Source organism: Furipterus horrens, unplaced genomic scaffold, assembly GCF_987537825.1.
Source record: "Furipterus horrens unplaced genomic scaffold, mFurHor1.1.pri manual_scaffold_5, whole genome shotgun sequence".
Taxonomy (NCBI): domain Eukaryota; kingdom Metazoa; phylum Chordata; class Mammalia; order Chiroptera; family Furipteridae; genus Furipterus; species Furipterus horrens.
The window spans coordinates 51,167,297-51,294,843 of NW_028327175.1; the positions used below are offsets into that span (position 1 = coordinate 51,167,297).

The 127,547-nt window shown below is 36.9% G+C and overlaps 2 protein-coding genes, 1 long non-coding RNA gene and 3 pseudogenes across 4 annotated transcripts; 5 read left to right on the forward strand and 1 right to left on the reverse strand.

Annotated features, from left to right (window-relative positions):
• Positions 1–2,619: 2,619 nt before the first annotated feature.
• On the forward strand, positions 2,620–3,030 carry LOC150008603 (uncharacterized protein C11orf97 homolog pseudogene; annotated as a pseudogene).
• An 18,123-nt stretch (positions 3,031–21,153) lies between these two features.
• On the forward strand, positions 21,154–22,264 carry SPZ1 (spermatogenic leucine zipper 1). Its single transcript, XM_090278974.1, is given in 2 exon segments — positions 21,154–21,167; positions 21,169–22,264. Coding segments are annotated over 2 exon segments (1,110 nt in total).
• A 5,917-nt stretch (positions 22,265–28,181) lies between these two features.
• On the reverse strand, positions 28,182–63,605 carry LOC150008605 (uncharacterized). Of its 2 annotated transcripts, none has more exons than XR_016511124.1 (3): positions 63,246–63,605; positions 60,423–60,477; positions 28,182–28,505 (listed from the first exon to the last, which is right to left on the reverse strand). It is a non-coding gene; the product is annotated as an uncharacterized LOC150008605 (long non-coding RNA). The 2 variants fall into 2 exon arrangements; XR_016511123.1 differs by having other exon boundaries at positions 28,182–28,508.
• On the forward strand, positions 52,698–53,839 carry LOC150008606 (small ubiquitin-related modifier 2 pseudogene; annotated as a pseudogene).
• ZFYVE16 (zinc finger FYVE-type containing 16) lies at positions 63,241–116,197 on the forward strand. The gene is made up of 18 exons (XM_090276425.1): positions 63,241–63,341; positions 80,367–80,475; positions 81,133–83,396; positions 84,260–84,356; positions 87,008–87,169; positions 89,709–89,851; positions 91,560–91,938; positions 93,182–93,304; positions 94,038–94,193; positions 95,207–95,431; positions 98,709–98,791; positions 99,608–99,712; positions 101,283–101,430; positions 103,413–103,493; positions 109,533–109,695; positions 110,587–110,692; positions 111,674–111,841; positions 114,443–116,197. Exons 2-18 carry the CDS (start codon positions 80,406–80,408, stop codon positions 114,602–114,604), a joined length of 4,635 nt encoding a protein of 1,544 aa, XP_090132551.1. The 5' UTR covers positions 63,241–63,341; positions 80,367–80,405; the 3' UTR covers positions 114,605–116,197.
• LOC150008608 (COMM domain-containing protein 6 pseudogene) lies at positions 94,686–95,016 on the forward strand (annotated as a pseudogene).
• Positions 116,198–127,547: the final 11,350 nt, after the last annotated feature.

A 127,547-nucleotide genomic window follows, 5' to 3' on the forward strand; every position in this document is an offset into this window, starting at 1 on the left:
TCTCCTGTTAATCTGTCTTTATTAATTTGGTTATTAGTCCAGCATAGAAGAATTTAGAAGGTAGAAGGAAAAGTGTTAATTTTTTTTTTTTAGCTCCCACAATACAAAGGAATCATATCGGCAGCCGTCCGTCTCGAGAGACAATGGTGTAGCTTCTTAAGAGTCTATCTGCACCGCCGAGAATGGTTGCGCAGTCCGACTCGGGAGTGACACGGTATCTGTCTCCTCCCGTGTTGAATCGACATCTTGCGATGACGCTGGAGTGTCCTCTCCAGTGAAGCTGAAGCTACAGAGCCTGGGCAGGGTGATATGGAGGGTCTGCTGTTGCCCATGCAGCAGACCCTCCCTCTCTTCGCAGCTGAAGGGTCCAAGGGAAAGACAGAGTCGATACAGCTTGGCTTCAGGTGCGCCGCAGGAGTTGCCGGTGTTGACTACAACGTCAAACCGCCTTAGGGACTCCGGCTCCGGATTTTCTGTTGGGGTTTACTCCCTTAGCCTTTCCCCTGAAGAGGTATGCCGCAAGGCAGCGGAGGTTTTTTGGAGTCAGAGTTTTCCTTCTCTGATGTGCCCTGACTGGAAGATCGAACCAGCGACACTTAGCTCGCAGGCCGACGCTCAATCCACTGAGCCAAACCAGCCAGGTTAATACAAAGGAATATACTCCTTATAACACCTCAGGGAACCCAAATTCCAAATTAATGAAGAGGCTAGGGGGTTGTTCAACAGGTTTTTCATCGTTAGTCAACCCTTCTGGGAACAATTTAATTTTTTTTTTTAAAGTCCTTTTGGATTAGAGGATTAGTCTTAGAATCAATGGAGAGAGAAAAAAAAGAAATATATACATACACTATAACAATATATAAAATTGATATTGAGATATATATTTTCCCCACTCCACCCTTATCCTAAATTGTATCATGTACACTCATATTTTGAGCTAACCTTTCTGTTAAGAAAACTTAGTGGAAGTGTTTTGAAAGGTTTTGTCTCTCTAACTTAATTAAAATATGCAACAGTGTTTGAGTAGATATTTGAAAGTCTTCATTTTCTTCTCTTAGAAATAAATATTTGGATAAATCAGGTAAATAATCATTTCAGTCACTATTAAACTTTATTATGAACTTTAAAAAAACATTTCTGCAAATAGCTCATTTCTGTTCTACATTCCAAGAAAAATTATCCTGACTTCAGTTTTAAAATTTGGTCCAAAACAAATTTCATATCCTGATTAAAAGTAAACACATTCAGAAAGCTTTGAGATTGAGGGGAGGGAGGAAGAAAGACAAAAGAGAACAGGTACCCTTTTCAGTTTTCCTAGTTAATCCATTTTAATTAACTTCCTGAGGGGATATACAAGAGGTGAGCTCATTTCTTCAAATATGAGCTTTTCGTGTTGTCTTATCTTTTTAATATGTGTGTAAGAAGACCACTCCTGTAGAGTTCTTTTACTTTTAATTTTTTGTTTATTTTTCTCATTTATTTACTTATTTATTGGTTGATTGATTGACTTATTGATTTTATGGAAAGGGAGGGAGGGAGAGAGAGAGAAAGGGGGAGAGAGAGAAAGAGAAACCTACTTGTTGTTCCATTTATTCATGTGTTCATTGGTTGATATGTGCCCTGACCAGGGATTGAACCCTATATGTTTCTTTTAAATTCATTTTATATGACTCATCCTTTGTAGTAGGCTCTTTTCAAAGGTGGTTGATTTTAAAAGAACCACTGCCAGTTAACTGCCTGTGAAACCATATGGATTCATGAAAATCAATAAAAAGCTTTCATTGAGGGTTTCACTTGAAAAATGTTTACATTGTTCTGTGAAGAATTGAAAAGCGGAAGGGCTTCCTGAGGTTTCACAGGAAGACAGTCCAGTTTATTTATTCATAATAGGATTTTGGTTACAGAAGAATGTTTTAGATTCAACAATAGAATTTTAAATGCCTGAGAAAATATGGTAAGAAAATGTTAAATGACCATTTTATTTCTGTTTTCCTCTTAAATTCAAAAGGAAGAGGAATAAACACAATGAAGAGAGTTAATGACTGAAACCCAAATAAGGAGGTCAGAAACAGCTGCTTAAAAATAAAGTATGCATTTATTGAACTGACATCACTAAATCAATAATTTTTCATATTTTCTTTTTGGGTTTTTTTCCCCATGTCTGTTCTATAAGTTGAAAGCAAGATAAAACACTCCTGTTCCATTGCTTTGTTTAAAAGCAGGGACCTTCTCTTCTATAACTGGGCTACATTTTCTGAAGAAACAAATAGAGCTTTAGGCACATTGTTTCTGACCAACCCCTCAAAATATGAAATCCAAAACAGGAATGTGTGATTTGAGTCACAGAAAACTGAAGCAGGGCCCAGGGACCAGGCACCACATTTTTTTTACTGGGACATGGGATCAATTAGTGGTAAATGCAGAATTAAAGCTGTTACTGGCAATGTCAGCTCTTGAGTTTTGAATTTGGCAATAAAGAATTCAGAGCCAATAACTCTAGAGCAAGAGGAAGCTTATTCAGCTCTGGCTGGGTTGCTCAGCTGGTTAGAGCATCATCCCAATATGCCAATGTTGTGGGTTTGATCCCCAGTCAGGGCACATACAAGAAGCAACCAACAAATGCATAAAAAGCTGGAACAAGATTCTCCAGCCTGCGGTGGAGCTGAGAAGGCCTGTCGTGAAGACCCCAGCGGCAGGACGGTAGAGAAGGTGATGGCAATGACTACCGCGGAGGCGCCGGAGGCGAGCAGCAGCGGGGAGCAGCCCGGGCAGCCGGCCGGGCTGGGGTGCGGAGCGGGCTGGGAGCCCAGCTTCGGCGGCCCCCAGGAGTCCCGCAAACACTGTGGATTCCTCAGTAGCCGCGGACCCTGCGCAGAGGGAGGTGCGGTGTGGAGAACTGTGGCCTTGGAAGGGATTTGGAGCATTAAAAGGAATCTCCCCGTGGGAGGCTTGAAGCCAGGACTGGCCAGTAGAAACACCTCACTGCCGCAAGCCAAGTTCTATTCCAGGCACGGAGGGCTGCAAAGGTAAGAAGAATACATTTTTCCATTGAGAAGAAACCTCTTTCTCCTAATGTCTGAAAAACAGAGAAGAAACCCAAGCTTGTTTCACAGTTTAAGATGTCTAAAAAGAAATGTTCATTAGTCTATGACTTCTATTATCGGTATTAATTCATATCTATCAATTAATCCAAAGTAATGACAGACTATTGGTAAAGTTTTCTAAGCACCTGAAAACAATGAAGGAAAATATACTTATTTTTAGTTGTCACAGTTGGAATACATTGCACTTCTAATTCAGACTATTTTGTTAAATATGTAAAACATGATAAAACAAAGGCATATTTATTGTCTTTACTTCAGGGTAAACACTATAAACCTTAACATTTCATTGGGGTATCATTATGTTCATCCATTAAAAAAACAAAATAAGACAGACATCAATCCAGGTACAGGTACAGGTGAGTGAATGCATGACAGGGATGAAAAGTCTCTGACTCAGAGACAACCATTTCAATGCCATCCTTGTTAGAGCTCATCATTTTTCTAGAATTTGTCCACTAAATAGTAAGCATCCAGGAATTTAATGGAGAGATGTAAAAGAACAGGAAAAAAAATAATTTTATTAATACTACTGGGTTTTAAAAAATGGTGAAAGGAAGTGAAAGATCCAACCTCTTCCTCTTCCCTTGCCCAGTTGTCAAAAATAATATCTATGTAGTATGCAAAAAATGGAAAATAAAGGAAAAAAACCATCTGTAATTCACTTCCCAGAAACAACCACTGATAACTTGTTGATATATTTTCATTCTTTTTTCCTATGCATGTTTTAGTTTACATGTTTGAAATCATATGTATAATATCTATATTTATAATCCCTTTTAACATAACACCACATAATCTCCTATTCATTAAAATTTTACATTAAAAATCTTTAAAAAAAAAATTTAAAAAAAAAAGCTGGAACAATAAATCAATATCTCTCTCTCAAATCAATCAATAAAAAAATTTTAAGAGGAAGTTTATTTAGCATGCAAAGCAAAATTATACTCGAAGAGAAGAAACAAGCAGGCTGCTCAGAGAGCTGCCTTGGCCTTTAGGAAGGAAGTCACAGAAGCAAAAGAAGTGAGCCAGCTGGGCGGTGTGAACTCAGGAAACAAGATACAGAGTCAAAAGAAGGCATGTGGATGCGCTTGGTCCTTTGTCTTAAGGGTTTTCATCTGTTTTCTAAAGGCAGGAATTTTAGGGGCGGTCTCAGGGGAGGATCTCAATAGAATATTGATCAGCTTTCCAGGTGTTTCATTGAATATTATGATTCATCAAAATGAGCATATAGGGTCAGGGTCATGGGTCTCTACTGATTGGTCAGCACTAGGGTAGGGAATTGCTGGTCATTGCAACTGGTCCTGATGGCAGCCATGGAGTCCCTTTGTCTAGTTTTGCTGCTTTTCTGGACCTGGAGCTAAAACACAACTGTTATCTTTGGTTTGACCAAAACTTTCTCTCTGTGATCAACAGACCCAAGGCTTGGTTCCTAAGAATATCAGATGCTGATCAGAACCTCATTGTCCTGAGGGCTTAATATTTAAGGGAGAAGGAGGCAGGTGAGCCAGTATTTGTGCATTAGCTTCCCCTCTCTGGGGTGGCAGCATTCATAATAAATTAGCCAGGTTTTTTCCACTGCGATTCTCAGTGTTTAGTATTTGGCTCTGCTAGTGCCAGGTAGATGAACTCTTTCTGTTTGGTAACACAGAAATACAAAAAATAGCAGTATATTCTCCACCATCACTATGCCTATCCTAGCTCCTATGGATAGAATACTTGGGAACAGTATTCTTCCCACCCCTACTCCCCAAAGTAAAATCAGACTGGCATCAGACATCTTATCTGCAACACTGGAAGTTAGTAAGCAATGGAGCAACAACTTCAAAATTCTGAAGGGAACTTATATAGTACAATGAATTAAACCACGTTTACTGAGTTTTCAGCTTTTAGAATGAATCCATAAACATAGAATAGTTTTATATAATTATGGTGTATAAATGACAGAAAGCTTGGCAATGTCAAAATTTAGATAAGCCTTGGCCAGTAGCTCAGTTGGTCAGAGCATCATCCAAATATGCCAAGGTTGTGGGTTCAATCCCTGGTCAGGGCACATATAACAATCAAACAATGAATACATAAATAAGTAGACCAACACATTGATGTTTCTCTCTCCCCACCCCTCTCTCTTAAAATCAATCAATCAATCAATCAATCAATCAAAATAATGTAGATGAAAGGAGTCAAGGGACTGGGAGGTTTGAGGTGGAACAGTTAAAGAAAAGGTAGAACCATTAATATTCTACTCTTATAAAATCAGCAGTTGTGGTAGGCAGAAAAACGGCCCCTCAAAGATACCCGTGTCCTAGTCCCAGGAACCTATGAAGATGTTAGGTTACATACAAAGGGGTATTAAGTTGCAAGTGGAATTAAGGTTACTAATCAGCTGGCTTTGAGATGGGGAGATTATCCTGGATTATTCAAGTAAACCCAGTGTAATCATAATCCTTATACAGGGGACAGGAGGGCAGAAGAGAGAATCAAAGAGATGGTGGCATGAGAAGAACTCAGCCAGATATTGCTGACTTTGAAGCTGGAAGAAGGGGCCATGGGTCAGGGAATACAGGAATCCTCTAGAACCCAGAAAAGGCAAGGAAACGGGTTCTCCTCTAGAGCCTCCAGAAACAAACACAGCCCTGCAAACACCTTGATTTAAGCCCAGTAAAACCAATTGCAGACTCTGACTTCCCAAAAGATAGGATAATAAATCTGTGTTGTTTTAAGCCAGTAAATTTGTGGTAATTTGTTATAGCAGCAATATGAAACTAATATAGGACTCAAGAACTATTCTATATAGTTGAAGAAATGGGGGGGGGGGGGAGTGTAGGTATATTACTAAAGTTACACAAAGTAGAAACCCTGGCTGGTTTGGCTCAGTGGATTGAGCATTGGCCTGCGAGCTAAGTGTCGCTGGTTCGATCTTCCAGTCAGGGCACATCAGAGAAGGAAAACTCTGACTCCAAAAAACCTCCGCTGCCTTGCGGCATACCTCTTCAGGGGAAAGGCTAAGGGAGTAAACCCCGACAGAAAATCCAGAGCCAGAGTCCCTAAGGCGGTTTGACGTTGTAGTCAACACCGGCAACTCCTGCGGCGCACCTGAAGCCAAGCTGTATTGACTCCGTCTTTCCCTTGGCTCCTTCAGCTGCGAAGAGAGGGGGGGTCTGCTGCTTGGGCAACAGCAGACCCTCCATATCACCCTGCCCAGGCTCTGTAGCTTCAGCTTCACTGGAGAGGACACTCCAGCGTCATCGCAAGATGTCGATTCAACACGGGAGGAGACAGATACCGTGTCACTCCCGAGTCGGACTGCACAGCCATTCTCGGCGGTGCAGATAGACTCTTAAGAAGCTACACCATCGTCTCTCGAGACGGACGGCTGCCGCCGCCGCCGACGACATAAAGTAGATGACTATAGGAAGTAGACAGGTGAAAGGATGAGTGAAGAAGGCAGGGAATAGAACAATATGGGCAGGTAGGACCGCAGCAAGCTGACCAGTGAGTACACACTACTATCTCATCTGAAGACATTCAATTCAATGTTAAGAAATGGGATAGGCCAAATAAAAATAGCTGTGGATAAAATATGGCCAAAAGACATTCCCTCTGAAAATAAAGAAAATAAAAATAGTGATTATTGGAAGGAAAGAGGCAGAAGGAAGAGGCAGAAAACGAGGGAAATTATGTAATTTTTCATGTATCACAGCAGGAGTAAAAGGATAATGTAAAACATTCATTAAGTTGCCCTGACCAGGTAATTGAGCTGGTTGAAGCGTCATTCCAATATGCCAAGATTGTGGGTTCAATCTCCAGTCAGAGCACATTCACGAGTCAACCGAGGAATGCATAAATAAGTGAAACAACAAACCAATATATTCTTTCTCTCTCTCCCTTAAATCAATGAATATCTACATAGGGATATTAGTTTGGGATAAGAAAGTTACCATTCAAAGAGGAAGTTGCTCCTAAGGAACCCTAGTGCACTGCCGGTGGAAATGTAAATTGGCGCAGCCACTGTGAGAAACAGTATGGAGTTCCTCAAAAAATTAAAAATAGAACTACCATATGATCCAGCGATTCCAGTCCCTGGTATACATCTAAGGAAATGAAATCATTATCTGTTTTAGCTCTTGATACAGTAACTAGATATAACCCACATAAACAAATGCTATTTGGTGTCCTCCATAAGCTTTAAGAGTGCAAAAGTGTCCTGAATTTCAGAATTGTTCTAAGAAGGGCACTGTCTTCAAACCGGGTGCACTATCCAAGCTGTACAAAAGATACACATAGTTTTAGAGTCTATTTCCAGATCCCTAATGTCCATTTGTGTTCTGTGCTGGCTTCATAAAGTTCAGAATACTGTACCTCATTGATTCTAAGGTGCTCTTCCCCCTGCTCCTCAAAACCCCACAAATTCATATTCCTGAAATCCAATGCAGGTTACCATCTGTTTCAACCAGGTGACAGTTGATAGGTGATAGCTGTCTTTGCCTGACACCTTCTGGTAAAAACAAGGAAGTGCCAGCCTCATAATGAAGAACAGATGTCAGTGACTTGGAAGAAATCCCCTGAGACCAGAGTGGAACCATTTTTAAAGAAATACCGCATCACCAATTCTCCTGATGCCCGAGACACGTTGTATGGGAAACAAAAGATATTGACTCTGAGTGGAAGAGTGATTGGTATGAGCCACCCAGACTGAAGACAAACTGTTTAAAAGTATTTATTTAATAGGTTAAAAATAAATCTATGTCAATAATTTTGAAAGGTTTTTTAATAAGGATAACATTTCAATGTTCTATTACTAATAATTGTAATTTATAAAACTTCACAGGAAATTAAACAAAATTTAACTTTTTTGCTACAACGAATTAAGAGAATTGCTACTTTCAAGCATAAATTATATGTTACACTAGGATACGAATCTGGGGGCAAGGGAAGTAAATTGGAAATATGAATTTAAAGAGGAAAAAATGATATAAAATTTCCCATTGTCAGAGAAGAGCTTGTTTGTGTATTTTTGTAAATGGATGGTGCTACATATCAAAACCACTACAGTATTTGGAATTAATGGGTACATTTAAAAGAATGATGTTGATAGTTAAATTCATGTCAAAATTTCAATATGCAAAAATTATAGCCTATGTACCTAAATAAAATTTGATGAGAAACTCTAGTTGATAAAATAGAAACGCATGAGGGAGTACATACTTTGAAAATAATTTTATGTGGCATATACTCGCCAAAAGGCTTGAAGATTGCTAATCTACAACTTTGACAGATGTGAAGATGTTCAAAGATTCAATCTAGTGACAGGAACAAGGGGTGTATATCTGGAGCTGTGGAATTTGTGGGACTGAAAGTGTTTCAAGAGAATTTTATCGTTTGCTTTTTGTTGGGACTGGAATAGTTCTTAAGGCAGCAGTTACATCCCAGGTAAAGGAACTCCTTAACCCACTCCAACTTTGACTCAGACCTGCATGGTGTGTGGCCTTGAGCCGAAGGCTGTACAAGTGTGAATAGGGCAGATGCTCGGTCAAAGGCAAGGTACTGATTTGCAGGTTATACGAGACTCCTTTGAGGAGCACAGAGAGGCAGGTTGGGACAGAGAAGAGTGAGGGATGCAAAAGACTGAATTTAGGTTGAGTTCTGGCCTATTTGAAATAAGACAAGCACATTCAGGAAAAGAGATCATGCAAGAAGTACTCAAATTGTATTGGACCCCTCTCAAACACACACACAAATACACTCACAACCTTTTTTCTCCTTTCTGAATACCTCAACTCCAAAGCCCCAACTGCTAGCCCACAAAATGCTCCAGATTGCTTTGGAATGAAGACAAAAATAATCCACTTCATCTTCCTTCACATTCCATCACTAATTATTGCAGCTAGCCTTTTTCAAGGTAGCTACAGTGTCTGAAACTGAGAAGATCCCAAGGCTGGGATATTTAAAGAATAAGATCCCTTGCCCTGGCTGGTGTGGCTCAGTTGGTTGGGCGTCATCCAGCGAGCTGAAAGGTCACAGGTTTGATTTTTGGTCAGGGCGTGTGAGAGAGGCAACCAATCAATGTTCCTCTCCTTCTCTTTCTCTCTCCCTCCCCCTCTCTCTGGAATCAATCAAATTTTAAAAATTTTAAAAAGAGAATAAAGATCCCTTTTGCTCATGGGAACATTCTGTTTCTGTGACACCCCTTTCCCTGTTTCATTCAGCTCTTGATTTTTCACTTTCTTGGATTCACTCAATACTTTTCTCTCTAGTTTCTAAGAATTCTGAAACCAGACAAGGTCAGCACAAGAAAAGAACATTAAAAATCAATCTCAGTTATGAACATACATGGAAAAGTCCTGGATGAAATACAAGCATCACTTCCACTGACATTCCATTGACCAGACCATACAGTCGCATTATTTGTTGCATAGAAATATAATCTGTACTCCAGGCAGCCTGTGCCAGACAAAAATTGGTTTTTAACTTCTCAGGGAACTCATTTCCCATTCCCTCCACTCAGCAACAATGTCAAGATAAGCAACTTTCCTTATTGTCCTCTTCTGTGATATGCATTTATTTCTAGTTTACCCTATACAAAGGCCTTAGATTTTGCAGATCCAGCTTTTTAGAGGAGTCTTCTATTGGACTCAGAGATGGGTTTTGTCACCTCTTCTCCTGTATTAGACTCAACCTTCAAAACTGAAATTCAAGTTTAAGAGGATTTGGCAATGCCCTGAGGGAAGAATCTGGTTTCTTACTTCCCCTGAATTCCTACTTTCCTTCCTTCTGACTTCTTTTTTTGCCAGCTCAGCAATACAGTTACATAATTTAAAAAATATTTACTCCACTGTGCATCGTTGTTTTACTGGGGAGTTCATCCAAGTTATCCACACATCATCCTGCCCAAGTAGAACTTCACTTTGATATTTTTAGAGGTTTATTTAATAAAACTTCAAGGGACAGCTAATCTTCATTTTACACAAACTATTTCAGAGACTAGAAAAAAGAAAAGTCACACAATTCATTTTAAAAGACTTATTGAACCCTGACACCCAAACCAGACAATGGCAGCACAAAAAGAGAATTTTAAATCTCTCTCACTTATAAACATAATTGGAATTACCTCTGGAATTTTCAGTTAAATAAGCTAATAAACTCTCTTTTGTACTTAAACCTCTGTTTATAAACATAGATGGAAAAATCCTAAATAAAATACAAGCAAATCCCTTTCAATAGTGTAAAAAGAATAAGCTTCTGAAATATCCAGGGGTGGTTTATTATTAGAAAACTACCAATGTAATTCATCGGATGTAACAGATTTAAGGAGAAAGCCACACGATCCTTTTAATTGATGCAGAAAACACATTTGATAAAAGTCAACATTTGTTCATGACAGATTAGAAATAGAAGGAAACTTCCTTAACTGACAAATGGACTCGGTCTAAGACCTTAAACACTCGTTCATACTATGGTCAAAATCTGCCTAAGTAGAAGCTAGAAGTGGCACTGACTTTGAAATGAAAGAGACACCAGTAAAGTGTCAGGATGCTCGTCGAAGTCTAGGTAGTATGACATGATTCAATCCTCCCAGGTAAGCAATTTCTCCTTAGTCGTGTCATTCCCAAAGAGAAGTGAACCAATTTCCAGGTTTCTTACTGTTCCTTCAGTCTGGTCATTAACCTTTGACCACTGGACATGCAGAGAATGCCAAATGGAGAAGCAGCACTCACAATCAGCTACAATGACATCTCTAAGGCCATCGTAAAATGCCAGAGATCACCTGGCTTAGCGATTGGCACACCTGGAACTAGGACTCAGACCATGCAATGCCCAGTCCTCTCCTGTGCAAAAACATTCTTCTCAGTTTCTTATGAAGTTTAATTAACTCCTTTAAATATTTTGGGCTTCTATGGATACTCATGACTTGAGGGACTTACCTTCTGTCTTAAACTAGTTGGAGGGGCTGGAAAAAGGGGGAGGGCAGATGGGATGAAGTGAACTGGAGACCTTCCCAGAAGAAAGACAGCGTTTATTTTTAGGATCATTCTAGGGTATAGAGTTAGAGAAGCCCAAGGGGATCTGGGGAAGGAGGTCATGATGCAGAGGCCAGGAGGGGAAGGTCACTGTGTCTGATTATGCAGGTTGGGGATGGCATGACTTTAGGGGGCACCAGTCAGATCATACTCTTACAGATTTGTACCTTTATTACAATCATCGTGGGGTAAATGGCAGGAAAACATCCTGGAAGCTGGAAGGAGTATCTGTTTCTAATCCAGTACAGTGGCTACCTGTACTGCTGAGGAGAAAGTCTGACCACAGGAGGGCAGGAATAAGATCTGGGGATGGATCAGCCCTGCTTGATTATGGAATTAATATCTGGGTGCCAGAGCCAAGCGCTGTACAGCAGGAATTCCTGGGGGACCAATGTATCCTGAATTCTAGCTCTTCCTTCTCCTGGACTTTTCTTCTCATATGGCTCTGCCAAGAATCAGCTTCAGCTGATGCACCCACTGTCTGTTCCTGGCTTAGGCTCTTGTCTCGGGCCTGCTGGCCTCACCCATCTGTTCTCTGCCACATCACCATTCCCCACTGTGGTAACCACAGCTTGATTTTCAATAAGTGCCTTGGGAGTCTATGAGTACAACTGTCTTACTAGGAACTAATTACTTAAACATTTTCTTCAGGGAGAATGCTTCTGCCCATAAAGAGAAAAAGATATGAGGTGATTGGCAGCACATGGTGCAGAAATTTAAAAACCTTTTGGGGGACCTGGCCAGATTGCGCACCTGATTCCTGGTCATGGCACATACCTAGGTTGCGGGTTCAATCCCCAGTCATGGTGCATATGGGAGACAACCAATCTATGTTTCTCACAACCGCATTTCTCTCTCTACCTTTCTCTCTGAAATCAATAAACATAACCTCAGGTGAGAATTAAAAACAAAAACAAAAACCTCTTGAGGGAAGAAAAAGAAATTCTTAGAGAGTTGTCAGGTTATCAATAGATCATCAGAGCTACAAAAAAGTTTTTTGAGGAATCCAAGATACAAATAAGAATAAGAATCTCTTTGAGGAAGTGTACTTAGAGATGCAATCAAAAGGCTTGAATGAAAGAACTCAGTGGAGATATTACCGGTTTGTGCAAGGACTTTGGCCTTTCAGAGGTGAAAACCTTTAATGAAGTTCATCTAAGTAAAGGGACAAAACTTGAATTCCAAAGGGTTAAAAAAGAGTGCGCTGGGCTGAAGAGAGTTGGACACTTACAAACTGGAAGCAGAACACTGAAATGAGCTCAGTGATCTCATCAAACGTTGTCAGAAATTTCCCAAAGACATAGCTAGTGCTTTTGCTTTAAAAAAAAAATAAAATAAATAAAGTTCAAGTTTTGAGTAATGGCATTGTGCAGCTGAAATAGCTGGCAGGTGACCAGACTGAGAAGTTAGAAAACATGATAGATGGCCCACAAAAGGAACCTTTGTTAATGATAGTTGAAAAAGATAGAGGCCATTTCCAACCCGAACTGAGTGCTGAGTTGCTAACACAGCAAGAACAGAAAAGTTGGAACGTTGCTCTTGCTCACTGCTTTAAGCCAAAGCTCTATTGGAAAATGAATACAAAACTTTGTATCAGAAAGTTGATATCTTTAATGAACTCTTAGGTAGAAAGGCAGCATTCTTCCAAAGAAGCTGTTTCAGGACGAGTAAGACTAGGAAGTGAGAGAGCAGAAATATTAGCTAGTATAGGGTAGGTAATATTCCACAAGTGGAAAATTCAAGAAGGGGAAGGATAAAGTACAGGAAACAAAGATCTTATGAACCTTCTTATGAAGGTTTCTCTTCATGGTATGAAAGCATAACAGCTGGCTGATAGCATGCATTGCAGATGAGTGCTAGGTAAAAGATGTAAGCCCTAGCCCAGGACAGATATTAATATGTGTGTGTCAAAGGATAATACGTTCTCAAAAGCCAGAGATGTCCAACCAACCCCAGGAAGACCATAACAATAGAAACTTTTCAGAGGGATTTACTAATCCATATTTTGTTTCACCCTTTGAAACTAGTGAAAGCCTACAACTATTTTTAATATTAAAAATTTTTATTTCTTGATTTGAGAGAGGGAGAGATTTATTGTTCCACTTATTTATGCAGTCATTGGTTGATTCTTGTATTTACCCTGACTGGGGATTGAACCTGCGACTTTGGCGTATTGAGTCAACAACACTCTAACTGACTGAGCACCCAGTCAGGGCTATAACTGTTGTTGATATTGTATCCACCTGGAATCTCTTACTCTTGTGTTAATGGAATAGATCTGTCGAAGTGAACCTGTGTCTGTCAATGGTCCTGTATCTGGTCTTCAGAGGTCATTTTGGGTATCTAAAATAATATCTATTCCTTATCTGCATCCTGGTATAGTTTTATATAGTGAACCTTACCAGGAAAGCTCATCAAGATTTCACATTTATTCCACCTGCATTTACTAAGTGTCTTTCATGAGTCAAGAATTTTATAAGTGTTAGAGATACGACAAAGGAACAAGGCAAAATTCTTACCTTGGTAGAGCTTACATTCTGACAGAGAAAACAGGCAAGTAATAAAAAGTTGATAATGCCAGGCAGGAATAAGGGCTGTAGAGGACAACAAAGCAGAGTAACAGGGAGTCATGGGAGTGCACTTTACATCCGGTGGTCAGGGGAGGCTGCATTAAGGGGATAACATTTTGTGTAGAGACTTGAGTGGAGGGAGGTGAGCTGTGTGAAGATCTGGGGAAGATCCTGCCAGGCAGAAGGAATAACCCGTACAAAGGTCCTGAACCAGAAGCGCGTTTGGTAAGTTGGAGAAACAGCAGGTATTTCAGGCAGAGACGAACATGTTTAAAAACTGAGAGCTGAGAGGTGAGAACTGAGAAATATCATCATATGTTCTCACATATACAGATAAACAGAATTTCTAATGGCTCCAAGACAGGGTAGGTGGGGAAGTGATGAGAGAAGAAGTTGGAAGGGTAAACCCCTGCCAAATGCTATTGTGCATTACAAGTCATGTTACAGTTGCAGTTTTAGTCCAATAATATATTTTTATCATATGTTGAGTCCTTACTAAATGTTGACAATGTAATAAATCCTTTACTAGGATTTTCTCATCTGATCCTCATAAATACCCTATGAACCTAAGAACAAGTGTTCCATGTTTATAGAGGAGGAAACTGAGTCACAGGGTGGATAAGTACTTTGCCCAAGGACCCAGAGCTAGTAAATAGCAAAGTTGGCACAGGACCCTCCATGTCAGCTTGAGTCCCAAGCCTGAACTCGTATCCTCCACTATTCTGCATTTTCAGATGATCCTCATGACTGTAGTATAATGAAGGTCATAGAGGGGAAAGAAGGAAACCCATGAGAGGTAGGTGTTAAAGGGAGAGACGCTGGTAATGGGACTTTGGTCTTTAGAGTGGAGTTGAGAAGAAAGATGAGCTTGAGAGAGGCTTAGGAGGTGGAATGGTTGGGATTTGGTATTTGATTGAACTCAAGGATGCAGGAAAGGAACGAGGGAGGAAGAGAGAGAGAGAGAGGAGCCAAAGATGATTTCCAGGTTTCTGGTCAATTGAACTTTGCAGGTACAATTTAAGAAGGTAAGAAGCTAAGCAGGGATGGCAGTTTGGGGCTTAGGGGGAGATGGTGGGTGGTTTTGGACTAAGGATAATAGAATAAGGACCTCTGAGAATCCGCTCCTCCATGTAAGCAATAAGATCACTGGGAGAAAAAAGTCAACTCTTTTAGAAGTCTAGAGATTAATGAAAGGCTTGCAGCAATCCAAAGAGCATTTATGGAAGAAAAACAAGTGAATCTCTGAGAAATGACTGAGTTTTGTGGCAATTAACTTGCCCTACCCTCCTGCTTCCTTCCCCAGTTCTGCAATGGTCTCACAGTTGAGAACCAGCAACATCACAGCTGCCATGGCAGGTAGAATAGGTTTGGAGCACCCCACCTCAGGGAACTGTCACTATTTGACCTATCTGGAAGCTCCATGAAAAGTTCCATTCGCAAGTCTTGTCTCTATTTCACCTGCCTATGAGCTCACAATGTGAGAACAGCCAAGGCATTTATAAAAACTATGAGCAGCAATTGTTCAACACTGCCTGAGGTGGGCATAAGCAGTAGGGCTAATGAAAGACTACCTAAAAAACTCAAATGGGATAACCAGGGAAGGAGATATTCAAGGGGGCTTTGAAAAGCTAAGACATGTTCCCAGGAACCTAGAGAGCATGTATGCAGAAAGGAGTTAAGTGAGCAACGCGTGAGGCACAAAATTAGGGAAGCTGGTGCTATGCAAAGAAAAATAAGTCACTTCATCAAATGTTTACTGGGTGTCAGATGTTATGCTCAGTGCTTACAATAAATATCCTGTCTCATGGGTAAATGTAATCACAACCCCCATGGAACAGTGTAGGAAACTGAGGCTCTGTAAGATTAGGCCACTAACTGGCCAAGTTGGCAGGGCTAGTAAGTAGTCATGCTGGGATTTGAACTCAGGCTGCCTGACTTCAAAGTTTGTTCTGGGTCTGGATGTCTGCAATGGCCTAGAGTGTCAAATTCAGTTCAGGGGACGAGTCAATAAAGATGCAAAGTTGGCCTTCGGATTTCTCAGCAAGGAGGTCTGTGAGAAACTTCTTGATGTACTGGGGCAAGGAGGCAGATTCCAGTGGTTTGAGGAGTGAGAAGGGGTGAGGAAATGGAAACAGTGCTCAGCCATTTGCTAGGAAGGAGAAGAGAGGTAGGAACTTATCCAGAGGGCAGGCAAGGATGCAGTGTTCTTTCTTATTTTTAGAGGTTTCGACATGTGTAGTAATGTAGCCAGTAAAATCTTGTGTCTTTCGGAAGCCCAGAGGAGATAAAGAAGAAAAGGAAAAAAAAAAGGAGGTGATGCCAATTTTGATGGGCAAGAGAATGGAAATCTGACACCTAGAGACAAACCACTTGGGTTCTGCTTATCCTTATTCCCACATGGATTTCCTCCTTAGCTCTTTTTTGCTTTAGAGGTAGAAGCTTGTCTTTAGAAATTAAGAAACAAGACAGAATTGATGACCAAGAAACATCATAGTGAAGGAAGATTGATTACTTACATCATTCAAGTCCTCTGCAATTCTTTTAATGTAGTTACAAAATCATTAGTCTTATTACCATAAAAGCATGACAGTGTTTGGTGTATAGCATGTCATTTTGACAATCTGTCTTAAGAGCATCCTAGGGATCCTCAGACACTGTATGCAGGAGTTAAAAACTGCTTGGTCTACTTTGGCCAGAAGTGAATTCTAACTGAAAACCAGGGTGAATAAGTTCAGAGACCTAATACGCAAGCATGATGACTATACTTAATAACACTGTCTTGAACTCTGAAAATATGCTAAGAGGGTAGATCTCAGGGGCACTCATCACACATAAAATGATCACTACGTGAAGAGACAATGCATGGCTTGTCATTTCATTCACCTCACAGAATCTTTCACCGAATGAAAGGTTTTAATTTTGCGAAGTTCCAATTTATCAAATTTTTCTTAAACAGATTATATTTATAGTGTTGTATTAAAAAACTCATCACCAAATCCAGGGTCACACAGATTTTCTCCTATATTTGCCTCTGGAAATTTTACTTTTGTATTTTACTTTTAAGTATCTGATCTATTTGGAGTTAAAATTTTTATTATAAGCTGCGAGGTATGTGTCAAAGTTTATTGTTTTTTGCATATGGATATTCAGTTTATTCAGCATCATTTGTTGAGTTGCCTTTGTATCTTTGACAAAAATCAATTGACCATATTTGTGTGGGTCTATTGCTGAACTCTCTATTTTGTTTCATTGATCTATGTGTCTACCCTTTCCCTGATACCACACTGTCTTTAAAAATTTTTTAAGATTTTATTTATTCATTTTTAGAGAGAGGGGAAAGGAGGGAGAAAGAGAGGGAGAGAAACATCGATGTGAGAGAGAAACAACTACCGGGAATCAAACCAGCTACCCTTCTCTTTGATGGATGACACCCAACCAAGTGAGCCACACTGGTCAGGGCACCACGCTGTCTTGATTACAGTATTTTTAGATTAAGACTTGAAAAATGGTCATGTGAGTCTTCCTACTTTGTTTTTCTTTTTTAAGATTATTCTGGCTATTTTGAATCCTTTGAATTTTCATATGAATTTTAGGATTATCTTGTCAATTTCTGCAAAAGAGGCAGCTGGGATTTTGACAGAGATTGTGTTGAATCTGTAGATCAATTTGGGAAGTTTTGCTATCTTAACAATATCAAGTCTTCACATACATCAATATGAGATATTTTTCCATTTTTTAAGATCTTTGATTTCTTTCGAGAATACTTTGTAGCTTGCAGAGTGCCTTTTTTGGTTAAATTTTTCCTACATACAGATGATTTTGGTTATTTGCAGTACTTATCTTATAAAGTTGCTGCCAACATTGAATTAGGGAAGACAGAACTACAGCTTCTAAGAGAAATACAAAGTTAAATTCTTGCAAACCTCTGGTCACATGCTTGTCAGTCAAAATGCCATTTGCGTTACATATAAAGGTAGGTTTGTTTGCTAGCGTTGCTGTAAAACAAGCTGGTCTCAGCAGCTTCAAAAACCTGCTCTTCCACATATCCTTTTTCCTGTACAACACTCAGCAGATATTTAAAAAATTCTTCCACAGCCTCCTGATCTGCAGAGCCTGCCTCCCCTGAAAGCTTAACACGTTAAGGCAGAAGGTTTAGACTCTTAATTCCAGCTCTCCTCATAACTGGCTGCAACTTTCAGCAAGTCAGTGAGAAGCTCCCCTTTTAAATTCTGAAGAAAATAAGACTGTGGATAAGACTATCCCCATGGTTCCACCATTCTAGAGTTCAATTTTTTTTTTTTTAAATTATTTATTTTTAGAGAGAGGGAAAGAAAGGAAGAAAGAGGGAGAGAAACAATGGAGATTGGTTGCCTCTTGCACGCCCCCCGCTGGGGACCTTGCCTGCAACCCAGGCCTGTGCCTTGAGCAGGAATCAAACCTGGGACCTTTTGGTTTGCAGAGGATGCCCAATCAACTAAGCCACACCAATCAGGCTAGAGCCCAATATTTAAAACAAACAAACAAACAAACAAACAAACAAAAACCCGTTTGTATAGTAATTTTAAAGCCACAGCACCACCTGGTGGTCAAAGAGAAAAGGACATGTTGAGGAAAAGGGTTCATAGACTGTTAGCTACATCTGTATTTTGCTCATTTGAATAAAAATTCACATTTTCAAAAACCTTCTCCCTAAAATGATTATGCACAAGCACAATACTATATGTAAAACCAACCACACAGGTCATTATGGTTAAAATCACACCCACCCTCTAGAGAATCCCTGTGTACATAAAAATTCTAATCCTTGGATAGTCATCATTAATCAGCTATTATGCTTTGGTAAAAACAAAAAAACCCTATTTGACAATTAAAACAGTTAAATAAAATAAAAATATACCTCATTATACCAAATATTTTAATTATATTAAAATTATTCATCATTCATACATATTTGGGCAAGAAAATAAATGATAGTATTCAATTATAACTCCCAAAATATAATAAATATCTGTGAGTCCTTACTTATGTGACCACATAGCTGCATAAATGAATCAATATGCAAATACAAGAAAAGAGACAGCTCTTCTTTACAAAACAATTCCAATCAATAATCATTTTTAAAATGAGAAGATTTTTTAAAATCACCATTATATCACCGCTGTAATAATTGTTACAGGCAAGAGCCATCTCTGTATACTAAAATTATACTGTATAGGTAAAATTTTGAGGAGAAACAAGGTAATTTCATAGACCAAATATCTCCCCCATGATGTTTGTTAATTACAAAGGGAAAAATAGTAACTTTACAGTGGATGAACCTAGCAGACATCACTTAATAAAATGACCAAGGTTAATATCACTAGAAATAAGACATATTGACATTATGTACTTTTTAATATGACATATTTTTTGTTAAGGCAAACTGGCTTTGAAGAGAGGAAATTCTTTAAAAGTTTTCTCTACAATAATTTTAGAAACAGCTTTTTGCTCTTCTTTTTGCATTTCTTTTTAAAAAGTCATTAAGCTATGGGAAACAATATTATAGACAATTCAAATTATTTAAATTTCATACTTATTCACTAGGAATATTGGTCAATAAGAAAAAGAGGACCACTCTGAATATCTTTTACCATGTACAATAAACCCAAATTTCAGTAAAATTAATAAAAATGTTATTTGAAATTTATTATATTTGTAAGGAGGAAGAAAATATTTAAGTCGCTTTTGATGAAAGGAAAATAATTATTTCAGTATATTGACTAAGCTACCTTAAACCAGTTTCCATACAAATGAAAGCCAAGGATAATATGAGATTTATACCCAAAAACCATCAAAAAGCTGCAAGCAAAAGAAGAAAATAGAGAATAGATTTTCTTATCAAGTATCTATGACATACATATGAACAGTAATAATTTATTAGGCCAAAGAGAAAGTACGAATTTCAAAAGGTAGAAATATTACGTTTTCTGATTACAATGCAGTAAAGCTAGAAATTAATTACCAAGTCAGAAAAAATAGGAAATTTCCTTGTCCTGGAGATTAAAAAATTATCTTAAATGATGGCCTTGTGAGATGGAATTAAAACATAAAAGCAATTGCTGGCCTCTGTGGTATCATTATGTATAGAAGCGGTGCTTCTTCTTTAAGTAAAAAACAGACCAACACTACTGTATCTGTGGACAGTCATGAGGTGATGGCTCTGAGCCCAACCAGCTGGAAGATGAGCATGAGGCTTAGGGAAAACTTAAGCAAAAGTAAGTTGGTAACTGTGAAAGAAAAAAAAAAAAAATCCCCCTAAGGAAATAAAAGAAAAAAAACTACTAGAGTATAAGTTTTCCCCTAAGATTAAAAGCAAACGTCTAGTTACTAAAGTGCTTACGAGCAAGATTTTGAAGGCCAAGGAAAGGTCTCACATAAGGAATGTGTTCTTTGAACTTAATATTCTCGCGGTAACTTCAGTTACTTTTCTACGACCCACCATAGGATTTTAGCTATTTGAAATGCTTTAGATAAATTATGCCATTTAACAAGTTCTTGTGAAAAGTAATGATTAAAAAGTTTTATATCACCTGATGTAAATGACTCAGGAGCAAGCTTACTAAGTCCATTTTAAAGGATGCCTGTATTTGAAGCTAAGAAAAGTTCCATTTGTAATTGTGTTGTTAAGAACCATTCAAATATTCTCTTCTTACTGCAGTAGATTTTTTTTTTTTTTTTTTTTTGTCATGGATCAGAATATTTTTGAATGGAATGATTTCTGACATTACTGTCCTAAAATCACAAAAAGATGCAGCACTTTTAGTATTTTATTTTGTAAGGATAACTTTCTTTTATAGTAGCATCTCTCCTTGAATGGAAACAGTAAGGTCTCCAGGTGTTACGAAAGGATAGGGAAACTCACCAGGCAGCACTTCTCTCAGCCATGCACCTAGGTGGTAGAGAAACATATTGCAGTTAAGGCCGTGGTTTTGGGCGGTGGGAATGAGGTAGGAAAGTCACTAAATACAGTTAGAATGAGATCACTAAAAACCTAGAGGTCCTTCTGGGTGAGGTGTAGGATTAGCTCAAAGTTGATTCTGATGCATGAGTCACCGGGTAGGGGTTAAGAGGCTTCAATTGTGACACAGGAAAGAGAAGCTGGGGATAGGTCACAACGGTTCGGTGACAGAATAAAGACCTGGTTGCTAGGGTCAGGGAATAAATAACAGAGGCCTGGAGGAGGAGAGATGGGGCTCCAGCTCCTGGTCCCCTTTCTCACCCTCCCTTCTCCCTAGGTTGTCTGAGATGTCACCTTTCAGCTAAATATCATCTACTTGGTTTCAGACGTTAACTCTGGTCTCTGACTTCTGCTTAGTTCCACATTCTCTACCCATGTGCACAGAGGATCATCACCTTTCTGGGATCTCTAATGCTTTCTGCTTTTTTCATGCCCTGCTTACCAGACCTACTAACTCAGCTGAGATGGAAGTGCCCACCCTCCAAAACTCTTAAACCTATTCTTGATCTCAGTCAAGAGTCTTTGGACCCTAAGAGTGTCATTGCCTTATTTGAAAGTGGATCACTTCTCCCTGTCTCCTGGAGTTTTTGCCCTTCCTTAATTAATAGTTGCCATCAAGAAACTGAGTAACAGACTACAAAGAAGTCTGAAAATCTCTTAAAAGAAATGAAAGATACTTTAAAAAATATGACAAGTTATGAAAAGAAAATCGCAGAAACAAAAGAATCTTCTGAGGAAACCAGTATCTCTGAGGATATGTCAGAACTTAAAGAAAAAATCAGAGGACTTGATAAAATGAATAAAGTGCTAATGAAGAACCTGCTTGGTTTTTCAGACCTAGACAAAGACAAGAATGTGAGGAAACAGGAGATGATATTGGAAAACCAGAACTCAAAGGATGCAGTACAAGGTTTGGCAAGAGATTTGGTAAATCACTCAGAAGAAAAAGGAGCTGATAATGAAACTCAACTAAGTAAGGAAAAAGCAGAGTACAGATTCCATAATGTTCAGGAGGAAAATATCAAATTTAGGAATAACATGGAACAGTTACTACAGGAAGCAGAGCACTGGAGTGTGCAGCATGCTGAGCTTAGTGAACTAATACAATTGTATCAGAAATCTCAGAATGACATAAGAGTAACTCTTGATGGTGTCCATTTCCAGACTCAGCTGAATAACGAGGTGTCAGCTGATCATGAACTGGAGGTACAGGTGAGGAAACTGAACCACGACACATATTCATTGCACTTGATTGCAGCTTTGCTGGAGAATGAATGCCAAATCTTACAGCAGAGAATAGAGCTTCTCAAGGAGCTCCATCAGCAGAAAGAAGCAACTCTGCAAGAGAAGCCAATCCGTGTACACTATGAACAGGACAAGAAAGAACAGAGGCTCTTAGTAGCAGAGAATGCAGAAAGGTATAAGCAGAAAATGCAAGACATGGAAGGTAGATTTCAGAACAGAAACAAGTTCCGTAGAAGCCTGGATTTTTGTCGTAATAAGAAAGTTCGTAATAACAGATTCAATGCTCGACTTGCAAGAGCTCTTTTGGAAAAAAAGAGGCCAGCAGCCTAAGATAGAAAATATCAAAAGTAGAAGGAAAGGAAATTCTTCAAAAAACTCTAATACATCCAACTCCAGGTATCATCAATCATCAAATCTAGGGTAAATCTTTTGGTTCAACCAAGCAAGAGCTAGAGAGCAAGAAGATTGACATATTTCCCATCTCAGTAGTTACATAAGTTTGGTCTTTAATGACAATTAGTGTCAACATCAAGTTCATAACTTGGTGCATTACAATCTGCTTGTTTTTGTAGCTATCAGACAGAGATCCTATGATACTTTAACCAAAAGTGTGAAGTTACAAGTCCAATTAAATGAAGGTTTAAATAAAAACCAAAACAGACAAAATGAAGGGTTTCTTCTTCTTTTTTTAAAAAAATCATTACCTGGACTGAAGGAGGGCTGCAATTCTGGGGGGGAAAGTATGTAGCACTTTAATAATGAACTTTTAAAGCTCACTTTCTAAGTGCATTCCCCTTTTTCCTATTATCCACTGAAGTGTAGGAAATACTGAAGTAAAAAATAAATCACCCTTACAAAGCTTTTCTCTTATAAATTTCTCCATCCCCTAAATCTACTTGTTCTTAATATTCCTTTCTCACTCCTCAGCTAGTGAATGATGGGCATACCAGGCAGCAGAGACCCTTAGAGAAGGACAGACTGATGCCTGGGCTTCTTTAGAATAGATGTGTATCTAGATTTTGTTCTGTGCTGGAGAAATTCCTTTCATTCCTCCAGGTGGGGACAATAGAATTACCCAAGGCAGCAAGCAATATCTTCTGTTAAGGAAGCTGGACTTCTTGTTCCAGAAAAGAAGATGAAGATACATTTCTCCCTATTCCTCCCATTAAGCAAGTGAAAACCCCTGAATATGTGTATAAAATGAACACAGGACTCTAAAAGATGATGAGAAGGGGAATGACTGTCCAGGGACCCTGTATTCAAGGAACAGCATGGTGTTGAGTTCCCTGAGTTCTCTTTCTGTCTCTTATATCCTGGACTGAGCACTGGAGGAGCCCACAACCCAGAAATGCCAATGCATTTAGACATAATATCCCACGGCACAAAGCCTGCTTTCCCTTGCCAAAGGATGAGGAAAAGAACAGCATAGCAAGACACACATTTGAACAAAAACTGCCCTATTCTGCTTAAACTGCATGGAAAATATCATACCTCCATCTCACCCTCGTCATCAAATAGTTTGTGGAGAGCCTAGACTTGCACCATAGCCTGGAGGTAATGAGTCGCTCCTCCCCCTTTCTTCTGGGGTGGTGCAGAGGAGGCAGAGTGGGGGCCTTGAAGTTCTATTCCCACCTGCTGTAACAAGGTACTCCCTGACCCCCTTACCACAGTGGGGTGGAATGTCAGTGAAGGCCATGTGAGTAACCTAGATTTCTATACCCTGCCCCTACTGGCACAGCATCAGAGGGAGCCTGATAAAACAGAAAGTTTAAATTAGATACAAGGTCTTGTGAAATAATGACAAAATGTCCAGGATACATTTTTAAAAAATTACATCTCATACCAAGAAAATCTCAACTTGAATGAGGAAAGATAACAGATGTCAACAATGGCATGACACTGATGTTGGAGTTATTTGACAAGGATTTTTAAAGCAGTTATAAAAATGCTTCATTGAACAATTACAAACACACTTGAAACAAATGAAAAAAATACACAGATGCTGTAAAGGTATAGAAAATATAAAGAGGAAACAAATGGAAATTGTAGAATGGAAAAAAGTAAAATAAACTCACTGGACGTGTGCAATAACAGAACGATGATGTCAGAGGAAAGAGTCCATGAACTTGAATATGGAACAGTAGAAATTTCCCATTCTGAAAAACAGAGAAAATAGGCTGTAAAAGAAAATATAGTCTCAAAAACCTGTAGTAACAAAGATATAACATTGCTCTTTTCAGAGTCACCCCCCCAAAAAGGGTATAATGTGGGCTGAAAAGTAGTCAATGAAAACTGACTAAATAGTCTCCAAATTTAATGAAGTGAAATAGAACCCATGGGTTGTTCAGTTATGAGGGGTTTGATTGCCCATCACCAAAAAGCATAAGTCCCAATACCAGATTTTGGTAAAAGATGAAAGGAATTGTTTATTTAAAGGTTATACAGATTTAGATTAATTTCAGATTTCCGTCGTTAAGTCTCACTCTCTTCAGAACACACAAAAACACATAATCCTGCCTCCCCCTGCCAAACCAGGCTAGTTTTAGAATAGAAAAGTCAGTGGTACCGTTTCCCTCTAGGAAAATAGAACTCTGTGGCTTCGTATTTCCCAGACACAGTTCAGCTTTACTGGCAGCTGCCATTCATCCGTGCCTGATTGGGGAGGTTTTGCCTGTGTTGTGAGGATTTTGAGCTCTTAATCTAGAACCACATGGTACCTTTACCCACCTGACCTCAAGGCCGGCAGGTGGAGTGCATGGCTCTCTGTTTTCAAAACTATGTGGCCCTCCCTTTACCTCCTTTTTAACTGCAAGGCTTTTTCTCCTGCTTAATGGCTGCCACTTTATTTTTAAATTCTTGACCGTAGCCTGTATCACAATGGGTGTGATAACCAGTTCTGGCCATTAGCAGGACTTTGTGCAGGCCCTGTAAGCTCTTTCATTACCATTCTATGGCCAAAGCACCCCCATCCCCATCTCCTTTGCGCCAAAATGAGCTACCAGTCATAGATACACAAAAGCATCTTAGGAAAAATGGCTGTGTTCCACTGAGTCCCATCCCCCACTCCCCAAATCACGGCCTATGGGGAACTGGGGAATGGCCTTTTTCCACCCTGTAAGAAAAGGCGTAAACATAGTGATTCAAGAAACTACATGAACTCCAAAAAATATACTCAAAGAAGTTCAAGGCACTCAAATTTCTAAAACCTACAAAGTAAAACTCTTGAAAGCAGAAAAGACTCATTAGATCAGCTGTTCTCAACCTGTGGGTTGCGACCCCTTTGGGGTCGCCTAAGACCATCGGAAAACACATATATAATTACATATTGTTTTTGTGATTAATCACTATGCTTTAATTACGTTCAATTTGTAACAATGAAAATACATCCTGCATATCAGATCTTTACATTACGATTCATAACAGTAGCAAAATTACAGTTATGAAGTAGCAATGGAAATAATTTTATGGTTGGGCGTTACCACAACATGAGGAACTGTATTAAAGGGTCGCGGCATTAGGAAGGTTGAGAATCACTGCATTAGATGAAAGGGAACAATGACCCAAATGACACCAAATTTCTCATCAGAAATCATGGAGGTTAGAAGGAAATGAATATTTTTTTAGGAAATAAAAAAAAAAAAAAGTCAACCCAGAACTGTTTACCCAATGACTATATCCTTTAGGAATGGAGGTGAAATCAACAGTCTCAGATAAAGGAAAACTGAATTTGTCACTATGTATTTGTTGGGAGAGCCCATCTAGTTACATAACCAATCCTCATTTTCTCTCTCATTCAAGAAAATGAGTTTTCCTTTTAACCTCAGACTTTGTCCTACTCCATTTCCAAATAAGCATTTCACAAAGCAGGAGCTTAAACAAATGAAATGAGCAACATCGCTGAAATGGTCATTGCTTGCAGTTTAACTTGTTAGTAGACATTAGCTGAACAAATTCTTTCAGTGGCAATTTATCTGTCAAACGTTAAGGGACTATCGCTCCAGTTCCCAAACTGTGCACTGAGGCTCCCCAGGTACCACAACAAACTCACAGGGGAACTGTAAGATTTTTAGATTAAAAAAAAAAAAGATTTTATTTATTTATGTTTTAGAGAGAGAAGAAAGGCGGAAGAGAGGGAAAGAAACATTGATGTGTGAGAGAAACATCAATATGTGGTTGCCTCTTACGTGCACCCAACTGGGGACCCGGCCAGCTACCCAGACGTGCCCTGACTGGGAATTGAGCTGGTTACCTTTCAGTTTGCAGGACCATGTAGCCTACTGAGCGACACCAGTAAGAGAGATGAGACTTTTTGAGAGAAGCACGCAATCTGAAACACTTGTTGTACACAATCCAAACTCAGAGTTGTCATAATTTCAACATGAATTAGATCGTACATAGCGCCTTACCCAGAAGTGAAATTTCCAATGCCAGGAATTCAGTCATAGGTCACATCTGTTTGAAAGCAATTAGGATATGAAGTTTTCAGGTGGGCAACGATGTTGTCCAGGAAGAGGCAGAATGTGTTTTTGTATTTCTGCACAGTTAGGGCTTTTTGAGCAAATTTTTTTGAAACTTGAAAACCTGAACTAATGGCAAGCTCTAGAAGATAAATTATAACTGTAGAGATAATGAAAACTCAAAAGGCTTACCCAACTTGGGAGATGTTTGTTTACATTTCAAGTTGGGATGAGAAAGGGACTTTGGAGATGTCCCTGGGCTGTAAAGCTGGTGACATCAGCTTTTTATGGCCCCCGGGAGAGATTTATTTACATTATAAAAGGGTTAGAGTCAGAACCCAGAGTTCTTTACATATTATCTTCAAGGAGTAGAGGTACTTTCTCCCTTCTTTTAGATGGGAAAACAATTGCTTCCCCCCCCCCCCCCACCGAAGTGCCTAGATTTATTTTCTCAGCATTCCTCACTTACTGTACACACCCAATTGCATGTAGGGTGTGACAAATAGTTTTCTCCAAGGGCAGGAATTGAAACAGCAGGAACCAGCAAATAATGTAAGTGGAGGGAACCAAAGTTTGGCCATTCTGAGGCTACTTTTTGGGATACTGATTTTTAAGCTATTAAGAAACAGGACTCAGAACCTTTGACCCTTCCCCTTTCCTGCTTAACAGGTTCAGACAGAGAAACCTGCTGCAGGAAGATCTTAGGATGCTGCCTTAGCCTAATTTGAATTAAGAGTGGTAAACAAGAGGGCTTCAGGCAAGTAGGTGCCTGTTAACTAGATAGCCACTGTGTCCCACTGTTTCCGAGTTCCCTAGCAAGAATTTTCCTGCCTATATGTTCTGCTCTCCCACTGCTGTGTGTAAATTGCCCATTCTCACTTATGAAATCTAATACCTCATTTTCCACATTTCTCCTGTATCCAAAACACATCTTATATGCCCAATGTTGCCTCACTGTCTTTGAAATTTTCATGCTTATGTGAACTCCCCCACGCACATTTTTTAAACTTTATTTTCTCCTCTTAATCTCTGTTAATTTGATCATTTGTCCAGCCTAGAAGAACTTAGAATATGGGAGAGAAAATATTAATATTTTTAGGCCCCACATAAATAATAATAATCTGTCTCTGATCTAAAAACCTCATGTGTACTGTCAGGACAAAGATGAATATTGAAAACCCCACAAAGACGACCACAATACGCACCACAGGTTCTATTATGAATGAAACATAGGGCGTAAGAAATTTTCATATGTTGGAACTTCTCATAATACAATTCAAAATATTGCTCCCTATTCCATAAACCAAATTTCATTCTCATGTTTGGAATATGAATTACTTTACAAATAATCTAAGAGCCAACATTCTCCTATTTCAGCCATTAGTAAAAGAAAAAAGATTTCCAATAAAACAGCGTTGTGGGAACTAAAAGAATCACATGTTTTTCCATTTGCCTTTCCCTCTAATGGAAACTACCATCTACACTATTCTATTTTCCAAACATTTGATTAATAAAACATTGTGCAGTTTATTTCTACACTTTACCAGATATGTGGTTCATATTACCAAGAAAGAAATTGTTGCTAAAATAAATTACAGCTTTTTAATTAAGCTTCAAATACACCGAACAATCTCAGCTATATCAGACTGTCTGTCCAGATTTGGCATTTACTTTAATATATTTATATGTGTAATAAAATTGTTCTACTGTTGCTGGTAGAAATGGGGTTCTTACGGTGTCGCAAGAAAAGCACATCAGGGACCACACATGGGAGAACGAGTTGTGGTAATACGATTTATTGAAGCTGGAGCAAACACAAAAAACTGTCCACAGGTGCCAGAGTGTGTGTCTCACCCATGGCCAGGTGGTTCAGCTCCATCCTATTGTGGAGGAGGTCCAGCCTTGTCTTCCACAAGCCCAGAAGAGGGGTCAGGGCCCAGTAATTTTGTGCAGTCAGTTCAGTCCACTCCAAAGCTCAGTCCAGCTCAGTCTCTGTCCCCATCCGGCTAGCTTAGTTTCTGTTCCCACCTACGTTCCGGCTGGTGCTGTGCTCGGTCTGAAGGCCCACACTTGGTGCCTGCTCTTGGGCTTGCGTGGCTGCTAGGCCCACATGGCTGCTATGGAGAGAGCACAGGCAAACGAACAGGCAAACAAACAGGCTAATGAATGTGTGTTACTGAGAGAGGCCTTCATTATGTTTTGATTATATTACCTCACGCTTGGAAAAAACGAGGCACTCTTTCAAACTAAACAATCTCTTCCCAGTCCTTTGGGGGTTTGTGCTGGGCCCTCCCCTAACCAATCCAGTCTATTACCCAGATTAGACACATCCCCTTTATGGTCGACATCTTGGCTCCTACCAAGCATGTCTTAAAGTAGATGAACCTCCCCCTGTGCCACCTTGGCTTCTACTGGGCACGCACCCAGCAGAGGAATTTCCCCTTTATTGTTTGTTCCTCCCCCACATAGTCTAGGCAAGTGGACAGCTTGTACCCTGAGGAGATTGGAAAGCCGATTCTTCCTCCCTACACTGGGAACCGAGGGAAGGGGGACGGAGGGTTATTAATCCCCTTGGCAAGGCAATGAGGTTATCCCCTGGAGTGTGTGAAGCTACGGTTTCTGACCTAATTAAGGTTAGCCAGTTTTGCTCCCTTCTCTTTTATTAATGTATCTCACTGCTAACACTACCACAAGGTCATATATATTTTTATTCAATAACAGAACATGTAAATCAGAATTTCTAAAAACAAGGCGTTTTTAAAGGTGTTTCATGTGAACTCTAGCAGAAAATAATCTATTACATTTCTTCAAAATGTAAAATTTATTTGGAGAAGTAGCATGGCATTTCACACGTGGAAGGACCTTTAAGTCATCACTTGTTGACAATAAAAAGTCAGTATGTGAAATCCGTGAAAATCTGGAACAAGAATCAGCTTTGATTTGGTTCAGAGTTCTTTAACACTATATTTTCTCATGCCTGAGAGTCATATTCCAATAAAAGTTAAACTATAATTGTGTTGGAACATTTAGATGCCCATTCCCATCATCAGTATGCTTCTGTCCAACAGCAATAGAAATTTTTAAGATTAAAAAAAAAATCCTAGAAAGAAGGAAGAATCCATTCACATTTCCTTGTCAAATAAATGTTCCCAATACAGTGTAGGGAAAATAGTCAATAATATTGTAATAATTATGTCTGGTGCCAGATGGATACTTGAAATATTGGGGGATCACCTTGTAAAATATGTGATTGTCTAATTACTATGCAATATACTTGAAACTAACACAAAATAATATTAACTGTAAACTATAATTGAAAAATAAAATTTAAAAAATTCCCAATAAATTCTTTAGAGTAATAAACTAGAGATTCTTGATTTCAAAGTACTTGGAAAAATATATATATTATTTAATATGTAATATATTATTTTATTATATATATATAATTAAAATGGTATCATGGAAGAAGTATTGCACAAAGAGCAAGGCGATTCTGGATCTTAACTTATGGGGTCCTAATTGTTCCTTTTATGAGGTGGAAATAGCAACTTTCTTTTGGACGAGGGACTGGTTCAAGGATTCCCCAGCTCTCTCTCACTAAGGTCTTAATGTTCTCTAGGGAGTAGGAACAGATTAGATGAGAGAATTAGAAATTACTCAGAAGCAAGCAGGGCCAAAAAGGAAGGGACCAATAGCAAATAATGCAGGCATATAAGATGTCTGGAAATAGAAGTTATTGATATTTCGAAAGTTAAATAAAAAGATAATATTACATAAAGGAGAAAGGTACAGCAAATCAAACTGATGTAGAGAACTGAATTTAGCATCATCATCGTCATCATATTAGCATCATTATTATTATTTTAAATGTTCTCCCACAAATGTGATTGATATAAGAAAGTCATTTTTAAAAACATAAGTTTTAAATAACATAAGTAAAGCCTTCAAAGATTCATAATAGAATCAGTTGACTGTTTTTTTCTTTTAACAGTTACACAGTTTTCCAGAGGAAACCACTAACCATAAATCCGCATTTAATTAAATCTTCTCTCACAGGGAGGCATACAGCATTTTGGTTTACACTGGTCTGTTTATGAAGCTTCATTTTGTGAGGAAGTAGGTGCTGATGTTTGCATTCTGTTTTGATTTTTAAATGTAATTAAAAAAATACTTAATAAAAATATTATTTACTGGTTCTCAGACTTTTCTGGGGAAATATCCTATTTTGTTTATTTGTATCTTTTCCTTTTTACTTGATCTATGATTTTAATCTTTTCCAAAAACTAGATTTGGGCTTATTAATCTTCCTATTTTTAGTATTCCATTTCAATGATTTCTGCCCTTATCTTGGTTTCCTTTTTTTTAGTTGTTTTGTTATGCTTTTTCTATCTTTTGAGTTGAATGCTTACTGTGTATCTTTAACTTTTCTCATTTCATTAAAAATGTATTTAAAGCTATAAATGTCCTTGTACATACTGCTATGGATGTGGCTTACAAATGTTTTTATGTAATGCTTTCATTATTATTAATTTTAAGTTTCAAAAATATTTTTATGATACCCTTTTTAACCCAAACATCATTAAGCAGGATACTACACTGTTATGACTTGAAAAATTATTCTTTAAATTATACATAGACATCTTATAGTATCCTTTGTATGTTTGATATATTTCATAGAAAAAACTTTAAGGAAAAAAAGAAAATACACTTATCTTACAACCTAGCAATTTTACTTCTACTTATAAATGCTATAGAAATTCTTGCACATGAGCAAAAGTAGAGTTGATAATAATATTCTTTGTAACATTACAATATTGTGAGAAACAAACCTAATGTTTATCAGCAAAGAATGACTATATCAGGCCACATTTATGAAAAGTAATACTATAGAAATTTAAATGAATTAAATTTACATGTACCAAAATAGATTTTTTTGACATCCTTGGTCACAGTTTAGGGCTGATGTCAATTATGATATCTAATTAAAAAAGCATATTTTTTATTAATCTAAGAACTTTAATAAAACTAACCACCTAAAGTCATACATATCTTAAAGGAATAGAGTATTTACACAATAATTTTACATCACTATTTATAATTTTAAAATTATTTTTCTTATAGTTCCATCAACTGAAAAATACAATATAATATTTTAACATTTTAAACTCAGATTTATTTATTTAGAAAAGATTTTATTTATTTTTAGAGAGAGAGGAAAGGAGGGAGAAAGGGAGAGAAACACCAATCCATGGGACAATGCCCAACCTACTGAGTCACACCAGTCAGGGCCTTTTTCTAGTGTTCTAGGTGCTTAGAAAATTATTTGAGACTTTAGAAAATTCCCTATAATACCAAAATCATAACCTAAGTAATATGATTGTTGTATGGCAATTAGTAAACTTTTCTCTTTACTAAATATTTAAGGACATTATTTTCAAAATGTTTTTTCTAATATTTAAAAATGTTAGAAAATATTACTAAATTATAATTTGTATTATATTTAATATTTCATTTGAGATTATTATTCTGTTATTCTAATTTTATCAACATGATTTAATAAAAATATCTGTATAACAGGCTCTTGTGTGCACAAGAATGTAACAAGATTTAGTCTTGCCTAAAAGCTACCAAGTCTTCTTGTTCTGCACTGAAAATAGAATTCTGGGAAACTTTTTAAAGTTTCATAATCTCGGTAACCACAATCTTGGAAAAATAGAGATAAGATCAAAATCCAAGTGATAAAAAAAAGAAGAGAATAAGAATTGTAAATTAGAGGATTTTAAACAAAACCTATTTGTATGTGGTAGTTTGCTAAATAATTCAAGTCCTGTCTTTATTTTACAGGTGGTACTTATAGATTTGTACAAAATTTAAGAGGTTTCAAGAAGCTTTTACATATATGAGTTTGATCAAAAACTTAAAAGGTGAGAAATTAAAGATATTGAATGTTAATTGCTTTTTCTAGACTCTAGCTAAAGTGCGTGCTGGGATATAGGAGCTATAGTTCTGTTTTAAGATTAGAGACTATTGAATTTGCTTATAGATAATAAAATAGGAAGTAATTAGCAAAAAAGAGGTTGAAGGTACAGGAGAGGGGAGCTAACTGACAAGGTCCCTGAGATTTTTGTCTGGAGGGGCAACCTTGAGGTCTGAAGACAAAATTCACAGGGCTATAAGATTATGAGATTAAAGGCTATGGTTTATTCATTTTTGTGATTTTAGGGTTTAGCATAATGGTTGGGGTGAGAATATTTCACTAGTTCAGGAATAAGTATAGGGTAATTTACTGATGAAAGAGAAACATACCTTAGACAAAGATAACAAGGAAAAAATGCTATTTCATTGTATCACTTGAAATTTTAGGTGTCCTAAAAATTTACTAGGATACATGTAGTTCTCCCTCATTCCAGATTCTATGAATGTAAGCCCAACAATATAACTATCATTCAAAGACAGTCATAGTTAATAATGTAATATATTTTATCACAATATTTTATCTATTGACTTTATTTTACATAGTAAAATCACACTATATATTCAATTTTTTGTTACCTGGGTATGAGTTGTATATTTTGTGGGTATCTACAAAAAAATTTTATCACAGTTTGGCTTTTTTTTTTTCATAATAACCCATGGTGTTAGCCTATTCCATTAGCTGGTAATTGTCAAGAAATAGAAATAATTTTAATATAAGGAAAATAACGGCTACCAAATATTTAAATGCTTTTCACAAACAAATAAAATTGTTCTTTAAGTTACTCATTTATTACTTCTACCTCACAAGTACTTATTATAAGAAAGGCACTGTACTAGAGTCAGTGAGAATCAGAAAGGTAAACAATAAATGTTTTTGCTTTGGAGGATTCAGTGAATTATAACATTGTGACTTTTGGAATTCATGATTATCTTTCTCACCAACCAACATGCATAGATTAAAAAATGATTTAAGATATTTTAGTAAAGATTTAACCAATTAATTTTCTATTATTTCCTATGGTGACTGAATTGTACATCAGATATAGTATTAAATCAAATATTAATGAAAAAGAATTCCTTAGTATAATTTGAAAATTAACTGCTAAAAATCATTCCAGGAGGAACTCATTTATTTCTAACTGGACATTTGGGACACTTAAGGAATGCATGTAATTCTAAAATATCTGACCAATTATTCACTCTGACAATTAGTCATCCCTTTAATCATCAACATCTTCATTATTTCTAATGGTAATCAAATCTTGTTGATGGTTTTAGGAAGCTTAAGTTACATGGTAGCATGTTCTTCTAAATTTCCAAATATTTTACCCTGAGCACTACATTATTTGTAAAAAACCATTGCCCATTCATGTGTAATTTGGATGGATAAAATATCAGGAACATATAACAGTGAACTATTTGTAGTTTCCTCCTCAATGTTCATTGTTTCTTAGGATAATAAGCATTTTTAAACAAGGAACTCACTGCCCTGAAAAAATAGAATATGATCTGTAACTCTTAGGTTTATAGTTGGGCATTGGGATTGATAGTGCTTTTTTGTAAGCAGCACATGTTTCTTTTAAAACAAGTATATTTCAAGAAGAAACTGCTAAAATCATTTTCTTAGAAGAAAGCATGCTTGTTACAAATGATCTTCTGTCCCAGGACCAGTTCTGTTGATTAAAACAGTGATACTAAGGAAAAATAGACATGGTTCTGATGACCCTGAGAAGTTGTTAATTAACTTTACCTAGTTCCTACATTTTCTGAAACAAGTATGTTACAAAGTAATACAAGATGAGTAAAAAAACCCACCATTTATTTGTTTGTTTGTTTGTTTATTTATGCTGAACTGAAGTTCATACTTTATTCAGATTTTCTTAGTTTTTAAATTAATGTCTTTTTTCTGTTCCAGGATTGCACTTTACATGTAGTTGTCATGTGCCGTTCGGCTCCCTTTGCTGTGATAGTTTCTTAGTCTTCCCATGTTTTTGATGAGTTTGACTGTTTTGGGGAGTATTCGTCAGATTTACTGTAGGATGCCCCACTATTGAACTTATCTGCTGGTTTTATTATGATTAGACTGAGTTAAGAGATTATGAGAGGAAGGTCACAGAGGTAAAGTGCCATTTTCACCACATATTAAGGGTGCATACTACTGACATAAGGAACATTGATGTTGACCTTGTTCAAGTGGATGAAGTAATATTTCTCAGGTTTCTCCCTTGGAAAGTTACTCTCCCATACACTACTCTTTGGAAGGAAGTCGCAATGCACAGCCCACACTTATGCCATTTACTTTTGGGAAACAATTTAGCATGCATACCTTCCAGTCTATAGATTATTAACATGCTTCTATTTGATTTCCAACCAATTAGGTGCAACTCAGAATTGGGTTAGAACATTACAATTGAGTACTAGAGTGGATTTTGAGAAATTTTCCATTCATGTGGAATATCTGAGGAGTGAGTTACAATATATAATTTGTATGGATTATTAATTTTCAAAAGAAAAATATAATTAAATATTTTTGCCCCTAAAAATATATATATACCTTTATTTATCCATCTATTTTTTTAAGACTTAAAAGATACTTCAGGACATTGAAGGGAATTCACAGGAGTCATCAACAGAAATAACAATTAGTTCAACAAAGAATAGATATTTGTTGACTTGAATAACAGATATACCCACATTTTACTGAAGATGTAAAAAGTATAAGTGTTGTATATAAATTGGTACCAGATATTAATATGTGACTACCAGGAAGTCAATAAAATTATTAGCTTATCTTATATTATCTTATTCATTGACCCTAACCCTTCAAACTCCCCTAAACAAGGTTATTTGCTCTTTTTGATCTTTGGAATGTTGCACATATAAGGGCTTACTCTGTCTCTCTTCCCAAGGATCTTCAGTGATTGCATTGTAGACATTACAAACATGACTGTCCTTAGAGCATTGAAAAAGCTCTTACGAGGATCAATATTAAATAACAGTGTTTGGTACAGAAGGTCAGTGGGCTATTGGCTGTGTGTTTATAAGTGACTGTTTTCCTACTTAACCAACAATTATCTTAACACCAAGAAGAATTGGTGATATGTAAGTTGGCTCACTGCTAAAGACCTAATTTGTTCACAATCAGGACTTTGAAAAAAGGCACAATAAATTGGCTCTTACTCTAAGAAATTTGTCTGTTAAACTGAGGACTGTAATCAATGGGTAGGAACTGCTGTAGTTCTCTCTTGGCACATTACTGCATCATTAACTTGCCACCAGAGAATTATAGTTTGTGGTTAAAATTTATGTGAACTAACTTGGAAGAAAGGCCTATTGGGTTGTTTTAGGATTATCATTTTATTTCTATGCAGGGATTGAAAGTTGATATCTGAGTTCCTGAATATAACTCCCCTGCTCTTCTTTTGTCAAAGCCAAAGTCAACTGCTTGTTAGAAATTGGTAAATATATTTCAAGTATAACTATGTCAATGCCCTTCACCCAAAACCACCAGGAATACTCTTATAGTTGGGTTGATTACTTATTGCAGTAAGGGATAGTGGACACCAAAAGAAACTGTGGGATGTTACAGGAAAGGGATGTTAGAAAAAACTCACAGGTTGGGTTAATGGTAGGTGATTTGGGGGGGGCAATTAAGGAAGCAAGGATTTGGTCTAGATTGGAGACTATTAAGAAGTGCAGGGATAATCTATAATTGGGCATCTTAACAAATCTTTTTTTAATCCTCACCCAAGGATATCTTTATTGATTTCAGAGAATAGAAGAAGGAGGAGGAGGAGGAAGAGGAGAAGGTGGAGGAGAAGAAGAAGGAAAAGAAGAGGGGGGTGGGGGAGAGAGAGAGAGAGAGAAACATCAATTGGCTGCTAGAACCCACAATATTTTGATGTATGGGACAATGCTTCAACCAACCAAGCCACCAGGGCTTAATAAATCTTATCTAGGAGAAGGGAAGACCAGACCCACACTAAAGCTTTAATTGGTTAAAATAAAAAAAGTAGCCGTTACTCAAATTAGCTAGGATAGGGAAATGCTTGGTATTTTTGAGTTTTTGATGATTTCATGTTTTGTCTATATTCAGACATGATTATAGGGAGGTCTCATTTTTGTCTTGATCCATCCTGGTCACAGAGTGGCCTTATATGATGTTTATCTTCTGTGAAATTCTTTATGTTCAAGAAGAGGACACTATGATCTAATTATGAATGCCAGGCCAGCTCCAAGATGTCATGGTCTGCTTTCCTCTTTCCTCAAGTATTAATTAGGCCACTAACTGGCTAACATAGTAATCATTGGTTTAGAAGATCGTATTTCAATATTATACATATTTAATAAAATTTAAATTAATAACTACTCAAAATATGTAACAGACATCACTATACTTTTAGAGATCTACTAAACTATTACATTTTTGTCAATTTTAGAATTAAATCCTTATCATTAAGTTCTTCAGCAATAAATTTAAGAGTTGAAGAGTATAAATTTTGTATTTGTTAATTTTTTTGCATAAGGTCGCAATCCAGTAATTATATCAATACAGTGTCTTGTCCTTAGTTTTATAACCATCAGCCCTGGCTGATGTGGCTTAATGGATTGAGCACCAGCCTGCACACCAAAAGGTCACTGGTTCAATTCCCAGTCAGGGCATATGCCTGAGTTGCAGGCCAGGTCCCCAGTTGGAGGCATGTGAGAAGCACCTGATCAACGTCTCTCACACTGATGTTTCTCTCCCTTTCTTTCCCTTTCCCTTCCCCTCCTCTCTTTCTATGTGTGTATATGTGTGTGTGTGTGTGTGTGTGTGAAGCCATCAACAGTAATGGAAAGCACATGACATGAATTAATTCATAAAACCTTCACTACAGCCTTTATGTGATACTCACCAGTCATTTGGAAGAAATACTGGACTAGCTAAACTCAGTCTTCCCCTCTTCTTCTAGGAGTCTCCTAACTTTCTCCACCCCTTCCTCCGCTTATTAATGACTCTCATTCTCAAGAGTTGTTGCATCAGTGCTACTCTCATCTCTCATGCTCTTGCAATTCCCCATGTTCAGTATTATTTACGTATTATTTACAATAGCCAAGATATGGAAACAGCCTAAGTGTTCACAGATGGATGAGTGGACACAGAAAATATGGTGTACATATACAATGAAACATTATTCAGCCACCAAAAAATGAAATCTTCCCATTTGTGACAACGTGGATGGGCCTAGAGGCTATTATGCTAAGTGAAATAAGTCAGCTAGAGAAAGACAAATACCATTTGATTTTACTTATAAGTGAAATCTAAGTAACAAAATAAACAAACAAAACAGAAACAAACTAATAGAGAACATTTTGATCATTGCCAGATGGGAGGGGATGGGGGGATGGGTGAAAGAGGAGAAGGGATTAAGTAGTGCAAATTGCAGTTATATAACTATGTCTCAAGATTAAACAGATTTTTGTCTATAGTCTTGTTAATGCAGCTAAGCTTTAAATATTATTTCTTCTCAAAGTCTTATTTTCAGTGTTACTTTATCCTGTTGTCCATGCCTTTCTTGTAGGTACCTTTCAATTTAACATAATCCTAGGTTTCTGGTCTTATCTCATAATTTGTGACTTGAAGGATATGCAGAGGCTGGTAGCATATGACCTAATTTTAATACATTGTAGAATTGTCCTCAAAAAACATAATACTTTTTATATTTATGAGTGGTAAGTTATAGAAAGATGTTTAAGATATATTGCCCATGATAAGGGCAGGATACAAAATGGATTTTTCATTTTTACAAAATATACAAATAAAATAATACTCAGGCCTCAACTAATGACTTTCATTCATTTCCATTAATTTTAATGGGAAAAAATTACGATACAGTCACTCCCATCTCAAGATACTCAAACAACTCTTTTATCTGATGGCTGTGTATTGATATTTTATTTCAAGTTGTAACTTTTGGTTCCTAGACAAATCTCAGGATCCCTTTCTATAGGTAATGAAAAAATAACTACAATTCATATTTAAAGATGTGTACTTCCCCTTTTACTGTTCTGACTGCAGTCCATTTCTATTCTTAGGATAAATAAAATAAGCAGGTCTTAGTGTGCTTAAACCACATCATAAAACTGTTTTGCTTCATGGTCCAGTAATTCTGGCTCATATCCCTGCCCCTTCTGCTAGCTTAGCTCTTAAAAACACTGCCTCATGACCACAAATGAGTAAAGAACAGTCTTAAACTTTTAATTTTCCATGCCCGTGGGGAAATCATCAACCTAGGCCACAGACTTTTTAGAAAGATATTGTAGGGGTGAAGGATGAGTATATCATGTTGTATTTTGTTGGCTCAATTCTGAAAGATTACTAAATATTAAATTTTATTCTGAAATTATAGACATTGACAAATGTCATTATTGAAGCTTCAAGAGATGTTTTTCTCTAATGTGATAGAATAATATGGATTAGCAAATATTTTTTCTCCAAATTGTATCTCTCTGGTAGTTAAATATTTTTCCTCAGCTAGCCATACATACTAGATTAGCTTATCAATAGTTATTTTCCATGAGGCTATATTTTCTCCCTAAAGTATGATAGATAAGTATATATATATAGTTTTTCAGCTGTACTTGCAGACACTTGTCCTACATGGTCTGTAAGTTTTATTAAGCTCTTATTTTTATCCATCCTATGAACTCGTATTTTCCTGTTAGTATTCATTTTCATGCTTTTTTTCCCAATGAAAATTTTCTACCTATATAATGGACTTTCCTTTTTTCTTCCTATCTTGAACACATTTTAATAGTTCATCTAAAAGAAGCACTTCACATATACTTTTAGCCATGGGACTGTTTGCTTTTTCCCCAAACAAAATTTTATGATAAGCTGTTTTATAATGTGAATTAATAATTTCAACTTTATAGCATTTATTTTTAGCAATCAATCAGCAAGAACAAAGAAGTTGTTTTAATCAGCTCAAATATGAATTCAGGGGTTGCTGATGGCCTTAGCATATAATTTATGTATGGATGTGTTTGGACTATAAAGTGTGGAGAACATTCTGATTCACCTACATCCTGACAGATATTTAGTAGCTTGACAGTCTAGATACTCTTTTTTTATTTTAAGTATATTTTATTGATTATATTGTTACAATAGTTCCAGTTTTTTCCCCTTTACTCCCCTCCACTCAGCACCCCCCTCCACCAGCAATCCCCCCTAGATAGTCTTAAATTAAACAAATAGCAGAGAAAGATTTATTCTGAAGTCTGTACAAAAATGAACTGTCTGGAAATGCAAGTATCAATTTGTTGATGACATCCAGATATTCTTTTCATTTTTATTATTTTTAAAAGATTTTATTTATTTATTTTTAGAGAGAGGGGAAGGGAGGGAGAAAGAGAAGGAAAGAAACATCGATGTTGTGCAAGAGAAACATCGATTGGCTGCTTCTCACACACCCCTGACTGGGGACTGGCCCACAACCAGGAAGTAAATAGGTGACCTTTCAGTTCTCAGGCCAGAGCTCAATTCACTGAGCCAAGCCAGCCAGAGTGAGAGGTTAGATTTGTTTTAAATCGTGGTAAAAAACATATAACAGCTCTGGCTGGCATGACGCAGAGGATTGAGTGCTGGTCTGAAGACTGAATGGTCACCAGTTTGATTCCTGGTCAGGGCACACACCTGAGTTGCGGTCCAGGTTCCCGGGTGGGAGTGTAGGAGAGGCAACTGAGTGATGTATCTGTCACACATTGATGTTTCTTTCCCTTTCTCTCTCTTCCCTTCTCTCTAAAAATAAATAAAATATTTAAAAATATACATATAACATAAACTTACCGTCTTAACCATTTTAAGTATACAGTTTTAGAAGTGTTAAATATATTCACAATGCTGTGCAACCAATCTTCAGAACTTTTCTCATTTTACAAAACTGAAGCTCTATATGCATTAAACAACTCTCCATTTTCCTCTTCGACCACCTAGTTAACTATTCTTTGATTTTCAGGGTCTATGGATTTGACTACTGGTCTTGTTGTGACTACCTTATTTCACTTAGCATCTTCACTTAACATCTTCAAGATCCATCCATATTGTAGCATTTGTTAGAATTTTCCTGTTTTTAGGCTGAATAATATTCTACTGCATGTGTATATACTTTTCTGTTAAACCATTCATTCCTCAATAGACATTTGAGTTGCTTCCACTTTTTGACTATTGTGAATAATGAGACTATGAACATGAAAATACTTTGATCATGGTTTCAATTATTTTGGATGTATAACCAGAAATGGAATTAGTGAATTATATGGTAATTCTGTTTCTAATTTTTTGAGGAACTGCCATACTGTTTTTTTTTCAAATTTTTTGTATTTTTCAATTACAGTTTACTTTCAATATTATTTTGTATTGGTTTCAGATGGACAGCTTAGTGCTTAGACAATTGTATACTTTACATAGTGTTCCCCTTGATATTTCTAGTACCAACCTGGCAGCATACATAGTTATTGCAGCATTATATTCTCTGTGCTTTACTTTACAACCCCATGATTGTTTTGTAACTACCAAGCTGAACTTCTTTTTTTATAAGAATGATTATAAGGATGCTCAATGAGCTCAGTGACAACTACAGTGAACTCCAGGGAAGCTAGAATGAACTTACTGCAAATTACACCAGCATGAAAAAGGACATAGAAACTATCAATAAGAGCCAGGAAGAAATGAAGAATACAATATCTGACATGAAAGACACAGTAGAGGGAATTAAAAGGAGGCTAGATGAGCAGATGATTGAATCAGTGAGCTGGGGGACAAGGTAGAAGAAATTTCCCAGACAGAACAATAAAATTTAAAAAGACTCAAAAAGAATGAGATAGTTAAAGGAGCTGCAGGACAACGTGAAATATAATAATATCTGTATTATAGGGATACCAGAAGGAGAAGGGGAGCAAAGAATAAAAAACCTGTTTGAAAAAATAATGACAGGAAACTTCCTTAATTTGATGAGAGAGAAAGTCACACAGTCCAGGACGTACAGAGGGTCCTGATCAAGATGAACCCAAAGAGGCTTATTCCAAGACGCATCATAATTAAAATGGCAAAATTTAAAGGCAAAGAGAGAATCTTAAAGGCAGCAAGGGAGAAACAGCTAATAACATACAAGGCAGCTCCAATAAGACTATGAGCTGATTACTCAGCAGAAACACTAAAAGCCAGGAGGGAATGGCAAGAAATATTCCAAATAATGAAAAGCAAAGGCCTGCAACCAAGTATACTCTACCCAGCCAGGCTCACATTTAAAATAAAAGGCAAAATGAGGAGTTTCCCAGACAAAAAAAAATAAAAAAGATGAAAATAATACATCTCCATCAAACCAGCATTGCAAGAGATGCTTTAAAAAGATGAAGTAAAAGAGAGAGAGAGAGAGGAACATAGGTACAAAGGGAAAAAATGGCAACGAATGAGTATCTATCGTCGTCGTCGGCAGCCGTCCGTCTCGAGAGACGATGGTGTAGCTTCTTAAGAGTCTATCTGCACCGCCGAGAATGGCTGTGCAGTCCGACTCGGGAGTGACATGGTATCTGTCTCCTCCCGTGTTGAATCGACATCTTGTGATGACGCTGAAGCTACAGAGCCTGGGCAGGGTAATATGGAGGGTCTGCTGTTGCCCATGCAGCAGACCCCCCCTCTCTTCGCAGCTGAAGGGTCCAAGGGAAAGACGGAGTCGATACAGCTTGGCTTCAGGTGCGCCGCAGGAGTTGCCGGTGTTGACTACAACGTCAAACCGCCTTAGGGACTCCGGCTCCGGATTTTCTGTCGGGGTTTACTCCCTTAGCCTTTCCCCTGAAGAGGTATGCCGCAAGGCAGCGGAGGTTTTTTGGAATCAGAGTTTTCCTTCTCTGATGTGCCCTGACTGGAAGATTGAACCAGCGACACTTAGCTCGCAGGCCGACGCTCAATCCACTGAGCTAAACCAGCCAGGGCAAGTATCTATCAATAACTACCTTAAATGTAAATGGATTAAATGTTCCAAACAAAAGACTGTAGGGTAGCTGAATGGATAAGAAAACATAACACTTATATATGCTGCCTACAAGAGACCCACCTCAGAACAAAAGATCTACACAGACTGGAAGTGACAGGTTTGAAAAAAATATTTCAAGTAAACAATCATGAAAGAAAAGCTGGGGTAGCAATACTTATGTCAGACAAAATAGACTTCAAAGCAAAGGCCATAAAAAGAGACCAAGAAGGACACTACATAATATTTAAGGGAATAATCCATCAAGAAGATATAGCCATTGTAAACATATATGCACCAATATAAGAGCACCCAAATATATAAGGAAAATCTTGGAGTACTTCAAGAAAGATATCTACAGCAATACACTCCTCATAGGAGATTTTAACACCCCATTGTCAGCAATGGATAGATCTTCCAAGCAAAGAATCAAGAAGGATATTGTGGCATTGAACAACATTGTAGATTAAATGGACTTAATTGATATATACAGAACCTTTCACCCCAAAGAAGCAAAATACACACTCTTTTCAAATGCACACGGACCATTTTCAAAGGTAGACCACATGGTAGGACACAAAACAAGCATCAACAAATTCAAGAAAATAGAAATCACATCAAGCATTCTCAGATCACAATGGCTTAAAACTAGAAACCAACCTCAAAGAAAAAAACTCAAAAACATTAAAATTCATGGAGACTGAATAACACACTATTAAGTAATGAAAGGGTTAACAATGAGAACAAGGAAGAAATCAAAAAATTACTGCAAACAAATGAAAATGAAAACACAACAGCTCAAAATCTATGGGACACAGTGAAGGCAGTCCTGAGAGGGAAGTTCACAGCAATACAGGCCTACCTAAAAGAGAGAGACAAATTTCAAATAAACAACCTAATCCTACATCTACAACAGCAACAACAAACAAAGCCTAGAGTGAGTAGAAGGGAGGAAATTACCAAGATCAGAGCAGAATTAAATGACATAGAGACTAAAAGAACAATTCAAAGGATAAATAACTCCAGAGGCTAGTTCTTTGAAAAGATAAAATTGACAAGACTTTAACCAGACTTGTGAAGAAAAAAAGAGAGAAGGCCCAAATAAATAAAATCAGAAATGAAAGAGGAGAAATTACAACCAATACCACAGATATACAAAGGATTGTAAGAAATTACTACGAACAACTATATCAAGAAACTTGACAATCTGGGTGAAGCAGACAAATTTCTAAAATCATAATCTTCCAAAACTGAATCAAGAAGCAGCAGAAATCCTGAATAGACTGATAACAACTAGTAAAATTGAAGCAGTAATAAAAAAACTCCTGGGACACAAAAGCCCTGGACTAGATGGTCTCACAGGTGAATTTTACCAAACATTTAGGGAAGAAGTAACTCCTATCCTTCTCAAACTATTCCAAAAAATTGAAGAGGGAAGACTCCCAAACTCTTTTTATGAAGCCAGTATTATCCTAATTGCAAAACCAGGTAAAGACACAATGAAGAAAGAAAACTACAGGCCAATATTGCTAATGAAGATAGGTGTGGAAATCCTTAGCAAAATACTAACTAGCAAACTGATCCAGCAATATATTAAAAAGATCATACACAATAATCAAGTGGGATTTATCGTACAGATGCAAGGATGGTATAATATTCATAAATCAATAAACATAATACACCACATAAACAAAATAAAAGACATGATCATATCAATAGATGCTAAGAAAGCATTTGATAAATTATAGCACCCATTCATGATAAAACACTCAGCAAATTAGAAATAGAGGGAGCATATGTCAACATAATAAAGGCCATATATCAGAAACCTACAGCCAATATCACACTCAACAGGCAAAAACTAAAGGCTTTCCCCCTAAGATCAGGAACAAGATAAGAGCATCCAATTTCATCACTTCCATTCAACTTAGTATTGGAATTTCTAGCCACAGTGATCAGACAAGATAAAGAAACAAAAGGAATCCAAATGGAAAGGAGGAAATAAAACTGTCATTATTTACAGATGACATGATAGTGTACATAGAAAACCCTATAGCCTCCACCAAAAAACTATTCGACCTAATAAATGAATTTGCCAAAATAATGGGATACAAAATCAATATCAGAAATTGAAGGCATTTTTGTACACCAACAATGAAATATCAGAAAATGAAACTAGGGAAACAATTCCACTTATTATAGCAACAAGAAAAATAAAGTCCCTAGGAATAAACTTAACCAAGGAGTTGAAAGACCTGTACTCAGAGAACTACAAAACACTGAAGAAAGAAATTAAAGAAGATACAAATAAATGGAAGCATATACCATGTTCATGGATTGGAAGAATTAACATCATTAAAATATCCATACTACCCAAACAATCTGTAGATTCAACATAATTCCTATTAAAATACCAATGACATATTTCACAGACCTAGAACAAATACTTCAAAAATCTATATGGAACAAAAAAAGACCCCAAATGGCCACATCAATCTTGAGGAAGAAGAGCGCAGTAGGAGGAATCACAATACCCGATATCAAACTATACTACAAGGCTACTGTAATCAAAACAGTCTGGTACTGGCATAAGAAAGGACATGTAGATCAATGGAACAGAATAGAGAGCCCAGAAATAAACTCATGTCTTTATGGTCAATTAATATTTGACAAAGGGGGCAGGAGTTAATTAAAACTAAACTTCAAGGACATTTACTATGCATTGGGATAAGCAATAGAATTAATTCTGATCATCTGTGCTGATATAGGTGATGAGGGGCACAGGTATTTTTAGAACAGTAGATGATCCAAGAAATCTTTTATTTTTGTCTTTAAAAAAGTATAAAATTGTAGATTGTGGATGGGTTCCCCCCATCCACGACATGGGATGTGAAATCATAGGGTGCTGTTTTTTTATTCTACTATGTATTATAATTCACTTGTTATTTCTTAACATATGGAAACCAATCCTGGAAGGAATGGGCAATAGTGAATGCCAGGCAGCAGTGAGAAATAGGTGTAGAATGTTAATTTGTCACAGAAAAATCCACAAGTACAAATCTATATATGGATTTATAACTACTGAAGACCAATGCCAGGGTTCAAGGATTTAGCAGCAACAAGGAGGAAGGTAGAATCATGTTTCACTTTTTATTTCAAGTGAAATCTGTTCTTTCCTCATTTGTTGCTAATTACCACTTAAAATCCTAGCCTCAGTACTTCTTTGGTTCATGCTTTCCTCACTACTTTCTTTGGACATGGTGCTTGAAAAATAGATAAAAACGTGTGTGCACAACCTTGTGTTTTTGAGCAAATAACGCACTAAAATGCTTGTTGGATCAAAATGTTGCAGTGCTTGGGACTTGCTTCCATTACAGTCTCTGTTGCTTTGCTAAAGTGGCAGCTTCTCTTAAAAAGCAACTTCTTCCATTCAAAATAGATTCAGTAATTAGGCAAAGCAACTGCTTTGATTTTGTTTCTCTGTTTTTTTGTATTGGGTTGGCTAAAAAGTCCTTTACATTTATCATATACACTGGCTCTAATACTGCTTAGTTATCGTTAACTTCATTTTAAACAGTTTTGTTAGATTATATTGTGACAGCTGTCATATCAGCATGCGGTTTTTAAAAAACTCATCGAAATTTGTCAATTTTTATGCAGCCATTTTAATATTGAAGGTGGAAGAAAACATGCAACATTTTCAGTGTATTATGCTTTATTATTTTTAGAAAGGTAAAAATGCAGCTGAAACACAAATAAAGATTTATTCGGTGTATGGAAAACATGCTGTGACTGATGAAACGTGTCAAAAGTGATTTTTGAAGTTTCTTGGTACTATTGACATTTGGGCCAAATAATTCTTTGCTGTGGGGCTGTCTTATGCATTGGGAGAGGTTTAGCAGAGTCCCTGGCCTCTACCTACTAGAAGCCAATAACAGGAGATAGCTGACATACTCAAAATATCTAAATCAATAAAGTTATTGGTGAAAATGAAAAAAATGTGTCTTTTATTGTGTGGAAAAAACTAAACGGACTTTTTGCCAACCCAATAGAACAAATGAAAGTACCTGTTCTGTATTCACTTCATTGTGATGCTCAAGGGATACTGAAATATATGAGTGGTTTTACATGATGTAATTAATGTTTTAATTACATTTTGTTTCTGTGGTTCCAATGTACAAACAACAGTTGGAATGACGTTTGAAGTTATGTACAATTGTTGACCTAATCAAGACATAATCAGTTTCTTATGCTTGTATCTAATGTATTCTAAATTCATGTCTTCCGTGTGGTCCTAAAATTACTATGTAAGTATATAATAATATCTATTTGTGTTTATTAAAACCACAAGGATTAGCAAGCACTGGTTAATGTAAAGGTAGGCATCGAGTATATTAGAATATGAAGTAGGGAAGTGAAGAATGCTCTTATCACACAGATATAAAGTCTTATCACCCACAAGCTACATAATGTTGGTCATGTTATTTCACTTCTTCATGCCTCAGTTTTCTCCTCTAATAAATAGGGAATAGTAACTACCTTGTAGTTTATTACAAAGATTCAGAAAACTAGTTGTGAAATGTCTAGCTCAGAATTCAATACTTTGGGATTCGCCAAAACAGAAGCTGCTATCTCTGATCTTCAGAAATAAGCACTTAGACTATGATACTAAAAGCAGTTAGTTTTTATAGAAGGTGGATAGTTTTATTTTAAACCTTTAGAGAAGATATGAAAGCAAACAAATATTAGCAATACCTTAGGGGAAAAAGTCTGGTTATAAGCATAAAACTAGAGCTAGTGCTAGCAGCATATGGTGGAAATGGGGAAGGTGGCAGTATCCATCAGGGTCCAGGCAGGAATACAGAAATTAGTTATTTTAAGAGAGAAAATTTAATGTGGGGAACTTGTCACAATGGTGATAGGAGACCTGAGAAGGCAATCAGAGGCCAGTGAAGCAACATAGAGCTTACCAATGGCAGGAAACTGCTATTGCTCCTACAGCCAGAGAAGATGGTGGAACCAGAGCTTACAGGGCCTGGAGAGAAACGGAACCATGATGCAGACAAAACCTTGCCTAAGAAGTCACACAAAGCAAAGATACAAGGAAGGGAATCCCTGGTTTTCCTACTTCTGGCCCTCCAATCTCCAGTCATTGTTCCCTCCGTGGTTCATCCTAACTAGAAATCAATTGTCAAAGAGCCTGGGGCAGCAGTTCGCAGGTGTCAGGGCCCTGCAATACAGAGTAGAACAGGAGAAGGGCAGGGAAAGAGTCTGAGGACAAATGGACAAATAAACAGCATAGTGACATTCACAGTTATTATCTGAGAAATTGTTTGCATGACCTGAGACAGAATTGCAAGGCAAATAACTTACTGCTTTCTCTTTTTCCTTTTCTTTACCGTCAGCACCATCACCTTTTTAGATTTGGTGCAGGTCAGGTCAAATGTAGTAAGATCCAAACCTGTGATTAGAGTGGAAGGAGGCTCAGAGGCACCACAAGTGAGAGTACAGGGGGTAAGGGCTGGAACAGAAAGCTATGGCAGAAAATAGACAAAATAGATTCTCTGCTGGGAACAGATCAAAAATTAATGTTAGTGGAACAATCTTCAATAAACTAGAGATCATGGTGGTTTGCAAAAGATGGTGAGAAGTAGATATAATCTGAGGTGATAGCTAAGAGGATTTCCTGATCAACAAATGTGTAAAGTAGGGGGAAGGAGTGAAAGATGATGGCCAAGTTTATCCTGAGCAACCACAGGGATAAAGTCATCATTTATTAATATAAGCAAACTGTGAAAAGAGAAGGTTGGGAAGGATAGGCTGACTTTTAGAATGTTTTGTTTTCTAAAAGTCCTTTTTAAAACTTCCATTTTGTTTACTTTTTACATAATGCAGGAGGCTCAGAACTGAAGTCAGGAAAATTATTAAGGGAAACCCTATCTTTCTTCCCACATTTGATTGAGAAAGATGGCAGCCAAGATTTACCCATTCCATGATTCCAATCCTTTCCCCAACCCCTAAGTCATTAGTATACTACTCTTTGGGGAAATTGATCAGCGCAACAGAAAAATCCCTGCAGATACCAATAATTAGAGATTTCCCACAGGAATACGAGTCCCCAATCACTCCAAAGTAATTCCTTACAAATCCCCAACCTCTGACCATGAACCTCACATCATATCGTTCCACACGCTTTACGTGAATGGACAATTAAATATCACACACTTACCCTAGGCACAGTGTTAGGCCCTAGAAGAGAGTGGAGGCCAGGAGACCACATTTGCTCATTAGCCTCAGAATTTAGGCAAGGATTGTTCTGGGTTTGTCTCTGATTCCTTGTAAACATTCTTTCAAAAATACTTGGAGTAGACACATGTTCACAGCAGCATTATTCACAAGAGCTAAGACACAGAAGCAAACCAGTGCCCATGCAGGATAAGCAAAATGTCGTACATACAAACAATGGAATATTACTCAGCCTTTAATAGGAAGGAAATGCTGACATATAGTACAATATGGATGAATCTTAATGACATCATGTTAAGTGAAATAAGTCAATCACAAAAAGACAAATACTGCATGATTTTACTTAAATGAGGTAGTTATAGTAGTAAACAATCATAAAGATAGAAAGCATAATGTGGTTGCCAGGAACTGGGAGAAGGGGAGAATGAGGAGTTAGTGTTTAATTGGTATAGAGTTTCAGTTTTACAAAATGAAAAGAGTTATGAGGTCCTGTGCCAGAAAAGAGACTCAGCATCTCACTGTACATATATAGCCCTTTGCATAGGCCTGGAGTCAGATTTGGAGTACTAAAATTCTGGAAAAACCCTTTCATATAGGAAAGTAACAGGGATTGAGAATAAAATCCTAATAAAAAGAAACTTGAAAGGGAATAAAAAGTTTTGAGAATGGATGGGATGATGGTTGCACAATAGAATGTATTTAATACCAGGGAACTGTACACTTAAAAATGGTTAAAATGGTTTAAAAAATTAGTTAGGAAAAGAAAACACTTGGAACTTCTGAAGAAGAAGAGTAAAGAGGAGTTTATATAATAACAGATGTACTGAAAATTGCCTAAGTGCAACAACTGATCAAGAAAAAGAACCAGGCACTAAAATTGGCACAAGTGGGTGAAATGCATAAAAAGCATATCAGAACAGATAAATTAGAGGTATCTTAAAGGAGTTGTTAAGATATTATTCTAGTGACAATTATTAAGTACAATTTTTAATGTTTTTATTGTTAACATATATGTAAGTATATTTACTTCAGTTATGTTCAGTTTAAGCAATGCTATGATTATAATGTTTCACTTACTGTGATCCATTTAACCATGTAGCATCTATGAACAGGATAACAATGGAGGTCACTGGAGGTCACAGCTGCCAATGACCTATTGTAATAATGAAATCATCTTTTGAATTAACAGCAGAATCACTTCTTTATACTCTACTGCCTCATATAAACAATACCAGGTTTAGTGAGAGGGGGCGGGGGGAGAGTAACAGAAGATGCAGATGATTTAAAGAGAACTCCCCAGAATAAAATTATATTGATAATGGTGATGAAACTTACAGTTGAATTTATCTATCTAATTTAATGAATACTGGATTTATAAGATTCTGGAGGGAATAGTTAAAGGGGAGAGAAAATAATCTTGGCTTAACAATTTCTTAAGTTGTCATTAAAAATGAAACAGAACCATGGGTAGGAACTCTCTACTTTTTGCTCATTTTTTTCTGTATATTTAAAACTTCTTCAAAATGTAAAGTCTGATTAATTTTCAAACATTTTAAGGAAATAGCCCTTTTAAAAATACTTTTAGCTTTATAAACCTACCAAAATTTTATGGCATATTTTGGGAGGGAAATTTTATGGGAAAGCTGTTTTGCATTGTATTACCTCAGAAAAATATAAAACAGCATGGGAGAATAAAATTACAATTGAAGAGGTCTTGCAATTTTAACAAAGCAGGTCATATTCTTCTTCTTCTTCTTCTTCTTTTTTTTTTTTTTTGTATTTTAACTAACATTATGATGATGATTGCACAACTGTATACATTTATGAAACCCCAATAAACTATACACCTTTTTTATATTTTACTCAATTTTTAAATTGTTTTTCTATTACAGTTGTCTCATTTCCCCCCATTGCTCCCCCTACCCAGCTCGCCCTTTCTCCCACAGTCATACCCCGCCCCGTCATCCATGTCCATGTGTCATTTATACATGTTCTTTGACTAGACCCTTCCTCTTCTTTCCCCCTTCTCTTCCTTCTCCCTCCCCCCTGATAACTGTTATTCTGTTCCTTGTTCAGTTTTGTTCATTTGTTTGTGTTGTTCATTAGTCTCTTGTATCAGGTGATATCATATGGTATTTTTCTTCCATTGCCTGGCTTATTTCGCTAAGCATAATTCTCTCCAGTTCCATCCATGTTGTTGCAAATGGCAGGAGTTCTTTCTTTCTCTCTGCTGCATAGTATTCCATTGTGTAAATGTACCACAGTTTTTTGATCCACTCATCTACAGATGGGCACTTAGGCTGTTTCCAGCACTTAGCTATTGGAAATAATGCTGCTATGAACATTGGAATGCATAAATTCTTTTGAATTAGGGTTTCAGGATTCTTCGGGTATAATCCTAGCAGTGAAATTGCTGGTTCAAAGGGCAGTTCCATTTTTAGTTTTTTGAGGTAATTCCATACTGTTTTCCATAGTGGCTGCACCAGTCTGCATTCCCACCAGCAGTGCAGTAGGGTTCCCTTTTCTCCACACCCCCATCGGCACTTGGTGTTTGTTCATCTGTTGATGATGGCCATTCTGACTGGTGTGAGGTGGTATCTCATTGTGGTTTTTATTTGTATCTCTCTGATGTCTAGTGATGTTGAGCATTCTTTCATGTGTCTATGGACCCTCTGTGTATCCTCTTTGGAGAAGTGTTTGTTCAGGTCCTTTGCCCATTTTTTAATTGGGATGTCTGTCTTCTTGGTGTTGAGATGTGTAAGTTCTTTATATATTTTGGAGATAAATCCCTGTCTGAGGTATCATTAGCAAATATGTTTTCCCATATGGTTGGTTCCCTTTTCATCTTGCTGATGTTTTCTTATGCTGAGCAGAAACTCTTTAGTTTGATGTAGTCCAATTTGTTTATTCTTTCCTTTATTTCCCTTGCCTAGGAGATGTATTGGTGAAAATATTGCTACGTGGGATATCTGAAGTTTTCCTGCCTATGTTTTCCTCTCGGACTTTTATGGTGTCATGGCTTACATTTAAGTTTTTGATCAATTTTGAATTTATTCTGGTGTGTGGGGAGGTCATATTCTTTTGAGATTGTGTTTTTGCTGTCTTCAATATGTAAAACCAATTCTAATTTACATTATTCAATAGAATTCATGAGTAAATTAGTAATGAAAATCAAATCACAATTTAAATCTACTCACTGATCATTTTCAAGAAATATTAAACTGAAATTTGAAATATATTTAAATGTTATTTCTGAGAAGATAATTATAAATATCTTATTAAATTTCTTTAATCCTGATTCCAATATTTCTTATGTATTTACAATGACTCTCTGATAAATTTCCTTTGATATTAAAAAATACATTATTTCCTCTATAGTGAATAAAACAAAACTCTCACCATGTGCAAAAAAATACATTAACAGAGAAGAAAAGAAAATCTTTAAAAGATTTTTGTGGCTTATCCTAAAGGAAATCCATCCATCCATCCATCTCCTATCTACTTATCACCTATATGTCTATGCACAACAAAATGGAAATAGGGAATCAACCACTTAAAAAGCTAAAACGTGATTATAATGACTGTGTACTTAGTCTGGTTGATCATTTGATTTGCCTCACAGTCAGGACCAACCACACTAAAACAAGACAAAACCAAGATAGAGTTCATAACCTTCAGAAAGAAAGAAGTATACGTACACATCATTCTTTCAAGCTTTAAGTTTTAATAGCAACTTTTGACATGAGACCCAAAGAAGCCACTGGGCAAAAAATGACCTTGTTTTGCTTAAGTAACAAAAAATAAGACCAAACTTTATATAACTTTTTCTTATAATAACTTTGATAAAATCTGTGAGTATAACATTAAAACTCAATTCAGTATTGGTGATTTTGCAATGGCTAAGTAAAATAGTCAAGTATGCCTTCTCATAATCTAATTTAATCCAAGGGAAAAAACATTTACCTTGGATGACTCCTAAGAACTACTTCTTTCAGCTAAGTTTTGATATGAGTTGAATAGCAGAAAAGCAAACAAACAAACAAACAAACAAAAAACACTGAGGAGGACCCAGAAATGCTGGAATTCTGTATAGCTGGTGAAGGCACAAGCTTTGGTAAGCAGATGGATTCTGACTGGGAATGGGCATGGTAGAATAGAAGACCTACATGTCTGCATATAAGTAGGACATATGAGTAAGTGTAAGTAGGCAACGCCAGAGATTTTCTTTAGAAATAGATTTGGATTTCCTCTAATACTTAATTGCTATCTCATTGTTCTACACCAGAACACTCACAACTGATCATGTGGTCTGAAAAAGAAAAAAAATTCAAGACAAATGTACATAAACTTCAGTAATATTCCATGGGGAATAAAACTCCAAGAGGGATAGCTCAAAAATATCTCAGGTTTATTAAGGTATTTATGGTATACTGAATTCTTTTTAAAGCTTATGAGACACTTCCAAGTACATTGGTCATTTAACCTTTACAACAATCTTGTGATGTAGGTATTGTTGTCCTTATTTTATAAGTGACTAAACTAAGGCACAGAAAGACTCATTATATCATCTTATCCTTAGAAGGGTTTAAAGTTGCTGTTTGTGCACATATAATTATGTATATATTGCAAATAGATGTATATATTTATACATATAATGCATAAGTTCGTTCTCAACTATATTTTAAAATTTGCAATAAGAGACATTGTCTTTAGTTTCTTTTCTTAAATCCTCAATAATATTAGGGAATGTGTCTGAGAAACAGAAGACGCCTAATCGTTTATTTAAGTTGACAGATTAAAGAATGAAAAGACTCCTCCACTGCCGCTGCCTGCCTCCTTCTGTCACTCTTGGTGCTGTTTGTGTGCTCCTTATGTGCGGAACTGGTACCTCTTTTGTGAAGGGGTCCCTGAGGAGACTCTGTCACTTGCTGTGTGGCCATTGAAAAGCCCAAGGAAGGAGTCAAGACTGAAGACAAGACTCATATTAATTTGAAGGTGGTGGGGCAGGATGGTTCTGTGGTGCAGTTTAAAATTGAGACGCATACACTAAGTAAACTAATGAAAGCCTATTTGAATGACAGTGTTTGTCAATGAGGCAGATCAGATTCTGATTTGACTGACAGCCAATCAATGAAACAGGCACACCTGCAGAGTTGAAAATGGTTGATCCATTTTCAACTGATGTGTTCCAGCAGCAGATAGGAGGTGTCTACTAAAAAAGGAACCTGCTACTTTACTCCAGAACTCTGTTCCTCCAGACCAAGAAGACATTCCCAATTGGAAAACTGCAATTGGTCCCATCACACCCTCACTATTGCAGTAGTTTTCCTTATTCTTTCATTTCTCCCTTCGCTATTCCTTTATTGTACATAAAATAACTGATGTATGCATACAAGCATTTGCATTTTTTAACTAAATGGTCAATGGTCTGTTTTTTATTTTATTTAAAGATTTTATTTATTTATTTTTGGAGAGAGGGGAAGGGAGGGAGAAAAAGAGGGAGAGAAACATAGGTCAGCTGCCTCTCACATGTGCCCTAACCAAGGAACGGCCCGCAACCCAGGCATGTGTCCTGACCACGAATCAACTGGCAACCTTTTGCTTTGCGGGGCAATGCCCAACCCACTGAGCTACACTGGTAAGGGTGCCAATGGTATGTTTTGCTCAACATCAACGTAATTATTGAAAATGTGTTCTAGTGTGAATGAAAAGTCAGTCTTTATTTTAGAATTGCAATAATTATACAACGCCTGCTCAGATCCATGTTATTTGATGAAATATTTATTATTGTATTCTTGCAACAAGGGTGCTTCCAATGGCACCATGGTTCTAAGAGAGTGTGATGAAAACTGCTATTTCTTCCCAATATCCACTTTACCATTAGAATTTTAGGCTGGGCACAGTATCTTCCCAAATAAAGGCAATCCCCTTGTCTTCTCTGTGGACAGGAGAGTAAGTTCTAACAGTACATGCTGGAGCAGCTTCAGAGACATGTTCTTTAAGAAAAAACTCACATGAACCGTTTGACCCACTATACCTCTTTCCTCCTTCTGTTGGTTGAAATATGGACTTGATCCTTGCATCTGAAGTAACCTTCTGGGGCCATGAGGCGACCTTGAGAATAGAGGCCACAGATGATCCAGCAAAAACTAAAAGACTCTAAAGTCTGTGTTGACTTCATAAAACAGAGATACATGGCAGCCTTAGTCCATCTGTATCTGGATATTAATGCAAAAAAAAAAAAAGCATCTAGTTTAAGCCTCTGATGTTTTGGGGGCTACTAATCCTCTTAGCCAAATCAAAATCTAACTAATATATAAAAGACAGCAAGAAAAACCAGTTTGTAATAGAAATGATAAGCCATCATTGAAATGAAAACAGATTAAAAGTCACCAAAGAAAATTCTATTTAGGAAAAATAATAGCATTAAAACCAGGGATCCTGTCCAGTAGTACTTGATGTTAGGAAGGAAATGGTCAGGGAAATGACCATAATAGGGAGAAAATGCCCCACGAGGAAATGTGGTCCCATATTATGCAGCCTCCTTGTACATCACTGATCAAGCATAGCAGCTGCTCTTGTAAAGCCATCTCATTAAAAGACATCCAATAAGATATTATGCGTCTTATAATACAATAGTCCTCTTCTATCCATGAGAATGCATCCCAAGTTCCCCCACCTAAAACTATGCAGAGTACAGAACTCTATATATAATATGTTTCTCTTATATATACATACCTCTGATAAAATTTATGAATTAGGTACAGCAAGAGATTAACAATAATAATTGATAATAAAATAGAACAATTATGATAATACACTGTAACAAAAGTTATGTGGATGTGGTCTCTCTCAAGATATCTTACTGTATCATACTCACCCTTCTTCTTGTGATGCACTAGTGAAGCCATTTCATAAACAAGATGGTTGTCACCTACACTTTCTGATTATATTGCCAGAACACAGGCAGATAATTTTTGATTTTGAGAGTATATGGTTTTTTTGCTCTGTACACTACATCTGGCTTTATCATATGCCCTCCAGCATTGCCACATAGTACCAGAGTTAATCTCTCCTTCCATGTTTTATGCTCTGGTGCCTCCTTTGCACTTTTATGAATAAAGGTTTTATCAGGCATCTTTTTCAAAAACATCCCAGTTTCATTGCAACAGAAGACTTGTTTTAGATGGTATCCTTTCTCCTTAATCAACTTCTTCAACTCTGCCAGAAATGTGGTAGCAGCTTCTTCATAGGCAGATGCAGCCTCTCCAATAATTTGTATATTTTTCAGTCCAAGCCTTTTCCTGAATCTGTTTAACCATTCCCTACTTGCAGTAAATGGCCTGTTGTCATCTTGGGATATCCCTTGCTGAAGTCTTCACACAGGCTCAATGTTTTCTGGGGCAACACACTGACGTCACTGGAACATTTTATGTTCATGTATTTCTCCCACAAGTTTAGTGTCTTTCCCATCTTAACTAAACACTTATCACTCACTGTGACAGGACCTTCTGCAGTTTGAGATGCAACAGCAAAAGTAGCACACATTTCTTTTTCTTTCTTCACAATTTCAGGGATAGATTTGTTCTTACTGTAGATCTGAGCAACCCCAGCATACAACTTCTTTTCTTTCCTTATTGAGAGCTTTCACCTTTTTACTTAAAGGAGGCACTTCGTGAATTCTTTCTGGCATATGGGAATGGCTAACATCACTACCCTTGTGTTTTGGGGCTGTTATTAAATAAATAAGTGTTAACTGAACCAAGCACTGTGATAGCTCAATAGTAAATCTGATAACTGAGATGTGACTATGTGACTAACAGGAAGGGAGCATGTATAGTGTGGATACACTAGACAAAAGGATGATTCATGTCTTGGGCTGGATGGAGCAGGGTATCCAAGATTTCATCATGCTACTCAAACTAATGCACAATTTAAAACTTATAAATTGTTTAATTCTGGAATTTTTGATTTAGTATGTTTAGACTATATCTGATGGTGGCAAAATATGGATAAGTGTGGATTACTATACCACTTATGAAGGAGCCTTGCCAAAAAACTGAACCTGCATCAAAGTAAGCCTCTCAGTCTAGCTAGAAGTTTATAGGAAACATAGGGATAAGAAAAACATGTTAAAAGATATCATGGGAGGTAGGTGCAGAAAAATCCAAATAATGAAAATTCTACAGGCCAAAAGACATGATTTTTCAAAAATTAGACTGCACCACTTCTGGTCAAGGTGGAGGTGTAGGTAAACACACTTTGCCTCCTCAAGCAACCATAGAACGAATTATAACCAGATCTCAGAACAAGGAATACCCAGGACTGTTAGAAAATTGAGCTGTATGGAAGTTTGGCAACCAAGGATTTAAAGAAATCACATTCAGCCAGAAGGGTAGGAGGGGCAGAGTCATGGAGACAGGTGGAGAAACCGTGTGGCATGAAGAGGTGGCAGATGTGGAATGGGAGGTCCCATGTTCATGTATGGCAGATGAAAATCAGGAGGGATACCTTGGGAGCAAGCGATCTCAGCTCCAGGCTAGACCACACAGTCCAGGGTTCCAGCACCAGGAAGATAAATCCCCATTACCTCTGGCTGTAAAAACCAGTAAGGGTTGAGATGGTGGAAGACACTGGAAGGTTTTCACCACTTAACGGGACCACATAGACTTAGAACATATGCAAACCCACCCTCTCTGGGTTTCACACAAGGACATCAGTTGGAAGGGTGCCAGACACATATGGGAAATGGGGTGAGTGCCAGGCAAACTTTCAGAAGCCAGGCAGTGGCAATGTCTCCTCTCCAAGCCACTCACCCCCACCCCCTAGAGCCACAAAGCAGTGAAGTGGGTTTCCCTGCCCAGGCACATAGCTAATTCTCTGCCATATACAAGTGTGATAAGATGGGGGGTCAAATCAGCTCTATCTAATACACAGAAACAAACATAGGGAGGCTGCCAAATTAAGGAGACAAAGAAACGTGGCCCAAATGAAAGAACAACAAAACACCAGAAAAAGAGCTAAATGAAATATAGATAGCCAACCTATGAGATGCAGAGTTCAAAACACTGTTTATCAGGATTCTCAGAGAACTCATTGAGTATGGCAATAACATAAAGGAAGAAATGAAGGTTAAACTAAGTGAAATAAAGAGAAATCCACAGGAAATCAACAGTGAAGGGAAGGAAGCCAGGATTCAAATCAACAATTTGGAACATAAGGAAGAAATAAACATTCAACCAGAACAACAAGAAGAAAAAAGAATTCAAAAAAATACGGAGAGAATAAGGAGATGCTGGGACATCTCCAAAAGTGCCAACATCTGAATCATAAGGATGCCAGAAGGAGAAGAGGAGAAGAAAGAAATTGAAAACTCATGTGCAAAAATTTAAAAAACTTCCCTAATTTGGTGAAGAAAATAGACACACAAGTCCAGGAAGCACGGAGTCCCAAACAAAATGAATGCAAAGAGGACCAAACCAAGACACATCATAATTAAAATGCCAAAGGTTCAAGATAAAGAGAGAATCTTAAAAGCAGCAAGAGAAAAATAAAGAGTTACCTACAAGGGAGTTCCCATGAACCTATCAGCTGACTTTTGAAAAGAAACTTTTCAGGCAAGAAGGGACTGGCAAGAAGTATTCAAAGTGATGAAAAGCAAGGATCTACAACCAAGATTATCTAGCAAAGTTATTTAGAATGGAAGGGCAGATAAAGTGCTTTCCAGAAAAGATAAAGCTAAAGGAGTTCATCATCACCAAGCCATTATTACATGAAATATTAAAGGGACTTATTTAAGAAAAAGAAGATCAAAACCATAAATATTAAAAAGGCAACAAATTCACAACTATCAACAATTGAATCTAAAAACAACAACAACAACAAGAAATTAAGCAAACAACCAGAACAGGAACAGAATCATATGTATGGAGATAATTTGGAAGGTTATCAGCTAAGAAGGGGAAGGCAGAGAATGGGGGAAAAGGTGCAGGGATTAAGAAGCATGATTGGTAGGAACACAATAGACAGGTGGCTGTTAAGAATAGTACAGGAAATGGATAAGCCAAAGAACTTACATGCATGACCCATGGACGTGAAATAAGGGTGGGGATTGTTGGAGGAAAGGGGGTATTGAGTAGAGTGGGGCAAAGGAGGAAAATTGGGACAACTATAATAGCATAATCAATAAAATATACTGTAAAAAATAGGAACAAAAATTAAATTGCAAGGGATGAAAAAGAATGAGAGAATATTACTAGATAGCAACCAATCTCAATATGTTGAACCTGTTTGGATTTCCACAAACAATTTCAAGTTTATAACTTTTTTTAAACAAATAGAATATTAAACACAAATGACTAAATATTTAGTATTATTGAAGAATTATTGTTAATTTTTCACGTGTGAAATGGTATTGTTATTATGTTTTTGAAAAGAACTATTTTCTTTAGAGATATATGTATATATAACATATATAGAAATATTATAATATGAATGAAATAATGTAATGTATAGAATTTGCTTTAAAATAATACAGGTGGGTAAAGGTAAGGATAAAACAAGATTGTCCATATTTAAGCTGGATGATGGTATTGGATACGAGAGAGTTAACTGCATTATTATTTTTACTTGCGAAAGGGTTTATCTTTTAAATATACATGTAGAAAAATTTAGAGATGAAAAGATACAATATATGAGATTTGCCTCAAAATTATCCAGCTATGCACAGATGGGCAGAATGGGTGAGTCTGGATAAAATAAGATCTGTGACTATGAGTTGTTTATGTAGAAGCTGAGAGGTAGGTATGTGGTTTATTACAATATTCTCTCTACTTTTATATGTGATTGATACTTTCCATAATAAAAGATTAAAGTAAAAAATTCACTATCATTCTTACAACAAAATGTATTTAGTTACTTGGCAAATCAATATAATTATGAGCGTAGAGCAATTCACCTGTGAAGGAAAAACATATTAGGAAATAATGCTGTTGCAGATAGCCTCTTTGAGGCACTGCCTCAGTGTACTATGTAGTGCAGAATAGTCATCCACAAATCTCAGAGGCATAAAACAAAGTTTATCTGCCATTACAGGCTAAGTTTTCTTGCAGTAACAAACCACCCAAAAAATCTCAGTGGCATATGACAAGATTTGTTTGTTGTCCGTCCGTCCCCCCCCCCCCCCCCCCCCCCCGCGCCCTGCCATGAAGTGCTCTTTTCATTGGAATCTCTCATTGACTCAAACTGATGGAGCAGTCTCGCCTACTGCTGTGCCAGAGGGGAAGCAGGATCTGGAGTATCTCACTTTGGTGAGTAAAGGATCCAATCTAGAAATGATACATATCACTTCTCACAATTCACATACTTGAATCAGTCACATGACCCTATTCAACAAGGGGGTCAGGAAGTGCATTGCCATCACATGCCCGGAAGAGAGGAGAACTGGGGATATTTGGCAAAGAATTATAATGACTTTATTGTTAAGAGGACCTGTGTTATGATGTTCAAGCTGTATTAGACCTTACTTCTGGGAATGATGGTACCTGTCACCACTGCTCAGACAGTATCTAGACACAAGTGTTCATCCATCCTTTTTGGTTATTTCTCTCCTTTGACTCACAGTCATGCAATATACTGTATGTAGACTACAAAAATAAATGCAAGGTAATTGGTTGATTCAATTATGCACTCAGCAATACTTTTTAGAAGAAAGTGTTCCATGTTCCCTATTGGATTATTGATGTTATTATAAAAACTTAGAAAATATGGACAATTAAAAAGAAGAGAGAAATCACTCACATCATCTTCAAAATATAATCCAGGTAATATTTTAGTGAATTTCTTCCAAAGTTTTCTATCATTAAAAAAAAAAAAAGGAAAAAAAAAGTTAGCTATTTCTTTATTAGTGACATTGCTCTAAATAGCTGATTTAATTGGCCCTGGAACAACATAATTTTTTAAAAAGATGTTTTAGCCCTGTTTCTCATGAATGTTTAAACATGGTTAGGGAGTACTTAAATACTAATGGTTAACTAACAGTTCTAGGTTACATTCTGTGTTTTGGAGCAATGAATCCCTAGTTCTAAAATTGCTTGTTAGTATAAGACCAGCCATGAAACAAATGGATGATTGTAATAGTTATTTTCCTTTGCTTTTGGTATTTTCTCCACCCAGATTACTTACTAAAGTTCATATCTTTTGAACTTAAGCCTCTTAAAATCATCAGGATTCTAATCACCTTTCAAAATAAACTGCTGATGATTCAAGCAATGACTAGTCTAAAAAATAAGTTGCCAAATTTGTCACAATTGGGATGATTTCTTCAAGTTTAGAAACCAAGTTAAAGATGACACATGGGATTTTTCAGAAATTATTACTCAAGCTTTTCTGAGGACTCTTTGACAATGCATTTGAGGTACAAACTTCTTCTTTATTCTACACAGCAAAGGAAATCACAAAAAATTTAATTGACCCATAATCTATACAAAGATCGCATAATCTTATTATATCTAAGTAATCTCTCAATGATTTATGGTAGTAAATAAAAGAATAACAGTGGATTGTGAACTTCAGGGCAAAAATCATGAATTATCCATCTTTATAATCCTTACAACTTATAGCATAATGTACTGAACAGAGGAAACACTCATCAACAAATAAGTGATAACAAAGTACAATTGCATTTGTATATGAAAGGCTTTTGTTTGAATAACTTGTCTACTTTCTTATTTTTATTCCATATAAATCTCGGTATAGTCCCTTTCTATATCGCAGTTCACTTATCGCGGCCTCACTGTTTCGCGGGATTTTGCGGTACTGTATACGTATGTTGTTAAAGTTATGTAGATTTAAGAGTGTAGAATAAATGTAAGATTCCTACTTCGTCGGGGGGGTCTAGAATATAATACCCGTGATAAGAGAGGGAATACTGTATTCTGGAGTATCTCCTTATAATTTCCAGAAGGAAAATTACTGAATTAGCTCATCTGAACATATCTTAGTATAATCTGACAAATAACTGTCCAAAACCTTTCTTCTGATTTAGATCCCTAACAAGATGAGTGCTGATTTCACTCTTGCCTCAACAATGGAGTTCATTCATATTTTAAACTAACTGGCTAATTTGATCCATGGGAAATAACATCTCTTTGGTCTTCATTTCATTACTGAGCTGAACATTAGCAAAATAGGTAGTAGACACTTAAATTTCCTGTTTTGTGAATTGACTATTCATGTACATACATTCCCCATTTGTCTATTTAATGTCTTAGTGTTTTTTATTTCTATTATTTGTTCCTCACACGGTACTATATAATTTAACCCCAAATATATATATATATATATATATAGAGAGAGAGAGAGAGAGAGAGAGAGAGAGAGAGAGAGACTGTGGTTCCATAAAGGCAGTGACTTCATTTTATTCATCTGTAAACAACACCTAACACAAAGAAGAGAAAATAAATACTGTACTATGCAAAATTATTCTTAGGATAAAATGTGATAATAAGCAAAGCATCTAAGGCAGTGCCTGTTATATAGCAGATTTCCAATAAATTATTTTAAGCAACCAATAAAAGCTTCGCTGTTGAACTAGAACCACAGATTTCCATTTCAGAGCTTAGGAAATCAAGATTAGAGAAAGAATATCAACATTAACTAGATAACAAACTTGTAGTTGTAACTTGAAGATTTAGGATTTGAACACCAGTTCTCAAATCTTTCACTATAACCATATCTGACTGAAATACTCCTGAGATACTGTGACTAGTGAAATTTTTGAAGGACTAGTATGAAATTCGAGCAGGTAAAACCTTTTGTCAATTGATGAGTTCTCCCCACCTCAACCCTGTAATGAGACCTTGATCCCACACAGAGAAGTCTGTTCTTCCCTCTTTTAAATTGTGGTAAAAACAGCAAAGTTCAAAAAGCACAAATATGTATCACACGCACGCCTTTTCTTTTTCCCTCAAACAGATTAGTTAGCTTTTGTTTTTAGACAGGGGTGGCAGTTGTCTTTGTGGCCAGTTAGAAAAGCAGAACTAACCCAAGGGAGAGGGAAGGGCAGAGCCGCGGATGGAATTGGCCAGTCTGCTGGAGGGCCTGAAGCTCAGGGTGGGGTTAGGAGCGTTTTTCGTTGTGGCAGGGGGAGCGCGGCGGTTTGCAAAACAAATCTGAAGTGAAAAACTAGGTTTTAGAGGACAACAGCGTGGGGAGCAGGCGGGGTTAGCTTGTCGGCAGGCGAGTATGTCCGGTGCAGGCCGGATCGCTGCGCTGCCGGCTCTTAGGACACTTGAGACCGGGGTCGGAGGAAGCGTCTTCTAGGTCAGCGAAGGGCAAAAGAAGCTTGACTGTGACGCCGGTCGCCTCCGGATCTCGGTTACAAACCATCCAGTGGGAAACCGAGTCCAGATATAAGATCGATCATCAGCGGTCCCCGTCACCCCAGAATCTTCTCAGGCACTTCCGGTAAGAAGCCCTGGGCCCCAGGCTCAGGCGGCGCATCGCAGCGCGCAGGCGCCTCGGGACTCTAGAGGCTGTGGACGCGGAGGTAGGGGGCGTGTGAGCCAAAGGGAAGCCTCTGCGCCTGCGCCGTTTGCTCACTCCCAGGTCGGGGAAACTAACCTGGAGCCGACGTTGCACACTCCCCGGACTCCAGTCTGGGGCTGCACTTCGCTCCTCAGCGCTGCATCTTATCAGAGTCTCCAGAGAGCTCCGCAGGTAGGGATGTGGGGAGGAGGTAAGAGCCCCTCCTGACAGGCGTCTTGGCTTCTCCACACTCCGTCTTGGCTTCTCCACACTCCGACTGCCCTCATGGAGGGGGCGGGGTAGCCGCTGGACGCTCTGCCCTAGGGTCTTGGTCTGGCCTTCCTTTTCCTCCGGGGACTGAGCACGAGCACCGGATCCTTCCCTTTTCCGATCCCCCTCAATGGGCCGGAAAACCACGACCCTCAAACATCGTGTCCCCTCTGTAAAAGACGGGAAGACTGGATCAGGCCTGGAGGGTAATCTCGGTGGCTGTTGGCTGTTGGCTGGGTGCTGCCTATTGGGGTCTCCCGAAGTGCTTGGCATTGCCGAGGGAGCGCCCCCGGGGTTGCGGCGAGAGGTGGGAGGAGCGCCTGCGGAGGGGCTGCTCCTGCTGGTGAAAACTGTTGTTCCCGCGGAGTGGTAGCCTCTGCACTGAAAAGTCTCCGCGGTTGCTCTTGCAAAGCCCATTCCTGCACCGATCCATTTTCCTCATCATTTTAGACCGAAAGGATGAGGTAGTGTTCCTTCTCCACTATCTTTACCTTGGTACCTTTGAAAAATGCTAGAAGATAACCTTTTAAACTAGTAACTTACTTGTATTATCGTCATCACAAATTATTGTATTCCAGATTAAGGGTGTCCTTGTTAGACTCTTATGGAAACCAGCCCATATATTTAATAAATGAATGTCTTAATTTAACAAAACAGGCAATTTGTTGGTAGAATTAGGTTCCTTCATTTATTATTTTGAGCTTGTCTTTTGAATTGGCAGAAGTTTAATGGTTTGATTCAGCAGAGATATAAATTTGCACCCAATTTCTTCCTTTATTTTCTCCTCTGGATGTTAAACTGTTTGCTTAATGTAAAAAAATTCTAAGTATAATAATGTATAAGAAAAAGAAAACCATAATTCCGTTCTACAAAGGTAATCAACCACAGTTAATATTTTGACTTTTTATCTTCGAGTCCTTTTTCCATGGTATTTTCTTAATTAAGATGAGATTTTTATATATACTTGGATTAGCTGCTTTTCTTGCTTAAAATTATATTTTAAGCATATTTTCCCATGTGTTAAAATCTTTATAAGTGTAACATTATGATTTTTGATTACAGATATGTTAGCAGAATATCTTTTGAAACAGTTACATTATAAATAAAGCTAAGTTATCATACCAAATCATAATGTTACATAATATGATGGTATCATAGTTTATTTAACCAAGTGGGTCTAAGGATTTCTTACCACACTTAGAAATTTTCTTAAATTTCTAAAAAGAGAATTTAGATCAACTGTTAGAAATCTTTTTGAGGCTATTGATATATATTGTCACATTGTTTCCCTGAAAGAGTACCAGTTTACTTCTATCAGTGTGTCCAAGGTGCTCTTTTTATACACGCTTACCAACATTGAGAAGTTTTATTATTAAAAAATTATGTTATTTAGTAGGCAACAAATGGTATGTTTTAATTTGCATTAATTTGATAGTGCAGATTGTGTATTGAACCTTTTTTTCATAATCTTATTAGTTGTTCATGTTATTTGCCCTTTAGTAGTCCAATGTCCAAGTGTTTTTCTATAGATTTTTATGTTTTAATTTTTTAAAGTACATTTTATTGATTATGCTGTTAAGTTGTCCCAAGTTTTTCCCCTTTGCCCCCCTCAGCCCTGTACCTACCTTCCCTCCAGCAATCCCCCCCCCCCTTAGTTTATGTCCATGGGTCATGCATATTAAGTCCTTTGGTTTCTCCATGTCCATACTATTCTTAACGTTCCCCTGTTTATTTTATGCCTACCAGTTATGCTTCTTAAAATCCCTGCATCTTTTCCTCCATTCTCCACCTTCCCCCTCCCCACTGACAACCCTCCATATGATCTCTATATCTATGGTTCTGTTCCTGTTCTCATTGTTTGCTAAGTTTGTTTTCGTTGGGTTTTTTTTTAAAGATTCATTTGTTAATATTTATGAGTTTGTTTTCATTTTAATGTTCAGTTTTGATCTTCTTTTTCTTAAATGTGTCCTTTTTACATTTCATATAAGGGGTTGGTGACAATGATCTCCCTTAGCTTTACCTTTTCTGGGAAGCATTTTATCTTCCCTTCCATTCTAAATGATAGCTTTGCTGGATAGAGTAATCCTGGTCATGGGCCCTTGCTTTTCATCGCTTTGAATACTTCTTGCCAGTCCATTCTTGCCTGCAAAGTTTTTTTGTGAGAAATCAGCTGACAGTCTTCTGGGAACTCCTTTGTAGGTAACTCTCTTCTTCTCTCTTGCTGCTTTTAAGACTCTCTCTTTATCTTTTTAACCGTTGGCATTTTAATTAGGATGTGTCTTGGTGTGGTCCTCTTTGGATCCAACTTGTTTGGGACTCTGTGCTTCCTGGACCTGTATGTCTCTTTCCTTCAACAAATTAGGGATGTTTTCCTTCATTATTTTTTCAAATAAGTTCTCAATTTCTTGTTCTTCCTCTTCTCCTACTGGCATGCCTATGATTCAGATGTTGATACATTTAAAGTTGCTCTAGAGGTTCCTAATCCTCTCCTCATTTTTTTCAATAGTTTCTTCTTTCTGTTCCAGGTGAATATTTATTTATTCCTTTTGTTCCAAATCATTGATTTGAATCCCAGCTTCCTTCCCATCACCATTGGTTTCGTGTGGATTTTTCTTCATTTTACTTAGTGTAGCCTTCATTTCTTCCCTTATGTGTTTGCCGTACTCAACCATATCTGTCAAGTCTGTGAGCGTCTAGAGTTTTGAACTCTGTGTCTGTTAGAGTGGCTATCTCCTCCTCGCTTAGTTCTCCCACTGGAGCCTTGATCTGCTCCCTCTTTTGGGCCATACTTCTCTGTCTCCTAAACTTGACAGCCTCCTGTGTTTGCCTCTGTATCTTAGAGCTTTTGCACCTGTTATGTTGTAAGGGTCTGAACTTTAGATACTTGTCAGTGCAGGGCAACCTGTTTCACCACCTTGTGGTGCTGTATGTGGGGGAGGGGTCGGAGAGGGAATAATGTCGCTTGCTGAGCACTCGCCCCTTTTCCTGCTTCCCATATGTGATTGGTACCCCTCTAGCTGTTTCCCTGGTCATGGTTCCCAGATTGAGTACGTTTGCATACATTCTAGGACTGTGGGGGCCCTCTAAACAAACTCTCCTGAGAGACCACCAGTTTCTTATGCTGCTCCTGCCCCCACTGGTTTTCACAGCCAGAAGCAATACATGTCCTGACTGGGAATCAAACCAGTGACCTTTTGGTTCCGTGGCTGGTGCCCAATCCACTGAGCTGCATCAGTCAGGACAGCGCTTATATTTCTTTTGTATGTTCTGTCCATGGTAGATTACTGGCACGATATATATTAATATATTTTGGTGGACTGAAATGGGAAGTATGTGCAGCTTAATAAGATTTCATGTTTAGTTTTCAGTGTATAGTATTTACAGTATCAAATCTACAGATTGTTGAAATATGTTATCAATTTGTAATTATTTTACCTTTTTATATCTTCTGAGGCATCAAATAACATAATGAGTAGTACATTGCTATATAGGTACTTTGTGAATAGTATTTATTGAACACCATCATTTTTTTTTGAATCTTTGGCTTTTTCTAATGAGAAACTACTTCTAGACCTTTCAGTTCCTGTGCTTTATTTTTTTATACACTCTATATTCAGAGTTCCTTTACTACTTTTTACTATAATTTTTTAATGTAATGTTTATGTTTATTGAAGGGATACCTGTACATAATTTAAAGAGTTAAGTGATACTACAAGACTTATAATGGAAAATAATAGTTTTCTGCTCCTGTCCTTCTCTCCCCTGAATCCCATTCTCCAGAAGTATCCTTTCTCAGTCAGCGTTCCTCATCAGAATAAAAAAATACAGAAAATGATTTGAGTAACTATTTTCTTAATTCCCCCAAGGATGGTATATAACTGATAACACTTTAGATGCATAGAAGAGAAGTTAATTTATTACTTAAAGTGTATGCCTTAGGGCAGTAAGGCTTAATTATCTCACATAATCCTTATTGAGAAAGGCTGGTCCTGAAGTCAATGACTATTCAACTCTTTTTTTTACCTCTAATTTTTAAAAAATAACATGCTATCCAGTGAAAATGGCAGCATAGGCACCTGTGGCTTGCCTCTTTGCACAACCACGTCAAAATTACAACTAAAATATAGAACAACCATCAGCCAGAGCTGTCAGAAATCAAGTGAATGGAAGTCTGACAACTATGGAATTAAAGAAACTATATCCATCCAGACTGGCAGGAGGGGCACAGATATGGAATAGGCTTGTCCCACACCCACCTGTGGTAGATAAAAACGTGGGAGGAATATCTCAGGAGTGAAGAGTCCCACCCCCACACCAGACCCTCCAGCCCAGGGTTGCAGTGCTGGGAAGATAAGTCCCCACAACTCCTGGCTGCAAAAACAAGCAGGTATTGAGTCGGTAGAAGAAACTGCTGGAGCCCCAAGCAGTTCCTCTTAAGAACCCCCACACAGACTCACCTGCTCATACTCACTTCCTCTGGGCTCTGGCACTGGGTGACAGCTTGAGGGGTGTCAGTGTTATATAGCGAAACTGAAGTGTCTGACATCAGGGTGAGCAGAGGCCAGTGTCTCTTTTTTGGATCCTCCCCCAACAGAGCCAGCAGGCTAGTGCCATGTCTGAGATTCCATCAACCTGGTTATCTCTGTTTGACCCACCTTGGAGAGCCTCAGAGACTCCGCCCCACTCAACTTATGGCCCCACTCAAACTGCTTTTCCATGTGAATGGCTGGTCTTGGCTCTTGCTTCACAACTTCCTAAATTCTCTCAAACAAGCAATAACTGACCTCAGTGAGCCCCAGGCCCAGCACTACCAGCAGGCAGCTTAGATTCACAGCTTGGCTTTGCCTGGGAATCTCCAAGCCCAGCAGAGTAGCAGCCATCTCAGATTGCTTTATAACTCAGGCAGGATGCCCCAGACAAAATATAGGTGGGTGCTGACCTTGGCCTTCATTGCCCGGGGAACCCCAGGACCAGTGCACCCAGTGGACAGCTACATACCATGTCAGAGCACCACCACCCTGCCCATGCACAGCTGATCCTCCACAGAAGGCAAAGGTTGGTAGTCAGTCACAGCCAGTCCTTGCAGCTGGCTGGCCTGGGTAAATTCCTCCCTTGGATATGCGAACAGTAATCAGGTCTCAACTACAAGAGGAAGGTGTACTCAGCCCACACGAAGAGCACACCTCGAGTACTCAGCTTGGGTGATAGGGGAAGCTGTGCCAGTGGACGCAATCAACACCTACTACATTAGGCTATACTACTAAGACATGGAATCAAAGCAGCTCTACCCAAAACACAGAAACAAACACAGGGAGGCTGCCAAATCGAGGAGGCAAAGAAATCTGGCTCAACTGAAAGAACAACAACAACAACAAAAAAAAGAATCCAGAAAAAGAACTAAACGAAATGAAGATAACCAACTTGTCAGATGCAGTGTTCAAAACACTGATGATCAGGATGCTCAGAGAAATGATTGAGTATGGTCACAAAATAAAGGAAGAAGTGAAGTTTATACAAAATGAAATAAAAATATACAGGGAACCAATAGTGATGGGAAGGAAGCTTGGATTCAAATCAATGATTTGGAACAAAAGGGAATAAATAAACATTCACCTGGAACAGAAAGAAGAAACAAGAATTGAAAAAAACGAGGAGAGGATTAGGAACCTCTGAAGTAATTTTAAATATATCAACATCTGAATCATAGGCGTGCCAGCAGGAGAAGAGGAAGAGCAAGAAATTGAGAACTTATTTGAAAAAATAATGAAGGAAAACATCCCTAATTTGTTGAAGGAAAGAGACATACAGGTCCAGGAAGCACAGAGTCCCAAACAAGTTGGATCCAAAGAGGACCACACCAAGACACATCCTAATTAAAATGCCAACGGTTAAAAAGATAAAGAGAGAGTCTTAAAAGCAGCAAGAGAGAAGAAGAGAGTTACCTACAAAGGAGTTCCCAGAAGACTGTCAGCTGATTTCTCACAAAAAACTTTGCAGGCAAGAATGGACTGGCAAGAAGTATTCAAAGTGATGAAAAGCAAGGACCTACAACCAAGATTACTCTATCCAATAAGCTATCATTTAGAAAGGTAGGACAGATAAAGTGCTTCCAAGACAACATAAAAGTAAAGGAATTCATCATCACCAAGCCATTATTATATGAAATGTTAAAGAGACCTAAAAAGAAGGTCAAAACTATGAACATTAAAATGACATCAAACTCACAATATCAACAACTGAATCTAAAAAATAAAAACAAAAACTAAAGCAAACTAAGGAAACAACTAGAACAGTAACAGAATCATAGGTATGGGAATAATTTGGAGGGTTATCAGCTGGGAGGGGGCAGTGGGAGAAAGGAGGAAATTGTGCAGGGATCAAGAAGCATAATTGGTAGGAGCAGAATAGACAAAGGAATGTTAAGAATAGTAAAGGAAAGGGTGAAGCCAAAGACCTTACATGCATGACCCATGGACAAGAACCAAGGGGAGGGATTGCTGGAGTGAAGTGGGGTACTGGGTGAAGGTGGGCAAAGGGGAAAAATTGGGACAATTGTACCAGCGTAATCAATAAAATATATTTAAAATAATAAAAATAATATGCTTACTTATACAGTTATCTCCTCTCTTTACCCCATCTTACCACAGTTTTAGATTCTATTTACCAATTTCCTATTATAGAAAATGGGAGTCTAGGTTTGTTATATCAACCTCCACCTTTAAACACCACATTGCATTGCTCCTCCCACTTCTTTATATTCATAAATTAGTTATATCATTATTTAGTGTTGACATCATTTAATTATGTAAATATTGTGTACAACTGAGCCTGATAGTATATTGTAATGATATTTCCTTATATGATTTTTTTGTTTTTCCTAGAGTTAATAATTATTAGCTCTTTTACATATCTATCTTTCCATGTTTTATATCTTTTTAATGTATCTTTTATATCTTTTACTTAATGTACTAATAGCCCTTCAGACAAGATAGATAAATCTTTTTGTAGATTCAAATATACCAGATAATTTGTTTGTTTGGTTTTTAAAACATCTTTCCTATAATTGTCTGTCATCATGTGTCAGTCTTGATGGGTTGCTCTTGGCCAGTTGCACAACTTTCTTCCCAGAGTGTCCTTTTATGCTCTTTTGTGAATTCCTTTTGTCTTTCCTTGTGTTGTGTAGCCTGTTTCCAGGATTTTAGGTATTCCGCTTTCTTGGTGTCTCCCTCATGTTGGTAAAGTACGTCTTCTATTAGCTTCCTGAGAAAGACTGAATGGGAGGCAAATTTGGGGGGGTTCTCACATGTCTTCACATGTTTATTTATCCTGCCCTCACACTTGATTGATAGCTTAGCTGAGTAGAGAATTCTAGGTTGTAAATTATTTACTTTTAGAATTTTGGAGGCATGGTTCTATTGTTTTCTAGCTTTTGGAGTTGCTATCAAGAAGTGTACTTCCAAAATGATAGTCCTTTGTATGTGGCTTGTTATTTCTCTGGAAACTTTTATATTTATTCACTAAGTATTTATTAAGCATTTTTATGTGGCAGGCACTGGTCAAAGTACTTTGGATATATGGGTGAACAAAAATACAAGATCCCTACCCTCATGGAGCTTAAATTTGGAGAGGGAGTTGTTCCAGAGGTAAACAATAAATGTAATAAATACACTATGTAAAGTGTTAGAATATTGTAAAGTAAGTAAGTGCTTTAGAAAATAGATTAAAGAGAGCAGGATGGGACGTGATGGTCAGTAGTGTTGGGGAAAGGAAAGGTGGAGGATGCAGATTGCGGTATGAAATGGTGTAATCTTCCCTTAAACCATTTAGGTTCTCTGAAATTTCATAATGATGTGGCTTGGTAAGGGTTTTTCATTCATTTGACCCTAAATGGGCCCTTCCCATCTAGGAATCAAACCCTTCAGTTCTGGGGTATTTTATTTGACTCTTTCTTCCTTTTATCCCCCTCTGCTTTCTGAACTTGTAATTTGAATATTAAACCATATTAAATTGATCCTCTAATTTCTAACCTTTTCTCCTGTTCTCCATCCCTTTCTTTTTGTTTTACTTCCTAGAATATTTTCTCAACTATATTTTCCAAGGCTTTGATTTCATTTTTTAAAATAATTTTTTAATTTAGAATAGTTTTAGAGTTACAGGATTATTGTAAAGATAGTACAGAGTTCCGTTATACCCCATACCCAATTTCTCTATTCGTCGGCAGCCGTCCGTCTCGAGAGACGATGGTGTAGCTTCTTAAGAGTCTCTCTGCACCGCCGAGAATGGCTGTGCAGTCCGACTCGGGAGTGACACGGTATCTGTCTCCTCCCGTGTTGAATCGACATCTTGCGATGATGCTGGAGTGTCCTCTCCAGTGAAGCTGAAGCTACAGAGCCTGGGCAGGGTGATATGGAGGGTCTGCTGTTGCCCATGCAGCAGACCCTCCCTCTCTTCGCAGCTGAAGGGTCCAAGGGAAAGACAGAGTCGATACAGCTTGGCTTCAGGTGCGCCGCAGGAGTTGCCGGTGTTGACTACAACGTCAAACCGCCTTAGGGACTCCGGCTCCGGATTTTCTGTCGGGGTTTACTCCCTTAGCCTTTCCCCTGAAGAGGTATGCCGCAAGGCAGCGGAGGTTTTTTGGAGTCAGAGTTTTCCTTCTCTGATGTGCCCTGACTGGAAGATCGAACCAGCGACACTTAGCTCGCAGGCCGACGCTCAATCCACTGAGCCAAACCAGCCAGGGCTACAATTTCTCTATTATATCTTACATTAATATAATATGTTTATCATGATTAATGAACCACTGCTATACAGTATTATCTAAAGTTCATACATTATTCACATTTTCTCAGTTTTTTCCTAAGAGACTTTTTCTGTTCCAGGATACCACATTACACTGAGTATTCTTGTTTTCTTAGGCTCCTTCCTCATGGTTGTGACAGTTTCTCAGATATAATTTGCCTTTGATCCTCTTGACAGTTTTGAGGATTACTAGTCAGTTACTTTGTAGAGTATCAATTGGGATTTGTCTGATATTTTTATGATTAGATTGTGGTAATATGTTTTGGGAGGAAGACAACAGATATAAAGTGCCATTCTCATCACATCATATTGAGGGTAGATACTATCCGCATGACTTACCACCATTGATCTTAATCTTGATCCCAGGCTTGAGGTAATGTTTGTCTTGTTTTTCCACTGTAAAGTTTTTTTTCATAGTGTACTCTTTAGAAACTCACTGTGTGTAGCACACACCTGAGTGGCAAGTTACATTCCACTGCCTTGAGTGCAAAGTATCTACGTAAATTATCTGGAATCTGGAATCTCTTTCCATGGGAGATTTGTCTTGTTCTCCCATTTATTTAATCATAGTTTTTGGGGTTTTTTTAATTGGTAAACTTTTTATTTTGAAGATTTTATTTATTTATTTTTAGAGAGAGGGGGAGGGAGAGAGAAAGAGAGGGAGAGAAACATCAATGTGTGGTTGCCTCTTGCAGTCCCTCAACTGGAGATCTGGTGCACAACCCAGGCATGTGCTCTGATTGGGAATTGAACCGGTGACCTTTTGGTTCACAGGCTGGTGGTGCTCAGTCCACTGAGCGACACCAGCCAGGGCTATCTTATAAGTTTTTAATGCTTTGGGTTATAATCCAGTACTGCTTTATTTATTTTATTGTTCAAATTGCCTCAGATTTGGCCTTTGAGAACTCTTTCAGTTGGCTCCTGTATCCCTTTGACATATTCCTACATTTTGTGTGTGGATGTGGGCACACGCACATGTGTACTTTCTTACAAGATGCTCCATGCTCATCTTGTATAATATATGTTCTGCCCCAGTCCTAGAATCAACTATTTCTCTGAGGAACCTTGGTTCCTTTATTGGAGAAACCAAGATCAGGGTACTGAGTGTGCTTGTCATCACTGAGATGTCTTGCTTCTAGGCCCTCTCAGCTGACAGAGTGAGATATAAATATGTGTGTGTGTGTGTAGACATATATTATAGATATATATGATACATGTATATGTGTTTCTAGATATTAGTATATGCATATATCTATATACTAATATCTATATACATTTCTATGTGTAATCAATCATCTCTGCCATATTAAGCTAAACATGAACTTGTTTACACTGATATCTTAAACTTAAATTCATTACTCCATGGATTATTCTAGCTTCCTTTCCTTGGTTTTTCTATAACCTTTCCCTCCACAGAGAGAAACCAGACTTCCACCATCAGCCATCCAGTTACCTAATTTCAGTTCCAGTATACATGTGTAGTGGTTTCAGAATTATTAACCTGTATCCTCATGGGAAAAGACATTATCAACTACATTACATTGCTTGTGTTCCTTTTGCCGTTAGGCTTACATATTTCACTCATTTCCAAAGATCGTACTTTATTCCTCCACTCCCTTCAGTGAGGTTGTTTTTTAATTTGTGATGCCCTTAGACTTTTTTTTGTCACAGGCTGTATTCCATTGGGAGATACCCTGACCTTATAAATAATTTTTAAAAATTTGCATGCAATGAGGTTTATTCCTTGTGCTATTAAGTTCTGTGAGTATTTAAAAAGGCTTAATGTCTTGTATTCTTTATTACAGTATCATACAGAATAGTTTCACCTCCCTAAAAAGCCACTGTGCTTTACCTGTTTAACCCTGCTACACCCCAAAACACTGGCAATCATTGATGTGATTACTGTCTCTGTAGTTTTACCTTTTCCATAATGTCATACAATTAGAATTGTACAGTATGTAGGTTTTTTAGACTGGCTTCTTTCACTTAGCAATAAGCATTGAAGATTTATCTATGTCTTTTTGTGGCTTTGATAGCTCACTTATTTATATCACTGAATAATATTCCATTGCATGGTTGTACCGCAGTTTATTCACTTACTGAAGGGCATCTTGGATGCTTCCAAATTTTAGAAGTTATGAATAGAGCTGCTATAAACATTTCAAGTTCTCGTGTGAATGTAAATCTTTAAGTCAATTGGGTGAATACTTAGCAGTATGATTGCTGGATCATATAGTAAGACTTTGTTTAGTTTTGCAAGAGACTGCCAAATTGTTTTCCAAAGTGGCTGTACCATTTTGCCTTCCCATCAGCAGTAAATGAGAGTTCTTGCTGCTTGGCATCCTTGCAGCATTTGGTATTGTCAGATTTTTGGATTTTAGCCATTGTAATAGATGTGAAACAGTATTTCATTGTTTTAGTCTTCAGTTCGCTAAAGACATATGATGTTGAGTATTTTTTTCTATATTTATTTGTCATCTGTATATCTTCTTTGGTGAGGTGTTTGTTCAGAACTTTTACTCATTTCTTAATTAGATTGTTCTAATTCATTAAATTTTAAGAGTTCTTTGTAGATTTTAGATTCAAGCCCTTCATCAGATAGGTGTTTTGTAAATATTATCTCCCAGACTGTGACTTGTCTTCTCATTCTCTTAAACAGTGTCTTTTTCAGAGCAGATGAAATGAAATTTTAATTTTAGTAATAGAATTTACCAATATTTTTCTTTCATGGATCATGGCACCGGTGTTGTATTTAAAAACTCATCACCAAACTCAAAGTTATATAGATTTTCTCTTATGTTTTCTTTAAGAAATTTTATAATATTGCATTTTACACTTAGGCCTATTATCTATTTTAAATACATTTTTATGTAAAGTGTAAAGTTTGTATCTAGGTTCATCTTCTTGCATACGGATGTCCAGTTTTCTTAGCAGCACTTGTTAAAAAGACTATCCTTTCTTCTTTGAAATACCTGTGCTCCTTTGTCAAAGATACATTGGCTATACGTGTTTGGATCTGTTTCTGGGCTCTTTATTGTGTTCCATTGATATATGTAGCCATGTTTTAAGTCTTAAAATCACAGAATTTGAGTCCTTCAACTTTATTCTTCTTTTGAAGTATTATGTTGGCTATTTGAGGTCTTTTGCCATTCTATATATACTTTAGAATCAGTTTCCTGAGTCCTACAAAATTGCTGAGATTTTGATTGAGATTGCATTGAATCTAGAGATTAAGTTAGGAAGAATTGACATCTTAATATTGAGTCTTCCTATCCATGAACATGGAATATATTACATTTATTTAGATCTTCTTTGATTTTTTTATCAGCATTTTGTAGTTTTCCACATCAAAAAACCTCCGCTGCCTTGCAGCATACCTCTTCAGGGGAAAGGCTAAGGGAGTAAACCCCGACAGAAAATCCAGAGCCGGAGTCCCTAAGGCGGTTTGACGTTGTAGCCAACACCGGCAACTCCTGCGGCGCACCTGAAGCCAAGCTGTATTGACTCCGTCTTCCCCTTGGACCCTTCAGCTGTGAAGAGAGGGGGGGTCTGCTGCATGGGCAACAGCAGACCCTCCATATCACCCTGCCCAGGCTCTGTAGCTTCAGCTTCACTGGAGAGGACACTCCAGCGTCATCGCAAGATGTCGATTCAACACGGGAGGAAACAGATACCGTGTCACTCCCGAGTTGGACTGCACAGCCATTCTCGGCGGTGCAGATAGACTCTTAAGCAGCTACACCATCGTCTCTCGAGACGGACGGCTGCCGAGATCCTGTATATATTATGTTAGATTTATACCTAAGTATTTAATTTTTTTGAGATGCTGTTGTAAATGGTAGTTTTTAAAATTCCAAATTCTAGTTATTCCTTGCTCATATAAAAGAATGCATTTGGCTTTTATATGTTAACCATGTGACCTGTATCCTTGCTATACTCACTTTTCCATTTTGGGGGGGTCAACTTTTGGAGATATTCTACATTGAAAATCATTGCAAATAGAGACAGTTTTACTTTTTTCTTTTTCAAGAAGTGTACCTTTTATTTCCTTTGGTCTTATTGCACTAGCAAGATTTTCAGTACTGTATTGTATAGGAGTGGTGAGAGAAGACATCCTTCTCTGATCCTAGTCTTTGGGGGGAAGGGATACAGTTTCTCACTATTAAGTATGTTAGGTGTAGGTATTAGGTAGATATTCATCATCAAATTGGAAAAGTTCTGCCTCTACTCATAGTTTTCTGAGTTTTTATCATGGGCAGGCGTATGGTTTTGTCTGATTTTTTTGCATCAATTAATAAAATTAAATGATAATTCTTTAGCCTGTTGGTATGGATTACATTGATTAATTTTCAAATGCTGAACCAGCCTTGCATACCTGGATCAATCCCACTTGGCCTTTGTATAGAATTCTTTTTAATATTGTTGGATTCAGTTTGCTAATATTTTATCGAGTGCTTTTTAGGTTTGTGTTCATGAGCAATATTGGTCTATAATTTTCCTTATTGTAATATCTTTATCTGGTGTTGGTATTAAAGTAATGCTGGTCTTCTGGAATGAGTTAGGAAGTGTTTCCTTTACTTCTTTTTTTCTGGAAGATATTATGGAGAATTGGTATCATTTCTTCCTCAAATGTTTGATAAAATTTACCAGTGAAGCTATCTGGACCTGGTGATTTGTTTTGTGGAAGGTTATTATTAATTATTGGTTCAATTTTTGTAAGAGATACAAGGCTGTTCAGATTATTTGTTCTTCCTTGTGTGAATTTTGGTAGTTTGTGTCCAGGACTTGGTTCATTTCATCTGAATTTTCAAGTTTGTGGGCAGAGTTTATAATATTCCTTACTTTTCCTTTAAGTGTCTGTGTCATCAGTAGTTATGACACCTCTTTCATTTCTGATTAGCCTAGTTTATCAATTTTATTGATCTTTTCAAAGAAAGAGTTTTTGGTTTCAGTGATTTTCTATATTGTTTTCCTGTTTTTAATGTCATTGATTTCTACTCTAATCTTTATTATCTTCCAGTCGCTTTGGGCTTAAATTGCTCTTTTTTTCCTAGTTTCCCAAGGTGGAGGCTTAGATTATTGACTTTTAGATATTTAAAAAAATATGTGTGTACTTAATACTGTAACTGTCTCTAAATGCTCTTTTCACTGCATCCTAAGACCTCACATTTCTGTTATCAGTTTTCATGATCTTTTTTTTTGCTCCATATGTTCCTTATTTATGGTTTCTCCTTCCTGTTTCATAGTTGCATTAATTTTTTCTGAGAGTATGAATTACTAGGTCCTTTGACATTTTCTTCTGCTTCTGCATTATCTCTCCCTTCAAGTTCCTTTTTGTTTGTTTTGGTATCTTTGTGTTTTATGCACTCTTGTATATGTATGGTATAACCACAACTTAAAAATGAGAATAAAGGAAGTAATATGCATTATTGAATTAGAATGACATACCATTGTTACTGAAAACTGTTCTGAAGTTTACCTGTTGCCAGCATAATTATTGTTACTTTGAAGGTGACCTTTTCTCTCTGGCTGCTGTATCTTTGGAGTTCAAAAGTTTCACTATACAGTGTCTTACTATGGATTTCTCTCTATTTATTTTGCTTGATATAATGAGATGTCTGTATCTGTTGTGTTTTTCATTGATTCTGGAAAAATTACTAGCATTATGGTGTCAACTATACTTGATCCATGTATTCTATTCTCCTTTTGGGATTCCTTTCTGTCATTCATGTCTCTTTACCTCTTTTTCATATTTTCCTCTTCCTCGTCTCTCTGGGATGCATTATTGGTAATTTCTTCAGATAGATCTTCCAATATATTTAGTTTTCTCTTAAGTTCTGTCTAATCTTTTTAACCCATTTTTAAAGTAGTCTTTATTTTTTCTAGACCTCAAGTGTCCTTCGTTCATGGCAACTATCATAAGTGGTCCTTGTAAAGCCCTCTCACTTGTTACCTTTTTTTCTTATTGAATTTATTGGGGTGACATTGGTTAGTAAAATCATATAGGTTTCAGGTGTACAATTCTATAATACATCATCTGTTTATTGTATTATGTGTTCATCGTCTCAAGTCTTCTTCCATGTTTGTTGTCTTTTATCTCTCATTTCTTACTGCATTCCTCACTCTAGGCAACCATTCAAGTGTACTTAGTAATGTCTATTTTTTGTTTAGATGTATTATTGCAGAATTTGTATTGTTTTATTGTGTTTTACAAAACTAACAGTTTGCAGCAGATTGGAATTTAAAAAAAAAAAGTCATTCACCATAGACAGTTTGAGGAACACTACTGTAGAGTGTTCCACCTTCTGGATTTAGCTGATTGCTTTCTTTTGATGTCATTTAACTTGTCCCTCTATGCTTGAATTTCCTGTTAACATGCATTTAGTTCTAAAAGCTTGATTAGATTCAGGTTCCAGTTTTTTTAGGCAGGAATACTTTTTACGTGATGCTGTTGCTTCCGTATGAGGCACATGTTTGGTTTGTTCATATTTATTGACGGTGACATTGATCACTGGATTCAGATGGGTTGGAATGATCCCACCATTATATTTACCCTCCAGCCTTTCATCTAAATTTTGTCCATTGATAGCCATTGCCTAGTCCATTTTTTGTACTAGGGAATACAAAGAGATGGTTTTTAATAATCCTCCTATATTTATTAACTTGCATTCTTATCTAAAGAACTTTCCCTCAGCAATTATTTTGTTATTCTAAAGCATATTTTGTAAAGAAAGGGCAGGATAAATTTTTGGCTCTTTTTTCCTTAAGGTATTAATTTCAGAGTAATTAGTTAGTACTCTAGCATCCCTCCAATGGGTGGGCTGCCTTGTTTATGCTTTTAGTATCGTTATGATCTCTTGGTTTTTTATCTGTTTGATTTGTGTTCAGTCCTTTGCAGTCTTCGTTTGTTTGATGTCCCCTTGTCCCCTTTAAGCCAGTGGGAGCCCTTCAACTTGTCTCCTGTGTCCTTTTGATATTACCCCATCAGTCAATGATAGATTCCTTCAAGGTGTCTCAGATTCACTTGGTGAAGTTTCTGCCACCTACTTTATTCATAAAACTAACTTAGTTTTCTTATACTTCTCTCTCTATGCTTCTTTTCTATTTCTTTTCATTTCTGCTCTTAGCTTATAAGTTTTCAGTCTTCTTTTCTATAATAGTATAAGCATCCAAGGATCTAGGCAAATGTTGAAGTACCGCTTTTGCTGAGTCTCACAAGTTTTTACATGCAGTATTTTTATCTGAATGTAGTCGTCGTCGGCAGCCGTCCGTCTCGAGAGATGATGGTGTAGCTTCTTAAGAGTCTATCTGCACCGCCGAGAATGGCTGTGCAGTCCGACTCAGGAGTGACACGGTATCTGTCTCCTCCCGTGTTGAATCGACATCTTGCGATGACGCTGGAGTGTCCTCTCCAGTGAAGCTGAAGCTACAGAGCCTGGGCGGGGTGATATGGAGGGTCTGCTGTTGCCCATGCAGCAGACCCCCCCTCTCTTCGCAGCTGAAGGGTCCAAGGGAAAGACGGAGTCAATACAGCTTGGCTTCAGGTGCGCCGGAGGAGTTGCCGGTGATGACTACAACGTCAAACCGCCTTAGGGACTCCGGCTCCGGATTTTCTGTCGGGGTTTACTCCCCTAGCCTTTCCCCTGAAGAGGTATGCCGCAAGGCAGCGGAGGTTTTTTGGAGTCAGAGTTTTCCTTCTCTGATGTGCCCTGACTGGAAGATCGAACCAGCGACACTTAGCTCGCAGGCCGACGCTCAATCCACTGAGCCAAACCAGCCAGGGGGATCTGAATGTAGTATATTTATATTATTTGATATATGGTACTTATAACTGCTTTTAGCTTTCAATTAAGAATTTTTCTTTGATCCATGAGTTATATATGTGTTTTAAAATTTATAATAGTTTATGTTTGCATATTATGTTGTTAGAGTTGGTTTTCATGTCATTTATATATATATATATATAGAGAGAGAGAGAGAGAGAGAGAGAGAGAGGGAGGCAAATTCCCCAACTAAATTATAGGTGCCTCAGAGCAATACTTATAAATTTTGTGTCTATATCCTGATTATGTTTCTTGGCATATGGTAGATGGCATAATATTTATATGTTGGAGAATTTAATGAAATATCATACCTTTTATTTTCTAGGTATACAAGAATTAAATTCTGAATAAGTTTACAAGTAGGATGGACAGTTATTTTAAAGCAGCAGTCAGTGACTTGGACAAACTCCTTGATGATTTTGAACAGAATCCAGGTTTGTTGGTTTTTCATTTTTGTCACTAATGAAATTTATAAATGTCTTTAATTCAGTTATCTCAGATATAGAGTGCTCTTAGCAAAATTTGGTTTCTTTGGCCACATGGTTATCTTCTATAATAGATTCACTTATTTCATTATAACATATTTGTTTATTCCTATACCGAATGGAACCAATAGCCAGAAATGGATGTAAGGTAACTAGAAGTTTATCTCCAGATACAAATATAGCTAAAAGAAACACCTTTAAAACCAACATATGAACCAGCTAACAGTAACTTGAAAGCTCTGCATAACTGGTATTTCATTACTGTGGGAGATGGTGTTTTCCTCATCTTAGAATGAAGACTAGGAAACTAGAGGGTGGAACAAAAAAGATAGATCATTTTTCAGCTCTTCCTTAGTTTGGTTTTTATAGTTTAACTAAGTTATTTTGAGTGAATTTGTATCATTTTATAATATCTACAGCAATAAGTAAAAACCCCGAGTACTTTAAATTCAAATAAAAGTAATTTTGGAGGCTTTACCATTTTGCAAAAGAGTAATCTATCTCTAAAAACAGTTTAGTTAGTTTGGAAGTCTTAGAAAACATAACATCTTTGTAGTAATTTTGATTTGGGTCTCCTAAATGGCATTGTATCTTTATTTTAATTAGATGGACAAGATTATCTCCAAGATGCACAAAATGCGTGTGATTCTAACCACTGTTCAGTTTCTTCAGAGTTGGCTTCCTCACAGTTAACTTCACCACTACCAAAGGATGAACAGTGCATTAATTGTGCTTCATCAGAAACATGCTATGAAACAAATAAGATTTCACTGAACAAAAAAGCACACGAGGGACTAACTTCCATACAAAATGAAAAAAATGTAACAGGACTTGATCTCCTTTCTTCTGTGGATGGTGGCACTTCAGATGAAATCCAGCCTTTATATATGGGACGATGTAGTAAACCTGTCTGTGATCTGATAAGTGACATGGGTAACTTAGTTCATGTAACTAATAATGAAGAATATATTAAAAAATTATTGCCAGATGATTTTAAGTATAGTGCCGATTCTTTGACTGGATTGGATTTACCTTCAGTGTCAGAAACTCTTAGTGTTTCATCAATAGACCATGGTAATAATGCTGTCAGAAAGGAACAAAATTATGTCAACTCTGAATTACAAAATAGGGAAATCAGTGGAACTAAAGAATTGAATATAAATGTAGATCCAACACTTTCAGGTTCATGTAATTACAGTGGAAAAGAAAATTTAAAGGATATAAAGGTCTCTAATCAGTTAGAACCAGTTGTTGATGTGAACATGCCATCTGCCTTGACTCAACAAAGTTCAAAAATGTTTGATGCCAAAGACAACCTACAGCACAAGACCCAGTCATGTGAATTAGTAAAAGCTGATGGCTGTGTGGGAAAAGACGAGGTACATGTGGCAGTCATAGCTGCCACAGAATGTTTAAAAGGAGGAGGCAGCCCAAATGCTTTGCCTTGCAGTCTTCCAAAAAATGAAGGTTTATGCTTAAATGATTCAAATTCAAGAGATGAAAATTTCGAATTATCTGACTTCTTTCAAGAAGATAGGACTGCTCTATTTATAAAACAATCTTCAAAAGAAGACTCAAATTTAGGTCTTAAAGATCATAAAGATGTAATCCAAGATTCCTCTTCAACTTTACATGTTTCAAGTGAGGACGTATACTCCTCATTGTCCTGTCTTCCAGTAGGTGGGTCTTTGTGTGGATCATTAATTGAAAGTGAAATGCATGGTGATAGTTTACATCAGAATGAACATAAAGATAATATACAAGAAGCAGTGACTGTGCAGGAAGAAATACAGAAGAGTGTTATTCTAGGTGGGGAACCATTGAAGGAGACTGGTCTTTTGAAACAGGAACAATGTACAAACATACTTCATCAGCCATTAATTGAAAACATGGGAGATAGAAAGGTAGATCCTGACCAGAAGGTAATCAAATTTGACTCTTTGGATTACTCTGATAACACCATTTCTTCGACAGTGGCAGAATCTCAAGTGGAGCTTTCTGGTGCTAATGCCCCAGAGTCTCCTGATTATTGTGAAAATCTCACTTTTTTAAGCAATGATATTGATGGACAAGACTTAGATTACTTTAATATGGGTGAAGGCATGAAAAGTGGCACACTAGTTAGTGACGCAGAACTTGATGCCTTTCTGACTGAACAGTATCTTCAGACTTGCAACATAAAGTCATTTGAAGAAAATGTAAATGACTCAAAATTTCAAATGAATCAGATAGATATGAAAGACCTAGATGATGGAAACGCCAATAATATATATTTCAATGCTGAAGCAGGAGCTACTGGGGAGAGTCCTAGTAGTAATATGACTTGTGAAGCAGTTGATAAACAAAATACAACAGACAATGGTGGCCTTTCTTTAGGGGAAAAAAGTACAGTTTCAGTTGAACAAGGGTTATCTAGCAGTAAGTCTGAGATTACAAATGAATTGTCAGTCTCTGATTTTAACAGTCAATCTGTTCATGTTGGAGGGGCCAGACCTAAGCAATTGTTTAGCGTTTCATCAAGAACAAGAAGTTCAAAAGAATTAAATAAGCCAGATGTTCCAAATATGCCTGAAGGTGAACCCAGCATAACAAATACCACTGCTCCAACCTCTTATACTACAGATTCTACAACTGATCCTCAGGTTAGCTTCAACTCTAATTACATTGATATAGAAAGTAATTTTGAAGGTGGATCCAGCCTTGTAACTGCAAATGAAGAATCTCTGCCTGCAAACACTTGCAAAGAAGGCCTGGTTTTGGGGCAGAAACAACCTACTTGGGTTCCTGATTCAGAAGCTCCAAACTGTATGAACTGCCAAGTCAAATTTACTTTTACAAAACGGCGACACCACTGTCGAGCATGTGGGAAAGTGAGTTATACAAATCTTTGTCTTTTATTCTTTTGAGACATTTTAAATGAAATTTTATGTGACAAAAAGCTCACTAATAGATTTAAAAATTCTGTTAATTTAAAATCATTGTTTTTCACCTACATGGAAATATAGAAAGCATTGTCATTTTATAGATGGGGAGTTGAATAAATGTTACATCATCATGGGTACTATATACTAGGAAATGAGGGACACTGCTAATTTTTGTGAAATCTAAGAATACATGCCCGTATCTCTCTAACATTAACACATCAGATACCCCAAATTCAGCCACTTCATTTGTCCTTGAATCCTCGCTTTTAAGACTGCTCTGCAGTAGTGTGGTCAGGTAAACACTGAAAGAAAAAGCAAATTGGCTTACACAAGAATCAGAACAGTGAAGCCGATCTCATTTGTGTTATGACTGCCTTAATTGTCTATAAACTTCTGAGAGTTGGCTGTAGGAATACCATTGCATTTTCTATGCAGCATTCTTCATCAGTATGTTGCTGTGAGATCAACTCTACTCTCCTTCAGAAAAATAAATGTTTTGAATAAAGAACCACAGACAGCATTTTAAATTGTAAACTTATTCATTAAAGAAAAATTTTGCTCCCTTCTCATGAACAGTATTGAGTTAATGGAATGCTCCTTGTTAGAGATACAGTTTTAAATTGAAGAAACCTTATTTAAGTAAAGGATAAAAGCATCTTAATAACTACCTATCATTATAGTGATTAGAAAAGTTATATAATCAGAAAAATGGTTTTTGGTTAATTAGAGTTTGGGCCTTCCTCTCCCTGTCTCCAGTAGGTATACGTATGCTTGAAACAGAACCAAATTTGATATTTTATTCTTTATAGGTATTTTGTGGTGTCTGTTGTAATAGGAAGTGTAAACTGAAGTATCTAGAAAAGGAAGCAAGAGTATGTGTGGTGTGTTATGAAACCATTAGTAAAGGTGAGTAGTAACCTGACTTATTTTCTTTAAGTAATTGAATATGTCTTAAAAACAATTGTATTATGACAAAGATAAACTTCTTTATTTTCTTAAGGCGAGGACCTAGTGTTGACTTATCTGGCTTAGGTGGGACATCCCAAGGCTTGGTTTCTCTTCTTTTTGTTCCACTGTCACAATTAATACTACCAGTCTGGAAAGGAAGCATTCAGTTTCTGGAGTGGCAGTTCATTAACTTTTAACAGGTACCAAGTCCCTAAATGCTGCATTTCATCTGCCTATTGTTTTTGCCATCTTTGTTGTTGTCATCATCTCAATCTAAACACTTACAGAATGCCTGCCAATTAATAGCACTTGATCTTATATATTAATAGCAAAAGGCAAGACAGTAGTTCACACCCTTTAGAAAATTATAATCTAAAGTGGTAATAAAAGATAAGATAGTGATATCTATGATTTCATAGATAAATTTATAGGACTGCCACACTATTTGTACATTTTTGTCTCATATTGTTTTCCCTTCTCAATTTTAGAATTTTGTTTGTATGTGTTTCCTATTGTTTCTCTGGCTCCCTAGCTAGCTACCATTATCAGCAGTAATCTTTGTGGTCTTGAGTTCTCACCGTTGTGTGCGTGTGTGTGTGTGTTTTGTGTTTTTTTCCTCAGATATGCATTTGTTCTTTTGAGTACTTCTTGACACTTTCTCAGATTTGTTGACAGTTTAATTCCCAGCAAATAGCGCGTGGGACTTTTTAAAGACCAGGACCATGTACTAGCTCAGGCGGTGCTTCCTGTTAGCCAGGAGAATAACTACCTGATAATTATTTGCTTTTCTCTTTTGAATGAATATAAATTTTTTCAGCAGTTCTCCAAAAAGCTCTCATGTGAGTCTGTTAGCGTGAGGTAAGCTGCTTTACTCCCTGCTGTTGACCTGTGTTCTGGAAGATAATAGAGTATATATCTTTTATATTTCCATATTATCACCATTGTTGTTGAAGAAGTTAGTTTAAGTACTTATAGTTTTGTTTTTTCTTACACTGTTTCAATAGCCCAGAAGATAATTGTTCATGCTGTTGTTAGCCATGAAGGTTTGAAACGTTTGAGTTGACAGATCAGATTCTTAGGTGAACATTAAAACATATTCTGACTATAAGAATCCAGAAGGGGAGAAGATAGTCATTAAAGACTCTCAGTAGGGTATTATTGGTTTATCAAAGAAAATATTTTGAAATGGATTTCTCTATTTAGTTATCTTTTATTTATTCTGTTTTGATATCTTATAGCATGTAATTTCATTTATGGTTCTTTTTATCATTTATACACATAAGAAAACATAAATAACTTACTTTAATATCACCTTCAGGATTGAAAATGGTAAAAGTGATCATTTAAAGTAATGTTATTAAATAAAAGAATAAAGCTTGCTCAAGGGTTGTGAGACATTTCGTGAAGGATTAGAATAAAGAAATATGGTAGTTGAAATAGAAATTGTGGATAATAAGGAAGTTGTGCTGAGACTGTAAGTTTCAAGGCAGCATACATATGAGTGACATTAAGTTGACTTAGGGCAAGATAGAAATTACTTTGAAACCCAGGGTAAGATGTTTGGATTTCACTTGGCAAGTGGAAGCCATTTCATGAGAATGCTATCATCTACTATCACTTCAGGAAGGCAGTTTAGTAGTGGCAACATTGACAGCAGATCGGTTTGGAGATATGCTGAAGGGAGAGCTACCACTGCTGTTCTTTGTTATTTGGGTGAAAAATCATTCATCAGTGTTCAGGTACCATTCTGCATTTTGGAGCTCCAGCTGAGAACAAAATAGACCATCTGTTGTCATGGAGCTTACAAATGTGGGAGAAATGGATGGATGGTAGGCAAAAAGAATATCAGATGATGACAATATCCTAAATGAAAGTAAGAGTATAAGAGGGGTAAATAGTAATAGATTAGTGACAAGGCTGTATTTTTTAATAAAGTGGTCAGATTAAGGTAATATGAAATATGACGTGGGTAGAGACTTGAAGGAAGCAAGAGAATAAAGCTATGTGAGTGTCTATGGGAAGAACATTCTAGGCAGAGAGAATAAGAGCAAAGACCCTAATCTAGGAGAGTGCTCCTTTACTTGTTGAAAAACGAGGAGGCCTAGGTGGCTGAATCATAATGAGCAAGCAGAATTGTAGTGAGAGATGAGGTCAGATAGTAACTGGAAAGGCAGAGGAGGTTGGGATGCAGGCTCTGTAGGGTCTTGTGAGCCATTGTAACAACTTAACGTTCAGTCCAGTTGGGATATTAAAGGATTTTAAACAAAGGAGTGGTGTAATATGATTTATATTTTAAAAGAATCACTCTGAACTATGTTAGAAATAGACTCTAGGGGTACAGGGCAAAAGCAGTCATATTAAATAACTAATTTTCTTTAGTAGATATCAAACATAAGCTACAAATAACATTGAAATAACTAATTGGTCGCTTATATTGAAGTGGAGTGCTGCCAAAGTAAGGAATTTATCTTTGTCAAGTGCCACTTCTTTTTCTTGCTAAGCCATTGATTTCTTTCTCCTTCCAACTTGAAAAATAGAGTATTTATCATACTTTACTTTGAAATTCAAAAACTTCTGAGATTTTAATGCTATTTTTTTCCCCTTTATAGCTCAGGCATTTGAAAGGATGATGAGCCCAACCAGTTCTAATCTCAAATCTAATCATTCTGAGGAATTTGCCACCATTCAGCCTCTACAGGAGACCCCAACATCCAGTGTAGCTTCACCTACGACGTTACCAATCTCAGCCCTTAAACAACCAAGTGTCGAAGGTAACTAGAAGAAAATGCTGTGTCTTAGACTAAAGATAAATTATTAAAATAGAAAGTTTCTAGTGATGACAAAGTCTAGTGAGGAAGGAAAAACCAGACTAGATATCAGAAGGAAATTTATACAGGAAACTGGTTATACATGAATATAAGAAGTCAGGAAGAGCAAAAAGGGCTCTACTCAGAAATTAATAACAGCAGGAAGCGACTGCCACCTCTAGGGCTGGGAGAAGAAGAAGTGAGAGGCAGCATTACTGGGGCGCAGTGCAGGGCACCAGACTCAGGATTCAGGGGTTGGGGTACCATGTGGCTGGCACTGTGACCTCTGGGGGAACACCAACAGATGTGCTAGAACCATTAAGGAGCCTTAGAGGGTCAGCGCTCAGACAACTAAGGGAGGGTTCCAGGGTTGATGTAAAGGAGTTCTGAAAATCATGGGACATGCAGTATCTGGCGGTGCTGCTGCTTCAAGGAGCCTGGCAGGAACTAGACACAGAAAGAATTCCTTCTCTTTTCGCTTTCTAACCTCCCACCTACCATTGGTGCAACCAGACTAGAGCCAACTAGCACAGGGGTCTGGGAGTTGCACTTTCCAGACTTGGAATCTGGCATCCAAGAGCATGGTGAAGAAGAGCAGGCTTGGGATATGCCAGGTAAATAACTCCCAGGCATAGCTTCCTTTCTTTAAAAATCTGTCTTTAAATGTGTATTTTACTACAATAAAAAATGTGTTTTAAATCTTTGGACTCTGTTCTTTTTCACAACCTCTTGTAGTTTAGGATCTTGAGTCAAGTCTGTGTACATTTTAAAATATAAACTATTAGTCTGTAACGTGCTAGACAATAACTTTAGCTGTCAGTTAAAGGTAAGTTCAGATACTTGGGACAATTATTTTGGATTTTAGTTTATCTCACTTAATAGCTATTTTCAATTTATCATTATAACAAATAAGGAAATTCAGTATATACAGGAATGAACAAAAAGTAGATTTACACTTGTGAGTACATGAACCATAATTAATAAAGCTTTTGTAATCATAACCTGCATGTCTTTTTCTATATGAACAAATAACTGTAAACCTACTTTTGCCAACCTCTGTATGTTTATATGTTATAGTTCTAAAGATGAATAAATTTATATTTAGAAATAGTTATATATTCTTTTATATTGATATCCTAAATTATTAAATTATAAAAGTTATGCAAATACAAGAAAGTACCTTATTTAATAGTATACCTGTATTTGAAAAATTATATATGATTCATTTTTCCAGTGTTATCTTTTTATGTTTTAGAAGGTAGATATATAGATTTTTTAAATTTATATATATTTAAATTTTTTTATTTATTGTTTTCAGAGAGAGAAAGAGAGAAAAGCATCAGTTTGTTTTTTCACCCATTCATGCAGTCATTGGTTGCTTCCTGTATGTGTCCTGACCGGAGATCAGTCCTGCAACCTTGGCATATGTATTGGGGCAATGCTCTAACCAACTGAGCTACCTGGCTAGGGCCTGATTTTTATATTATTCTAAAATCATCTGGTAACAGTTTTCATAATCTTCTATATATGCTTTATAATAAAAGTACAAATATTTATGCTCATGTCTAGTTATTTCCTCCAAATATGGGAGAAAAATATTAATAAATATTACTAACATTTAATATTATAAGAATAAATAAATTAAAAGAAATGACCTCTGATGTACAAGTGATCCTGTTTCCTTTTTTAGACTTTTTATGCCTCTTTCTGTTTTTTGTATGTTTTTCTTTGCTTATCTGTCCTGCTCTCATATATTCCATTTTTCCTTCCTGTGTCTTCATCCCTAAATTTTATTCAGTCTGCATTCCACACTCATAAGTTTAGTTTTAATAATATAGACTTTCAACCTGCCCCCCTTTGTCTTTAAGATATAATATAACCTCTCCTGTCCACTCCTTTCTGGAGTACATGATACCCAGGGTCAACTTGCCTTTGTATGAGTTAGAAAAAGACTTCTACTCTGGGTAGACGTACAGTAGCCCTCTCTTTATCGCGGTTCACTTATCGCGGCCTTGCTGTATCGCGGGATATTTTAAAATATTATATTTAATTATTTATCATGGATTTTTTGCTATATCGCAGGATTTTGTGGTACTGTATATGTGTGTTGTTAAAGTTACATAGGTTTAAGAGTGTAGAATATGTTTAAGAACATAAGTAGTGTTTATAAAAGTGTGGGAAAGGTTAATAAGGAACTGGGAACGGTTTATAAGTGTGAGGGAAGTGTTTATAAAGCCTTAAAATATATATAAATACTAAAATAAATGTAAGGTTCCTACTTCGCAGATTTTCACCTATCACGGGGGACGTCTAGAACGTAATACCTGTGATAAATGAGGGAATACTGTACTTAAGGCCATTTCTCTAGGCCTTTGCAACTCTGAAAATGCAGGGTTTGACAATAGGTAGCAAAAGCTTTTGAAAACGTTTTCTGACCCATTTTTCTATTAAATAAGTGCAGTGTTGCCAAGTTAAAATGCTTTACTTTTTAAACTGAATCTAGGATTATATTCCAAAGAACAGAAAAGAGTATGGTTTGCGGATGGTATATTGCCCAATGGTGAAGTTGCAGATACAACAAAATTCTCATCTGGAAATAGAAGATGTTCTGAAGATTTTAGTCCTGTCTTGCCAGATCTGCCCTTGGTAAGGAATCTGAAGAAGACCTGTTAATTTAATAAAATTTTATTTTGTAGATAATTCCTTATGGGATTTTTAGAGTACTTTTTTTTAATGCTGTGAGCTTCCTAAATTGAAAAGTATATAATGTAGTGAATATGCTTTAAATATTACCTTTCACAATGTCAAACTTTTTGGTCTCAGTAATGTTTTATGCTCTTAAAAGTTTTTGAGAATGCCCAATAGCTGTAAATTATGTGGGTTACACCTATTGGTAATCACTGTATTAATATTAAAATTGAGAAAAAATTTGAATTCATTAATTAAAAAATAAACTCATATTAATAGAAATAATATATGAGAAAAATTTCAAGACAAAAGTTTAGTCAGAGGGTAACATTATTTTACATTTTAGGCTTAATGTCTGGCACAGTAGAAGACACATTCTCATTAACTGCTTGTATATTCAGCCTGTGGTTATACATTGTCTTGGTTAAATTATATGAAGAAAACCATAGGACCTCAAAGAGTCTCTGAAAGGGTCTTGGGGACCCCAGGGATCCCTGGACCACGTTATTTATTTTTAGAGATAAGATTTTTATTTATTTATTTTTAGAGATAGGGGAAGAGAGAAACGTCAGTTGGTTGCCTCTTACATGCCTCCAACTGGGGACCGAACCTGCAACCCAGGCGTGTGCCCTGACCAGGAATCGAACTGGCAACTGTTCAGTTCTCAGCCAGGGCTAGAGCTGAGATTTAGACTGATCTTTGTTTAATGATTTTTCAAGATTTAGTGAAGTATCTGATGGTGGTATTTCTCTTTGCATTTACACAAATGTGCTAGGTGTTAAATAGAAGATACATAATATAGACTCCCAGTCCACTAAGAACTCTCATTGTAAAGTAGCAAAATGTTCATAGAAACAAGTATTAATACATGAAGTAGGAATGCTTTTATTATTGAGCATTTACTCTGTGCCAGTTACCTGGTTTTTTCTCATTACATACATAAATTGGACAAGATGGATATGTATCATACTCTGTTCAAACTTACATACTATATAAATGTATGCTGTTTGTCAGTAAGAGCTCAGGAGCTAGATTTTACAAATAGCCATTATTACCAAAAGTGTTTCTGAGCTAACACTTACCCTTAATCAATATTTTAACAGAATGAAAGTTCTAAATAGGCCAGGAAGTATTATCTCAGTTCGTAAAAGGTCTCATTTAATATTGACTCAAGTTTGGCCAGTCTAAAAAGAAAGTTTTATTTAAGCATATGTGAGGTGTAGTTTATTGCTGATGGTTGCTATTGTGGTCTATATTTATCACTCTGCATCCTAAACACTCCCCTCCCTGTCTTATCCCCTTTTCCTCTCCCTTGCTTACCCAAGGCGTTTTTGGCTGTCATGGGAAGGAGAGAGCCTTGGGTTGACCTAAGCTTGCCCACTGTGTGATATGGTACAGGATCCCAAAGTTCTTCTTGCCTCCTTTTTCCAGTCTATAAAATTAAAGTCATTAGCACCTTACCTGAGCATACAGTAAAGCTAAACCTTATGCTCCTGAATTTAAAAAAGCAAAATGGCACTTTATCTTGGGAAATTGGGCTTCTGAAGAATTTCTGAGCCCGTTTTGGTTTTATTTATTCTTATTAAAAAGATATGTTTGGCTATAGAGATGAACATTTCACAGTTCAACAGAATATAAACTGATTTTTTTATTCCATATTTTACAGACAGTAAACACAGTGGATCACGCCTATTCTACTACAGTGGAAAAACCCAGCAATGAGATAGGAGATATTACAAGAAATGAGATAATTCAGAATCCTATTTCTCAGGTTTCATCTATGGAAAGACTGCCCATAAGCACAGGAACTGAGGGGTTACCTACCTCCGGTTCTTTTACACTAGATGATGATGTTTTTGCAGGAACTGAGGAACCACTTAGTCCTGCTGGTGTCGTAGTTAACAGCAGTTTACCTTTGGCTAGTACTTCAGATTATAGGTTATTGTGTGGTATTGACAAGAATGTGTACAATAAGGTTAGTCTTTTGCCCGATGATGAGGACAGCTTGCCCCCTCTTCTGACTGCATCTGGAGAAAGGGGATCAGGTAGGAATAATAGCAGTTATTTAAAATTTTTGAAGTTTTTTTTCTTTCTTTTTTTAAAAATGTAATGCTGAATTTCGTTGCCTGTGTTGTATGAAATGCATTTTTTTTCTTAGGCAATCTGGTTGAAATGTGGCTTGGTAACTTTAGTTTACAAAAGTCTTATTATATAAAAACATTCTAAAAAGAGCTGAACTTTTGATGTTGATACAATACATTTATCACATCTGACTCCCTAACTTAGAGGGAGAAAAAGTCCAGTACAACAGGGAAGTTCACAGGTGTTTAGACCTGAAAATATTTCCATTGTATTAGAGTTTTGATTCTATATAATTTTTTAAAGGGAGCATAGTGCCTAAAGAAAAGACTGTTGGATTGGATGACAAAGCTAGGATTTTAGTTTCTCATTGGCTACTTAGTATGTGTATGACTCGAAACAAATTACATAATCTCTTTGGGCCTCAGCTTCTTTTTTAAAAGAAGAGAACCTAGATGATCTCTAAGGTCTATTTGAAGCTGGAGATCCTGTGGCTAGCTCCTACCTCATAGTAGTTATCTAGGATACATACATCCTTGTCACCCCAGGCATTATGCTGCACCCAGCAACATGAATTGATTATGTTCTGTGCATAATAATGTAGGAGAATGGAGCTTCCAATCTCTTTATGTCAGTGGGAGCTATTTCATGAACCTGTCTATAGTGGCAAAAATACCTTAAGCCCTGTTCTTTGCAGGCCATGAATATATTTCTCTTGATTGTCCAAATTTTTTTTTTTTTTTTTTTTTTTTTTGGCCACTTGTCACTTGACATAGGGCATATGTTCAGCAAGCAGCAAGTGCAACTTGGGTCTAGATTGTTTTCCCAGGATTGCTTTCCCAGCATTGTAAATTTCAGAATTTATCATTGGAGTGGCTGGCAGACTGGAACCCACTTTACAAAAATGTTTGTTTTAAAATTTTAAAGGTGTTGAAGTTATGTAAGTATGACATTTTATCAGCATTTTTTGTGTATATACAACATATCAGGATTTATATGTATTACAATAGATATCTTTACATAAATATAAAAGTGAAAAAATAGTATATAACAGTTGTCCAGGGTGTTGATTGACTTTATGAAATGTGGTTCCTTTTGTTTAAATTTGATCGAGCCATTGATGGATTTACAAATCTGTTTTCTTTTCACTGCAAGCATATTTAATAGGCAGTCGTATTTTTTCTAATATATGTTATTTTCATGGTTTAGTGCCTGTAATAGAAGAACACCCATCTCATGAGCAGATCATTTTGCTTCTTGAAGACAAAGATTTTCATCCAGTTACATTTATCTTAAATGCTAATCTACTCGTGAATGTCAAGTTAATATTGTGTAAGTAATGATTCATCTTTCTTTGCCTAATCGGTAAGCAGGATTTCTGCGTTAATTACATCTTCAGGTTAGATTTTGACTGTCAATCATGGAAAGTAAGCAGCACTGGATATTGTTGTTTTAGCCAAATATGAATATAAATAAATTTTGCAAATTTATATTCAGTGGGACTTGAAATATAAGCTTACACATTTTAACTAGTGTCGCTCAGTAAATCCTATGTTAAAGTCATGGGCTCACATCTGAGCTGTATTTTAATGCTCATGATACACTTGACTGTATTTCATATAGCTTTTAAAGAAATAGAAATTTGGTAATTGAGATAAGCAAGAGTCCTGATTTAGTAGCAATAAAGGCAGTTTAAAGTCAATGACTTGTGACCTAATTAAAAGTAAGGAAGTAAATAATCTTCAGTAATAAATAATCCTCACTAGTCAACAATGCATCTCTTAGCTTTTCATTCTCTGAAACTAACCTGATTCTTACCCACTACTTTTCAGCATATTAGTGCATCTTTTGTTTTAGCGTTATTTATTAATTGACTCCATAAGATAATCTTTCATTATCTCTTATTTTTACATTAATCTTATGCAATTCAATTTAAAGTTTTTGTGAGGAGAACTCTAGGAAAATATGGAATTTGAAAATTGTGCTTCATGCAAAGGACAATTATATTTAGTATTTTTGGTTAATAGAAGTTGACATTTATAGTTGTATGCTTTTATCACTTAAGATTCCTCAGACAGATATTGGTACTTCTCAACCAATGGATTGCATGGCTTGGGACAGGCAGAAATTATTATTCTATTATTATGTTTGCCAAATGAAGATTCTATTCCTAAGGACATCTTCAGACTATTTATCTCCATATATAAGGATGCTCTAAAAGGTATAGCTTTTTATTTTGCTGTTCAGACTAGGGGATGGATAAATTAATTAAAGGCATTAATGTTTTTGGCTGTGCTAACTGTACTAAAGATTTATTTTGTGAAGTAATTATTGTTTTCTTAGATCTTAATCATCATTTTCAGTCTCTAACTCTAGCATTTTATATGATTAGTGTCTTTACACAGATTTTTAAAAGATCTTTAAACTAAAAATAAATTTGCCTTCTTGATTTTTTAATTTGTCTATATATTTTTCTTACGGTTTGTGTAAGTTTGGGGACACATGATGATTTTTCACCTGACTATGCAGTAAGGAGGAAAAAAATTAAATATAGCTTATGGTTAGAAACATTTTCAAATTTTTGTTCACAATTCCCTATCTCCAGGAATAACTGAGCTTTATGTACACAAGGTATTTAATAGATGCTTCTTGAAGAGTGGAAATTTTTTAAAAAATTCTAGGAGTCAGTGGTCCGATTCCCTGGACACTTGCCATGGAGGGGTACAGCGAGCCACTCTTGGATGCTAAGGCCAAGGTCACCAACCAGCTTGTAGATTTCAGTGGAAACTGGGTATGGTTGTGAGCTCAGACAGTTGCATATCACTTAAGTATCCTTATGTTGCGGTGATGCTAAAAGTGGCAGATCATTCAGGCCAAGTGAAGACCAAGTCTTTTGAAATGACAGTTCCACAGTTTCAGAATTTCTACAGACAGAGGAAATTGCTGCAATTATGGAAACTGTGTGGACACTGATTACTTGGTTGATAAATTGCTGCCATGATTCTAAAATTATGGACTTCACTTTCTGCAATATAACTGCTTGAGGATCAGATGATATTTATTGAAAGAAAATTGCACTTTTGTTTTTCCCTTTTTTAAATAATAAAATATTAGACAAAAAGGGAAAAAAACATTCTACATTGCCTTTATCTCAGAAAGTTTATATTGGGACATTCAAATTCCGAATGCCTCTTTAAAACAACTAAAATCTTTTTAAAATGATTTTATTTACAGGAAAATACATAGAAAACTTGGACAACATTACCTTTACTGAGAGTTTTCTCAGTAGCAAGGATCATGGAGGATTCCTGTTTCTTACACCTACTTTTCAGAATCTTGATAATCTCCCATTACCAAGTAATCCTTTTCTTTGTGGAATTCTTATCCAGAAGCTAGAGATTCCCTGGGCAAAGGTTTTCCCTATGCGTTTAATGTTGAGATTGGGTGCAGAATATAAAGGTAAGTTTTAGACTAATAAGTTAAATTTCATAGGTTCTAATAGACTGAATGTAAAAATAAGAATTTCAGAAATATCATTAAAATCAATTTTTTAATGGATTAATGGAACCACTTTTTTTTGCTGTACTTTTAAAATTTCAAAACAACCTTCCTCTGCTACCAAATTAGTCTATAAAACCTTGGTATGTTATGAAGTTTCTACATGTTCATAATTATTATATTAACTTAAAAAATATATTTTTAAATTTCAGAACAAAACATACAAAATCTTGAAAAGTTTTCTTAAAAGCATGTACTATAGGGAGTTCATTTTATGTGGCCTACGTGTTAAGAAGGTAACATTGCCCCCTTCAATTTGTGTACATTATAGAGTCAAACATAAAAGATTTTAGGATTATCAGTGCTACTGTTTTCAGTTACTGACTATACTCAAGACTTCACTATTTTTAGAGAAGGAAATACTTAAAAATGGTGGTTGCCATCTTTATTAAGCTTAAGGCTCCTTTTTCTCATTTTTATATTCTTGACATTTAGCTTATCATCCAAAAGTGATGCAGACTGTACTGTTTCTGTGTAATATATGTATATGTGTATATTTGAGTGTGAGTTTGTGTGTATCTTTACATATCTACCATTGATACAACTGAAGATTCTGAAGCTATTATGAAATAATTGTCCAGGTTTATATAATTATTATATCTAGGTTGAAATTATTTCCAGTGTTAAACTTTTGAATTCCCATCCTTTTTTTATCTTTATTTTCAAAAAATGATTTATTTATGGCATGTGAAGTACACCACATCTAATGAAATTTTATACATTTGATTCTAATGTAATTTAATAAATATTTTTTGGAGGAAAATTAAATGTAGGGAAGTTATAAAGTGATCTTTACTATTTAAAAATGGACAAAAACGGTAAAAGATATTTATTTAAATCCCTCTATTTGGCAAATTTTACTAAATTGTGATTTTTTGGGGGGGGGGTCCTTATTTAACATTTAAATATGTGATGCTATAAAATTGTGTAAAAAGTAACAAAATTTAATTTTAGCCTTTTCATTTTGAGCCAACTGTTACATCCATTCAACCTAATATTTTGTCTCTGAGACTAATATTTGAATACTGTTTTTATGGAAGGTTAGATCAGTATACTAGCTAATCTTAAGTAATTATGGAACATACAGTCTATAAATTTGGCCAGTTTTTGGCCTGTATCACGTCTAGATACTAAGTTTGTTTTTCACGCAGTGAAAGGAAAATCATGGAGCAACATGAAGGACTTCTCAAAAAATACTTAGGGGTTGGAGCTGAAAAACTGTGGTAGCTCTTTGGTGGTGATGAGGGCAAATCAGCAGTTATACATAGAAGTTAACTGGTCTCAGCTGTTTTCTGAGTTCTTTATGTTCTGCTGGATTCTGGTACTCTGGTGTTATTGGTGCCCATGCTTCTTTAGACATGAACCTGGAAGTGTGGTGTGTGTGTTTATTTTGTTATAGAGATAATGTACATATGGAAAAGTTAATGACAGAAATTAGAGACCCATAACTAAAAACTGAAAATAACTGTCTGAAATCAGTAATTTTTAAATGAGATTATTTATGCTTTTATGTTGAGATCATTTGGTTGGAATATCACTAAATGTTGGATTAGATGACTTGTGAGGTCCCTTTGTAACTGACAGAATGTCATTCTAAGCCATAACCTTTTGAAATAGTCTTTTAAACAAAATTACCTCTATCAAGTTACAAGGATGCTTCCTCATTCATCAGAGATTAAATAAAAAGTCAGCATTTACCTTAATCATATTATTTATCATTTTAATGTCTTTACCACCGTGTCTAATGTTTTTTCCGGTCTGTGTCCTCTGTCCTCCAAATAACTTAGTTATCCTTTGAAAAACTACACAATGTGTTTGTAATACCAAAGATGTTTTACCCTGACGTAAGTTTTTAGAATAGATAATGTCAGGTGTTTTTTCTTAGAATTTTAAGGAAGTATATTTGTATACTAGGAATTAGAAATGTTTGCTTGCTCATCACCTAAGCTGAAGGTTAAAAATGTTTCTCCTTTTTATAGAAATAGTCTTATCTTCCTTTTTCACCTTCCTTTTCTTCCAGAGGTCCTGCTGCATTGGCAGCAAGGTATTTTTTTTTTTCTTTTTGTCGTGCAATATTTACAGTGCCCTCAAGAAAGAGAAAAGTAGTTAGGTGACAGACTCCATGTCCCTTCTCCTTCTCTGCATTGATATCCCTGATTCTGTGTGCTCCTTTTATCATGCTGACCCAAGAACTATCAAAGTTTACCAATATAAAGCCATAAATTAGCATAATTGAGTTATAATTATACATGCCTTAAAAAAATTTTTTTAAATGATTGATTTAAGAGAGAGTGAGAGAGAGAGAAATATTGATTTATTGTTCTACTTACGGATGCATTCATTGGTTGTTTCCTGTATCTGCCTGACCAGAGATCAAACCTGCAACCTTGGCATATGTATCAGGACAGCGCTCTAAGTAACTGAGCTACCTGGCCCGCACTATACCTTTAAAATCTTTAATTCTTCGTATTTCTCTTTAAATCATTAGAACCACATGGGAGGGGGGGCGGCGTATAGCCAATTATTGTAATTGTCCAACCGTCATAATTTTGTAGAAACGTGGTGAGACGATTAAATGCTTTGGAATCAGGCAAGCCTAGTTTCAAATGTTTCACCAATTGTTAACTTAGTCACCATAGGCAAGATTATTAATCTCTGTGTCTACTTTCCCATTTGCATAGTAGGGCTAGATATACTTGCCTCATCAAGTTGTTATAGGATTTAAATAAGATAATGTACATAAAGTTCCCAGTTCAGTGTGGCAGCTAGTAGAGACACAGTTGAGTTAATGTCATCTGTCATTTTCCCCAAAGACGTGATGGGGGTGGGTACCCATACTGTTTGAGAAATAAGAGTTAAAGGTAATTGCCCTGGCCAGTGTGGCTCAGTTGATTGGAGCAGTGTCCCATAAACCAAAGGGCCGTGGGTTCAATTCCTGGTTAGAGTATATGCCTGGGTTGCAGGTTCAGTCCCTGGCTGGGGTGCATACAAGAGGCAACTGATGTTTCTTTCTCATCTCAATATTTCTCTCCCTCTCTCTCCCTTCCTTCCCCTCTCTCTAAAATCAATAAGCATGTTCTCAGGTGAGGATTAAAAAAAGAAAGAAAGAAAAGAATTAAAGGTAATAAATTGAAGACTTTTTTTTTTGGTAACCAGTTTTCCTTTCTTATGTATATAGAATACCCTGCTCCTTTAACAAGTATCAGAGGCCGGAAACCTCTTTTTGGAGAGATAGGACACACTATTATGAACTTACTTGTTGTGAGTAAATGAATTATTTTATTAAGTGTTTTTATATTGTTACTTTAAAAATTTATTTAGAAAATTTTACACACTTTTGTTTTCCTATTTTAATTGGGCATATTTAGTATAATGAAAGTTTACTTACAATAAATCCTAATTCATTGAACATAAATGGGCTGTTTTTAACACATTGCTTACAGGTGGCAAGAATTCTTGTCACTTCTAAAAGGCATTTAAATTCCCCGGTACGCAACATGTTAATGAATTGCTGTTTAGATGAACACTCTTCTAATGTTTATGTAACTGATTCTAATTGCCTTTCAATTCATCATGCTACAGTTCTTACACATTTAGATAATGTAAGATCTACACAGATATTGAAGTTTTTGAAGATTGAGTAAAAAAAGTGTTAGTAAAGTCAGTAAGTTTGGTGATTATGAGCCAAGTGTGGCCTGCTTCTCATTAGCTGTAGCAAGGATTGGAATAGATGATGTCTCAAGTTCCTTTGCACCTCTGATTTCTATGATTTTGTGTTTTAACTGTTACCAAAGTATTTCAGTGGACTTAATTTTATTTATAATATTCAGTTCGAAGACCTATTTGGAAGATCTTTAACCACAAAGAGGAATCCTTCCTGAGAATGATATTCTTTATTACTGTTGTGGAGTAGCCAGAAGGATTAGTTGGTTTTTTAAGTTGATACTGCTTTTTACATGGCATTTTCACGGTTATGTATCACAAGTCTCAAAATGATGGGTACTCTTAAAGGATTTAGTAATGGGAAAGTGCATGGATAGTAGTTTAAGGTTTATGAAAATGTCATTTTTTATGTAGGACCTTCGAAATTACCAGTATACCTTGCATAATATAGATCAACTATTGATTCATATGGAAATGGGGAAAAGCTGCATAAAAATACCTCGGAAAAAATACAATGATGTAAGTATAACTGCTTTACTCAAATTTTGAAGATAGTTCTTGAAAATTAGATTTCCTTAGAAGTGTGTCAGGGTAAATTGGTTTTGCATCAGACTATTCTAATATATGAGGTCTGTCATGAAAAAATCCAGCCATTGTTAATATAATGAGAATGGTTGGCACAACATCAGTGTAACCTGGCAGCCAAGGGGAGTGGACTGGAATGTGCCTGCATGAACAATGATGACTTCACTGTACTAGTCAATGGGGGAGGTAGATGCAATTGAGTGAGCATGTGTACTATGTAGCCGACACATTCAAATGACTGAGTAGAGCAAAGAATCGGCATCAAATTTTACATTAAGCTTGAACATTCCTCTGGGGAAACTATTCAAATGATTCAGAAAGCTGTAGCTATGGGGGGTGGGGGAGGAGGAGAGAAGCGGGGTAAGTAGGAAAAGGGTTTAGTAAAAGAACTAGTATAAATAACCCATGGACATGTACAACAAGGTGGGGATTGGCTGTGGGAGAAGGGGTGGGCTAGGTGGGAGGGAGCAATGGGGAAAAAGTGGGACAACTATAATAGAAAAACAATAAATAAATAAATAAATTTTTAAAAGAAAGAAAGAAAGCTGCAGCTATTATGCTAGGTGAAATAAGCCAGGCAGTGAAAGGCAAATACCATATGATCCCACCTATAAGAGGAACTCAGTGAACAAAACAAACAAACAAGCAAAATAGAACCAGAGGCCTGATACAAGGAACAGACTGACAGTGACCAGAGGGGAGGAGGAAGGGGAAGGGTCTAGTCAAGGAACATGTATAAATGACCCATGGACATGAACAAAAGGGTGGGGATTGACTTGTAGGCATGGGGGATGGGGGGTGGGGCAGGAGAGAACAACGGGAAAATTGGGAAAACTGTAATAGAACAACAATTAAAAAAAATAAAAGGCCGCAGCTATGGGCAACTGGTGATTGGCAGCTTCATCACGATAACATGCCTGCTCACGCATCACATCTCGCGCAGAGTTTTTTGCGAAACATCAAATCACCCAGGTGACTCAGTCCCCCTACACCCAAGATTTGGTACTCTATATCTTCTGGCTTTTCCCAAAACTAAAATCACCTTTGAAAGAGAAGAGATTTCAGACCGTTGATGAGATTCAACATCGCAGCAGCTGATGGCAGTTGGGAGAACTGTATCAGGTCTCAAGGTGACTTGAAGGGGACTGAGGCACTGTTTCTTGTATCTTGTCCAATAAATGTCTTTTTTTCATATTACATGGCTGGATACCTTCTGGACAGACCTCGTATAATGGCAAAATTCATTATTTTTGAAATTTCAGATTTGCTTCCTAATAAGGCATTTGTTTAATCCTATTTTTCATCTTTTTTTGGGGGGGGGTATGTTTTAACTGTTGAGGTGATTTTATCTTAATACATTTGTTTCTATCACGTTCTTGAGGAGTTGTCCAGGCCAAATTATGATAATTATGAAGCTGATCAGAAATGTGACTTTGAATTAGTGAAACTGATTAAGGCATAAAATGTTAAAAGTGTTTCTAAATGAGTGTTGTTTTTTTTCCAGGTAATGAAAGTAATAAATTCTTCTAATGAGCATGTCATTAGCATTGGAGCTAGTTTTAGTACAGAAGCAGATTCTCATCTAGTCTGTATACAGAATGATGGAGTTTATCAAACACAGGCCAACAGTGCCACTGGACACCCTAGAAAAGGTGAGTATTGGTTCCTAGTGTTGATCCATTAAACCACCTCACAAAATAGAATTTATTCAAAGAGGAAATAGATATATTTTACTTATTTGATGAATTGACGCTGATAAAAACAGAAGGCTTTAAAATCTTATGTATACAACATTATAAAATTGCTTCTAATTTGTGTTTTTCTTTTGGACTATATTAAGTTTAAAGATTTGGAACACTGTATAGATACCTTCAGGCTTAGTATGTCCCATATGGTGGGAGCCTTTCTTTTTCAGTTACTTCTGTCTGGAATGAGGGTTTTTTTCCCATGTGTTTTTACTGTGCTCCAACTCTCTTAATTAGAGGAGCACACTCGGATAGATAAGAATGCAGAATAATTTTCGAAACTAAATGGCTAGGGATAGAAAATGATAAAGGTGGTAGAGTAAATATCATGTTGGGTGACATTGCTCTCAGTTCTGGCTAATGGCCTCAGCAACTGCTGTGGTTATCAAACCTTTGCAGTACAGGGCCTAACAAATGGAAAGTTAGGTGGAAGTAAGTGTTCTGTAAATTAACACATTATTGTAAAATTACATATTTAAAAGTCTGACATCTGTCTGCTAATAAAATGTTTTCTTCTGGTTATAAAAGTGACATATACTCATTTGTAGTAAGCTTGGAAAATATGTTTTAAAAAGTAGTAAAAGAAAAAAAAGTGTCAATATATAGCTATTGTTGATGAATTATGCTTTTCTCACTTAACATGTAACTGATACTTTTGACATTAAATTTAACAACTATTTAGTAGTTGTTGAATAGGTATATATTTATGTGGTATAAGTTCAAAAGATATAAATATTTATAGTACAGTCTCTTTTCCTCCTTTGACCCACAGGCTATCCTCTTCCCCTTCCCACAGGCAACCAAACCAGTGTTATCAGTTTCTTGTATATCCTGAGACCTTTTTGCTTGTATGTATATTTAAGCAAACACCACACACACACACCCTATCTTCCACTTTCTTTTTAATTGAAAGAAGAGATTTAATAATTAAGGCAAGTCCTTAGTTGTCATTCTCTGCCTGACAATTACAAATGTAGTCCCACACACATTGAAGACATACACTTGATGAAATATTTATCCCTATGAAGAGAAAAAATGGGGCAAGTTATTTAACCTTACTGCCCTATTTCCCTATCTGTAATATGGATATGTATTATTTGGGGATATTATTTAGGTTTTCTGTATGTGCGTACTTTCTGTGTTTCTGTGTTTCACCTCCCTCATCCAAATATCTTCCTGGCTCATTTTTCAGGGGAGGTTTGTGATTTTTATTTTATGTAAGTTTGAATCTAAGGAAACAAAAATTTCCTGGGCCAAGACCTCTTCCACTTTTTTAAATAAGTCATAACATTTGTTCCATAGTGCCTCTTATTTTTTCTTAACACATTTTGAATATTGTTTTAGGTTAGTATTTGGAAAAATTTCACATTCCACATAATTTTCCACTTTATATGTATATATCATTTAACTGTCCCTTATTGATATACATAACTTTTACCAATCCTGGGCTGGCTAGTTGTAAAACTGTATTGTGAATAACCTTGTATACATGCCATTAATTTCTAAAAATGGAATTGGTGTATCAAAAGATACATGTATTTGTAATTTTAATAGTTAATTATCAAGTTGTCCACCCAGAGAGTGTTCTGCTTTATGTTCTCACCAGTAGTGGGTGTTCATTTTATCATACCCTCCTTGACACAGACACACACATTTTAAATAGTACAGTAGTCCATCAATTATTAGGAACAAATATAAAATTACCTTTATGCAATATTTATCTTAAATTTTTTTTGTTTATTAGCTTTCTAACATAAGTTGGTGTGGGCATAGCATTTATCAGGTACTTAAAATGTGCCATGCTCCACATTATACATTTAACAAATATCATACAACATACAATAGGGTAGTTTAAAATATAATTGTGGTTTGTTTGTTTTTTTTATCAGTGACAGGTGCAAGTTTTGTGGTATTCAATGGAGCTCTAAAAGCATCTTCAGGATATCTTGCTAAGTCCAGCATAGTTGAAGGTAAGAGTTTCATCTTTAAGATTGTTTTAATGTAAAAATGTTTTCCATTTCTTTTTGAAACCGTATTTGATACTTATATAAAAGTTACACGGTATAGTACCACAGACTTCTGTGAAATCATTATGCAGTCCAAGAACTAGAACATGACCAATATTTGGGTCTATTTATACCTTCTTCTTCTCTCTCCAAAAAATTAACTACTAGACTGAATACTGTTTCTCATTCTCTTGCTTATTTTTTTTTATATTGTAAAAACATATGCCTAAACAATATGTTGTTTATTTATGCTTATTTGGGAGATTTATAAAAATGATATTCTTCACATAGTCTTATGGAACTTGCTATTTTCATGCAACATTGTGTCTCTAAAATTTATGCATGTTATTGCCAGCAACTATAGCTTATTCATTTCAGTGCTATTAAATATTTTATTTTGTGAATGTATGATTTATCTTAATCATAGACATCTGGGTTGGTTCTCTTTTTTTGCTATTATGAACAATGGTGCTAATAGCATTCTTATTGGTGTGTGTTGACATTGGGCACATGTCTCAGAGTTTCTCTAGAGTATATCTCCAGGAGTGGGAGTTCTGGCAAATAGATTAGAAAATGTATAACTTTATAAGATACTACTAAACTGTTTTCATTAGAATATATAAGATATATATTTTCTTCATCTTTTTAAAAAAATTATATTTTATTGATTATGCTATTACAGTTGTCCCAATTATATCCTCTTTGCCCCTCTCCACCCAGCTCCCTCAGGCAATTTCTACACCATTGTTTATGTCCATGGATTATGCATACAAGTTCTTTGGCTACTCATTTCTTATACTGTGCATTATATCCCCATGACTATTGTGTAATTACCAATTTGTGCTTCTTGATCCACCTTTTTACCAATTTCTCCAACGCCCCTACTACCTGACAGCCATCAAACTATTCTCCATATCTATGATTCTGTTTCTGTTCTGCTTGTTTGCTTAGTTTGGTTTTTAGAATCAATTGCTGATAGATATGTAGTTATTGTCATTCTATTCACATTTTTAATCTTTTTATTAAATAATTCTCTTTTAAATTTCATATAATAATGGTTTGGTGATCATGAACTTTTAGCTTTTTCTTATCTGGGAAGCTCTTTATCTGCCCTTCCATTCTAAATGATAGCTTTTCTAGGTAGAGCAATCTTGGCTATAGGTCCCTGATTTTCATCACTTTGGATATTTCTTGCTAATCCCTTCTAGCCTGCAAAGATTTTTTTGACAAATTAGCTTACACTTTTATGGGAACTCCCCTGTAGGTAACTAACTTATTATCTCTTGCTGCTTTTAAGATTCTCTCTTTATCTTTAACCTTTGGCTTTTTTATTATGATGTGTGTTGGAGTGGGCCTCTTTGCAGCCATCTTGTTTGGGACTCTGTGCTTTCTCGACTTGAATGTCTATTTCCTTCACCAAAAGAGGGAATTTTTCTTTCTTTATTTTTTCAAGTACATTTCCAGTTTCTTGTTCTTTCTCTTCTTCTGGCACCCCTATGATGTGAATGTTGGAACACTTGAAGTTGTCCGAGAGTCTCCTTATATTATCCTTGTTCTTTTGGATTCTTTTTTCTTCTTGTTGTTCTGGTTGTTTGTTTGCTTCTTTATGTTCCAAATCATTGATTTAGTTTTTGGTTTCATCCACTTTAATGTTGATTCCCTGTAAATTGTTCTCTATTTCAATCAGTGTATCATTCACTTCTTATTAAGTTTTTTTATGCTGCTGAGGTCCTCACTAAGTTCCTTGAGCATCCTTAAACCAATGTTTTGAACTCTGCATCTGATAGATTGGCTATCTCCATTTTGTTTAGTTCTTTTTCTGGAGTTTTGTTCTGTTCCTTCATCTGGGCCCTGTTTCTTTGTCTCCTCATTTTGGCAGCCTCTCTGTGTTTGTTTCTATGTATTAGGTAGAGCTGCTACGACTCCCTGTCCTGGTAGTGTTGCTACTAAGCAAAAGGGGGTTCTTTCACATGGCACCTTGGGTTAAAACCAATAATTAGTGTTGAAGAAAACAGGTCTTCATTTACAATATTCCAACCCAGGCAGGGGCAATGAGTATTCCTGCTCAGAACCCTGTTCTCCCATAGGACCCAGCACTTCCCTCACTCCCCAAAAGGCTATAAGCCAAAAACATGCTCAGAAGTTCCCCATTCCTTATCTGTCAGCTCTCTCCTTCAGCATCTGGGGTACGATGTCATCAGCCTCCATATAATAGTCCAGGAAAGCATGCACTGGATCATGGTAAAGTCCAGAGAAGTTCACAAAGTCCAAGTCTGCAAAGCAGAGTTCTTGGCAGCCTGGAGTACACTGAAGTTGGCACAGTTAAAGCAGCAGCAGGCTGGTTTTCTTACTAGCCCAGGCCACGTGGCTGGGCCATGCCTTGTTTCAGACTGCATGGCTCTGCATCCTTTCAAAACCACATGGTTCTCTCCCTGCAAATGGCTGCCACCTTAGTTTTATATCCCTGACCATGGCCTGTGATGCAGTGGGTGTGGTAACTGGTTCTGACCATTAATAGAACCTTCCACACCCCCCATAAGCTCTTTCATCACCATTCTGTGGTTAAAACCCCTCCCATCTCCTTGGTGTCTTGGAAGAACCAAAGCCATTTGCATAACTAAGACACTAGCTACTAGCCATAGATTTGCAAAAGGCATCTTTTAGGAAAAATGACTGTGCTTCATTGAGTCCTGTCCCCCACTTCCCAAACCTTGGGCTCTGGGGAATTTTTGGGACCCTTCTCTGTAAGAGTGTGGCCTAGTGTAGTAGGTGTCCTATGGGGTCCAGTGGCACAGCCTCCCTTATCACCCAAGCTGGATACTCAAGGTGCACCCTTTGTGTGGGCTGAATACACCCTTCTGTTGCAGTTGAGCCTTGGTTGCTCTTGGCAGGTCAACAGGACGGATTTACCCAGGCCAGTCAGCTATCAGGATTGGCTATGACCATTGACCACCATCCTCTGTCCTCCATAGAGTATCAGCTGTGCAGAGGCCCACTCCACAGAGCAGGGCTTAACTTCATTCAGCAGGACTCTGGTGCCTGCTCGTGTTCTGTTTGGGGCCACTTGGCATAAGCTATGAAGTGATCTTCAGCTGGCTGCTTCTTGTGCTGGGATTTGAGGTGCTGTAGTGAGGTCAGGCTGTGAACCAAGGCCAGCTGCTGCTAGACCTGGGCCTGGGGCCACTTAAGAAGGGACGGGGGCCTGCTGAAGCCAGCTGCTGCTCGTTTGAAAGGATTTAGGAAGATCAGAAGCATGAGTAAGACAAGTCATTTGTATGGAAAATCCACTGTTAACTGCTTGGGTGGGCCCATAAGTTGAGTGGGGACAAGTCTCAGGGAATCACCAGGGCGGAGCAAACAGTGCGAGCCAGGTTGATGGAGTCTCAGATATGGTGCCCACCATGCCCCGTGGGCTGTGGGGGCAGGGCTCAGAAGAGGAGCAATGGCCTCTGCCAGCAATTCTTCAAGAAAGCTGTCCCCCAGCTCTTGCCCTGATGCCAGACACTTCAGTTCTTCCCACTATGCCTCTGGTTCCTTTCATGCTGCTGCCCTGGTGCTGGAGCTTTGTGGGAGTAAGTCTGTGTGTGGGCCCTTTAAGAGGAACTGCCCGGGAATCCAGAAATTTCTTCCATTGACTAAATCTCTACTGGTTTTTATAGCCAGAAGCCATGGGGACTTCCCAGCACTGGAACCTTGGACTAGGAGGCCTGGTGTGGGGCTGGGACCCCTCAATCCCAAGATACCTATCCCAATTTTTAGCCACCACACTTGGGTGTGGGGCCAGCCCATTTTGTATCTCTACATTTCTGTTCCTCCTTCCAGTCTGGATGGATGTGGTTTCTTCTTTACTTCTTGTTGCAGGACCTCCATTCAGCTTGATTTCTGCTGGTTCTGAGTGATGGTTGTTCTATAGCTCAGTTGTAATTTTGATGTGGTTGTGTGAGGAGGCAAGCCATGTTTACCTAGGCCACCATTTTGGAGGTCTCTCAAACGTAGTTTTATCAGACTACTTAATTAGTGTCAATCTGGTAGGTATCTCTGAATACTGTCATATGTAGCATACCCCTAATACATAGAGGATCGTATGACATATTTACTGGACATATATATTGTCTTTTCCATGAAATACCTATTCACATCTTTTGCCCATTTTTATGTATGTTGTCTCTTTTTTTAACTGAATTATAGTTATATCATTTTTTATATATAGTATATTTCCTTCACCATTTTATCATCTTTTTAATAGGTTTTTATTTTAATACAATATAATTTATTAATCTTTTATAGTTAATGTTTTTTATTTAAGAAATCTTTCTACTCTATGGTTAAAAAAGATGTTCTCCTGTTTTGTCCCCAAAGATTGAAAGTTTTGCCTTTAATATGTAAGTTCTTAATTTATGTAAAATTTATTTATATGTATGTGTAAGGTAGGGATCCATTGACATTTTTCTGCACTTGAATAGGACTTTATCCACCATCAGTGATTTAGTTCTTTCAATGACAGGTTTTCTACTCACTACCTCTTACACCAAATGTGTGGGTTTTTTTCCTCATATCAACTAATTTTCTAGTTCTCTGACACCAACTGGGTGTCCAACAATTCAATTCAATTCTGTCATTAACTACCCATAGTTATAGAGCAGACCCCAGAGGTTAAGGGCTCAGTCCCACAAGACTGTGCCCAGTTAAGATGCCAGTTAGAAGTCTGGGGCCTCTTTTACTTCTTTCCAACTGGCTATAAATGAAAGGATCCCACCACCTCCTCCTCAGGTTCAATAATTTGCTAGAATAGCTCACAGAACTCAGGAAATATTTGTTTACTGGTTTATTATAAAACATTTATAAAGGATATAACTCAGGAAGAACCAAGTGGCAGATAAGCATAGGGCAAGGTGTGTGGAAAGGGTCATGGAGATCCCATGCCCTCTCCAGGCAGCCACCCTTCCATCACATCACCCTTCTAGTACCTTGACGTGTTTGCCAACCCAGAAGCTCTCCAAACCCTGATATTTACAGGTGTTCATGGAAGATTCATTACATAGGCATGATTGATTAAATCACTGGCCATTGCTAATTGAACTCAATCTCTAGCCCCTTTCCCCAGTTCTAGTCAAAGACCCAAAGTAACCTTTTGGTGCCCCTTCTTCGGTGTCTTGACCCCAGATTCCAGGATCCCCCCAGACTGTTATTTCTGGCTTTTTGGCCAATAGGGCCATTGCAAGCTTGATGGAGCACCATGTGGAAATTGTCCCAAGAAGAGAGCCTGGGCAGTTGTGTGTTCACGGTATTGCACTTCCTGCTGTCTACTGCCTTTAATAATTGCCCATGCATTTTGTCTGATTTTATGGTTAATTGTTATGGAAGAGCTAGTTTGGTATCATAGCCAGTAGTGGAAATTTTTTTAAGCATTTATTTAAATTTTTCATTTTTATCTTTTTTTTTTCTTTTATTGATTCTAGAGATAGGAGAAGGGAGGGAGAGAGGGGGGGGGGAGAGAAACATTGATGTGAGAGAGAAACATGGATCAGTTGCCTCTCGTATATATCCTGACTGGGGACCGAACCTGAAACCCAGGCATGTGCCCTCACCGGGAATCAAACCTTTAACCTTTTGGTTTGCAGGACAATGCCCAACCAACTGAAACACACCTGCCAGGGCAAAAAAAAAAAAAAAAATTACCATTAAAAAGAGAATCCTTAATTTTGTGAAATAGTTTTCTTATTTCCTAATAGAAAACAACCATTAAGATGATTTAACAGATGATTTAAAACATATCTTGCACAGAACACAATATGTTTGTATTTTGATACAAATTTTATGGCTTAGACATATACATTTTTTCTTTTAGATATTTTATTTTTGTTATTACCGTTGTCCCAGTTTTTCTTCCTTTGCTGCTTCCACCCATCCTGCCCCCATGTCCATGGCTCATGCATATATGTGGCTTAGATATATAAATTGATATTTAGTAAAATAAATGTGAAACATAATTCTCATTTTTAGATGGCCTAATGGTACAAATAACCCCAGAGACCATGGATGGATTGCGGCTAGCTCTACGAGAACAAAAAGACTTTAAAATTACATGTGGAAAAGTTGATGCTGTAGACCTGAGAGAATATGTGGATATCTGCTGGGTAGATTCTGAAGAAAAAGGAAACAAAGGGTAGGAACTTTTTGTTACTAAAATGTAATTTATTTGATGGGAGGGGGAAGGTTAAAAGCATTCTGTTAATAAAAAAAAGCATTTTATTAATAAATAGAGAATTATATCATGGATTTCAATGCTTATACTCCAATTAATGAATGCAGTCTGATTTTTTTCAAACATGTTTCTAACCAGCCCCATGCGTGTTTTCTTGGCCAGGATGCTGTAAATTATTGAAGGGTGGTCAGTTGGGAAGGGGCCAATGACAAAATGTTTGTTGTGTAGCAGTGTGGGCTTAATGCCTGGGCTGAGAAATGCAAGACACTTTCTGTGGTATGGCACCTATTTTTGTCAAGTAGGTAAAGGATTCCCTTTGGATGTTTATTGTTTTATGTTTATTCACTGTAATTACAAACAACTGAATTTAATATATACTTTAGAGGCCTTACAGAATATTACTGCCATTCCTTCCTCTTTTCAGTTACCCATTTCCTTCGTTCCTTCTTTCCCTCTTCCTCTCCCTCTCCCTCTTACTCTCCCTCCCCCTCCCTTTGAGAATGGCTGAGGGGTCTGGAGCAAAGAAAGAAGAAGGCGGCTAATGCTGAAGGATTCTAAAATAGAATTTTTGAAATTCATGAGACAGCTTTTCTGTTAGGAGACTATTCAAACCTTAGGTCTGAATTGGGCATATGAAAAAGTAGATATAATTTGCTACACAATCAAGAAATCTTGGTAAATGAATGTAAACTACAGTTTTAATTATTTTGTACATAATTGAGATATCTTACTGTTGGTTTAAAATAACTTCCATAATTTTTCTCCTTATTACATTTGTTCAAATCTAATAATTCACTTCATAAGAAGCACCTTAGTAGTTACAATTCTGTTGTATTATGTTTTATTCTATAGTGTTATTAGTTCTGTAGATGGCATATCATTACAAGGATTTCCAAGTGAAAAAATAAAACTGGAAGCAGATTTTGAAGCTGATGAGAAGATTGTAAAGTGTACTGAGGTAACTGAGAAAAGAAGATTCCCTTCCCTTTCCATGCTGTGTTTGGATATGGTTTTTGTTTTTTTAACTGGGAGATTTTGTAGAACTCAACCTTTAAATGTTGAAGTACAGCTTATTACACATTACACCTTGAGACTCATTATCTTACCAGACTTCCATTTATAACACCAGATTTGGATTTTTGTAGTATTATTTCAGGCTGTTGTATGTTGGTATTGCTTGCCTGCTCATAGTTATCAGGCCCACAACCGTTTGGTGTACAGGACGATACTCCACTACCTGAGTAATCTTACAAAAATTAAAATCTTATTGACATCTGTTTATAATCACATATGCAAATTATTTTTAAATGTTCCTTTTTTTGCCCCTTCTTTTCTTTTCCTTTCCTTTCCCTCCCCTTGCCCTTCCTCTTCCCCTTTCCTTTCTGTTCCTTCTCTGATATGAAACCCTAGACTCCTAAACCCTTAGTCCGCCTCTGTACTTACCCTCACTCTACCTCCCAGGTCAGGCAATCAGTGTTACTCATTGTGTATGCATTCTTTGTGATTTTATGCATGCACAAGGTAGAAACTATAGAGGATATAGAAATTATAGAACATTATTTCTTTGTTTGATCTTAACTTTATTAAGATGTCCTTATAGGGTGGTGATCTTATAGGGAAGACTTTTTAGTATCCTTCTCTAGACTGAGTTAACAAGGCTTTCATTACTGCAGGTTAACTTTAGGGAAAATAGCTAAGTTATTCCTAAATTCCATAACCTTTGGTTTTAAATCAACTTCTAGATCCTGATTGTGTGTGTGTGTGTGTGTGTATGTGTGTGTGTGTGTGTGTGTGTGTGTGTGTGTGTGTGTGGGATGCTCATATATATATTACTCTTAAGCCAGTAAATTTCATGGCACAAACACTAGAATTTTATTAATAAATTAGTAATTATTTGCTTTAAAAATCATGACTTGTTTCCTAATTAAATACATTTCAGGTGTTCTACTTCCTAAAGGACCAGGATTTGTCTGTTTCAGCAACTCGTTATCAGTTTGCAAAAGAAATAGCCATGGCTTGTAGTGCTGCACTGTGCCCTCACCTGAAAACTCTAAAGAGTAATGGGATGAATAAAATTGGCCTCAGAGTTTCCATTGACACTGATATGGTGAGGCATGCTTTTGTGATGTTTTTGAAATGAATGTATCATATATTAAAATGATCAAAAGTTTTTCTTTAACCTTTTCTTTTGGGGTGAATGAAGACAATGAATATATGTTGACCATTAATGTGTGCATACTATTCATGTACATTATCTCCTTTACACACAGTGGGTCCAGCAGACTTTCTTATAAAAGGCAGGACAATAAATATTTTAGGTATTGTGGACTGAATGGTCTCTTTCACAGCTACTGAACTCTTCCATTATAATGCAGCCTTAAACAGTACGTGAATTAACAAGCTTGTTGTGTTCCAGTGAAACCTTAAGTTTGCTGACCCCTGCTCCACAACAATCCTGCTTGATAAGTACATTTTAAAATTTACTATTCTGAATAGACTCTATATTCACATGATTTAAAATTACTCTAAAACTGTATATATAACAGTACAACTTCATTGAACATTTCCAGAGAGCAGCATTCATACTGTAGTCTATGAAATTGGCCCCCTTGTTACAGAGCGAACCTGGCTACAGGTTCCATTAGTCCCATCTGGCTCACCAAAACTGTTACAGAGAGAAAGGGGGTTCTTTCACGTGGTACCTTGGCATAAAACCCAACAACTAGTGGTGAGGAGAACAGCTCTTTATTTACAGTATTCCAACCTGGGGTGGGCAGTGAGCACTTCAGGTCAGAGACCTGTTCTCCCATGGGACCCAGCACTTCCCTTGTTCCCCAAATGGCTATAAGCCAAAAACATGCCCAGAAGTTCCCCATCCCTTATCTGTCAGCTGTCTCCTTCAGGATCTGGGGTACGATGTCATCAGCCTCCATATAACAGTCCAGGAAAACATGTGCTTTGCCCTTTCAAAGCCACATGGTATTCTCCCTTTCAAAGCAGCATGGAGTTCTCGCTTTCCTTTCCAAGCCGCACGGAGTTCCTCTGCCCTCCTTCTGAACCGCGTGGATCTCCTCTCCTCTCCTCTCAAAGCCGCATGGAGATCTCACTAAAATGTCTGCCACCTGTTTTTAAATCCCTGACTGCATCCTGTAATGCCTTGTGTATGGTAACCAGTTCTGACCACTCACAGAACCTTGTGCAGGCTCTGTGTGCTCTTTCTGCACCATTCCATGGTCAAAACCCCTCCCATCTCCTTGGGGCCTTGGAAGAACCAAACCATTTGCATAACTGAGACACTAGCTACTAGCCATAGTCATGCAAAGGTATCTTAAAAGCTGTTCCCTTTTCCCCATCCCCCAACCCGCAGGCTCTTGGGATTTTTTTGGAGATCCCCACTCTGTAACACCTTAACTCCCTGCTGCAATGTAAATGATTCCCAGTAGAGTTGTGTAACAGACTTGGAAAGATCTTGCTCTTAACTCCAAACCCTTTAGTCCACCTCCATACTCCCTCTCATTCTTCCTTCCTGGTGAGGTAATCAAATGTTACCCATTTTTATGTATTCTTTGCAATTTTATGAACGTACAAGCAAACAAGTGTATGTTCTTTTACCCCTTTTACACTTTTCTTTTTAACTTGGCTTTAATTTAGTATACTATAGAGATACTTCATGTTACTGCACATTCTTTTTAAAGTGCATAGTAGTAGTTTATTATATAAATGTACTGTAATGTAGTTAAGTGGTTCTTACGCATGTTTGGTATGTACTGATTGACATTTGGTTATCCACAATATTTTGCCATTGCATAAGTGTGAGTATATCAGAAACATTCCTAGAAGTAGAATTATCAGGTCCAAGTATGTACGCAATAGGTATTACCATACTGTCTCAAGTAGAGGTTATGTCAATTTATATTTGTACCATAATTTGTGTGAGCATTTTTTCATCCTTATCAGAGCAGTATGTAATCAAACTTTTGAACTTTACCAGTTTGATAGGTAAAAAATGGTACTCCAATATTATTTTAATATGCATTTCTAACTATTCCCAACATCCAATATAATAGATTTCAAAGCAGTTTCTTCATTACAATGGTTTATCTAAACATGAACGCGTTCATGTGCTGAAAGTTTGCTTTTGTTCAACCAAGATGTGTTATAGTTCTTATTGGAAATAACTTATATTTTCATCTCACTGTTAAAAGTTCCTATTTCAAGGAAATATCTAATAATTGTTTGTTATTTGAGTAAGCACCATTAATATTTTTTTAGTCAAATTAAAATTAATTTTCATCAGCAGCATTAAATTCAAATATTAAATATTTCATGACAACAAATTCAAAATATTTTAAAGTAGATTACTTTTTTAATACCTTGGGGGTTTTATTTAAGACATGTTGGTAATCATAAAAATCTTATCCCTCCAGTGTGTTTACATGTTCATTGAGAAGAAACCTAAAGTATGAATTAGTGGCAATTTTTATTTTATTTTAATGACATCTGTGGAAGGAACAATTATAATTTATGTAATAGATGGATAAAAGAAACATAGGAGAATATTTTGTGAATAAAATATCAGTTATTTTCTTAACGTTCTTAAACTGGATGATTTTTTTTTTTTTTTTAGTTTATTTAATATACGTCTGCTGAGCTGGTCAAGATTGCTCACTTTCTAGGGTTGACTTATCAACATTTTTTTTTTCTCCAGGTTGAATTTCAGGCAGGATCTGAAGGCCAACTTCTTCCTCAGCATTATCTAAATGATCTTGACAGTGCTCTAATCCCTGTGATCCATGGTGGGACCTCCAACTCTACTAGTTTACCATTAGAAATTGAATTAGTATTTTTCATTATAGAAAATCTTTTTTAGTGAAAAAATGTAAGTCATATTATTATATATTGCAAGCTGATTTGTTAAAATTAACTCCAGCACTAAACCTGAAAGACCACAAACACTAAAAGTAAATATGTTTGATGTTTGAAACACATGAAAGCTTTGCTTTATAGGCAGGAATGATCTTTTTTAAATCAGCACAATTTCAGTCTCTAAAAACTTATGAGATCCAGTTTTTGAAGCTTCACACTTAATAAAAATATTAAAAAGGCAAGGATTCCTTCTGTTTTTAAGAAATTTATAGCATTTACTGTGTTATTTAAATGCTATGCCAAGGTATCTACGCTTATTTAACACCTCTTAATGCCAAGATCGATTTTAATGAAGGCTCTTTTCAGATGTAACCATATTAAGGGAAATATCTGTTTTCTGTATATGCCAGTTAGATTACTGGTTTCTAGAGTCTGTTAAAATGTATTTCAGTGGCACAGACCAGTTTCCTTATTAGACTTAATATGATAATTCTTTAAATAAGGCAGATAACTTATTTGTATAATTGATGTGGAGACCTACCTCCATGACTAGATGAACTCTGGATTAAAATCAGCATTTTGCCTTTTTTCTTCTCAAATTATTCATATATATGTTTTTTTCTTGATTAAATGGGTATTCTTAAAATAACTGTGGGTGCTTCAGGATTTTGTGCTTCTATATTTAAGTATATTGTTTTTATAACGAGAACATGTGATCCAGTATGTGTTTTATAAATCTTTAATAATTTATAAATAGGCAATATTTTTGTATTGCAGTGTATTATTTTCCTTCCTTTCTTTCCAAAATATACCACTGTATTTGCCACTTATAATAATGACTGACGAAAGGCCAGATAACCCTTGAAGTAGTTATTATGTAGCAATAAATGAAGCCTGAAACAGGTTTTTTTTTTACCTCTCCTTTAAACCTTAGAAGTTTCTAGGCAAGTCTACATATTTTCTTTCATTGACACCAATGAATTAATTATAAATTTTAATAAACTAATTACTTCTGCATATTTTAAATTCTTTATATGGTAGTTATTTTTTATAACAAAATATTAACATAAGTTAAATTCTATGTATTTAAAACTGTTACAGAGCTTTCTTCTTTACTTCAAACAGCAAAATAAGAAAAGTATGTTCCATTAAAAAAAGTAATCAGTATATTTTAGTTACTCCTGTCATTTAAGTTATATAAAATATCATATTTTGATGCTTTTTTTTATTTCTCATGTGGAATATATATGTTTTTGTATTAAAAACACTTGTATGTCTCAAGAAAAAGAAATTACACTAAATAGCCCTGCTTTAAGAAAAATATTTAGGAAGCATCTCAACTTGAAGACCAAGTCAGGGTTAACTCAGGAACTGAGGTCTCAGGCTAGGAGAGATTAAGAATTTTAATCAGATTTGCCATAGGTTTCTACTAAATCACATATGTTGTACTAGCCAAAGACACAGTATGAAGGAGTCTTCTGGAAGTAGCTACTTCATAAACAATGTAACATGTTCCAAATGTTAAATAAAATGGTAACATGTAATAACTTGTGAAGTTTATTGAAATGATATAAAGTAAAAACAATTACATATCAAACTCAATTTACATAGTGTGTGTTTATTTTACAATATAAATAATTGCACAATTTGTGAGTACTGGAACTTAAGGTAACCAAATGATGGAGGGCACTTCCCATGATGGGATAGCTTTGGATTAATTTTTAAAAATCTCTACATTTCATAAGAATTGGAATTATGGAATTTGGAGGCACCTTTTAAAGATTTCTTTGTAGATTGTATGATTCTGAATGTATTTGTCACTTATTTGGTCATGTTCTTCACATTGGTACTTAATTCGAAATTTTAATTCTTTAAAGGTGAAAAAATGGAATGGTTCTTTGTACTTAACTGCAATGATCTGCTTTTGGTCTTATGCCTTTTAATACTACTCTCTTTCTCTGAATTTGAAATATGAAGTAAAACTTAGCCCATCATTTAATGCAGCCATCCAACAAACTTTGTGTCTATATACTTGCTATATGCAGAGCACTTTATTAGCCTTCACTGTTTGAAAGATGAATAAAATAGTTCTTTTCCTCTTGGAGCAAATGTGTGAAGCAGATCATTAACAAAAGTAATTGCTGTATAGAAAAATGGATCTAAATGAAGTGGCTGGAAAACAACCCAGAGGGATAGTGGTATTTTAGTTGTCTAAGTTTATAAGCTTGGATTTAGACACTGTTTTATAAGTAAAAAACAGAGCTTTTCTTTTTTTAATAGCAAGCATAACTTTGATAACTTGATTCATATTTTAAAAGAAAATATCTTGAAATAAACCAGAAACCTCCAAACAACCCTAGATTTTAATTTTTCTTTGTGATTAAAAAAATACTTCCATATATGTAATATATATATACATGATTCAAATATCAAAAAATATTAAAAACTTATCAATGTAAGTTTTACCTCCTTGTATGCATCTACCTTGTTTTCCCCACTCAACAAGTAATCATTTTTACTAGTTTTGTATCTCCCCAAGGTTTAGATGCAGTAGCAGCAAATATATCCAGTCTAAATAACAAAGAGAAAAAAGTAGAATAAAACAAAGAGCTTTGAGGGACCCTATGGGACAATATCAAAAGGTCATAGGAATCCCAAAAGATTGGAAGAAAAAACAAAAACCATAACCAGGCACATCACAATGAAACTGATGAAACCAAACTGTTGTATCAGGGTGACTGTAGCCAGGATCCCCACCTACATGTGCATGTATTTTCATCTTCCTAGGCCACCCTTATCTAAGAGAATTCTTTAGTGCATAAGTGTTACACAGTTCTGGTTGGCCATGTGCCACCTTTGTTAACTTCATGTACATATACGAGCCCCTGTTGTTCAGGCAGCACAGATGATTTTGGCTCCTGTGACTCCCATGTCTTTGCCCACTGCTGCAAGACTACTGAAGGCAAATCCTGTTGTTCCTGTCCTCACCCGCAGCCGCAAGACTGAAGGTGGATTTGATTCCTGTTCTCGCCTGCTGCTAGGAGAAGCTTGGTATGAATTCCCTCTCCAACACTCCACTATTGTTTTTCAAAATGGTCTCACAGAATCTTAAAGTAAACCTGCCTGGAGCTGGGCTCCTGCACTACTCCAAACATAAGGAAAAGATCTTGAAAAGAGCCAGAGGAAAATGATACTGTTCATGTGGAAGAAAAAAGATCTGAATTATGGACAACTTTGTAAGAACGCAGTCGCTCAGAGGACCATCAAGACACAGCAAGCTGAAAAGGAAGTTTATTGAGGGAAGTAGCAAGGTGGGAGGGAGCCGTGCTGTGAGAATGGCTCCAACTCCGACTTCTAAGGGGGATGTGCGTTACTTTAAAGGGGGAAGAAAAAAGGTATTATTGTGTTTATCTCGCAGCTGGCTAATCAAGGCCGAATGCAGTTCGGTTTGACACATTCTGTGATCACAGGAAACTCCCTTCACAAAATATCGATTTTTCCCAGGCAGCTGCAGGCAGGCGGGGGGAGGGGGAAGTCATGGGAACCGAGACTGTCACACTTTTCATCAGAAATAATGGAGGCCACAGACAGTGGGACTCTGGGTATTTAGTGCTTAAAAACAACTACCAAATACCAACCCAGAATCTTTTAACCAGCAAATATATCCTTCAGGAATAAAAGTCAAATAAAAATAATTTTAGAAGAAGGAAAACTATAAAAGAATTAATTGCCAGTAGACCTGCTTTAAAGGAAATACTGAAGAAAATTCACAGGTAAGGGAAATGATAGCAGAGGGGACCCTGAGATGCCAGGAAAGAAGGAAGACCAATAGAATTGGTAATATCTAAGTAAAGAATAGACTTTTTTTTTCATATTTTAAGTTTGTTAAACTATGTATAATTGCTGAAATAAAAGTTTAACATTGACAGGAACTTCAAGGTACATAGACCTAATAAATATGAGACTTGCATCCTAATGGAGGGATAACCTATACAGTAATAGTATGGTTTCTTTATTTTACCTGAAGGGGTAAAAGATTCTAAATAGATGGCAAAAAGTTTGGTATGCAATAATCTCTAGAGCAACCATAAAGAAACAACAACAACTATCCACAGCAATATATTTTTAAAAGCCAATATGTAAATTAAAATGGAATCCTAAAAAATATTCAAATAATAAGAAGGCCAGAAAGGAAAACAATAAAACCAGAGGGACAAATAGAAAATTAATGATAAATGGTAGACCAGTAGGTTGATAACCAACAATATTAAAAAATTAAATTTAAATGATCTAATATGGCAATTAAAATACAAAGGTTAGGGGGAAAAAAATCCATATGCCATCAATAAGAAACCACCTGAAACATGATGGTATGTATAGGTTAAAACATAAAGATGAAAAAGTCATATCATGCAAACACTAAAAAAAAAAAAAACAACAACCCTAGGGATGCTGTGTTAATATCTCATAAAGAAGACTTGAATAAAATGAAAATTGCCCTATGGTTTATTGTTGCATTTCATAGACTGAATAATAAGATTAACCTGCCACATATCTAGGAACTAACTGAATTGAAATTTAAGGACAAACTTTCTAGCAATTAGGACTGTCCACAAATGAAGTAAGCTATATTAATTATGCAGATTTTTGACAGCTCTGCTTATAATTTCCGAACCAGATGTAAGTATAAACCTCCTTTCACTAAGAAAAACGCTGTCCTATTTCTAGGCACAGGGACTAATAAAGATAGAGGTCACATAGCTGAAACTAGAACCCATGTCTCCTGACCATTGCTCTTCTCACTACACCCAATGTTCATATTCTAGATGATGTCTAAGTTTTTTTTTAAATCTTCACCTAAGGATATGTTTATTGATTTTAGAGGTGGGGGGAGAGAAACATTGATGTGTGACAAAACATCAATTTGTTGCCTCCCATATGCGTCCTGACCCAGGATTGAACCCACAACCTTTTTTTTTTTTTTTATGTATCAGATGATTCTCCAAACAACTGAACCACCTGACCACGGTGAGTTTAATTTTTAATCTGTGAATCTGTGTTTTCATGATTCACTCAACACTAAGTAAACACAACTGAGTAGCAATAATGCCTAACAGATTTGTTTAGTTAAAAAAGTTAAGCAGCTATAAAATATTTAAATTCTCATGTCTCTGGACTACATCAAACTCAAACCATCAACAGAACAAAAAGGCTATTATCCAAATGGGAGAAGATATTTACAAACCATATCTCCAATAAGGTGCTAATAGCCAATATTAAGAACTTATACAATTCAACAACAGCAAAACAACCTGATTAAAATATAGACAGAGGGAGAGAGGCAAACACACACAGGAGACTAACGGCCAAGATGGAGGCCTAGACTGACATGCTCCGTCTCCCTCCACAACTAAGAAGGAATACAACTACTGCAAAACCAGAAGTTTCAGAAAATAAGTGGAAGTCCAACATACGAAGTTATAAAGAAGTGGTGCTCATCCAGATGGGTAGGAGGGGCAAAGCCGGGGCGGAGAGGTCAAGCTCTGCTGGCAGTGGCAGCAGCGGTGACAGCAGCAGCAGCCACAGCAGCGGGACAGTGGTAAGCACAGACACCCATATTTAAGGGGAGGTGAGAAATGCCTAGGGAGCACCCCCGGCTTCAGACCAGACCCGTCAGCTTGCTATTCCAACACTGAGGGAGGCAGGCCCCCATTGTCTTGGACTGTGAAGCCCAGAAGGGGTGGGGATGGAGGAGGAGGCTCCCGGTCTCTCAGCGGAGAGTGAACGTCAGGAATCCATCTTGGACCCCCACCCCCACAGAAAACGCCACAGCATGGTGAGAAGGGTCACCCGGTTGTGATGAGTACACAGGGCTCCACCCCCTATAGCGTAGGAGGTGTGACAGCCCCGCCCAGGAAGCAAAGGTAGTAAACACAAAACAGGATGGCACAGATCATGATAGAGATCCTGGTGACACAGCTGACTAGACAGCATATATCTAATCTAACGAAGCAGCAGATAGGAAATCTTTCTGAGGCACAGTTCAGAGCTTTGGTTATAAGAATGCTTACAGACATAACAGATCTTAAGACGGGGAAGCAATGAAGGCTAGTCCTGCTGAAATGAACAAAAACACATACAAAACAAGTGGCGAGGGAAATAAAATCAGGGATCAAATTAACAAATCGAAACATAGGGAAGGAACAAACAGTCAACCAGTGCAGAAAGAGGAAACGAGAAGTGAGGAAAATGAGAAGAGGCTCAGAAACCTATGGGACAGCTATAAGCGGGCCAACATTCGAATCATAGGGTTTCCAGAAGGTGAAGAAGAACTAGAAATTGAAAAATTATGTGAAAAAATAATGAAGCAGAACTTCCCTAACTTGGGGAAGGAAGTAGACTTACAGGTTCAGGAAGCACAGAAAGTTCCAAAAAACTGGACCCAGGGAGAACCACACCAAGACACATTAGAATCAAAATGTCAGAAATTAAGGATAAGGAGAGAATCTTAAAAGCAGCAAGAGAGAAGAGAATTATGTACAAAGGGGTGCCAATAGGACTATCAGGTGATTTCTCAAAAGAAACTCTGAAGTCAAGAAGGGACTGGCAAGAAATATTCAAAGTAATGAAAAGCAAAAACCTACAGCCATGATTACTCTACCCAGCAAAGCTGTCATTCAGAATAGAAAGTGCTTCCAAGACAACGTAAAACTGAAGGAGTTCATTAGATCCAAACCACTATTATATTAGATGTTAAAGGGACTGGTTTAGAAGGAGAATCAAAATTATGAACATTAAAATGAAAACTGCATCACAAGAACCAACAACAAGCTAGGGAATCGAAATAAAGGCAAACTAAGTAGGCAAATAGAGTGGAAAAAGAATTATAGGTATGGGGAACATACTGGGGGGAGGTCAGCAGGGAGGGGGAAGGGGGGAAAGGGAAGGAGATGGTACAGGAATTAAGAAGCCTAGGAGGGAGTGGAATAGACAGGAAGATGTTGAGAAGAACTATATGCACAACCAATGGCCATGGATTAAAGGGGGGAGGGCAATGAGGGAGGGGCGTCACTGGGTGGAGGGGAATAAAGGGGAAGGAAATTGAGACAACTGTAACAGCATAATCAATAAAGCATATTAAAAAAATAAAAGTCAATTGGGCAAGTGTAGATATAGCCCTGGCTTAAGAGCAACTCATCTGAGAAAGACCACTTGGATTAAACTGGTGTACTCTCTATGCCAACAGTATGTGGCGGCTATTCAAGAAGCAAATGCACACCCATGCTGCATTAATTGAGGCACAGCAAGAACAGTGTTAGACTTCTGTTTTCTGCATTGATTAAAAGTATTTGGAATATTCAGTTCAATTCTGAAGACTTAGAGAAATTTTCTAGTTCTCCAGAGGAATGTTATCAGAATGAGGAAATATCCAGAAATGTCAGAAGAAAATGGTTGGAAGGTTTAGACAATTTAGACTTGGAAAGAATGATTTATGAGGTTCACATGTTGTCTTCAGATATTTGAAGGGTCATGGTATAGTATAGAAGAAGGATTAGGTTTCCTTTGTGTAAGTCCGATGTTGCGGAATAAGTACTAATGGGTAGTGTTATAAGGTTACATCCAGTGTTACATGGAAGCACATTTTTACTTGCAAGATTCTCGATTTACTGGAATGGTTCCCAAGGGAATAGGCTGCCTGGTAAGGTAGTGAATACTCTCACTGGTGGTTTTCTGATAAAGGTTGGATGGTCAGTAAGATCTATATCTTATTTGCCTCTCACAACAATCATGAAGTGGGCAAAGTGTTTTATTTTTATTGTAATTTTTTTGCCTAATAAAAGTAAAAGTTATTCCTCTTTTAAAAAAAACTGGGCAGAGGATCTGAATAGATATTTTTCCAATGAAGACATACAGATGGCCCACAGATATATGAAAAGATGTTAATATTATTAGTTATAAGGGAAACACAAATAAAATATCACCTCACAGCTGTTAGAATGGCTATGATCAGTAACACAAGAAGTAAAAAGTGTTGGGAGAGGATGTGGAGAAAAGGAAACCCTTCCACACTGTTGGTGAAAATGTAAATTGGTGCACCACTATGGAAAACAGTATGGAGGTGCCTCAAAAGTTAAGACTAGAGTTATCATATGATCCAGCAACCCCTCTTCTGGATATCTACCCCCCAAATTAAAAACATTTGTAAAGATATATGTACCCCTATGTTCATTACACCATTATTTACAATAGCGAAGACCTAAATGGCCTTTGAAGGATGACTGGATAAAGAAGATATGGTGCATATATACAATGGAATACTAAGCCATAAAGAGATGAAATATTGCCATTATGACAACATGTATAGATCTTTAGAGTATCATGCTAAGTGAAGCAAGTCATGTGGAAAAGGAAAAGAACCATATGACTTCACTCATATGTAGGATATAAAACAAAAAAGCAACAAACTAATACACACAACAGAATGGTGGTTACCAGGGGGAAGGAGGTAGAGGAGAACAAAGAGGGTGAGGGGGACAAACATGTTAATGGAAGGTGACTAGAATTTGTGTAGTGAGCACACAATGAAGTACACAGATGTTGTATTATAAAGTTGCACACCTGAAATTTATATAAGGTTATTAATAGTGTTACCCCAATAAATTTCAAAAAATAAGTGTAAGCTATCAATGTAGGCAATTTTAAAAGAAATTAGAAGAAACCAGGGAATAAAAATAGACTGCTTTATAGTAAGAAGAATTACTGATTGGGCTGGCAGAAAACTTACCAGAAACAAAACAGAGGCCAGAAAACTATGAAATATATATGTGTATGGTTAATATATTAAATATAAATTAATAGTTATATACATATATTTAAGTACTGAATGAAAAAGAGCTGAAGTCTAAAGCCAGCTACACTCTTTCAAGAGTATGTGGAATCAAAGGTCATACACTTCTACAAATGACCTCATCTGATTTCACTCCTCTAATATGCATAATCTCACCACCTCTACCCAGATTGGGTTAGTCAGAACTAATACAGTATTACACTATTCCTATTTATATATGTCATCAAAAGCAACTCCAAACTATCAAGTCAATGCTCATTTTTCACATTCTAATCCTCTTAAGACACTGTATATCTGCTATTCTTTCCTCAGTGCACCATATACCTTAATATATGAACCCCTTCCTTTGTGCCAAAAAAAAAAAAAAAAAAAATACTTGCTATAAAAATTTCCAAACACTCAAAAGTAGAAAAAATACAATAGTATAATGAAACTCCATATACTCATCCTTCAACAATCCTCAGATTCATCAATTATCAAGGTTTTCCACTTTTGCTTCGTCTACCTCTTTACAGATTTCTTCCACTCATTATCCGAGGGTTCCTATGAACCCTTCCCTAAATTGAAATGGAGTAAAGTGAAGAAGCAATTACCTTAGGATACTTCTGGCTAACATGCACAAAATAAATTGAGGTAAAGCACAGATGCTCACAGTTCAAAACTATGCTGGCTTGGTGCTGAGATACTGAGTGTGGTTCCCAGGGGAGGGGCTTGGCGGTGCCACTCTTGCTACGTGGGGTACGTGCTGCCTCTATAAAGACTGCTGGCAAAACGCTATTTTCACTTTTTGCCTTTTTTTTTTTTTGTAAAAGTGAAAATCCTCTTTGGATTTCTTTAGGTTAACAAAAACAGGTATGATACAGGTCTTTTGTAAAAGCAACGTGGTGAAAAGAGAGCTTTCAAAAAGTGGAGGATACCTAAATGTCTCTGCTGGACTAGTTTTAAGCAGACTTCAGACATCATCATTTCATGCCACATACTTCAGTATGCAGCTCTAAAAAATGGACAGTGAAAAGTAATTTTAATTAAGTCACTTACTATAGAATCTATGAAAATACTGACCTAATACTATGATCAATAGGCCACAAAAACTTGTGTACTGCAACTGATACTATCAAGAAAAGACAACCTGCCAAAAAGGAAGAAAATATTTGCAAACAACGTATCTGTTAAGGGACTTATAGTCAGATTTTATAAAGAATTTTTATAATTCAACAAAAACCCCACAAGTAACCCAATGTAAAATGAGCAAATGATTTGAATAGACATGTCTCCAATGAAAATATATGAATAGTCAATAAGCACTTGAAAATATGCTCAACATTATTATTCGCTAGGGAAGTGCAAATTCACACAAGTTGGATGGCTATCTTCAAAGAAAAAACAACAGATAATAACAAATGTTGTGAGGATTTGGAGAAACTGGAACTCTCATACATTGCTGTGGGAATGTAAAATGGTACAGCTGTTTTGCAAAACTGGCAGTTCCTCAAAAAGTGAAACATAAAGCTATCATGTGAACCAGCATTTCCACTCCTAGGTATATACACCCAAGAGGAATACATCCACGTACTTCACACTTCCACTCAGAAATTGTACGTGAATGTTTGTAGCAGCACTATTCATTAGTAGCCCAAAAGGGGAAACAACACAAATGTCCATCAACTGATGAATGGACAAATAAACTCTCATATGCAAACAATGAAATTTTATTTGGCCATAAGAAAGAATAAAGTACACATACACATTACAATATGGATGAACCTTGAAAATGGTATGCCAAGTGAAAGAAGCCAGTCACAGAAGACTATATATTGTATCACTCCATTTGTGTGCAACATCCAGAATAGTTCCAGAATAGTTAAATCTGCAGAGACAAAAAGTAGATTAGTAGTTGCATAGGGAGGAAATGTGGAGTGAATGCTTTGGGGCAATGAAAATGTTCTAAAGTTGATTGTGGTGCTGGCTGCATAAATCTGACTACAATACGGATACAATGAATTGTGCACTTTAAATGTGTAACATTTTAAATTATAAGGGAAATACAAATCAAACACAAATTGACCAATTGTATACCTCAAAGCTTTTTAAAGAAATGCCACTGAAGTTGTTAAAATTTAGTTTTCTGAAACTCAAGAAATCTTTTTGATTAAACTAGAGAATATGCAGAGAATACAGAAGCCTGATTGAAGAGAGATTTAAATCAAGTCTAGACAGACTTCAGTATATTAAAATCTGAAGGGCAGGTGAGAAGAGCTGCCTTTGTGTTATGTATCGTGTGATGTAGTCCTTTTAATTTTACAGCTGACAGAGTAAACTGTATGTCACAGAACAAGAAAATGCCAGTGCTAATTCAGAAACCCTAAAGACCTCTGTGTAGTACTCAAACATCAGCGGGATTCAGTAACATTGTTCTTGGAAAAACTAATTAATCCTGCCTCACAGCTAGTCCCAGATTGTTTTATCAGGAGAAAGAAGGATAAGTTTTTTTTTTTTAATATGCTTTATTGATTATGCCGTTACAGTTGTCCCAATTTCTTTTCCCTTTGTTCCCCTCCACCCAGTGACATCCCTCCCTCCAGTTGTCCCCCCACCCTTAGTCCATGCCCATTGGTTGTGCATATAGTTCTTCTCAATATCTTCCTGTCTACTCCACTCCCTCCTACTATGCTTCTTAATTCCTGTACCATCTCCCTCCCTTTCCCCCTCCCCCCTCCCCACTGACCTCCCCCCAAAATGTTCCCCATACCTATAATTCTTTTTACACTCTCACTGCCTACTTAATTTGCCTTTGTTTCGGTTCCCTAGCTCCTGTTGTGGGTTGTTGTGATACAGTTTTCATTTTAATGTTCATAGTTTTGATCTTCTTTCTCCTAAACAAGTCCCTTTAACATTTCGTATAACAGTGCTTTGGATCTGATGAACTCCTTCACTTTTACTTTGTCCTCGAAGCACTTTCTCTGCCCTTCTATTCTGAATGACAGTAATCATGATTGTAGGTTTTTGCTTTTCATTACTTTGAATATTTCTTGCCAGTCCCTTCTTGCCTGCAGAGTTTCTTTTGAGAAATCAGCTGATAGTCTTATTGGGACCCCTTAGTATGTAATTCTCTTCTTCTCTCTTGATGCTTTTAAGATTCTATCTTTATTCTTAATTTTTGACATTTTGATTCTAATGTGTCTTGGTGTGGTTCTCCCTGGGTCCAGTTTATTTGAAACTCTCTGTGCTTCCTGGACCTGTAAGTCTATTTCCTTCCCCAAGTTAAGGAAGTTCTGCTTCATTATTTTTTCACATAATTTTTCAATTTCTAGTTGTTCTTCTTCACCTTCTGGCAATGCTATGATTCGGATATTGGCCCACTTATAGCTGTCTGATAAGTTTTTGAGCCTCTCCTCATTTTCCTCACTTCTCATTTCCTCTTTCTGCACAGGTTGACTGTTTGTTCCTTCCCTATGTTCCAATTTGTTGATTTGATCCCTGGTTTTCTTGCCCTCACCACTGGTTTCATATGTATTTTTGTTCATTTCAGCAGGACTAGCCTTCATTCCTTCCCCATCTTGTTTAAGATCTGCTGTTAGGTCTGTAAGCATTTTTATAACCAAAGCTCTGAACTGAGCCTCAGAAAGATTATCCATCTGCTGGTCAATTAGATTAGATATTTGCTGTCTGGTCAGCCGTGTCACTGGGATCTCTATCATGATCTGTGCCATCCTGACCATTTTGTGTTTACCTTTGCTTCCTGGGCAGGGCTGTCACACCTCCTACACTATAGGGGGCGGATCCCCATGCACTCAACACAACCAGGCATTTTCTACAGGGGGGCTGGGGGGGTCCAAGATGGATTCCTGCCGTTCACTCTCTGCTGAGAGACCGGGAGCCTCCTCCTCCATCCCCACCCTCTCTAGGCCTCACAGTCCAAGGCAATGGAGGTCTGCCTTCCCCGGCTTTGGAATTGCAAGCTGATGGGTCTGAGCTACAGCTGGGGGTGCTCCCCAGGCGCTTCTCACCTACCCTTAAATACAGGTGTCTGTGCTTACCGCCGTCCCGCTGCTGTCGCTGCTGCTGCCGCGGACAGCACAGCTTGACCTCTCCTCCCCAG

What these genes read in the sequence shown, in the direction of transcription:
- ZFYVE16 (XM_090276425.1), top strand. Translation starts at nt 80,406, where the DNA reads ATGGACAGTTATTTTAAAGCAGCAGTCAGTGACTTGGACAAACTCCTT. An exon ending in TGATTTTGAACAGAATCCAG is followed by an intron (nt 80,476 to 81,132) that starts GTTTGTTGGTTT and finishes TATTTTAATTAG; the next exon opens with ATGGACAAGATTATCTCCAA. An exon ending in ATCTGGAGAAAGGGGATCAG is followed by an intron (nt 91,939 to 93,181) that starts GTAGGAATAATA and finishes TTCATGGTTTAG; the next exon opens with TGCCTGTAATAGAAGAACAC.